General features: G+C 46.2%; 3 protein-coding genes across 6 annotated transcripts; 1 reads left to right on the forward strand and 2 right to left on the reverse strand.

Annotated features, from left to right (window-relative positions):
• Positions 1-410: 410 nt before the first annotated feature.
• On the reverse strand, positions 411-7,827 carry POLL (DNA polymerase lambda; the record flags this gene model as incomplete). Of its 3 annotated transcripts, none has more annotated exons than XM_081104596.1 (8): positions 411-1,616; positions 2,039-2,207; positions 4,071-4,199; positions 4,754-4,927; positions 5,700-6,017; positions 6,372-6,528; positions 6,720-7,014; positions 7,698-7,827. In XM_081104596.1, 8 exons carry the CDS (start codon positions 7,810-7,812, stop codon positions 1,252-1,254), a joined length of 1,722 nt encoding a protein of 573 aa, XP_080960722.1. In that variant the 3' UTR covers positions 411-1,251. The 3 variants fall into 3 exon arrangements, with proteins under 3 accessions (XP_080960722.1, XP_080960721.1, XP_080960723.1); XM_081104595.1 differs by having other exon boundaries at positions 424-1,635; positions 2,037-2,207; XM_081104597.1 differs by having other exon boundaries at positions 424-1,616; positions 5,976-6,017; positions 7,698-7,812.
• A 954-nt stretch (positions 7,828-8,781) lies between these two features.
• On the forward strand, positions 8,782-26,848 carry DPCD (deleted in primary ciliary dyskinesia homolog (mouse)). 2 transcript variants are annotated; one of them, XM_081105282.1, is made up of 6 exons: positions 8,782-8,915; positions 12,820-12,900; positions 19,046-19,170; positions 19,516-19,649; positions 25,083-25,185; positions 26,248-26,824. In XM_081105282.1, the coding sequence occupies exons 1-6, from the start codon at positions 8,852-8,854 to the stop codon at positions 26,350-26,352; spliced, it is 612 nt and encodes a 203-aa protein (XP_080961408.1). In that variant the 5' UTR covers positions 8,782-8,851; the 3' UTR covers positions 26,353-26,824. The 2 variants fall into 2 exon arrangements, with proteins under 2 accessions (XP_080961408.1, XP_080961409.1); XM_081105283.1 differs by lacking the exon at positions 12,820-12,900 and having other exon boundaries at positions 8,834-8,915; positions 26,248-26,848.
• FBXW4 (F-box and WD repeat domain containing 4) lies at positions 26,801-104,510 on the reverse strand. The gene is made up of 9 exons (XM_081105281.1): positions 103,719-104,510; positions 88,641-88,736; positions 85,976-86,161; positions 85,397-85,529; positions 79,900-79,994; positions 39,789-39,854; positions 28,306-28,446; positions 27,718-27,859; positions 26,801-27,516 (listed from the first exon to the last, which is right to left on the reverse strand). The coding sequence occupies exons 1-9, from the start codon at positions 104,411-104,413 to the stop codon at positions 27,397-27,399; spliced, it is 1,674 nt and encodes a 557-aa protein (XP_080961407.1). The 5' UTR covers positions 104,414-104,510; the 3' UTR covers positions 26,801-27,396.
• Positions 104,511-143,870: the final 39,360 nt, after the last annotated feature.

Raw genomic sequence — 143,870 nt, forward strand, 5'->3', positions numbered from 1 at the left:
AGCTCTGCACCCAGAGCTCCCTTATGCTCTAAAAATCCCCCATATACCTTCATTCCCCTCACCAAATTCTTCCATATCCCTCCACTCCCCCCACCGAATTCTCCATCCTGCAAGGTCCAGCCTCTGAAAACGACCTTGATGCCACTAGCTGGACTTGCTCCTAGCTGCTCTATCGAACTAAGCCCCTCAGCTTGACCTTCCGTCCTCCACCAGCCTAGCCTTCTCCCGACTCCCAGCATACCACAGCCCCTCTAAAGCGGGTTCCTGTTATTTCCAGAGCCTGCTGAACCCTCTCAAACAGGCTATTCCCTGCCAGCCTGCCCCTCCCCTCTTCCAGGCAGCCTTCCCTGATTGCCTCACCCATCAATGGCACACAGGCCACCATTTAGTTGTTCCTAACGAGTCTTTGCCACTTTTAAAAATATATATATATTTTTATTGATTTTAGAGAGGAAGGGAGAGGGAGAGAGACAGAAACATCAATGATGAGAATCACTGATAGCCTGTTCTAGGGGAGGCCCACAGGAGATGCCGATGGGTAGACAGGCACCCCTAAACGCCTGACTCCATGAATTCTCCCTTTTCACGTCCCCCAGTGTCCTTCTGAGTTCAGGAGCTGACTCAGGCCTGGCCTGTATGAAGAGCAGCTAACTTGCATTTCTGGGCTCCCATTCAGCTCCCCTCTCCATGCTCCCCTGGGTGGAAGAAGGCAGGCAGGGGCTGCAGCAGCTCAGACACCAGGCAGGTTGAATGTCGAATGCACTTCACTGGGCCCCTGCGCCTGCCAATGCTGTCCTCACGGAGCCTGAGGCACCCTCTCCCAACACCTCCAGCTGCACAGGAAGTGGGGTGGGTAGAGGGAGTATGCGAACTGGTTCATTCTCCCGCTCCAAAGGGTCTTGGGTAATGCTGGGCCAGAGCTGCTTGCCTCTCCCCCTGCAGCCCCATCCCACCGCCAGCAGCTTGCCAGACCCTCCTCAGGGTAGAGGAAGGGGATGCCTGGGCCACCTGTTCCTGCTTAACGTGGGGCCACGTGCAAGCTTCTCCCAAGGGCAGCTGTGCAGAAGGGAGAGCAGCCTGCTCTTGTCGGGGAGAACAGGGCAGACCCTGGGAGCGAAGCTGGCCCTTTCCCTCAGGCCCAGGGAGCTGGTGATGGAAGTGTGAGGTTTAGCCAGCTGAGGCTAGGGAGGAGTCCTGATAGCCAGGTGGGGCAGCTGGGCCAGTGGGTGCCCCTTCCGCCTCGACCGTGGGTCACCAGTCCCGCTCAGCTGGTTCTCGGTAGGGCAGGCCTAGGAGCCTGAAGACATCCTTCTCAGTCGGGGTGGGAAGCACTCGGCCAGACCCCACCTTGAGACCTCGGGTGTCCCGCACCACAGCTGCGCTGAGGGCGTGCTCCGACAAGCTCATGCCCTTGGTCTTGGCCAGAGCCCGCATGGAGCGGTTGAAGTGGGCAGAGCCGGTGAAGTAGAGCAGGGCGCACGCAAACTCACTGTAGGGCACAATGATGATGTCCAGTCGTCGGTGCCGTCGCCCTGGTCCAGGGAGCTGGCACACACCCAGGTACTTCTGCTGCTGACCATTCTCCTCGTGGCTCACCAAGTCATCAGTCAGGAACCCTGGCCCGACATAGGAGGGCTGCTGGGAGGGCTAGGAGCCAGGCCTGGGCCATCCCATCCTCCCAGCTCTCTCCGGATCACCCTGGGTTCTCTAGTCCCAGGTGACCCTTTACTTGCTGGGTGACCTGGCCCTCTCTGGGCCTGTCTCCTGGCCTGTAAAATGGGCACAGAAATTCCTCCCGCCCCCTAGTGTCACAGGAGGATCAGATGAGACACAACCTGCAGGTGGTGCTGAGCACCTGTGTGGTGTGGGGCCGTTTCATCTCTTCCCTGAAATGGCTCTGGCCACAAGGTGGGATTCTCATGAAGCGACCTTCCCCTGCTTCCTGCCTAAAGATTGTGACTGAGGCTCTCCCTCCTGGGGGCCGCCTAGCCCTGCCCTGGCCCCTGCCAACCTGCTCACCCAGAGATGGAGCTTATACCTCGCTGCCGAAGGCTGTCAAGGAGGCGACTGAAGATGCCCTGGTGAGATCGGCCATCCGGGTGAGTGAGCAGCACGTCCACATCACCACAGGTTGCTTTCCCCCGTCGGTAGGAACCGCATGCCACGCACAACAGCCCAGGGCTGAAGGCCTGAGCTGCTTCCCGGACCTGGGAAAGGGCAGTGAGGGCTGAGGGCTGTGGGCCTTGCGCTCTTCAAGGAGTTCCTCTCCTGTGTCAGCACAAGGGCCTTCCCTGACCCAGGGACCCACCTCCCAGCTTATGCCCCAAGCCGATCCCTGGTATGTGAACAAGGCCCTAGGGATGGGCCCCAGGGAACAGAGGCCAGAGATCTACCCTGGGGAGCAGCAGTTCTCAAGCTTCGCTAGGACGTGCTCCCACCTGGGAGGCAGCCTGGGAAAGATGTAAAGATGCCTATGCTGTTTCTGAGGGAAAGTCCTGATCTTCCCTCCAGGGCTCTCTCAGAGCAGAGACACGCCTTCTGGTGGCCCCTCCCCAACCAGGTGCCCGGTCTGTGCAATGCCACTTAACATAAAGGGCCCTCAGCCAGGTCTCAGCAGCCCGGGGTATCTATGGATTTAGTACGACAGGCAGTGTGTGTGAGTTGGGGCTTGAGGCCTGAACAGGTGGCTGGCAGAGTGGCCTGGACCCAAGACTGGGAAAATGGAACCCAGAAATAGAACTACATCTGTGATGAGAGGAGGAGAGGAGAGGAGCCCGGAAATAGAACTACACCTGTGATGGTGGGGAGAGGAGGACAGGGAAGAAGAGGGAGGTAGGGGAGAGAGGAAGGCAAATCTGAGCCAGTGTTCACATCCTTACACGGAGGAATGGGACGGTGAGGAGTGAGTGTGACAGAGGAGACTGTCAGCTGAAGGGCCATCCCTCATTGAGAGGGATAAGCCCATCAGCCCTCCCCAGAGACACGAGGCCTTTCATGTGCAGATAGCCTCCCGCCTCCACCCCAGGATGCTGAGATTTCTGGGGCCCTGGATACCCTCAACCATGACACCTCAATTCTCCTGACAAGCGGCTCTGCTAATCCCCTCACTCCCTTCTTGAGCCTCCCTAGAAGATGGGAGGAGGCCTAGGGTGAGTAATCCCATCAAAAACTCCTCAGGCTGGAGCCCTTCAATGGGGGAAGCGTGCCCAGTGGGCAGGAGGGCCCGGAGGCTCACTGGGGCATTCTCCTTGCCTGGACCGTGGCTGAGTGACGGTGTCATCACTGACACCGCGCCTGGTGATGGGTGAACAAAGGGGCCTGCTCATCCACCCCGCTCCAGCCTCAGATTCCTGTGGTCGGGAGAAGAGCTGGCAGTTGATCTCAACTAAGCTGTCCACAGACTTTCCGTGGAGTTCTACGCTATCAGCGTCCTAGACCAAAGTAAGCAAACCTTGTCCATAGCAATCAGCTCCTGATCCCAACGCCAGTTATATGAACTTGACCCAAAATCCACCTCTAAACCAAACGCTAATCTTGGCCAAACCTTATTTCTAGGGCAACCATGAATCTTAACTAAAAGCATCCAATACTAAAAAAACTTACTCCTAACTCAGGCCTAACCTTAACTCACTTCTTGACCTAGCTTTCTTCTAACCCCAAACTTAATCCTGCTTGCACTGGGCTTTTTCACCAACTCTACCCCAAACAGGTGGGCTCCAGAAAGTCCATACGTCTGGAAAGAGACATAAAACTCTGTACATTTGTACAACTTCTCGACAGAAAGTTTTCACCAGGTTCTCAAAGAAGTTTGTGAATCACAAATGTTAAGAGCCTCTGCCCTGACCCAGCCTAACCTAGTACAGTTCAAATCTCAATATCCTTATGCAGTTCCCTACCAGAGCTTTAGTCTTGACTCGCTCTTTCCTCCCTGATCCTAACTTCTGGTGGCCCACAGCTTCCTCAGCCTGTTAGGCTCCCCCGCTGAGGGATCAGGAGTTCTTGGCTTTGAGTCAGGCCCTGACCTTACAATAGGGCCTGGCTCTCCTCACTGTTCTGAGACACTTGCTTACTGTCTGCTCGATCTCGGCAGCCTCCTCCCTGGGTATGCGTTCCAGAAAGTCATCGTAATGCTTCAGGCCAATGGCCTGCTGGGTAGTCAGGGAGGCCTGGTTGCGGATGTCTTCTAAGCTCCGGAAACCCTGGAGAAAAGAAGCCAGTGGGGCACTATGAGGATCCAGGACCAATGAAGAGGCAGTGAGTGAGCATACACATAAGGCTTCCACCACCCCAGCCTTCAAGGAAGACCTGAGGCAGGACCTCCCCCAGGAGCAGTTGGGTCTGTAATCGGTGGAACTTGGGAAAGGCAGGACGCATGGAAGACAAGCCCCAACCGAGCCCTGCCACAAGCCTAAAATATGATTCTGTTGGTCTAGTGGTGAATCTGGACAGGCCAGATTCGGGAACTACTGCTCTGGATACTCAGCCCTGAGGCCTGGTCTCTTCAGAAAGGCCCTTGCTGGTCTGAGACAGAGAAACATACTTCTTGTCTCTGCCACAGATCAATGCCTCAAGTACACCAAGCCACAGGGCGGTCCTGGGAGCTAGGAGAGGGGTCTACATAAGCCCTGGTCCCTGTGAAAAATGGTCTCCCTATAGCCTGGGTTCATTCCCATCAGAGCACAGGGTAAGACAACTGGAGGTCAGGAGCTCTGAGACACAGCGAAACTGAGAGGGGGCGGGGGCAAGGTATGACCTGTTGGTACCACATCTGGGCAGTCTTGGTTCCAGCTCCCCAAATATTAGAGAAGAGTTCCAAGACAGGCACGCTGTCGCTGATGTGGTCCAGCTTCCGCAGATGTCCACTTTCTAGGATCTCTACGATCTTCTCGGCCATCCGTTTCCCAATCCCAGGGATACTGCAGGCTTCCTAGAGGAAGGGGTTGGCAGAGGCAGGAAAGAAGAGTGAGAAGATGGGATGGGTAGGGCCAGAGGGTGGGGAAGCTGACTCCTTTAGCAGATGTCCAGTAAAAGCCAGTTGGCAATTAATGGCTCTGTAAAGCTTGGGCACAACTGAAGATGAGCAGTTTGGATGGAATGGGATGGTTAAGTTGTCTTTTGCTTCCCAGCGGGATGGAGATCAGCACAGGAAGTAGAAAAAAGGCAATAATGGTGACACTAGTCATCATCATCATCATCACCACCATAGTGAGAGCCAACATTTGCTGAGACCTCAGTGTGTAGCCGGTTGTGCACCACAGCGATCACCTCCTTTAGTCCCCACAGGACACTGAATTTGTTGCTGTTCTTGGTCTCTTTTTACTAGTGAAGAGACTGACACTCAGTGGGTTTAAGTAACTTGCCTGAAGTCACACAGTGAATGATGGAAAACAGAATTCAAGCCTTGCTCTGCTGGCCTCCAGATTCTAATCGTTTAAAAACTTTATTATGGAAAAAATTCCAAAGTAGAGAGAACGGCGTAACAAACCCCCAAGTAGCCAATACCCAGCTTCTATAATTATCAAGATTTTTCCAAACTGCTTTCATCAGTCTCTTCTGTGCAAGTGCCAGACATCATAAAATCTCAACCACTCCACCTGATCCCTGATCCTCTCTTGTGACCGGTGCCTCCACCAACCTCTAGCCAGTAAAGAAAAGACCACATCCCACCGTCTGCATCCCCTGCCCCAGCCCCCAAGTACCTGGTAGGAGGTGACAGGCTTGTGGAAGCTCTTGAGGGCATTGATGGCCTTGTCATAGCCAAGGGCCCTCCACTTGTCTCCCTGAACACTGTAGGCTTTGGCCAGCACTTCCAGCTTTTCTGTGATGTGGGTGTTGTGGTTGGTCGCCTTTTGACTCGAAGGCTGTGCACAAACCCACTTTTTCAGACCCTCAGGGGCAGGGCTGGGGTCACCATCTCCCTCAGGGGGGATGGGGTAGCGGCCACTGATCAGGGCTTCCAAATCAGCTGCGCTAACTGGGGTCTCTTCCCCATCACTGGTGTCATCATCCGAGCCAGGCTGGAGGGAAGGAAGAAGAGACAATAAATTCCTGCCCCGTGAATGCTCCTCGGAGTGGGTGGTTGAGTCTCCCAGTTAGACCCAGGAATTAGGCTGGGTCTTCTGCATCTACTTGGGTTTCCTTAAGTGTGGGGATGTGTTCCACTTGATTTCTTGGTCCAGCCTAGGGTGCCCGGTGGCATGTAGTAGATATGATCTGGGCAAATATAGAAGTGATGAGTGTTGGGAAGAGCTAACTGGCTTACAATAAGAGAGCCCCCGTCTCTCAGGGGCCCTGGCCTTTCTGAGGCTCTCCCTGTTTCTATGATCCAATTTCCAGGGAAAGTGAGCTGTTAGTGCTGAAGGGCTCCTTACCTGGGCTTGGGTGTTTGGAGCTTCTTCTATCCTCTGGGGAGGAGATACAGGTCTAGGGGGAGTAGGGGGAGGAGAGGGGGCTGTCCTGAGCAGAGCCTCACAAGCTCCGGGAGGAGAGTCTTGGTCGGCCTTACTGAGCTGTGGTTGGTCCAGGTACCTGCAGGGATGGTGATGGGATGTTAAGACACCAAAGGTCTCACCCTAACTCTGCTCTCAATCCTTCTCTACTCAGAAACGTTGGTTTTCTAATGTATTCCATTAAGACAATGAGAGTTATTTTTAATAACCCAAAGAAAGAGCTCAAGATGCTGCCAGAAAACATTTGAGGAAAGACTGGGATCAGCCCACCTGTTGGGGATGAAGATGCTGAATCCTGCCGTGTCCACCAGCCTTCTCTCCTGCAGGCACAGGCTCAGCCAGGCTGACTTTACCAGCTGAGCACCTGGGGGCAGCCGGGGCAGTCTAAGGAGGCGAAGGGCTCGCTCACAGTCCATGCCATCATCCACCACAATGTGAGTGACCCCTGGGGCCTGGGCAGAGTATATCTGGCCACCATGTTGGACAATCTGCTTCTCAAAGAGTTCTGCCCGGGCTCGCCCAATGCCGGCGGGCACAACATGGGCCCGTAGGGAACTCAGCCACTCTGTGGAGGAGATATCCATATGCCTATTGTCATAACTTTCAGACCTGCTCCGAATGAGCCCATTAGAGTCTCCTACCCCCAAACAATCATTTTTCTTCCATTCAGGCAACCTGCCTTCTGAGGGTTCCACCACAAGCACACAATTAACTTCTTTATGTGTCATCACTTGATGTAAGAGGAAAACTAGAACAGTGTCTGGCACATTGTAGGCATCCTATAAATCACTTTGTTCATTTATTCTTTCAACAAGTATTAATAGATACCTACTGGATACCAGGCACAAGGTATATATGTCTTATAGGCCTCATAGTCTAATAGATCCTTCCTTCACATCCAATGTAAGTTTTTGCCATCTATTTGTCAATTTGGCTACAAAATATCTTTTAACTCTAGAGGCCTGAGATGGATTTCTGCTCCCTCTCTCCCCCTTCCCCCCCAAACACACATACACACTGCATGGAACCTCCTGGAGAGCATGGAACCTCCTGCTGGTCATTTCCTCAGGGACTAGGAGTATTTTCTGATTAATGGAGGTCTCAGGGTGAAGTAGAAGATAACAAAGACCTGGGACCAAACCTACTGCAAGGCAGGTATAAACCAACCTGCAGGCCCTGGGCAGGCAGAGTCGGCTCTATCTGCTTCTGGCCATGAACAATGTGGGTTCTGAGATTGGGTTCACTCACCTCTGGCTTCTTCTTCGTCTTCCCTCTTGGGAATCTTTGCAAGTGCTTTTGATGATGGATTGGCAAGGATTTTCTTCCGCTTGGGAAATGCCTTCAAGATGCCCCTGGGGTCCATTGAGGTATGGCTGGATCCTGGCCTTTCTGTTTGAGGGTTGATCGGGGCAGCTGTCATGTAGAAACCTAGAACTGGGGTTCCCCAAGTCCTTTGACTATGGAGGTAGGATCTCTACTGACCAGGCCTTGGGGGCAGTAGCTCAGTTCCCCAGGGTCTCCCCAACCCCATTTGAACTTCAGTTGCTTAGCTGAGCTCTACACTCACCAGCCTTTCAAAGTCAGAGTATTGGAGGAAATGGGGGGAAGAATGAAACTACTGGGGGAATTTGGGGGGGGGGGGCACTAAACGGTATCATTCCTCAGAGGGATTGCTCTAAAGGTTCAGCGCAGTGTCTGCCCTGCTGCACCCCAAAGGGGTTTCCCGAAAGGGGATGCCAAGTTAGGAAATGGAGCGATGCCTTTAGGAAGGCCTTGGGCTCCCACGAGGAGTGCAGACTGAGTGGGACTCCGCACAAACGCCACATCGTCTTGCTCTACCCCCATCACTGACCCGCAGAGGAAAACCTGGGGGTGCGAGTGTGAGGGCGGGAAGTGAGGACGGCAGGGGAACGCCCTGCACCTGCCCCGGCCGCAGGCCTCTCGGCGTGGCGGTGCCCAGCCCCGCAGGTGCGGGAAGACCAGGCACCGCAACAGCAGGTGTGCAGCGCCTTCCGGGACTGGGGGCGTCTCAGCCTCACAGCTGGGGGTGAAGGCGCCGGCAGGTGTGGGGCCTCCGCCGCGGTCGCAGCTGGAGCGTGCTGGCGACTATCCCAGCTGGAGGCCACAGGAGGGGAGACTTGTCCGGACCCTGCCTGGAGGGCCCCGCCCCAGCCCCTGGATTCGGTCCGGGGCAGGGTCCGCCTCAGGCCCAGCAAGGCACCCAGGGGTCGAGCAAGAGTAAACTACGACTTACTTAGCAGTGCAGCCAATGAGAGCGGATGGAGGGAGGGTCGGGGAGGGGGAAGGAAAATGACCAGAACAATTTCCGGGTCATCCGGAAGTGACCCTGGGCGGGCCGGTCGTCATGGTAGCGGTCCGACGCACGGCTCGGCGGAGGGAAGATGGCGGTGACAGGCTGGCTGGAGAGCCTGCGGGCGGCCGAGAAGACTGCGCTGCTGCAGGACGGTAATTCGAGGCGCCCCGCGAGGTCCCTCGTCCCTCCCCCCGGGTCCGGCCCTCCGCGCTCGCGCCTCGGGAAGGGCCTCGGCGCCCGGCGCAGAGCCGCAAGCGTCGCGGCCGCCACCCAAGTCAGGTCCTGCATTTGCAGATGGGGAAACTGAGGCCCAGAGAGGTGACGTAACTGGAACACGCATCTCTGGACACCCCCTGGTGGCCTGTATCCCACCTCGCTCCGCTCGGAGTGGTGCTACTAATAACACATAATTCCTTTCACATTCATGGTGGCATTTGCTCCGCACCGCTGTCCCGAAAGGCTGTTAATTTTTCACCCCATTGTACAGAAGAGGAAACGATCCCAGAAGGTTTTAGACTAGTCCCAGATCCCCAACCAGACGGTACAACTGACCCGGGATCCCATGAACCTCAGTCCTGGGGTTCTGTTGCTGAAGGCAGCCTGGTGCCTGGGAAGGGCGGGAGACCTGGGTTCTAGTTCCGATTCTGCCGTTAAATCCCCGGGCTCTCCAGTTGTTCTCCGTACTTGTCTGGACCTCAATTTCCTCATCGGCAAAATGAGCTGGATGGGCTCCCTCTTATCTCTGAGGTGCTTTCCAGTTGTAAAGTTGTTTGTAAGTGAACCTCTAAATGTTCCTTGAGTCTTTAGGGGAGACAGCAAGGGCCTGGGGCTGTTCCGGGAAGAGACGGGCACAGGTGTACGGAATCCTGACTTCCACGCTAGGATTGGCCAGTGCAGGCCCTCCTTGAACTTCAAGGTCCCTTCCTGGGCCCACTTGGTAGCCAGAATGAATTAGGTCTAAATTCCTGTAGCTTTTAGGTTACCAACTGGGGACTCACAGCCACAGGCAGAGGCCAATCAGGGAAGCATGGAAATTAAAATCAGCTGCTCATTTGCTTGTTATAAACACGGCATTTAGAGTGGCTTTACTGTGTGCCAAGGTGTGTCCTGGGAGCAGATAGAAAGAGACAACATCGAGCCCGCCACCCGGGCATGTGCCCTGACCAGGAATCGAACTAGTGACCTCTTGCCACACCACTCACAGATAGTTTTTAATAAAATATCATACCAATATACTTAAAAATTTTTTATCAACATACATATATACATATCTATATACAGTAATTTCATTCTGTGTTAGAATGAAGTATAAATAAATATTTTAAAAATCTTTGGGTAAAGAAGGATATTCTAAGTACAACTTATGGGTAGTAACCACAAAGGAAAAATAGTTGACTGTATAAAAATTAAGCACTTTTTTAAAAAAATAAACTTAACTTTTAAGTTTATGCTTATTGTATGGTATTTAGAAAATACAGATCAGTGTAAAAGAATATAAAAATATTCATAAACATGTTTCTATATAAGAAATACCAATTGTCGCCGAAACCGGTTTGGCTCAGTGGATAGAGCGTCGGCCTGCGGACTGAAGGGTCCCAGGTTCGATTCCAGTCAAGGGCATGTACCTGGGTTGCGGGCATATCCCCAGTAGGAGATGTGCAGGAGGCAGCTGATCGATGTTTCTAACTCTCTATCTCTCTCCCTTCCTTTCTGTAAAAAATCAATAAAATATATTTAAAAAAATCATATATATAAAAAAAAAGAAAGAAATACCAATTGTCAAAATTGTGTTTAATACCCAAATGATATTTCATGGTAGGGCTAATATATTTAGCTAATTCTCTGTTGTTAAATGTTTGGGCTATTTCCAGTTCGCTCTTACAAAAGATTCTGTAGTGAACATTCTCTTTGGTAAGTCTTTGTGTACATAGGCTTCTTACCCTTAGGATACATTTTTTTTTTCCTCATTCCCCCCATTAACCCCCAACCCCCCAACCCCCCCCTCCCCCCCCCCCACACACACACATGCTCCCATTTGTTTGGGGAAATTCACTTTAAACAAAGTTAGAAGGCAATTGAAACAATATTTGCAGCCTGTATGACATGTGGCTAATATATATGGCACATGGTTAATATATCCAAAGCTCAATTAGATTAGTAAGAAAAAGATGAGTACCTAAGGAAAATAGGCTAAGGCCTAAACAGGTAATTCACTAGAAAATGACCAGCAAACCCATGGAATGGTGTCAACCTTAAAAATACCTAAAGCCATACGAATTATCCTAGGATGGTTATTAGAGCATGGACTTAGGCTTCAAGTGTGTTTAAGCATGGACCCATCATGTCCTAGCTTTATGACCTTGGACAAGTTGCATGACCTTTAAGCCTCAATTTTTCTCATTTGTGAAATACAGGTAATGGGGGCCCATAGGATTATTAAATGATAATTAAATGCAAACAAAAAACAAAGTAGCTGGCCAGTAGTAAGCACTGCATCCTGCCTGGACTGAAGATTGGACTCCAGGCCAGACACCCTCAGCTACTCACAGGCAACACCTTGTATCACTCCTAACAGAAAAACTCCTTCCAGCTCTTTGAGCCATCTAAATGATTACGGATGGTGTGACCTAGGGGCCTGCTGAAAGACATGCCAATTTGGGGGGTGAGTTTCCCCAGAATATATTAGGAACAACTGTAAAGAACAATGTCCCAGAGGAGTGAATTGAACAGGAAAAAAGGCTTGGTAGATAGGATACAATTGCAAGTTTTGGCTAATACTTTGGTTAAGGGCCTTGGGGCTCTTATTCATCAAATGTATGTTGGACCTGCCTACTGGGCATTAGTCCTCTGTTATTAGTCTCACTGAGGAGCCTACCCATATCCACTTACCAGTCTGTAAATATAGGGGAAAAGGCAGAGCCACCTTTACAAAAATGCTGTGATTACACCACATTGATGGAAGAGACAGGCTGGCATACTCCCTTGGGTTCCTTCATTCTTTCAGTGAAAGATGAATCACTGTTCACCCTTTCTTTCAATCAATATTGAGTTGAGCTCCTTCTATATGCCAGGTACTGTGCTTGGTACTAGGGGAGCCATAGGCAGGGGGGATAAATCCATCTTATCTAGTAGAAGACACAGGCAGTAGTAATTCACACAGATATAAAATCATAACCAAGGTAAATGCTATGAAGAAAACACATGGGGCCCTACCTGGTTTGGCTCAGTGGATAGAGCATCGGCCTGCAGACTGAAGGGTCCCTGGTTTGATTCCAATCACGGGCACATGCCTGGGTTGCAGGCTTGATCTTCAGTAGGGGACGTGCAGGAGGCAGCCGATCAATGATTCTCATCATTGATGTTTCTATCTTTCTCTCCCTCTCCTTTCCTCTCTGGAATCAATAAAAAAAGTATTTTTTTTTTTTAAAAAGGAAACACATGGGGACTAACATTGTGTGTCTGTGTGATAGGAATGGCCTAGAGGTGTGCACAAGGCAAAACGATGGCATGGTTAGGAGGAGTACTTAGTTGGGAAGCCCACTTTAATATCCCGAGAATATAAGCTTGGTTTTAGAAACTGGGGAGAGAAAGATAAACATGATATCATTCCTGGGGAGATAGAGGCTTTTAAACGTATCATACCATATGGTAAATTCTCCACTATGGATATAAATAAAGCATTAGAAAGGCACGAACAGGGAAGCAAATTTTGCCAAGGTGGCCAGAGTGATAGTTTAGGAAGACTTCCCAGTGGAAGTGATATTTGAGCTGGGTTTTGAAGAGCAAGGAGAAGCTTAACAGATGGAGAGACATAGGGAGCTATTGCTGGTAGAGGAACAGGAGAGCAAAGATATATCGAGAGAAATCTTCAGAAAGGAAGAGAGTCCCAGGACATATCTTAAAGTAATGATGGGCGATGTTTGGCAACGAGTGCGAGGCCCTGGGAGGGCTTCTCAATAAGCCCGAGGCTGTGGTGTCTCCCAGGTAGACCCCTGATCTGTAAGGGACAAGGCAAGGGGAGGCTTGGGAGTTAAGCACCCTCTGCTTTGTGCTTAGGGAGAAGGAAGGTGCACTATTTGTTCCCAGACGGGAAGGAAATGGCCGAAGAATATGATGAGAAGACAAGTGAACTGCTTGGTAAGTGACAGGGTCTCCCAGCAGGCCCTTCGGGACACTTGGGATGACCTAAGCACACGCCGCGCCTGAGGCTTGCGGGAGGAGCCCTGCACCAAATGTGGAGCCAGGGGAGACTGAGGCCTTTGAAGCAAGATTGTCCCTGAGAATAATCTGAGGCCAGGGCTGGACACCGGAGGTGAGTTCGTTTGACCACTCAACCCAAAACAAATTAGAGAGTGAGTCGTTTTTCCAAGGTGGGAATGGGGATGTGGAGAATCTGTTGGGAAAAGACTTCAGAGAAGGTGCAACTGGAAGTGAACCTTGTAGGCTGAATAGTGGTAAGGGCACGTTTTCACTACAGTTTTTTGTGGGTTTTTTTGTTTGTTTTTTGCTTGTTTTTTTGAAGCCACACTAGAAACAAGCAAGTATCAGAGGCAGCAGCTTCTGACTTTGCCTCAGTGTTAGTACTATTCAATATGACAGTTATCTTGGAGAATGAATCAAAGGTATAGGGCAGGGGTCCTCAAACTACGACCCGTGGGCCACATGCGGCCCGCCGAAAACATTTATCCGGCCCGCCGGGTGTTTTTGCTGCCGCTGTGTGCATAGGAATTTGTTCATAGCTTTTTTTTTAAACTATAGTCCGGCCCTCCAACGGTCTGAGGGACAGTGAACTGGCCCCCTGTTTAAAAAGTTTGAGGACCCTTGGTATAGGGGGTAGAAATGGTAATTTGTAGCATTGTACCTTGTGTTTCTGCAGCTCTTTTCCTTTAAGAAGAGGCTCATGAATAGAGGCTCCAGCTTGGATTTCTGGGAATTATTTGATTTGTCCATTCACTGTTCCCAGATCTGTACATCAGCATTAACTCACTTCCCAGAGCTAGGTGGCTGGTTCTTTGACCCAGGGCCTGAGGCTGTCAGCAGTGGGAGTTAGTCTCTTTATTAAGTTCTACCTGAACTGCTAAGACCAATGATGGAATCATGGACTGGGTTATTTTCTTGTCATTATTCTTGACTTTAATTTCTTCCTGGGACTGATCGACAGGTAGTATTGGTGAGGGAATTTCTTTTTCCCTTTTTCTGACAGCTCATAAATGTCCAGAACCGACAATACAGATTACACTGGTTTGCATTCTCTTAGTCTCCAGTCTTAAAATGTGTGTCCTGCGCATGTTCAGCCACAGAGTGAAGTGTTGATCTCTCCTTATTATGAGCTGCTTGGGCTCTAGTCCCAATTGGTTTAGTCTGGTGCTATTAAAAATCTTGATGTGTTTAGCATATGACACTGATTTGGTGGAAACCAATACAGTAGTAATATCCTCACAATGCATTGTAATTTATAGCACTCCCGGGGGTGACGGCCTTGGAGTGCCTAACGGGGCGAGCGTATGAAAGCCGAGGCCACGTGGGCTAACCACCACCATCACCAGGCCGGGGGCTAGCTGCAGCTCCTCTCCCCCAGCCCCCAGCGTCACCTCTCCTCTCCATACAGAGCAAATCAAACAGCTGTAGCTGCTGTGGCTGTAAAAACAAACAAACAAATAAAACCCAGGCCTTTTGGTTGTGCTTGCACATGAAATTAAAATGAAAAAAAAAAAAAAAAAGTCCAGGTTTTTTCATTGGTAGCATCCTATATTAACCTGCCGCTTCTCTTGGAAAGTAGAGGATAGACAGTGGCCTCCAAATTCCTTTTTCTTAAAAGCAGAAATGGAGGTTCATCAGAGAACATGGTTTGGCTAAAGTTTACCTAATAATGACAGTAATACCATAACTTCTATTGGGTACCACGCTAAGTGCTTCGTGTGAATTATCTCGTGTAATCATCCCCATTACAGCCCAATGAGGTAGGTATTGTTGTCCTCATTACAGTTAAAAAGGGGGGGGGGGGGAGTTGCAAGAGGTTAAGCGCCTTGTTGAAAATCACGTAGCTGGTTAGCTTCTGAGCTAGGATTTAAACCAGGTCTGCCTGATTAAGAGCCAGTGCTTTAGTTCTCAACAACATACTGCTGGGAGTGAGAATATTTAATCCTGTTTTGTTTTCTTCTTCCTAAATTTTGCTCTCCTCAGAATAACCTGAGGAGGGGCTGGTGGGAACAGGACAGAGATGGGCAGGGAGAACCACCAGACCCTTTGAGCAGCTGATCCTTTTCTTACCCATCTCTACCCCCACCCCACCCCACCCTCACCCTCACCAGCTACCCTTGCAAAATACTGTTCATTATTAACTTTAATATATATATATTTTTATTGATTTCAGAGAGGAAGGGAGAGGGAGAGAAAGAGATAGAAATATCAAGGATGAGAATCATTGATCGGCTACCTCCTGCACGCCCCCTACTGGGGATTGAGCCTGCAACCGGGCCTGTGCCCTTGACTAGAATCAAACCTGGGACCCTTCAGTCTGCAGGCCGATGCTCTACCCACTGAGCCAGACCAGGGGGATCATTATTAACTTTTAAATATAAATACTCCCAGGGCCTGAGCTGACTTTTACTTGTGCATTTTATGAAGTAGAATATGGACAGGGTTTTTGTGGCCGTAAATGGGAATAGTTTCCATTTTTCAAGCTAATCATACATATTTGATAATTGGCCAAAGTGGTTTTCTGTTAGAAAAACCCAGAAAGTAATTTACAGAGGAAGACTTGCCAATGGTGCATCCGTCTAGGACAGAGTTCTTCCAGTTGGTGTTAATAAGCATAGTAGTGTCATATTTTTTCTACCCTGTCAATGCTATTCATTCCTACCCCCACAATGAATGCTGTATGTATTCATAGAGGAAAAAACTGAAGGGCCCCATAACAATGATCGGAACATCAAACCAGCCCCAGAAGAACACAGCATGTCCAGTGGGGCAGAGGCTGAAGGGCAGGCCGTCTCCCAACGATTACATTCGGATTACTGGCCTAATCTGCTTTGGTATTTGACCGCCAGCCTAACCACCCCAGGCTGCGGTTGGAGGATATTGAGCACTTTCATTCCCAAGCACTTCACCAGCTTTATAAATGACCCACTCGATTCCCTTCAGCCTCCTCGGGGATGGGACGTGGCAGCTGTTTAATAGCCACACAGCAACGCTGCAGTGTTTTAGGGCAGAAAAGAAGAATCCTGCATCCAGTGTAAGCTGCAGGGAGTATTTGGAAGGGAGAATGTAATTACCCACATTGGAAATGGGCCAGGCTCGGAGCTTTGGGGAAAGAGGCCTTCAGGACCTCCACTTTCCAGCCCACCTGGAAGATGGGGCCTCCTTTCAGCAAGCAGCCGGGGGCATCAGCCTGCTTCCAGCCGACAGGAGAAGCCCCAGGCGCTGCTTCCTTCATAGATTCCCCATCAGACCCTTTACAGGGTCAAAGACAGTCTCCTTTCCAAGGACTGGCCCTGGCTCGGCCGGGAAGATCTGACGGCGTCCCAAGGAGCTGCCTTGCACACACCAGTTTGGGTTTAACATATAATCAAATCAGAGTGACAGCAGGTGGAAACAGTCGTCTGTTGCCGCAGGAGCTGTCCTTGAGTTCAGGAACAAAGACGACAGGAAAGACAGTGTGGATTTGCATGTGTGCACTCACGCCCATGTCCGTGGGGAAAAAATAACCAGGACTTTACCACAGTCATTTATTGAATCTTATAAGGGAATGAGTAGGGAGACTTTCTTCTGCATTCTAACAAAGAATTTAATCCCAAGATTTTTTATTTCTTTTTAAGAGATGAAACAGCCAAGGGTGCTAAATTCCTGTGATCTAAGTGGCTTTTAAGGTCAGTGGTAAAGAAATGAGTAGCTGATTTTCCTTCTCCTTCGTGTGCTCCTTGGGAAGGCTTCTGTGCAAAATCCTAGGGTCGGACTTGCTGCTCCTGGCCACACTGGCTCTCAGGCTTTAGGACATGTGATTTAACAAGGCCCATGATTAGAGGAGCACCTCACTTGTCCAGTCCCGGGAGTTAGGTACTCCTCATAAATTATATTTCAAGTAAGCAAAGCTTTTCCTTTAAAGGCTACAATATAAAAAGAGAAGTAGAGATACTTAAAAAAATAAATAGAAACCTTTTTAAATAGCATACAATCTTATTGAACATTTATAGAATATAATTTAGCCTTTTATTAATGATCCAAATTCTGGATTTGGAGTTAGGGGGCCTGAATTGTAGCTTTGGCTTTACAAGTTGGTTTATCTCTCTGAGCCTTGATAAGTCCCCATACTCTGTCCCCTGGAGAGTGGTGGCAAGGGAAGAAACACTGTTTCTCATTTTAAAGCCACAGGCATCGGACTGGCTGCTTTCTGAGGGAACCCCCACATTTAGATCTGTGATGACTGTATTTCATTACATAGTGATGCCCTCAGGGTCTAAGGGTGCTTATTTGCCCTCACTAAATGGTCCCATGTGCTTTGTAGTTCTGACACTGCCCCCTGAATGTGAGCTGTCCCCTCATGTGATTGCCAATGTGCCTGGGAAAACAATTCATTTCCTGCCCTATTCTACTTGTATTATTTTATATACATAGTCTGAGTGAGAATGCAGGAGTGATCTTTCCTACAGAATAGAGTGAGGTGTGTAGGTCTCGTCACAAGAAGCTGCTGCTGAGAGGCATTTGTCACTTCTGAGTTTGTGACTGTGACAGAGGCCCCAGAAGGCTGGCTTCCAGTTAAGCGAGGTGCTATAATACATGAGTAGATTTGGATATACTCCCGGTCACAGTCCATTCACTTAAAAGAGTAGAAGTATTTGTGAAAAAAAAAATTGCCTATAAAGCATATTTCCAAGTTTTACTCTTCCATATTAATTTTCATTATAAACTTGGAAATGTGTTTCTAGGGAGAATTTTTGGCCCTAAGACATAATAAAATCATACTGCAGAATGCAGCAGACCTTGTAAAAGCACATATTCAAGGGAAAATTCTAATTTTACAGCACACTTTTGTGTGCAGCTTGCGTGCCTTACTTAGAGCAGTGAGGGTGTTTCGGTTTGGCACAGCTGCTCAAAAAGTCTCAAAGAAACTCACCGCTTCCCTGATTTGGAGAATCAGACTATAGCTCTCATCCCCCAGCCCAGAAAAAGCGGCTAACTGGAACAGCTGCAGCAGATGCCCTGGCCCTTTTTGAGTCGTTGAGCTCCTAACAACAGCTTTAGGAAGGCTGCTGGCCTTAAGCAGCACCTGGGCTGCCCAGGCTGGAGTACACCCCAATGCAGCAGGAAGGGAAAGGAACAGAGAGGCTACAGCTCCAGAGGGCCCCCCTGCAGTGATGGGCTGCCCCATGACGCAGCCCTGATGACACAGCTGAATGGGGTTCCCAGCAGGGCTTTCCAGGTAATGTCCATTGAACTGATTTTTTCACTTAACAATTTCCATAATGTATGTTACTTACTTGAAAAAAAAAAAAAAAGCTTTATGCAAACATCTGGCTTGTAAAACAAGGTAAAATAGAGATAGCTGTTTGCATTATAAAAGAATGATTCTGCTTCACAAAAAATTCACATTACATTTGGACTTCCTTTTTTTGTTAAATATATTTTTATTGATTTCAGAGAGGAAGTGAGAGTGAGAGTGAGATAGAAACATCAATGATGAGAGAGAACCATTGATCGGCTACCTCCTGCACGCCCCCAACTGGGGATGGAGCCCACAACCTGGGCATGTGCCCTGACTGGGAATCGAACTGTGACCTCCTGGTTCATAAGTCGACGTGCAACCACTGAGCAACATTATCTGGGCTACATTTGGATTTTTTGAATCATGAGACAAATCTGTCTCTCAGATTTCACCCTCATAATTCATTTTTCCTTTGCACATTTTTAGAGAGAAAGAATGCATGTCAACTCACACATGTTGGGATCCAAATTTTCCCAATTACCAGTAGTTAAGCCTTTTCCTAACCCTCCCATCTTCCCCTTCTGGAAGCCACAACTGGGGTTTATCTCCATGTGGCTTCTTAAAGAGCTATGTTCCTTTTGTCTGGGCACTCATGATATGAATTTTATAGGTTGTCTAATGTTGAAATGCTCAACTGAGATTTCAGAGTCTGGAAGGTCGCTGCTCAAAAAGCCAGTGCAAAGGAGCCTGTAGCTCCCACTTTGATCCTGTTCCACCCACCTAGTGTGATGTCGATGATTCAGCAAAAAAGAGCAGAGCCTCTTTCTTCCCCATAATTCCCTTGCTTCTTTCTCTCCCCAGTCAGAAAGTGGCGTGTAAAAAGTGCCCTGGGAGCCTTGGGCCAGTGGCAGATTGAGGTGGGAGAGCCAACACCCCACGGAGCAGGGAACCTGGGGCCCGAACTCATCAAGGAAAGCAATGCCAATGTATGTTTATCTACCAGGTGTCTTTGGGAGGGGAGCTGAGTGGGGAGTGGGCTCCCAGCCCTTGAAGAAAGGGACCATGTCTTGTTCACCTCTTCATCTCCAGTGTGCCCACCTGGGCACAGTGCTCTAGAAATGTTTGCCCGAATGAATACCCAAAGGTTTTTGACGTGGTCATCCCAGGGCAAGGGCTTGAGGCGTGGCATGTCACCGTGATGGAAGCGTCAGAGGGAGCTGAGGAGAGCTGAGGGTCTCCCACTGTGTCTGTAGGCAGAGATTTGTAGGGGGCGGGGGCATCCCTTCCTACCCTCCTCAAGAACAGTCCTGGGGTTGGATTTCCTTCTGTAGCCCATCTTCATGCGCAAGGACACCAAGACGTGTTTCCAGTGGCGGATTCGAAACCTCCCCTACCCTAAGGATGTCTATAGTGTCTGTGTGGACCAGACGGAGCGCCGTGTTGTTGTCAGAACAACCAACAAAAAGTAAGCAGCGTGGTTGACAGTGGCCTGCCTATGTTGGAGCAGAGGGGGTGGGGTGGGGTTGGACCTGGGTTAGGGCTCAGACTGCTCCTTACCCTGGGGAGCGGGGAGGGCAGAGAAGCCTCTTTCTTCAGCTGAGGGAGGGAAGTAGGGAAGGAGGAGGGCTTCACTAAAACCCCGGTAGGCAATGAATGCACAAGGGTTTCCTCTCTTCAGGATCAGCTGTAATAATGTCATCAGCTCCATCACGGCAGGGAAACTAAACAAGTGTCTGGTCCAATACCTGGCATATACTGGGTACTGGGGCTCAATAAATATTTTTTGCATGAATGAGATGAGGGAATCACCTGGTTATTAACTTGTGATCTTAGGTGCTTCTGTTGTAAGGTTATTGTGACCTTGACCTCTGGATCCAGGGGCTAGGTCTAGTCCATTTTCTCAGATGTTGTGGTGCCAGCTCGTATCCCTCAGGTCCCCAGGCCCCCAGGGAAGCAGCGTGGTTCCTGGGCTTCCCCAGTGCAGCTCTGGGTCCTGCCTATTTCTTTGGATCCCCCAAACCCCTACCCCATCACGTTGGCAGGGTTAAGGGGACAGGGAAGGGGTGGAGATGAATGAATTAATTTCAGGATTATTGCTGTACATGCAGCCAGTAGCCGCTGCAGTGGGCCTTGTCTATAAATATAAAGTCATAATAATAAGGGTTTGCGTTTATAAAGCACTTTGAAGCCCTCAGACAAAAGGCACTTTATTCCCGTTATTGTTCTCATCATTAACAGGAGTCAGTGCCTAAAGTGGAATTTAGCAATTTCAGACAACAGAGCAATTGCCGTTAGGAAAACAAACTCCATACTTCAGCAAGCATTCCCTGGCGTAGGAGGCCTCGGGTCCAAACTGGGAACAAAAGTGCTTCTGATAGCACTTGAATCTGCAGCCCAGCAGTTTGTGGAGCTGGCTGCTGCCTCCCTTTTGTCCCCCAGAGGTCACTGTCGAATACAGATATCGGGCGGAAATGTGATTACCAGGGCATGAGAGCAGAGAGGCTAGCTGGCTCACCAAAAAATTCATCCGAGTGCAGGTCCTCTGGGTCCCCTCTCCTGTGCGTATGCAGCCGTAGGTGGCGCTGTTGGCCAGGAGCTCCATGGCTAGAGGCCCACTTCTGGGGTCAAGGGAGGGAGGACATTTTTGAACTGATGGGTGAGGCCAGGTGGAGTAGTGCCTCCAGAGGGGTGGGGCCAGGGTTGGAGGGAAGATGAGTTTGTCAGTGCTCACTTTGGAGCCAACACTAACCATTGGCTCCAGTGGCCCAGCCTGGCTCAGCCCAGCCTTCCTCAGGCCCCTCTGCTGGGAAGTAGGCGAGAGGGAGCGTGAAACCCGATTTAATCCTGAGCTTAGTGGCATTTTCAGATTCTACCTGGAGTAGTAAAATACCCTATACCTTTTTTACAACTAACTGAACAGAACGTAATGGCTGTTTCTTTGAGCAATGTTTAGCCTTCTCAGAATACTTTCCTTAAAATCTGTTCTCTGATTATCATATCGTCTGGAGATTGTCAGGGTACATATTTTTATTCTTGTGTTATATGTTAACGATTATGTAAGTGTATCTGCAAAATCAGCTTAATGGGCTGACTTGCCAGAAGGTACATTTAGGCCTGGTCTCAATGCCCAGGCACCTGCAGATTCCACTGCACCAGGGCATTACTCTCTGATTTTACTTCTTCACTCACCGGGAGATTCTGTGCCTGCCCCAGTTCTAATATTCTAGAATGTGGTTACTAATGAAACTCAGGCTTCCTTTGTCCATAACTGCCTTGTCCCTGAAGAATTGGGCTGGTCACTTTTCTTGAAGGAATTGATTCCAGTGTATCATGTCCTTGGCCAGGTATTGGTGAGGGAAGGAAGAAAGTGCTTTTCCAGGACCCCAGTGCAGCACCGTCTGTTCCCGTAAAGGGAGCTTGTGCAGAAAGGTTCTTAGCCTTAGCCTGGCAGCTGGCAGCTGTAAGTGGAATGAGCCCGGCTGCTGGAATAGGAGGATGTCGGCTTAAATCTGGCCTCTGCCACGTGTTAGTTGTAGTATTTGGGGCAAGGTTTCCTCATCCATCACAGGTGAATACTCATGCCTACCTCACAGATCGGAAAACTTGATGAAAATGTGTATGTACAAATGGCCAGCCTTAAGCAGGTCCTCAACAATTCTTTGGAAATTCGAATGTGAAGGGAATTTGGCTGATTTGACATCGGTGATACTAACACTGTAGAAGGTGTTAATAGACACTGCTAGAAAAGGATTCTGTGCTTAAATAAGTTTAGGAAACTCTGGAATAAACAACTTTTTCTTCAGTAGGACTTTTGAGAGCCTTTAGTATGTGAATGTATATTGTGACTCTCTAGGAGGGGCTACTATAGGCAGGGATGAACAGTGCCCAGAGCCTTGATGTGTAAGAAAGAAAGAAAGATTTGCCTACTGATTTTCTATGGACTGGACTGGCTGGAGGCTTCTCTTGACTGTTCTGGCCAACCCTGCACACAGTTGTACAGGGTGCCCCCTGGAGGTGTGTGGCGTATGGCCCATGTGACTGTCCACAGTGGCCCTGTCCTCTAGTGCCTCTCTCTGAAGACCTGACCTGTGCCCTTTCTCAGTTCACTGCAAGGGCGAATGAGTTGGGAAAAGACTGGGAATGGGGAAGGTGATACAGTGGGAAGAGAGTGATGGGGTATGGTAGGTCATTTCTGAAATAGCCAAAAAGGAGTGTCCTTTTGGCACACATTGAAGAAAGTCGGCCTGTTCCAGCCTGTTGGACTGGCACCTGCAGACTTCAGGTTTATCTGGGGCCGCTCCTTTGTTTGAGGAGGAAGAAACCAAGGCTCAGGGCTAAGCGGCCTGCCCTCCCGAGAGCCTTTGCTCCCACGTCTTTTGAACACTCTTGAGATTCAGAAAGAAAAACCACCATGTGTTAGAAAGAGTGCTGTGGAGACCTGCAGGGTGGCTGGATTCCTGGGGAGCCCACCTCCCATATCTGCCCCCTCCTTGGACAGGTGCAGGGAACTTATGCCAGGCCTTCCATTACTTGGGAGTGAGAATGTGGGAAGACGGGGGGTCAGGTTTGGGGGATCATCACTTGTCTTTAGACTGCCTCCCGTTCCCAGTTTGTGACGTGGGCCTCGGCTTCCCCTTCTGTAAAAGAGGGTGAGAGAGGCAGTAACCAGCCTGAGGGTCGTGTTGAGGAATCAGTGTGTAGAACAGTGCCTGGCACAGACTGAGTATTAATAAATGTCACCTCCCAGTGTGTGGCTGAGACTGAGAACAATGAAGGGAGATGAAAATGGGGAGGAGTGTTGGGGCATCTGCAGAAAGCCCAGGAACCACCTGCTGTAAGAGTTTGACTTTGAACAGAAATACAGCATGGTCTCCTCAGGCAGCAGTACGGCCTTGTTTCTTCTTCATCCTTAAAATCCTGAGGCTTTCAGCTCAAGGCCTGGACACAGTTGATGCCTAAGAAATGTTTGCCGCCTGAGGCTGAGTATTTTGGTTTCTGCAGAAGTACAGTAGGTCTCTCTCTAGTCCAGGTGCTGGTGAGAAAGTCAAGTGCAGTTCCTCTGAAGGCAAACCCCAAGGCCAGGGAATGGGGGCGGGGGCTGCTTCTTGAGGAGAGATGTCCCCCACTCCCCTGAGCATTGCCCGTCAGGAGCTTCTAAGGAAAATTGTTTAACTTCAACCAATAAACCTGTTAGAACAGACTCAAAACAAAGCTGAGTCTCCAGACCCGCTGCTTCCATTCCCCTCATCTCGTGAAAGATGGTGGGTATAGGACAGAGGAGGCAGCCACACACCTCAGGCTCCCTTAGATCTTGTTGCCATTGCCATGAGGCCAAGCTCCAGGATTCCTTTACTCTCCCAGTGCCCCAGCCTGGGGAATGTGGCTTGAGAGTGCCCTGTCCCACGGGCGGGCACACAAGGCAGGTCAGCAGAAAGGATGTCCCAGTGCTGGTCTACGGGGCAAAGCCTTACACGGCCGGCCCGGGTTCGGCTGGGCTGCATGTGCCTGCGCTGCTTCTCTCCCAGTTGGTCCTGTGTATATTTGCAAGGAAGATGTTAACACTTCCTAACAAGCCTTTGTGCTCATCTAATCTTCGCTGTTTAACCTTTGGCTCCCCCCTATTATCAGTGTCTGCCACCTTTGCTGGCCAGACCACGGGCCCCAGGAAAAGACCTCAGCTCGGGCTGGCTAGGAAGAGGATGAGGCCGGCATTCCACTCCAGTTTGCAGGCAGATGGATCACCTTTCCCTGGGGCAGAGCTTTGGAAAATAAAGCAAGCCTATGGTGCCATTAGGACCTCCCAGCCCCCACTCCTTTTGAACTGTCAGCCTTTAAGTAAACATTCTTTTCCTGCCGTGGGTCCCAGCACCTTGGTGGGGAGTGGGGAACCTGGGAGGAGAGGGGCCCTGAAGAGCCTCTGCTAAACTAAGGGATTTGGACAGGGAGAGTGGGGCAGAAGTGCTACATTGATGTCAACTCTCTGAGTCCCCAGGGCATCAGGGCTTTTGAAGTGGACTCAAGGTAGCTGTCACCACAAGGACCAGGCTCCTCTGAAGTATTAAAAGCCCCATCCTCCCCAGGCCCCTCACTCGAGTGTGTTTGTACCTGCCTGCAGCGTTTCCCTTCCCAACCCACACATCCTGGCAGCAGCGGTGATGCTGTGCCTGGGTGACAGGTCTGGCAGCCACTGACCAGAGCCTAGCTGCACTTCCAAGGAAGATGCCAAAAGGGCCTCTTGCTAGCAATGAGTAGGCCATTCTTTGTGCTCTGGTGTGATAAGCACCAGACCAGGAGCAAGGAACATCAGTCCTGACCTGTGGCAGCAAAGCAGTCCAGGGCCCCAGAGATACAGCTTCCCTGATAGCTCGATGGTTTGTCCTGTCAGGGAGCTTTCTCCCGTGATGTACTTCCCTCTCTGGCCGGCAAGCAGAGTCAGCTAATAAGGCCTTTAGAGGCCCCAACAAAGGCAAAGGTAACTGAGGTCTTCACTGGAAGCCCCCCGTCAGCTTTGGGGGGTCGCCCTCGGTGTCTCTATTCTGTCCCTGGTTAGCGCACATGTCCCGTTTTCTTGGGATCCAGAGGAGGGCTGGCTTGCTCGAGCTATCTGCTATCTGTCCTGGGTAGTCCTAAACCTCAAGTATGAGTCACTAATCCCTGGTTAGTCGAGGAATCATGACCAGTTCTGCTCTTCTGCTGGACTGGCCGTAAGGCCTTAGATCCTTTTCTTCCCAAGGCCACTAAGCTCCAAAATACTGGCGTTCCAGTGGGCTTCCTTTCTTCCTCTCTGGCTGCTGGAAGTGCGAGAGAACGTTGTAGAAGCTTAGCAGTACAGGGCCTGATGGCAAATTGTTGGAGTCACCTTGTTGGGTGTCCCCATGACCTCTTTTTGTCCCCACAGGTACTACAAGAAGTTCTCCATTACTGATCTGGACAGATACCAGCTACCTCTGGATGATTCTTTGCTGAGCTTTGCTTATGCCAACTGCACCCTGATCATCTCCGTAAGATTCACCCAGACATCTTAGCCACTGCGTCAGGGAGAGCCTCCCTCCTTCCCTGCCCACTTCCCATTCCATAGGAGTCCTCAGCACTAGCCCCAGCCCGTGGGTGTACTAGCTGCAGAACAGGCATCTCTGTTTCAGCATGGGGAGAGCAGGGTGGGGCTCGGGGAGGAAGCTGACAGCGGGTGATGGGGAGGGATGGAAATCACAGGCTGGGGCTCTGGTCCAGGGCCTGCTCCTACTTAGCCATGTGACTTGGAGCAAATCAGTCAACCCTGTAGGCCTCAGTTTCCTCACCTTTGAACAAAGGGATCAAAAGGGGCCCTGAGTGTGTGAGTGTGAGTGTGTGAGTGTGTGAGTGTGTGTGTGTGAGCGTGTGTGTGTGAGTGTGTGAAGTGTGTGTGTGAGTGTGAGTGTGTGAGTGTGTGAGTGTGTGTGTGTGAGCGTGTGTGTGTGAGTGTGTGAAGTGTGTGTGTGTGTGTGAGTGTGTGTGTGAGTGTGTGTGTGTGAAGTGTGTGTGTGTGTGTGAGTGTGTGTGAGCGTGTGTGTGTGTGTGAGTGTGTGTGAAGTGTGTGTGTGTGAGTGTGTGTGTGTGAGTGTGTGTGTGTGAGTGTGTGTGTGTGAGAGTGTGTGTGTGTGAAGTGTGTGTGTGTGAGTGTGTGTGTGTGAGTGTGTGTGTGTGTGAGCGTGTGTGTGTGAGTGTGTGTGTGAAGTGTGTGTGAGCGTGTGTGTGTGTGAAGTGTGTGTGAGCGTGTGTGTGAAGTGTGTGTGAGCGTGTGTGTGTGTGTGAAGTGTGTGTGTGTGAGTGTGTGTGTGAGCGTGTGTGTGTGAAGTGTGTGTGTGTGTGAGCGTGTGTGTGTGAAGTGTGTGTGAAGTGTGTGTGTGTGTGAAGTGTGTGTGAGCGTGTGTGTGTGAAGTGTGTGTGTGTGTGCGTGTGTGTGTGTGTGAGCGTGTGTGTGTGTGTGTGTGTGTGTGTGAGCGTGTGTGTGTGTGTGTGTGTGTGTGTGTGAAGTGGAGGGCAGAATGTGACGGAACGGTGTCCTCTTTCTGGCCCACCTATAGTACCAGAAGCCAAAGGAAGTCCTGGTGGCCGAGTCAGAGCTGCAGAAGGAGCTGCAGAAGGTAAAGATGGCCCACAGCAGTGATGGGGACTGTAAAACCCAGTAGTGGACCCTGAGCCTGCACCTCCGGCATGGAGGGTGAGTGAGCTCTGTCACCTGTAAGACTCACAGCCGGGCCTTTCTGGCACAGGGCAGCCTCCTCTCTTCCAGCGGCTCTACAAGCTCTGTAAGAACTGGCCCCGGGCACTCCTGGCCCCTGCATCATGGTCTTCTCTCTGAGTAAAGTTTTGAGTCACTGCGGGAACACTGCCCTCTTGTCCACTTCTGTCTGCTCCTACGCCCGGGGAAGGAGCTGGTGGCGACACTCCCTTCTCTATCCTAGGGACCTTCCACGGCCAAAGGGGTGGGTGGTCAATGAGAGGGTTTCCTGAAAAAAAGAAAACCTTTGTTCTTTGGGACACTGAGCCATGAGGCTGGTCTTACTCTTTCCCAGCATGTACATCTCAAAATTTGAATCCATTGTCCCCTCTCCAGCAAGTGAGGAACCAGATCTTTGAACAATTAAGCTTTATTTTTACAAAAATGAATATTGTAGCGTGTCTCAACAGCTGGCCTGAGGCTGGGCTCACTCAGAACTTCTGGGTTTCCTTTATCCTTTCTTGGTTTCAAAGGGAGACCAGGCCATAGTGCCCCAGGAATGAGTCCCCAGCCCCAAAAACTTGTCCAAAGGTGGGGTCTGACTGAGGAGGTGGGGGCTGGTGCCACACCCCCTTCCAGGGAGAGGGCAGAGGGACCACTGGGAAGGCCGGGGCACCTCAGCTCAGCTGTCAGGCTCTAAGGGGTGAGGTGAGGCGGGGGGCCTCTCTGGGCCAGGTCCTTGCTCTGGCGGATGGGAAAGCAAGGCCCGGTGGGTTCAGCTTCACCCCCAAAGCAGTAGGTCTCTTCTCTCCAACTGGTTCTTGGTGGGGGCTGTTCCACTGGGTAATCTGAGTCCCAGGAGTCAGCAGCCTTTGGCTTAAGTGCTCAAGCACTGTGGTTGCAGGTCTGGGAGCACAGGCACGGGTGGGGAGCATTGTCACTGCACCCTCTAAGCAAGAGAGGTCCCTGAGTAGCTAGCTTCCCTGGCCCACAGCTAGGGTGGCCCTGCCTGTCACGGGTTTTGAAAGTCCAGGACGTGAAGGTTGTAAGATAGCGCCGCATAGAGATGCTTGGTGGTGAAGCGCAAGCAATACACCGGACTGCTCAGGGGTGTCGACGTCAGCGGGAAGGCCTGCAAGGGAAGGCACAGAATGACAGAGTGGCCCGAGTAGGAGACAGGGGGGCCCAAACCCAGGACTCCCAGGCCCAGTGCAATGGGTCAGGTGCACTGTGGGCTTCCTCCACCGCTCCAGGCACACCCACTCTCAGGTGCAGCCCATAAACATGAGTGCTGGCTTCCGGGAGGTGTGCGTGAGGTAGGCGGGATGCTTACGTGTAGGCAGGCCCTTTGGCGCCGGTCCCACAGCCGTACAACCCCGTAGTAGGAGGAACCTGTGGCCAGCAAGTGGTTCCCATCCGTCTGCAAGCAGTACAGGGTGCTGTCGTGGGGCTCCTCCCACTCCATGACACACTTCCTGTCCAGGAAGAGGCGATGCAGGGGAGCTCAGGATGCCCTCCCTCCACCCCACTTCCCCATTCTGGCTGGGGGAGAGGCTGAATCACCAAATTCTTTAAAAAGCAGCCTTAATGGGGGAAAGCCTCCTCAGTAAAGGTCTCTTTCTTATCAAACTCCAGACCCCAGGGTAGCTTTGCCCTCGTTTGTGTTCCACATGGCTGACTACATGTCACAGGGCCTGTGAGCCTTGGAGAGGTAGGAAGGCTGGGACAGAATGCGGAGGGACGGCACCCTCAGCTCCCGAGGCTCTGGTCAGGTCCTGGCGGCTACGCTCTCCCAGGTGGGAAGTCCAAGCTTCATCTGACCTTGCCGGCTGCTCCCTACCGGTCCCTGACATGGAGTCTGTCCTCCTCCCACCGAGACTGACATAGGTCTCCCACCACCTGTCCTGCCCAGCACACTCACCTGACACTGGCTCGGAGGTCCCAGTATCGAACGTAGGTGTCATAGCCACAGGACAGGAGCGTGAAAGGGGACTCATACATGAGGTCCAGCACCCCAGCCCCTGGGGGAAAGTCACTGCCCAGGTGTGTCATCAGCTGCCCACTGGGGAGAGAGAGGGGCAGAGGATGAGCCACTGTCCCACCTTGGCCCACACAGATCCTTTGAACCTCCAAATGGCTTCAGTCCCTAAGGAAATGCAGCTCTCCTTCCTGAGCTAGAATTAGACTCCCTTAGGAAGGGGGGCTGAGGGAGGAGATGCCCCAGACTCCCTTCCCTCCCACCCCAGTCCCTCCCCCCAGCTAAAGGCCTCAATCAATCACCATCAGCCCCTCCATCACACCTGCACACTGGCCACCCGCCACCCAGCCTCTCCTCTGCCGGAGGATGAATGGCCCTTGCTGAAGGGGTTGCCCCTCACACCACACACACACACACACACACACACACACACACACACACAGTTACTTTATACTCCTTGATCCTGCAGGTCATGCAGTTCTGAGCTGCCTGAGTCCAATGCCTTAATTCCCGCCTGTAATCTGGGGCTCAAACCTCATTGGGGATAAAGACCACACAAAGGGAGAAGGGGAGTCCCAGGAGATGTTAAAACAAGTAAACACCTTTGTGTCTGGGGACAGAAATCGCTGAGAAAGCAGCTTAGCGGGCTGGTCCCTGGTGTTCCTGGCCAGGCTGGCCCCCAGCCCGGGGCGAGCACGCCTCTGTGATCACAGCCCCCAGCCTGCTGGGCTCCAGCTTGCTCCCCACCCTCACCCCTCCCGGTGGCCAAGAGCAGATTACTGAGAAGAACAATTTCTTTGTGACTGTGTAATTCCCTCCGTGACCGCGGCAGTGGGCAGACCCCTCGCCTGATGCCAGACCCCTAGCAACCATGTAGGGGGGCCTCCTGGCCCTAGCAACTACCCCTCAACATCAAGTGCACCCGCTAATCCCTATGGCTAGGGGACGGGTAGGAGCAGTGAGTTTGCAGAATGACTGGGGGAAATGAAGAAGAGGGGCACCCTCCAGACCCCATTCCTCAGCTTCAACCAAAAGATGCTGGGCTCTCGGATACTTCCCAGGGACTCACAGGTAAGAGGCTGGGCACGGAGCGGGAGGACTTCGTGGTCGCACCAGCCCAGCTTTGGCCCAAAGAGTGTTAATCAAAGGGCTTAAGGCTGATGGGGCTGCCAGTCACGTGTGAATGTGGCCCTCAGCTCTAGTCCTTCCACCTCACACAGATGCTGCCCCTCTTCATTCCTTCTCCCCACTGGAGCCACCATCTTCCCTGAAGGCTGAAGGAGTAAAGGAGGAGGCTGTGGGCTCCTCTCTGCCCACTCTGCCTTTCCCCTGGAGCCCTGGACAGAGACATGACCCCCAGCAAGGTACACGGCTGCTGTCTGGTGGGGGGCTAGGCCCTACGTCAGCACCCTGTCCCCCCGCCTCCTTCCCAGGGAGGAGCACAGGAGAAGCCTGTGTCGGGAGAGGGGTGTCGGGAGAATCCCGAGAAGGATCAGGCGGAAAGCCCCCTCTCCCGATCAGCGGCTCCTAGAGATCACAGACCGGGCTCCCAGGAAGCCCTTCACTAGCCATGACTGCCCCGGCTGGGCAGGCGGGAGCCCTGCAGGCGGCTGGTCTCTCTCATGGGCACACGTGCAGATTTGTGCACACCGGGTAGGGGCTGTTTTGCTCCACAGTCCTCCCTCTCCTTCCAGATTGGGGGCCCTGCCCCTCCATTAGCGAGGCCTTCAGGAATGACTGAGGAGCTCTCCCCTTTAATCTGTAGAAGTAATTTCATGTTTGTCTGTTTGAAATAGAAGATGAAAGGCAGTAGAGTTGGGGGTGTGAAGCCCAGCATGGCTCTGCCTGCCCACTGCTGGTCCCAGGGTTGAAAGGGAAGCAGAGCTGGGCATCCATGGCAGGGTCAGCAGCATAAGGGCCACACCCAGACCAAGTTGCCAACCTGGGTCCATGCCCCCATGTCTGAGCCACCACTGGAAAGTGTCAGCCACAACATCTGCAATAAGAAACACAGAATCACCCTAGCTGGTTTGGCTCAATGGGTAGAGCGTCAGCCTGTGGTCTGAAGGGTCCCAGGTTCGATTCCGGTCAGGGGCACATGCCCGGGTTATGGGCTCAGCCCTCAGTAGGGGATGTGCAAGAGGCAGCCGATCAATGATTCTCTCTCATCATTGATGTTTCAGTCTCTCTCTCCCTCTCCCTTCTTCTCTGAAATCAATAAAAATATATTAAAAAAAGAAACACAGAACTCTGCCCTGCGGACGAGACCCAAGAGCAAGCGTGAGCCTCAGCCCCTGGGGCCAGGACAGGTCCTTGAAAGCCCGTCTGCCAGCCCAGCCTGGCCGGGCTGAGGAGTTTTCTTGCTGGTGCACGCTTCTCCGATTCTCTAATGGCCACACACACTTTACATGGGCCAATAAAAAGATACAATTTCTCTTGTCTCTGGGCCTGGACCCTCAAGGCTGTTGTGCAGTGCTCGTGCGGTTAAGTTCAGAGCATAAACGGACACCGCGCTCTGGGGAATGGCCAGTCTCTCCCAATAGCGGCCCAGCAGTACCACAGGAGCCCTGCTGGGGTTTTGATTTGGGAAAACAAACAGAAATGGCACCGTGGGCCCTTTGTGGCCCCTACCCCAGGACCAATTTAACTAGAAAACTCTAGCTTGTCTGCTGTGGTGGAGGGAGAGAGACTGGCTGACAATAGCCCCAAACTTTGGGGGGAGGGGGACAAAGCAAGCTGTCTGTCTCGCCAGCCCCTCCTCCGAGCTCCTTTTCTTACTGCAAGTGTATTTTTGTAAAAAAACAAAAAAACGATTAGATTGCAATTTGTATAACATGGTGACCCCCAAATTCAGACGTTTCACCCCTTTTCTCTGGAAAGAATGTTAAGAATGCCTCTGGGCCTGTCACTGTGGGGGGCGGGAGGGGTGCATTGCCTTGGCTGTGGAACAACCTGTGTGGGAGCCGGGCTGCTGCTCAGAGCCCAGGCCAAGACAGGAGCAAGGGCAGGGTCTGTCACTATAGACGGCCGGACAAAAAGTCCATTCCCTTCCAACTCCTGTGCACAAAGCCCGGGCCTCCAGGAGCTGCTGAGGGCTGGGGAGGGGTGTGGAGGGGGGAGCCTCCTCACCCAGCCTCCCCCAAGCATGACTCCAGCAATTCTCTCTCGACCCAGGGAAAGATAAAGACAGATGGGGCCGCCCCTGTGATCCTGATGAATGCGACCAGGCAGGGAGGACAGCCTGAAGGAAATGTGTTCGCAGCCTGGCTATGTAGGGCCTCATCCCAGGGACCCTTGAGGAGGGAAATAAGGTCTCCCTGGCCCAACCCACCCTGCTTCCCAGGCAATTCCACTGATGCTGGAGGGCAGTGGGAAGAAAGAGAGGAACTCCCTAATAGTCAGGGAGGAGAAAAATGTAAATAAGACCCTGATCCACCCCCACCCCATGACCATCTTTATGGGAAAAATAACAGAAGGTAAGTGCTAGCCCTGAAGACCCAGATGTCTGACCTGGGAGGGGCCCTGAGTGCCAGGCTGGAGTTGGGCAAGGTAGGGCAGACTCTAGCAGAAACATCCCACCACTCCCAGTCTGGGCCCTGAAGAGCCAGGAAGCCTGGTACCCTGCTCCCCTCTCTCTTCCCTCCCTCCCTCCCCTGAGACCTCTCATCCCAGCCTCTGGACACTTCCCCATAGAAAGTCCTCCTGTGCTTAAGTGCCCTGAAATGCCCCCTGGCTCCCACCTGCCTGCCCACATCTAAGAATTCCTGTGGCCCACACACCATTTTACAGACACTATTAATGTACTGGGTTCCTGGTGATGTTCCCTGGAGATCCTATGGGTGCTCATTCCTGAATCTGTTTGGGGGTGAAGACACGCCATCTTGCATGTGCTACCACAAAATGCAACAATGGCTTTTGGTGGAGGGAATGGGTGGGAAGATGACAAACAGTTCAACCTTCTATGTATCTTCTATTCCCAGGAGATAGATGGCCTATAGGCATAAGCTGGGCCCAACATGGTTGCTAAGAAAGTGGGAGGTTTTCCCTCCCTTCCTTCCCTCCTTCCTCCCCTTCTTTCTCTCTTCTTTTCCTTGACCAACAGCCATTTACTAAGCCCCTTCTGTACACAAGGCACTTTAGGGAGAGGCAAGGTTGAGGGAGAGAAGTCCGCCTCGTATCCAACTACCAATACAAGGTGTGACCTGGTGGCACCAGAAGGAGATGAAAGCAAGTGTTAGGGGCGCAGACTCAGTGATTCAGTGAGTGACAGGGTTGTGACAGGCAATGACAGAGAGAGGGGATGGCCTAGGTCCGTGGTTGGTAAACTGTGGCTTGCGAGCCACATGCGGCTCTTTGGCCCCTTGAGTGTGGCTCTTCCTAAGCCTTAGGAGGACCCTAATTAAGTTAATAACAATGTACCTACCTATATAGTTTAAGTTTAAAAAATGTGGCCCTCAAAAGAAATTTCAATCCTTTTACTGTTGATATTTGGCTCTGCTGACTAATGAGTTTGCCGACCACTGGCCCAGGTGAAGGACCAGCAACAACAAAAGTGCAGAGCGGGGCGCCTGGTTGGCAATCTGGTTTAGTTAGAGGCTTGGTCTGCGAGGGGGGCAAGTTGGTATGACCTGGTTCCCAGGCCATGGTGGACATACTGCTCAGCTGCCATGAACTCCAGGAGGGGCAGAGAGCTGCTAGGCTTTTGAGCAGGGAGTGGCTGTCCTAGTCCACCCTCTGGTGGGGAGAGCAAGAGAACCAAGGAAGCAGACAGGTCCCGCGAAGTGGTGATGAGAAGCCCATGAAAGCTTCGTCCGCCCCAGCCCTGCCAGGTGAGAGGGAAGGGCCCTTGCCAAGCACACAGCCTCTCACATGTGTGTACGCGTGCATGGCCTCCAGCACCGCCCATGCACACATGTTCAGACACAATGACTCAAAGGCCAGGCAGTCCACTTTGTACTGCTAACAAGGGGACCGTAATTACAGGAAGGGGCAGCGGGCAGATAAAAGGATACAAAATTTCAACATCTGTTGCCATAAAGGGATAAGGAGAAGTGAAACGCAAAGTATCAGTTTGGTGTCAGTGGGCAGAGAGCCAATTTCAAAGAGTTCAGGAGGACAGAGGGGACAAGAAAGAAAAAGGAAAGGGGGGTAGAAAGAAAGAAAGAAAAAGAAATTATAGGGTTCCTTAAAGAGGTAAAGAAAAAAGAAAATGAAAAAAGCTGTCAGTAATACTTTCAAAGGAGAAGGCAGGTACTTTAAAGAGGGGCAATTCCCATAATCAGCCTGACGGAGGGCAGGCCCCCTGCCTGGGTGGAGGCGGAGGGCCTGGGGCAGAGACAAAGCCACACCTGGCGGGGATGGGCACTAATGGTGCCCTCAGCAGCCCAGCCTGCACTCAGGACACCCGCTCCTCCTGCCGACGGGCCCTTGCCATTCCGAACGCGAGGAGATGCCTTGAAATGCAGCTCCTGTGCTCAGTCCAAGGTCCCAAGATAAAGTTCCCAGCCCAAAGGGGGCTTCACCACCAGGCCACATGGTGGCTGACAAGGTGGCCCACTGAGTGCTCTCAGCCACCAAGTCCAGCCACAGGGGTCAGGATCAGGGTGCGCTTCATGATGGAGATGCTGTTTATGCTAAAGTGTGAGCAGGGTTTCAGGAGACAGAAGGGTTAATCCAGGGTGTCAGATGGAGCAAAGGCCCCGAGGGCCCCTGACAGAATGTGAGAAGCCTGCTGCCCAGCCTTCATTGAGAAAGGAGACTTAGGGGCTTTAAGAAGGAAACAGAGGAGTAATGGGGAACTGGGGATGACCCCGGCCGCAAGAGGAGAGGAGGAGGAGTGCAGGGGTCATGCCTATGGTCACGCACAAGGCAGCACAGTGCCTAGCCAAGGACTCAAACCCTCAATGCCCTCGGAGTAGTAGCCAGCCACCCCTTCCCTACCTGACAGTCCCCAGGCTGGCTTAGAGCTATGGCTGGACCCACTATGACACCTCCAGGTCTGGGATCACAGGCCTCTTCATCCTGTTGCCCACCACCACCAGGGTGACCACTGTGCCCTGTTCTCAGGGCACCAATGCTAGATCCAGCTCAAATGTCCCTTGGCAGAAAAGTATAACCCACAGCAAGAACAAGCCCTGGGGAAGGGGTGTGTGTGATATCAGGCCAGTCAGATACCCCTCCCCCAGTTTTCTATCAGTGGGAGGCAGTCCCCACAAAGACAACACCTTCCCTGGGGCCTAGCCATTGGCCTGGCTCAATGCTTGATTCCTGTAGACCTCAGGCTCGGGAACAGGATGGCCCTGGCACAGTACTTTAAGCTTGATGGGACCCCAGGGCCTAGCTAAGGACACTTCAGTGGTTGGCTGTTCGCACTGTCTGTCAGGATGGAGGTCCTGAGGGCTGGGGACTGGGCCTACAGAGCATCTACCCTCAGGAGCAGGTTCTGATGCCGCAGAACTCCATCCTTCTCTCTGCCTGGTTCAGACAGGTTAGAAATCCTACACTTGGGCCCAGTCCAGGGTCCCTAGCTCCAGGAGAGAGGAAGGGAAGGGGGGACACCAAGTTCCTTGACATCTAGGCAATGGCTGTGTGCGACAGCTGCCCTCTGACCTGTGTGCTCCAGCAGGACTTCCCCTCTCCAGGAGTCTTGATGGAATGAAGGGCCGAGGGAGTCATGTGACCTTGAAAGGGGTCCCCAGGCGTTGTAAGTAGCTAGGCTGCCTGAGGAAGCACTGATACTCAGCAGGGCACCTACACTTCCAAGCTATGTCCCAGGCCACCATCCTGAGGGCAGCCCCTGGAGGGGTGATGCTCAGAGCAAAACGGCCCCTCCATACTCCTCCCCCCAAGTCATTGCACACATAAAAGGAAAATCCCAGTGCTCCTCAAGTTTCAGCAGTGACAGGTTAAAAGCAAAAGAATCCACCCAGCACCGCACACCGCCCCACCGCTGAGTCCTGCCGGCGATGTTGCTCCACCTTCCAGATTGGCCTGTCAGTCAGGCTTTGGCGTTATTGAAAGATCAAACTCTGTCCTGCCTGTTCATTACCTTAATCCTATTTTCTACATGGCTTTATTATCTGCTCGGGCTTCTCTGGGAAAGACAGCTACACACAGTCATCCTGACCATCCATTTCCTCCCTCCAAAAGCAGATGCCTCCACCAGGGCATCGTTCCCCAGACCCTGCACTGGGTCCTCCAAGCTCCCCTGGGGACAGGAGAGACGTTTAAAACAAGCCTGGCTGCTCTCAGTGGTGAGGAGGGGAGTTACGGCGGCTAGAAAGGTGGCAATGCCAAGTGACACCCATGGGTAGGCTGGCCAGAGGGTGCAGTGGCTGCTGCTTGTCTGATTCCAGTGAGAATCGAGGCCATAACTATCTTGTACCCATTTTCATTTGGGTTCTTTCTGGGTTCTGTAAAAACTGTGTTTGGGATGAGTGAGGCCAAGGGATTTCATAAAAGAATGCCTTTCAAGGATTGGTGCCTCAGAACTCCATCCTGATCATAAATCTGTGCCCAGGCATTACCCCCCACCCTGCCAAGGCAACTACAGGCAAAAGAGGCCACTCGAAGATTACTCAACCTCAAGATAAAGCTGGGCCATGGGCCATGGCAGTGCGCCCCCCCCCCCCCGCCCACCTTGCTGGCTTGTCCACCATCCTGGGCCCAGGCCAGTGATGATGCCAAAGACCAGGTCTAGTAAAACTGACCTTCAGCAGAAATGCCCATCTTTGTGACTTACAGCCTTACTGTCAAGTGCATTCTCTATGCCATGAGGTCAGCATGTTCACCCTCACCCTCCACTGGTCATAGGCCACAAATATTTAGAGGATTGAAAGGGTGAGCCTCCACAAACACCAGGTGCCAATGTGGGAGACAGCTGTGGATGGGTAGGAAGAGAGGGAAGTAGACAGTTTGAGTGGTTGACTGACCCCAAGGTGACAGGCATTGTGTGGGTACTTGTTAAAAATAAATTTTTTATACTGGTTCTGTTAAGTAGGGATAATTAGATCCCATTTGCAAATGTGGAGGCTGAGGCTCAGAGAGGCCCCCCATGTCATAGAATTAATCAGCAGCAGAGTCGGTTCTAGAACCCAGGTCTGTCTGACCACAGCCTGTGCTCCCTCTGTCGTTCCTCACAGCCTCCCCATCACACACCAGAGGAGGGGCTCCTTCCTCAGCCCCGTTCAGATACAAGAAGTTGCCAGTAGCACGAGTTTGGCAGAATGAGCCATGGGAATAACCTTCACAGACTGCAGGAACTCCAACATCCCAGGGGCTACAAACAAAGGAGTCCTTGGAAGTTTTAGCTACTCGGGCAACAGTGTGATACAATCAGCTATAATAACAAAAGCAGAAGATTTGGAATAAGGGCAATGATAGCACCCACCACTCAGCCCACACCTGCTATGTTCAGTACTCAGTTATGAACACCCCATTTTAAGGGGAATTAAACCAGATAAATCAGAGAAACTTTCAGGTAAGAATGGTCCTAAAACAGGCGTGAGACCAACACTCGAAGATTACTCAACCTTCAAGGTATCTTGTACCCATTCTCATTTGGGCTCTTTGCTATTCCTCTCTTTCTTTCTTGCTGACCAAACCCTGATTATGTGCCTTCCTCCTCCTCCCCCACTGCCAAGGTGCATGGTGGGAAGCTGAGCTCTTCCCCAGGCCTAGAGGTGAACCTGGACTGGTCATTCCATTTCCCATGACAGAGTTTGATTCAGGGTGAGTGCTAGAATACACCTTTGGCTCACTAAATACAACAAGCCGGCTTGGGAGCTCCTAGGAAGGGCTTCCTCATCTTAAAAAGGGGCCCCAGGCAAGTACATGTCTTCTTCCTTCCCTCTTCCCTTTGGGTGTTGCCTTATGAGTTGGAAGACCTTTAGTAAACAAACCTGTGGGCAAGGGCAAAAGCCACCTTGACGGGTGGCAAAACAGAAAGCAGAAGAGAAAATGGGCCTCATGGTCTCATTGAACCACTGAATCCCTCAATCCTGGAACCAGCTCACTAGCCAACTTCTGGACTCCTGGTCATATAAGACAATAATAATAATTCCTCTATTGTCTGAGCCACTTTGAATTAGTTCTGCATTACTTACAGACAAAAGCACCCAACTGATCTATTATGTTTATGAGCAACAACTAAAGAGTCTTGGACTTTTGGCCCACAAAGAAGAAGACCCTGGAGGAGCAAGACCAAAGGTTTCTGAAATCTAAAGGCCTGTCTTCAGAGGAGAGGTTCAACTTGCTTCGTGTTGGGATCACACCTCCAGGAAGCAGATCAACCCTCGATGACAGGAGGCACTCTAAGTCTCAGAGCTGGCCAAGGATGTAATGTGGTATTTGGTGAAGTTGCGAGTTTCCTACCTCTGCAGCTGGATGATCATCAAGAGAATGTTGTAGAGAACACCTTATTTAATTATGTGTTATAGCACAATGGATACTTCAGGAAAAAAGATATGGCTAAGACTTTTCTGGGAAGATGGAGACAAAAGGAGAAGACAAGCTAGAGCAACTGAGGCAAGGGAAACGCAAGATGAGCACATCCTCATTGCTCATTATGGCATTGAAGCCAGACGGTAGGTGCTTAGGGAGAGGTGAAGAGTTCTTAGACTTGACGGGGGGAAAAAAAAGTATTGACAATACCTAATGCCACTGAGGATGTGAAGAAACTAGATCTTTCATACACTAGGGTCAGAATATAAAATAGTTAAGATACTCAAAACAATTTGGCAGGTAATAAAAACTAAACATACGCTTACCAAATGACCCAGCAATTGTACTCCTGGGCATTAATCCCAAAGAAATGAAATTGTAAGTCCACACAAAAGCCTGCACACAAATGTTCATTACAACTCTATCTGCAATAGTTAAGAAAATGAAGACAACCCAAATGCCCTTCAATGGGTGAATTCTGTTCAATGGGGAAAGGAACTTGGTTACATCCATAGCTGAGAATCTATCTACACTAATAAAAGAGAAACATGCAAATTGGTGTCACTCCACTACACCCACCAGCCAATCAGAGCGACTATGCAAATTAACCCAATAAAGATGGCGGTTGATTTGCATACGCAGGTGTGGCGCGAAGACTGAAGGCTCTGGCTGGAGTGAAGACTAAAGCCAAGCCTCGCTGCGGCCGGACCAAAGGCCTGGGTCCCAGGTGCTGGAGGAAAACCGGTGCCGGCAGCCAGGGGAAGGAAGGCCTATTGCACGAATCTCTTCATGCAGTGGGCCTCTAGTCTATATATAAAAGCCTAATATGCAAAGTGTCCCCTCAGGAGTTCAACCGACCAGGAGTTGGATCACTCACTATGACGTGTGCTGACCACCAGGGGTTGGCGTGAAACGAAGGGAGGCCCTGGCTGGCAGCCAGAAGGAAGGCCCCAATCAGCCCTGATTGCCGGCCAGGCCTAGGGACCCTACCCATGCACAAATTTCGTGCACTGGGCCTCTAGTATACTATATTTAGCAATAAAAAGTAAAGTGCTATTTACACATGTAACAACTTCTATGGGTCTCAAGAGAATTATGCTGGGGGGACATATCAAAAGATTACATACTATATCACTTATTTAATACTTTCAAAATGGAAAAATTATAGAGATGAGGAATACAAGTGGTTGCCAGCGATGAGGGACTACAGGGAGTGGAGCATGGGTATGATAATAAAGGGTAAATGAGGGATCTTTGTGCTAACGGAACAGACAGTTCTGTATCTTTTGCAGCAGTGATTACCTGAATCTACACACCGGGTAAAATTGGAAAGAACTACACCTACCTGCGTGCGTGCACGCACACACACACACGTGCAATCTGAGTAAGGGTCTGTGGACTGTACCAATGTCAATTTCCTGGTTTTAATATTATACTGTGTAAGGCGTTATTTCATATGAATCTATAATTATTTCAAAATAAAAAATTTTTGAAAACCATACGATAGAATGGCAGGTAATCAGATGGGAGTGTGTCAAGCCTGCCAAGACAGAGAAATAAATAAAACCTGGATGTATTTTAACTGTTCTGTATAATTCTTTTTATGGGTCTGTAGGCCACTTCCAAAATATCTTTATTTTAGAAAAGCCATCTCTGAGGATAGATGGGATTTTATGTAGCCACATAGGCACTCCCCGGAGAAAAAGTATCATAAATCCAAACTGTTGTTATAAATTTCACATGAAATTATTTACCAATTATAAATCACTTTAACAGTCTCCTCAAGCTAACAGAACGATTCCACATGAGAAGGTACCACAGCAGAGGCTGTACTGAGTTTCGGGGCAGGAGTGCTTCCCAGCCTTCTCCCGGATCTCTGGGCAGCCACCTGCAGGGGGGCTGCTCCACCAGCTCTCCCTACTGCCGCCCTGGCAGCTCCAGCCCCTCCCCCACCGCAAGCCATGGTGGGCTAAGGAATCTCTTACCTGTTGAGGTCCCAGATTCTTAGGGGTGAGAAGTGCCCACAACAAGCCGTTCCGGTCACAAAAGAGCTGCCAAACAAAAGGAGAGCAGAGTCAGGTCTGGCTTGTCAGAACTTGTGGCGGAAATGGCTACACAGTTGACGGCGCAGTGCTCATTCTCCAAGGGGTTCTGGGGTTAAGCCAGGATGAGAGAAGCAGCCAAGAGAGCCATCAGAGGGGTAGTGGGAAGTACGGTGAGGGCTGTAACCTCCCAGAGCTGCCTGCACAGAGAAACCACAGGTTCACGATGGCTGAGCTTGCCACTCTGACGTAGCTGCATGGTCTCTGCCACCATAAAAAATCATCTCTAGGTGCACAACTCTGAGGCCAAGAGAAGCAAGCCTCTCAGGCTTCAGCTGCATGAAGTTCACAAAGCCATCGCACAGGAATGGTCTCCTGGAACAGGCTGCTGGGTGCTGGACGGTGATGCCCTTCCAGAGCTGAGGGGGTGGGGGCATTCTTGAAGGTTTTCAGAGCCCAGGGTATCTGGTAATGTGGTCCAAGCACAGGGCAGATGTAAAGGCACCAATCAGAGAAAGAAAATGGTGAGAGGTGAGTAACCATATGAAAAGATGAAATGAAGGTGGGAGCGCTGGGAATGTCAGAGGCCAGGCAGCCAGGGCCGCTGCGGAGTGGGATGGGAGTCAGGCAGAGTTTAGAGGACAAGGACAGACGTTGCCAAGAGGCAGGTGAGAGGAACGCTCTGCCCATCTTTCCCAGAGTCTCTCTTAAATCCTAAAGCAGTGATGGCGAACCTTTAGAGCTCGGCGTGTCAGCATTTTGAAAAACCCTAACTTAACTCTGGTGCCGTGTCACATATAGAAATTTTTGGATATTTGCAACCATAGTAAAACAAAGACATATTTTTGATATTTATTTTATATATTTAAATGCCATTTAACAAAGAAAAATCAACCAAAAAAATGAGTTCATAGGTTCGCCATCACTGGCCTAAAAAGTTCAACAAATACAATCTGCAGAGTTTCAACTTAAGTGCAGGCACCAGCCCAGTGAGAAGGGTCTGTGCAACGAGCCAGGCTGGCTGTAGTGCTAGGACTAGAACTTGAACCTCCGAACCAGGCCACTCCTTTGTTAGAGGATTTGGCAGGGGTGGGGAGGGGAGGGGAAGCCTACAGGAACCCAGGGCTTGAAAACCTAAACTGCAAGCAGGAGAGCTGAAAGCAGTTGTGTCACTCAGGAGCCCGGGGCAGGGCCGGGCCATGTCCCTACATGTCAGGCATGGGGGGAGAGGGACTGGACATACTAATGACATGTTTGCAATGCGGGGCAGCAGCCCATCCACCCTGGCCCTGCCCAGCACCTGTGGCTCTCTGATCCAAGCATGTCAGTGGGGAGATGGATTTCCGCAGAGAGGGCTCTTTAGAAGCCAGGGGCTTTGGCTGGGGGCAGGAGGAAGGGGGGACTTGGCCTGCGAGTTATGACTAGGGAGATGTTAGGGCAAGCACTGGCCAAGCCACTGATTTACAATCAAAATTGTAGGGCAGTTGTCTGCTTTTCAACCCAGACTGACAAAATGGCCACGGGAGCCACCCTGTGGCTTCCATGCCTCAAGCCAAGACTTCCTCTAGGGACATGCTCCATCATCCTAGCTTCCTCTCAACCCATGGGAGTGCCAGCAGCCATGAGACTAGAGCAGTGTGCCCAAACAGCCACTCTGTCATCTCCCAAGGGACTCCCAGCCTGGGAAATGGCCCTGGACAGTGAAGACCCAAACTACAAAGCTGGGAGGTGGTGTCCTGACCGCCCCCTACATTTTCTTCGGAGGGTAATCCATTAATAACTGGTAAAGCCAATTACCTTGGGTAGGAAACATAACAGCCACTTGGAAGTCGTTCGAGCAGGCAATTGGGCTCTCCAGATTTTTGAAGATTTGGGGCCAGGTAAGGGCGCCAGCAGAGACATCTCTTAAGGAGACCTGCGGCAGGCCTCTGCCCCGCCACAGGCCTAAATGAGCATCAAGGTCAGTCAACAGAGAGCATAGGCACCTGGAGCCTGAATCCCTGCCACTCCCACAGCTCTGACTTCCCAGCAGGCCGGGGTGGGGAGGGGGACACTTTGCTGGGACTCCTGTGCTGCTCTATTCCTGCCCACACCCTGGCCCTGTCCATCTGCCACCAGGAGGGGAGCCTCTCAACTGCAGGCCCCACGAAGGCCCTTCTTAACTGTCTGGTTATGACACCCATGAACGTTTCTTCCCACAAGCTGTCTTCCCCTCACTTCACCATGTGAAGCAGGGAGGAAAGGAAGGAGGGGAAGTAGAGAGTCCGCCTGGCACGAAGAGTTTAATCAAATATGACACAGCAAAAAAAAAACAAAAAAAAAAAACAGTCAAGCAACAGTCAAGCATATCTGGAGCCAGGTTCTGCTGGGGATACTCAGCAGGACTCAAACTCAAACCATGGGGCCGCCTGGGGACAGGGACAGCAGAGGCAGAAGCTGCTGGCTCCCAGATGGCTTGGCCATCTTCCTCTGAGTCCCTACCACACTTGGATCTCACCTTCTTGGGACAAATGGCCTTTTGGGAGGTTATCTTCCCATGTTACCTTTGAGATCATGAAATAGCTGGTGGCTCTTTTGTGTATTCCAGTGACCAGCAGAGTGCCTGACCCAGAAGAAGTGCTCAGGACAAATCTGTGGACTTGAACTGAAAGGGCCTTCCAGAGCTCATGGCCAACAAGGCCAAGAAGCTAGTCACGGGCTATGAATGGGGTCCCTCTGCTTCTTAAAGGAATAATTCCCAAATCAGCAGACTCAGACCTGAATGACACATGACAATGATATACTATTGTATATCATTGGGGCAGTGAAATAAGCACCACAACCAGATAATAGATGAGAAATACCAACAGTACCTAAAAATTAATGTCAAAACTCTCTCGTCTCACACATGCAAATGCACAAACTCTCAGCTTGAGTGTCTAAAAGTCATTCTGACTCCATAAACTATACTCTTTTTGGACAAGAGAGCCCTTAACAGGAGCCAGTCTTTTACAGTTTCTCATTCTGTGCCAAGATCCCCTTCCTACCTTATTGTCCCCCTGGCCCCAGGTCATGTAAACCTGGCATCACAGAGATCAGTATCAGGCCCAAGCAGTAGACATAGGAGCCCTCACATCAGGACAGCAGGAATAGAAAATAACAAAACACAGAAGAAAGAGAAAGGTATGAAGGGAAATTAGTTGGGTGTGAGTAATTTATTGAGCACTTGCTAGGTGCCAGATTCTGAGCAAGTGTTTCAAAAGCATTAGTCTATCTAATCTTCATAACCCAGTGCAGTAGGTTTTACTTTCCCTATTTTACAGACGAGGAAACTGAGGCACAGAGCAGTAACGTCAGCTGCTCTAGCTCACACAGGGAGCAAGTAGGAGGACTGGAATTTGAACCCAGTCAGTCTTGATTCCAGAGCCCAGGTGGTTTTATACCCCTTGCCACATAAGTTCTCTCCCCAGCACCTAGTATAATGCCTGACACATACTGAAACCTCAAATGCTTGTTGAATGAATGAATGGACAAATGAACAAGTGACTCCACCTGGAAGATGAGAGGAGCGACAGAGTGGCGTGCTCAGCAGCTGTGCCCCGTGGCTGGCCCGGAGCCGCCCAGCTGGCCCGAGCCCCAGCCGCCTCTGAGCCGAGGTTGACACACTTTGGCAAGGGAGGCCACCAGAGCTGTCACATCATTCACCAACATGCCCATCAAGTGTATTCAGTTCTCTTCAACCCGCATTGGCATTTTAATTACTGTTGGGTAAACTAATTTGTACAAATGAAGGCTGGGCTGCCTAATAGAATATGCAAGCTCTCTGACCTCTGACAGGCACTGACACGAGATACAAAGGCCGCCGAGGAAGGCTTTTTATCTGAGCCTTATTACTCTCTATTACTCCAATTAGTCAGGCTCCAGTGCTCCTAATTGGAGGAAAAATTGCAATTAAATCAATTTTTGATGGGCTGCAAGTGGGCTCCTAAACCGCCCCACTTGTGAAACACTGATATTATAGCAGCAAAGGTCACAGGCCTCATCAGCACCTGGGAGCCCCCCCAAACCTGACTTCCCTTGGCCCCCTCCTAAAATGCTTCAAGGAAACCCCTGCCCCTCCACTGGCTTGGCCAGCAAGGACGGGAAGGAGGGAGTCATTAGAACATGTCAGGTCTCATTGCTGCCGCCGCCATCTGCTAACCTGCACCACTGACATCATTGCAGTGGCTAAGTCCCGAAGCATGAATACAGTGTGAAGGTCACGCAAACTCACCCAGTGAGGGGAAGCCAGGAGCAGTAGTGCAGTGACAGTACCGTGAGGGAGGAACTAGCGGAGTGGGAACAGGAAGTCAACAGAAGTCAAGAAGAGGAGAGACATAGGCCGGGGCAGGTGAAAGAGTGAGGCAGCCAGTTTCCAAATTCTAGTCAACAGGGCACCCTGAGCCACCCAGCGGGGAAGGGAAATAGATGGGCTTGGAAAAGAAAGAAAAAAAAAAGAGAGAGAGGCAAATAAATCTTGTTCACTCCAACCAACATCCACCTGCATGCAATACACAGACCAGAAGACCAAGAGTCACATCAGTGCTAGGGGCAGGAGCGTGCTTATGGGACCTGCATCTCCAGTAGCGCCTGCCTATGAAGGTGGGGAGGGAGGAGAAGATACCCAGAACTGAAGCTGTAAGACCAGGGAGGGAAAGGTAAACACAATTTTGCTCGTCAAACTAAAAGATAATAAGACCTTTATTATTATTTTTTAACAACAAAGGAGGCAAGAATATACAATGGGGAAAGGACAGTCTCTTCAATAAATGGTGTTGGGAAAACTGGACAGCTACATACAAAAGAATGAAACCATACACAAAATTATACCAACATGAAAACTAACTCACAATGGATTACAGACTTGAATGTAAGACCTGAAATCATGAAACTCCTAGAGAAGAAACATAAGCTCCTTGACATCAATCTTGGCAATAATTTTTTTGGATCTCACTCCAAAAGCAAAACTAACAAAAGAAAGAATAAACAAGTGAGACTACATCGAACTAAAAATCTTCTGGAGAGCAAAGGAAACAATCAACAAAAATGAAAAGGCAGCCCACTAAACGGGAAATTATTTCAAATCATATATCCGACAAGGGGTTAATATCCCAAATATATAGAGAACTCATATAACTCAACAGCAAAACAACAACAAAAATGGGCAGAGGACATGAGTAGACATGGGCCTTGAGGGCATATGCTAAGTTAAATAGATCAGAGAAAGACAAAGACCTTATAATTTCATTTATATGTGGAATATTAAAAGACGTTAGCTATAACACATATTATAATAAAATACGAAATGATGGCATCTCAGCATTGAAGAAGGATGATAAGTTTTAAAATAACTGCCCTGGCCAGTTTGCTCAGTGGTTGGAGTGTCAGCCTTCGGACCTAGGGGTCATGAATTCAGTTGCTGGTGGAGGTGGAGGGTACATGCCTCGGTTACAGGCTTGATAACCTGGCCCTGGTCAGTGAGCATGCAAGAGGCAGCCAATCGATGTGTCTCTCTCACATCAGTGTCTCTCTCTCTCTCTCTCTCTCTCTCTCTCTCTCTCTCTCTCTTTCTCTCTCTCCCCCCCCCCTCACCTAACCTCCTCCCTCCCCTCCACTCTCTTTGAAAGAATCAATGGAAATAATATCCTTGGGTGAGGAAAAAAAAACCTATTATAAGTTTAAAAAATAAACAAGCAAATCAAAACAACAACAAAAAACAAGTTCATAAACACAAAGAACAGATTGGTGGCTACCAGAGGGGAGGGGGTTGCGGGTGATGGGTGTCAAAAGATACAAACTTCCATTATAAAATAAATGTTATAGAGATGCGATGTATAGCACAGTGATTATAATAAATAATACCACATTGCATATTTGAAAGTTATGAGAGAGAAAATCTTAAAAGTTTGCATCAGAAGAAAAACATTTTGTAACTATGTATGGTGATGAATGGTACCTAGACTTATTGTGGTGATCATTTTGTGGTGTATACAAATATCAAATCATTACGTCATACTCTTGAAACTAATATAAAGTTATATGTCAACTAGAGGCCCGATGCACGAAAATTCGTGCAAGAGTAGGCCTTCCTTCCCCCAGCTGCCAGCATGGGCTTCCATCCGCCATCCAGGACCTGGGCTGTCGGCACCAGCTTCCCGCCGGCACCCAGCTTCTCTCCTCTGGCCACCAGCAGGCACCCGGGACCCAGGCTGGCTTCCCTCCAGCCCCGGCTTTGTCAGGAAGGACGTCTGGAATGACGTCCGGAAGACATCTGGTCTAATTAGCATATTACCCTTTTATTATTATAGAAGATTATATGTCAGAAAAAAAATAGCCTGCACATAGAAAAGGAAAGAGTGGAAGGAAGCATACTAAAATGCTAAAAGTGATTGTGTTTTGGCAATAGAGTGATTAGCAATTCTTTCTTCTCTTAAATTTTCTTTATTTTCCAAATATTCTTTAATGAGGGTGTGCTACATTTTTAAGACCAAAACATTATTTACATCTTGTAGAAAACACAAAACCAGACACTCCTGTCCACTGACTCATGGCCAAGAGCAGGTGAAACCAATAATGAGCTGCCTGCTGGAGCAGGTGTCAGCAAAGGTGGCCTGGCACAGCTTGGGCTGACGCTCTGGGACTGACCATAGCTCAAGGTTAGGAAGGAAACTCCAGATCAAAATAGCAGGCTCCACTGGCCTCCTTCTCAACTAGGCACTAGGCAACAGAGAACAGACAGACCCCCACAGCTGGCAGAGGCCTGGAACACCTCTCCCAGTCATCCATCTTCCTCTCTCTCTCTCTCTCTCTCTCTCTCTCTCTCTCTCTCTCTCTCTCTCTCACACACACACACACACACACACACACACACACACACACACAGCCTCAGGACAAGATGGTGCAAATAACCACCTAGGTCAGCCTCCAGAGAGAGTGTCCTGAGGCTGAGGATGCCAATGCTTGCCCTCATACTGCAGCCCTAACCAACAAGGGCCACCAAAGCAGGGTTTCTGCTCCCCACAGAGGCGTGCAGTCCCACACCTGGGAAATGCCTCCACAGAAACACAAAATGGTTACTTCCCACTCACACCATGGTAGAAGGTCAGCCTGGCCAAGACCATGGCCCGCGCGACATCAGGAGGCTGGAGGTACAGACACATTTGTTCCCAAATGTACCCACTCCACTCAAGAAGCAGAAACTTAGAAACTCGAGCAATGGGAGAACAGAATTAATATACAGAGAAAAAATTAACTACATAGGAAATAAAAACTCACAGTACAATGGAATAACATACAATCTATTGAATTTAACAAGAAGTGTGTTGGGGCTGCAAGAAGAGTTTCTACACTCTATTTTCCATATACCTGGCCTCTAAACACAACAGCTTCACCCACTCCCAAGAGAAAGAAATGGCAGTATGTTCCAGTGCTAAAGGAAAAACTGACTGGGTCAGACTTCCTGAGAAATGATGATAAGATATTCACAAAACTATGTATCCAACAAGAGGCATGGAAAAAGACTAAATAAAAATGGTCATTATTTACACACAATATAGTTGTCTACCTACAAAATCCAACAGACTCAACTAAAACATTATTATAGCCAGAATCAGTATTGGATGAGGTAGCTGGCATGCTGCATTGGATAGTGGAAAGGAGTGCAGGCTCAGGGCTTCTGCCTCTGCCACCTAGTGACCGTGTGATCTTAGATGAATTTTTTAGCCTCTTTAAAGCCCAGTTTCTCTATCTGTAACGCAGAAATAATAAAAGGACCTATGCATAAGCTTGTCGTAAAAACTGTGTAAGATGCTCAGAGCAGTGTATGGAACATAGCAAATACCCACAGATGTTAGTTATACACCAGCAATCACCAACCAAAATGTAATTAGAAATCTATTCACAAAAAAAGAATGAAGAAACTGTAAAATAGCCAAGAATAATCCTAACAACAACAAACAAACAAGACAGCCCCATTGGAAAAAAACTATAAAACTTTACCAAAGGACATAGAATTGCTGAATAAGTGGAGAGATACATCATGTTCCTGGATTCGAGGTCTCAAGATGATAAAACCAGCAGTTCTCCTCTAATTAATCTACAAGTACAGTACAGTCCCATTATACTGATTGTGCTTAATCAACTGATTGTAAAATTTATCTGGAAGAGGAAATACTCAAGAATAAAAAAATATATTTTTTAAAAAACAATGAGAAAGAAGTAACTCTATGTCAAACATACTACAAAGGTGTATTATGATGTTCATGCTGGAACAGACAAATACATTAATGGATCAGAATAAAGAATCCAAAGCCATATTCATATATTTGTAGGGAATTAGTAGATCCTAAATGTGGCCTTTAAAGACAGTAGATAAAAAATGAATTAATCAATAAATGATATAGAGGCCCTAGAACACACATTTGGGGGAAAAAATAAAATTAGAGCCCTACCTCACAGCAGATATAAATTCCAGATGGATTAAGGACATAAAAACTTTTTAAGCTATGCAAAAAACATGAAAGTATTAGAAGAAAATATAGGAAAATAGTTATCATCTTGGAGTAGGAAAGACATTATTAAGACCAAACAAAACTTTAAAGCCATAAAGGTAAAGATGACAGAACTACTCTCCAAATTCTAAAAGCTTCTACACAATAGAAAACACTGTAAACAACAAGCTGAAAGGAATTGCCAAATATATAAAATAGTCGAAAGATTAATACCCAGAACATATAAAAAGATCTTATAAATCATGGGGTAGGGGATGGGGGAAGGACGGGGCTAGATAAATGAGCAAAAAAAATAAATTTCAAGAAGTAAATTATAGAAACAAATACATATGGCCAAAAAACACATGCAGTAATGTTAAACTTCCAAGTACTGTTCTAAGCACTTCATATAGATCAATTCAACTCTCAAAACATTCCTACATACTTGATGATATTTTTCTAGTATGATAATAGTATTATTAAATATATCTTAAAGCATCACTATCTTTTAGAATATAAACTTAAATATTTACTCTCAGTGTTCCATAAGCACCAACCTGGGGAGTCAGTTTCATGTGACAAGCATCAAAGTACAATCAAGACCTTAAAGAAAGAGGTTCTCTTTAAGGAATCAAAGGGCAGAAGAGCTCATCCAAACTACCCACCACATAATTGCCTGATCTTTCTCATCCACTGGCCTCCTAACTCTTGCCCGGCTTAAGACAGGCCCTGATGACCCGCCAATGAACAGGAATTCCATGGTGACATCCAGCAAGTTAAAAAAAAAAAAAAAAAAAGGAGGCAGTGGGCATGAGTGTTGACCTACAGATTTACCATCACCTTTTGCATCCCTGGACTACTGCTCTTCCATTAAAACAGAGGAAAGAGAAGGGGAGGTGAAGTTCTACACTCCTCAGCCAGGTCTGATTGCTGCAGCATTTTCCACCATTACCCCAAGGCTATTGCAAGGAGTAAAGGGTGTTGAGAGACGGAAGGGGGTATCATGGAGGTTGGTAGATCAACAGGGCCTGCTATGCATCATAAATTATAAACAGCAGGGTTACAGATGTACAATCTATGACAAGAAGAAAATAGAGGACTGTATATGTGCATATGTGTGTGTGTGTGTGTGTGTGTGTGTGTGTATCATGTAAAACCTATTCCTCAAGAAAAAAGGTCTTCATTGTAGAGGAGGGCTAGCAGCAAATATTGGTATGCGGATCCAACTAATAGTTCTTGTGTCAGTTCCTTTCCTGTGCTGGGGGACAAGGGCCCTGAGTCCTCACATTGGCCACACAGACAGAGGCTTATATTAAAGGGGAAGGTGGAAAAATCATCAGGCTTGAGATAGTATAAAAATGAAGGTACTGAGGTCCTTTTATAAAGCAAGAGACTTCCATCACAGGGCTTTTCAGGAAGGTGAAGTTCTGAGGAACCTCCTGATTTCCAGATTAGGTAGTAGCACCAGAAACTTTGACCTTGAACGTGGTTTCTCTTCAAGATTTCCTGCCCTCTTAACAATGGCACTAAGGAGGGAAGAGGCAGGAGTCTGTCTTCCATCCTGTTCTACCAGGTCAACTGTACTCCCAGAGTCTAGTTCAGGCTGCCTGCTAGTCATTTCCCCTGGAGGACGACCAGCCAGGTCAGGACTTGGCTCCAGTCTCTCTCTCTGCCCCACTGAGAGGGTGCTGGCCACTGCTCATTTGTCCAACCTCACACGTCTGCAGCCAGGGTCTTTCCCCTGTGCATGTCACACTAGGAAAGTGGCAGGTTTTTCTAAGGACACCATCAACAGCTTACAAAGGAGGAAGCTCTGATCAGCAGACCATTAATGAAGTGAGGAAGAGGAGGTTAAAGGCAGCGCCATCCACGTAGACACTTTGGGACTGGGTGTCTTGGAGGAATTTGGCCTTTATGAAAATAGTAGAGCCTACTGTTCTGTTTGCCCTACACTATCCCTCCATACATGTTGTTCCTAAGAGATTTCCCCTGTTCTTATGCACTCTCCTTTCTCTGGACACAGTTAATTGATTTAGGGATGGGCAGCTGACCCAAGCTGGGCCAATGAGTCTCTGCCCTGAGATTTTTGAAAACCAGTCACTCTCCATGACTTAAGTGATGAGCTGCCAAACTCAGAAACTCTTGGCAGCCTTTGGAATACACTGGTCAGCTGGGAAAATGGCAAGAGTTAAGATTCAGGAAGAATGAAAGATGAACACCTCAGAAGTATAAAGTCCTGGCAGCTCTGTGGCTTCTGGGTCCAGCTACTCCTGAGCTCAGATCTATTTGTGTTCTTCCTTTGCCTTGATTGCTCAGCCAAACATTTCCAGTTTTATTTAAGTTAATGTGAACTTAGTTTCTGTCACTTACAACCAATCTGTCCTGACCACTATACAGTGCCTCATTCAGTAACTGATGGGTTTCTCACCCATCTGAATATCCTCACTGACAGATGAACAAAGGGCTTTGTCAGGCACCTACTGCACATCTGAAGCCTGGCTAAGAATAGATACCTCAACCATGAAATCAATAGTTGGTGGGTCTGCTAGGAGAACAGTTAAAATAGGGCAGTACAGCCTGGCCTGGAACTTCTCTTATACCCAGGCCAGGAAAAAAATCTACTCTCCCACTCCCAGCAGTTGGTGAGGAGATGATCTGGACAACAGCAGATAACAAGGATGCTGCTCAAGGAGTGGGATTATAGCTTCTAAGGGAGAAAGCCCCGATCTTCAGAGAGCTAGGCTCTTGCATGTTGTTTTTAGAGTCTGATGAGAGTGAAAAGTTCTGCTGGAAACCACAAGGCTCACTCTGATGAGAGTTTGATCCACTCTCAGACCCTTCTATTTTCAACAATAGTGCCAGGCATCTGAGAAATGGGTCCCTTATAGATACTTTCCAGGTATTTATCTAGTTTGAATTAAAGACAAATAAGGTAATTAAGATAGGAATGAAAACACAGGAGTTAATTTTACCATTTTCTCTTTGTGTATGTTTAAAATTTTCAGAATTAAAAGTTTAAAAATACACACACACAGTTGAGATTTGACCCCAAGCAACTCCTTTGTTACTTCTTTTATCCCTTTCCGATCATGACTACTAGCAGCCCAAAAACCAAGGAAAAAATAAATCTGACCATATGAGCAAACGTGAATATTCCACTGCTCAATCTCACTGACAGATTCAGTGACACACAAAATGCAGAGGAACCAAACAGAAAACTCACACATAGCACGTAAAATCCTGTTTTTCTTAAAAACAAAACAAACAGCCCACACAACCTAAAGCAGTCCCCAAAAACCTTCTCACTCTCTCTCTCTTTTTTTTTTTAAATAAACCTGGCCCTAGGTCAGAAAGACATTTGAAGTCATAAATCAGAAATTAGGTGTGAGGAAACGAAGGCCCTCCCATACATGGAAAACCACATTCTGGAACATAAAATAAATGATATCATGTCATATAAAAACTCTATAAATATGTCACTATATATTACATAAACAGACACTTATATGTGTGTGTGTATGTATATATGTATTTAGACATATATAGATATAAATACATACATATAAAATAATTGAAGCAAAACATGACAAGTATTTGAGCTTCGGGTTCCTCCCAAGTACCATCTCCTCACAGGTGGGCACCGTGTGGAGCCTGCCGCAGGGAGCAGCCCATTCCTGCTCCTCTCTGAGCTACTCCACACATTCCCTCAGACCCTCATACCCTAACCAGCCCTGCTCTCAGAAAAACTTACCGCCATGCTCTTGCTCAGGACTTTGTCAATAGCCCTCACCTCCCTGCCGGCAGGCTGTGGGCACCTAACTCTACCTCCTAAGGCCCCTTGGTAGGCAAATAACTTGGCATATATTTTTTCTGGGAAAAGTCAACCCCTCGATGTTTAATTTCACCTCTTTGGAACATTGGAATAAAGGCCAAACACATCATGAGCCACAGTGAAGCACTGGGGCCAGGGCAGTACTGACTCAATGCCATGCCCACCATCAGAGCCACCAGGCCCTCCACTAACGTACCAGGATTTGGGACAGGATGGGGTGTGGTACTGACTCTGCCTGTAATCTGTGGTGCGCACGGGCATGCGCATCTGCAAACGACCAAATTACAGACTTTTGATGTATAACTCTACCTCCCCCCCATGCCCTCCCCAGGTAAGATCAACCCTTCTTTCCAGTCTGTACTTTTCCTCAGAAATTTGGGGGGCAGGGGGCGTGGATGTCAATTGGAGACTCCTACCGTAAGGCCTTGAGCCAAGCTACATACCAAGAAAACATCTCAGGCCACTTATTTCTTTTCTGCTGAGTCTCCACACCTCATCACCACCCAAGCAACATGAGGAAGAGCACTGTGAAGACAGCATGTCCATCCACTACTCCCCAGACCATTCCTAGCCCAGGGCCAGTAGGTGGCTGCTGGCCACTCAGCCCTCAGTTTCTGACTGTGCCAGGCAGAAAGTTATGCTACGACTCAACTCCAAGGTAACGGTATTTGGCTCCTGGGAGGAAAGAGAACACGGGCCCAGTCACAGCCTTGGGAAGAGGTGCGGGCCCAGCTGGGCTCTCTTGGCCTTGCCATCCTTTGCTGAAAAGACACATGTAGGCAGACACACACACACACACACACACACACAGCCTGGTAAGGGGGCTTCCAGGGTACCACACACATACTCACACAGATGCACCCAGTGCTTGGGGAACAGAGGAAAGTGGGCCCATGGACTCAGGCACATCCATGCCCCAAAACCTGTGCTGTAAGCATTGCCCAGCCTTCCTGGGCAGTTGTAATTTTTAGTCGGCCCAGGTGTTAAGCCCCTGCCATTTTCTCTCCCTTCGGCCTGTCTGTCCCTCCCTCCGCCCTCCCACAGTAAGTGCTTTCAGGCCACACAATGAGTGGGAGGAGGAGAAACACTTCTATTGAGGAAGGCGTTTTGTTGTTTCATCCCCAAGGGGGGGGGGGGGGCTGAGGTAGGGAAGACGGGGACCCACAAAATTTCTAATAAGCAGTTTCTCTCCTCAAAGCTAAAATGATTTTCTTTAATTGCTTAGTGGGAACCGTTCATTGTGGGGGTCTCTGCCCTCCCTCCCAGCCTAACTGACTTACTGAAGTTTAACAGGGGCTTAACCTGGAGAGACTGCAATTACTCCCCCATCCCACATTCGTACCTGGGCTCTCCCCACAGGGGGCCTTTGTTCCCCCTAAACACAGCAGTGACACAAATGTCCTCAGCAGCAGGGGAACCCATGCAGGGAAGTGGTAATTTTCAGCCCAACGCAATTAGCTGAGGGCTTTTCAGTCTTCCCGGAGAATGGTGGGGAAACTTCAGCATGTGGGAACGGTGCGCTGGGGCTGCTCTGTGCAAGTCAAACAAAAGAGGCTTCTGAATTGGGCCCCGTGGTAAGCCAGGGCTGGTGGGGGCAGCTGGGGTTGGGGCCTGGACAAGGGACCTACATCATCACCCACCCAATCTGTGTCTTCCAATCAAGGCCAGTGGCCCCAAATAGTTTTCTGGGAGGCAGAGGCTTGCAAGATGATTGGTTGACTTGTACCTATGAAGCAAAGACTGGGGAATGGGTGGTGGGACTGACCTGGGGCAGGACGTGGGGGTGGGGCGGAGGGCCACAGGGCTGTGTCTGTCTGGCTCTCCCCAGAGGGCCTGGAGCTCACATTACACTTTGGACCTTCACAGATACCCCTGAGTCAGGAAGCATTAGGGCAGGAGACTCTCCTGGGAGTGCAGAGCCAGGAGACCCCAGGCTCTAAGCCTGCTGTTGCCACCACAGCAGCCAAGCAGCAAGGAAGTCACAGGGTAAAAGCAGCATGTGGCTTATCTGGGGTCATTGCTAGGATGTCCAAAGGCCAGAATGTGGGCTCCAGCAGTGGAAGTGATGTGGTTACTACCTGCCTCCCACAGCTGGCCCAAGAAGAGCCCTGACCCCAGACCCAGGAGAGAAAGAGTAGTTCTCCTGGAAAGAATGAAAAACAACACTAAAAACAGAAGGGCTGGTTGACAAACAGTCAGATAAGAGAGGGAATGAGGAGTTGAGATCACTGCCAGGTGAGAAGACAGGCCAGGCAGGCACCAAGGCAGTGAGCACCGGGCGCACTGGCCAGCCCGGGAGCTGGGACTCAGGAGGCCAGTGTTCAGGGCCAGATGAGCTGCTCACAGCTGTCTAACCTTGGGCAAGCCTGTAACCTGCTGAGGCCTCACATTTCTTGTCTGTAAAATGGGAAACAGTTATACTACAACAATGTTTTCTAACTTGTATCTTATTTTATTTACTTATTTTTTTCGAGAGAGAGGAAGGGAGAGAGAAGGATAAACAGTTGCCTCCTGCATGCACCCTGACCGGGAGTCTGCCATGACTATTTGGTGCACAAGATGATGCTCCAACCAACCAAGTCACACCAACCAGGGCAATTTTTTTTTTCTTTCAGATTTGAATGACTTTATTTCTTGTCTTACCAAGTTGCTTTAGCTCAGACTTCCAGTACTATGTTGAGTAAGAGTGGTGACAGTGGGCACCCCTGTCTTGTAATGTTTTCTAACTTACAAAAACAGCTACAGAAAACATTTGTGCACTTCCATCTCTAGTTGATTTATAAAACAAGAACCAGGGGAGCTGTTCTGGTTGAGCAGAGAGGAGAATGGAGGGTGAGCCACACCCATGTGGCCTCCAACCCTGCTGCCTTTGACGCAAACCTTCAGAGCTCTGCCTGGAAACCCCAGAGCCAGATACTCTCCAGGCTACTCCACCACAATGGCCCAGTAGAACCCGGGACCAATGAAAAGGAACAAAGCTGAGCTTCCCATACTACAGGCCACTCTCTACAGCCCTGCCTCCTGGGTCACACCAACAGAAGTGGGGTCACACCAACAGAAGTGGGGTCACACCACATTTGTCATTAAAAACCTCACCACAGCAGCCTCTGAGAGCCTGCGTGAACTATATTCAGGAGCAACTATGGCTGGGGGGCAGTTGGAGTAATTTGGCATATGGCTTGTAGGTGGTGGTCAGGTCAAACTTTTTGCCTTTTTTCCCCCAAAACTGCGATCTAGCCTTAAAAATGACTGCAGTATGGTGTATCACCCCACCCCGCTTCTTCACTGGCCTGAACTGGTTGCTGAGAAGCTCTATTCCCACTCACTCCCCCAACTCAAGTCCTGCCAAAAGAGATTCAAAGTGACTCTCTACAGAAGAATCTAGAAAGTAAAGGAGGCTAGTCCAAACACCCACAGTTCAGAGATGGGAAAGCAGACCCTCTCCTCACACCCCAGTGCTCCTGGAACAGCCTCTTCTGGGAGCAACCCGACCAATCACCTGCAGGGGACAAGCAAGCCTGTCCACACAGAACAACTGGCCCAGCTCCAATCACATCTGGCCTGGATTCTGTCTTCCCAGCCTCTGCTGCCCCTGCGCCAGCCTCGTGTCCACCCTGCACAGCCACTCTCTTCCCCTCAGATGCAAGTCCCTGCTCTGAGACCAACCGCCCCTCTCATAGAACAAAGTCTTGCCGGGGCAATTCCTGAGCTGAGGCAGACAGAGATGGGCCCTCATTCCTTCAAGTACCTCAGGGCTATCCAAGGTCCCCCTGCACTACGTGCTGGGGTGTTCAGGAAAAACAAAACTTGCATAGGCTTGCCCGTAGGCAGCTTAAGTTCCAGCAAGAGAGTCAAATCTTCAATTCATATTTTTAAAAACTGGAAGCAATTCAAGACAATCAAGCAGTCCTAGTCCCAAATGACGGTGTGATCACCTGGGCTGAGGAAGCAAACCGTTTAGCATGATAGTCAAAAAGCATGAGCTCCATAGTCAGAGGCCAGGGCTCAAAGCCTGGGTGTGTTGGTTCCCAGGGGTAACTTCGGGCATGTTAATTACCTCTTAGGCCTCAGCTTCCTTCCTTCTAAACTGAGGATGGAGACAGCACCTATCTGGGAAGATTAAATGAGATATAAAGTGTTCAGCATAGCACTTGGCATTTAGTAGGCACTCCATAAGTGTCGGTCATTCTCATCCTAGTCATTATCACCATCATTGGTTAGACAACAGAGAGGCACTGGGGACTGCTGATCAAGAAGTGGCCAGTAAAAGAAACCTATATTGTTTCCCCTCTGAAGCTCAAAGAACTAGGTAAGAAGAGAGAGCGCAGGTTCCCTGTCCCTATCCTTTAGAAAGCTACTGTCAGTACTGATGACAGACAGGACAAATTTAACCTGGCCAAGGGCCACAGGAGATCCTGAGCCAAGCAGGGGCCTTAAAGGGACAGGCTGGAATTTGCACCCCCTTAAACTGACCACAGTCCCCTTAGCCCTCTCCCGCCCCTCACTCTACCATCCGCCTGCTGGCTGGAATGCAGGGGGCCTTGTGCCAAAAAGCCCAGGCTAGACAGGAGGCCAGGAGGCACAGGTGGTTCTCAGAGGAGATCCCTGGGCTCCAGAAAGCATTTCCCCCACAGGCGCAACAAAACTGGGGCTTGTTGTTGGTCAAGGCGCCTTTGCTTGTTTGGGCTGCAGCCCAGACAGTGAGGCGGCCGGGGCAGGCCAGGGGACGCAGAGCTTGGGGTTGGGGGGAGCAGTAGCAAGCCCTTTTGGCACCACCTTCCTCCTTCCCTGGGTTTCTCACTTGGTTCAGCACAGTAACCCAAAGGAGGCTGGGGAAGCACTTTTCACTGCACAGCAAATAGTCACGGGGAGAGGGAGAAGGACGAAAAGTTTGGGGGGTTGATTTGGTTTTGGGGTATTTAGGTGGTTTGAAAAATAATAAAAGTAAGTTGTTTCTGCAATCCAATTAATTTCAAACCCAGGCTCAGGTCATAAACAGCCAACAGTGATCCCAAAACACCTAATACCTTTTATCCCTCTTCTGAGACCTGAAGTTCCAATAGCGCCAGAGTTGGTCCCTAGAAGCCTGGTGGGGATTTTTCTACCTCCTCGTGACAGTGGTTAAGGATGGGGCACAGGCATGGCTTCAGTCAGCCTGACCACAAAACTCTGGGGCCTCAAGATCCCCAGTCCGCACAGACCCATGCGGTCCTGCTAGTCGTGGGTACGCATGGTTTTCCAAACAGAGGCTTGACACCAGACGCTGCCAGAGCCCACGTCTTCCCAAGAACCGAGTTCTCCTGGCCCTGGGCCTGGCCAAGGCTTCTTGCAATGGGTAGCAGAGATTCCAATGATGACCTTAACTTATCTGTTTCCTACATTATTTCCAGAAAAGGAGCCCCCACCCACAGGTCATCCTGCCTCTGTTGGTTCCCTTCTGCTGGGCCCAAGCACTGATTCCAGACCCTCTGTGGTCCGACTGCCTCAGAGAGGATGAGGGGAGGGACTCTTCTCATTGGGTCTTTCACAGAGAAGAAGTTTTCACATAGGCGTTTAGGGCAATACTGGGCCTAGGAATCTCTTCCCTAAGCAGCTGCCTGCCATCCGTCCAATTCCTGAGTTAAGCCCTGCCACTCACACCGCATTCTCATTGCTTGCTTTGGAATAGATTTGTTCTGGTGGCATGGGGTTTTGTTTTTGTTTTTTAGTTTTAATTTTTTTTTTAATTTATTGAGAGTATTACAGATGTCTCCCATTTGCCCCCCAACCCCCACCCCACCCCAGGCTTTCACCACTATTCTGTGTTCATGGGCTATATGTACATATGAATATATGTTCTTTGGTTAATCTCTTCCCATCCCCCCAAGCCCCCTCCCCTCCGAGGTCTGTCAGTCTGTTCCATGCATCCTTGCCTCTGGACCTATTTTATTCATCTGTTTATTTTGTTCATTAGTTCCCACATATAAGTAGGATCATGTGATATTTGTCTTTCTCTGACTGGCTTATTTCACTTAGCATAATAATCTCCAGGTCCATCCATGTTGTCTCAAAGGATGAGATTCTTGTTCTTTGCAGCTGCACAGTATTACATAGTTTAGATGTACCACAGCGTCTTCTTATCCACTCATCTACTGATGGGCACTTGGGCTGTTTCCAGATCTTAGCTATTGTAAATAACACTGCTATGAGCATAGGGGTGCATATATTCTTTCTGATGGTGTTTCGGGATTCTTAGGATATATTCACAAAGTGGGATTGCTGGGTCAAATGGCAGTCCCTTTTTTAATTTTTTGAGGCGACTTCATACTGTTTTCCACGGTGGCTGCACCAGTCTGCATTCCCCTGGTGGCATGTTTTTGTTATCCACTTTTGAAATCACAAAAACTATGGGTTTCTCTCTGGAAAAACATTAGAATACCAACAAGGTCATTTGACAGGAAGTTTCCTTTCTCCCCACCTAAGCCACTTGGGATGGAATACAAACCTTTCAGAAGAATGAAAAAAAAATGACATAAATTTGCACACACATTTACAGGCTGGGTGACCCACCTCCCTTCAGACTTTCATTGCTACACAGTACCTATGCCAATATCGGACACTGTTAGCTGCTGGTTTGAGGAATCCTCGAGAAGTTTCTAGAGAAAACCAACTTCCCATCCCCCTCTGTGAAAAAGCTAAGGAGTTTAGACGCTGATGATAAACCTGCTCAGAACTCTCAGGTCAGCTGCAACCTCACAGCCAAGTCCACAGCACCTGCTCTCATCTGCGTTCAGGGTCTGCGTGCTCCCACAGGGCCACAACCATCCACTATAACTTACCTGAGAAGCACACACACAACTTCTTTTAGAAAACGTGTCGGACCGAACCAAGATGGCAGCATAGGTTAACACCGGAGTTTGCTGCCTCGAAAAACCACTTCAAAAATACAACTAAAAGACGGAATGGACATCACCCAGAACCACAGGAAGGCTGGCTGAGTGGAAGTTCTACAACTAGGAGGAAAAGGAATAGCATACCGAGACTCAGAGGAGGCGCAGTGCTGAAGTCAAATACTAAGGTGCGGAGGTGCACGCGGAGTGGGCTGGTGGCTGAGGGCACGGTTGTCTGTTTCAATCGGGAGGGAGTCTCAAACTCTGAGCTCCAGATCCGGGCGAGTCTCTAGGGACCCAGACGGGAGAAGTGGGACTGTCTGGCTTCGGTCGGAACTCGAAAGCAGCTTTCTCTCCAAGGTTTGCAGCAGTTGCTGGGACTCTGAGAGGCAGAGCCTCTGGGAACAGGACTGAGAGCAGCCATAATGCTCGCTCCGCCCGCCCTGTAGATCCCCTGGGACCCACCCTGCCCAAACCCTGCACAGAGGCATTGCCAGATAGCCTCAGGCAAAGGCTAGATTAGCACCGCCCTAGAGATCCAGCACAGAAGTTCTCCCACTGCAGACACAGCTGATTCTCATAGCCAGTTGGCCTGGAGGCCAAATCCCCGCCAGTAATACCTACAACAATCAAGGCTTAACTACAACAAGATTGCGCACAAAGACCACTAGGGGGTACACCAAGAAAGCATAAAAAATGCGGAGACAAAGAAACATGACAGAAATGGAGGATATAGAGCTCAAAACCGCACTTTTAAGGTCTTTCAATAAGTTTCTAGAAACTGCCGATAAACTTAATGAGATCTACAAGAAATCTAATGAGACCCTCGATGTTGTGATAAAGAACCAACTAGAAATTAAGCATACACGGACTGAAATAAAGAATATTGCCGAAACCAGTTTGGCTCAGTGGATAGAGCGTCGGCCTGCGGACTGAAAGGTCCTAGGTTCAATTCCGGTCAAGGGCATGTACCTGGGTTCTTCCTCTCTATAAAAAATCAATAAAATATATTAAAAAAAAAAAAGAATATTATACAGACTCCTGACAGCAGAACAGAGGAGCGCAAGAATCAAGTCAAAGATTTGAAATGCGAAGAAGCAAAAAACACCTAACCGAAAAGCAAAATGAAAAAAGAATCCAAAAATACGAAGATAGTGTAAGGAGCCTCTGGGACAGCTTCAAGCGTACCAACATCCAAAGTATAGGGGTGCCAGAAGATGAGAGAGAGCAAGATATTGAAAACCTATTTGAAGAAATAATGACAGAAAACTTCCCCCACCTGGTGAAAGAAATAGACTTACAGGTCCAAGAAGCGCAGAGACCCCCAAACAAAAGGAATCCAAAGAGGACCACACCAAGACACATCATAATTAAAATGCCAAGAGCAAAAGACAAAGAGAGAATCTTAAAAGCAGCAAGAGAAAAACAATCAGTTACCTACAAGGGAGTACCCATACGACTGTCAGCTGATTTCTCAACAGAAACTTTGCAGGCCAGAAGGGAGTGGCAAGAAATATTCAAAGTGATGAATAGCAAGAACCTACAACCAAGATTACTTTATCCAGCAAAGCTATCATTCAGAATTGAAGGTCAGATAAAGAGCTTCACAGATAAGGAAAAGCTAAAGGAGTTCATCACCACCAAACCAGGATTATATGAAATGCTGAAAGGTATCCTTTAAGAAGAGGAAGAGGAAGAAAAAGGTAAAGATACAAATTATGAACAACAAATATGCATCTATCAACAAGTGAATCTAAGAATCAAGTGAATAAATAATCTGATGTACAGAATGAACTGGTGATTGTAATAGAATCAGGGACATAGAAAGGGAATGGACTGACTATTCTTGGGGGGGATAGGGGTGTGGGAGATGTGGGAAGAGACTGGACAAAAATCATGCACCTATGGATGAGGACAGTGGGTGGGGAGTGAGGGCGGAGGGTGGGGCGGGAACTGGGAGGAGGGGAGTTATGGGGGGAGAAAAGAGGAACAAATGTAATAATCTGAACAATAAAGATTTAATTAAAAAAAAAAAAAAAGAAAACGTGTCCCTGCACTCCACCACCAATAGGAGGAAAATTCACAGGGAAGGGGAGTCCCAGGGAGAAGGCCGGGCAAGAAAATCTAGAGAAGAAAAAGGACTTCAGGAAACACAGTGATTACCAGAAACTCAGTAACCAGGTTCTGCGCGCCTCTTCCATGCTCCAGGGAAAAGGAAAGGAGGGCTTTAAGTATCCACATACATGCCCTCACTTATGCTGAGGAGTCTTCTTGACGTACTCTATACTAGGAGAAGGAGTGGCATTAACACAGAGTATTGAAGGCGAAAAACAGAGTTGCATGTGGATCATCTCATGAGAGTTGTTCTTGCTTAGGGGGAAGGCTCCCATAGACTAAGGAACCTGCCTGCCACCCTGATGCACACAGACGCACAGGCCTGAGACAGGTGACAGATACACACACTGCTCCGTTCGTTTTCATGAGGTGTTAATTGCTTCCTCTGATCATCTCTTCTCCATTTTGAGGGGAAGCAGAAAGTGCTCAAGGGGATACTTTTTCCTCTGTATGGGTAGGAATGGGGGAAAAGAGGGAAAGAGACAGATGAAATAAGCTGCCTCCTACAGGTGCTCAGTAAACTCATGAACCCCAGGTTCACCCAATCATTGGGGAGGTCCCAGGCTAAAGAACAGGACTAGGCCTCCATTAGGGATTAGGTCCACAACCACAGAAAGACATCCTGTGTACTTAAAGTCCCAGGAACCTCAGGGAGGTTGGGCTAAGCAGAGACTTGTGCTAACAGCAAAGGATGGTTTGGGTGAGAGAAAGCAAAAATTCTAGACCTTTGATCAAGTCACAACAAGCATTGATTTTAAATGCAATTCTGTACCTCTGCTCTTAGGACCCCCTTCATGGGAGAAACTTTCCCATGACAAATCAGTGCCTTTTCTCAGCTTCCCTGAGAACAATGAACACCAGATACGCCCTGAATCAGAGTTTTCCTAGTGACTGATTAGACTTCAGACATGAACCCTAGGATGGCAACAGTAGGAAAAGGAGTCAAAACTTTAAAGCTAACCTCACCTGACTGACTCAGATAATATTCCACGAACAGGACCAAACCTGGACTGAAGTTAGTATGCATTCAATCAGACCCAGCCTACTCCAGCCCTTCCCTGGCTCCAAAGGTGAAAGTCCGGTGCATGCTGGGAAACAACAGTTGTCAGACCATTGCACTGCATCTCAATCTCACAATTTTGTACTTTTAAGATTTTTATATGTTTTTTAATTGATTTTAGAGAGAGAGGAAGGGATAGGGAGGGAGAGAAACAGATTTTCTGCCTCCTGCACACCCCCTGCTAGGAATTGAACCTGCAACCTGGGCATGTGCCCTGATGAGAGCCTCTCAATGCATGGGACCACGCTCAACCAACTGAGCCACACCGACCAGGGCAACATTTTGTACTTTTAATACAAAATTTAAAGCAATCAAATCATACCTGAAACCTATATAATCTTATTAACCAATGTCACCCCAATAAATTATTTTTTTTAAAAAGGTCAAGTATCAGGTCTCCCAGAAATCAGGATTTCTGATCAACATTTTTATTTTTTGTCCAGATTCCTCCATCTTATTCCAGAAGTGAGGTCCCCACCCGCATCAGGGCTTTTCCACCCTTTTTTTATTGTCAAGGAATGAGGGAGCACCTCCAAGCACCCTGCCACTAGTCCATCTCTCCCTTCTCCTACCTTATTCCAAACTCTCTTTTAAATCCCTGGGTGCTCCACAAAGTTTCTAAGAGCAACTCTTGACTCTTCCTCCAACTAAATATAATTATGCTTTTAAAGGGGGAAAACCGTCCAGGGAGTTCCCAAAGAGGCTGCTGCACTCTGCCCCTTGTAATGAAACTTAATAATGAAATGCCCTGCACTCCAATTAGTAAGAAATGCTCATTTTCTCCAGCTGAACACCCTCTACAGATAGATCTAATTTGTTTCCATGATTCCATCTCTTTCCTCCATTGAGTTCACAGTGAAAGATTATGATCTGTTGGTGCCTCCCAGCCCTGGTAGGATAGCCTGGGGGAAGGACAGTGTTTTCTTGGAGCCGCAAAGTAACCATCCCTGACACCCCTTCCCTCTATTATCACATCCACACACAGAAGCTCAGACTCTTCCAGGCTCTTCAGGAGCTGTCCACCAAAGGAAGAGAAGGGTGGGAAGAAATCGCTTTGGGGAAAGTTAAAGTGAAAGAACAGTACAAGGAAAAAGGGAAGGGGTCGGTATTGCTGGGAGTGCCTACTTCTCAATAAGAGAAATGTTCTCTGCCACAGAGTGGCCCAAAGCAGGAGCTGCTCCTTACTAGTGAGCCCCACTGGAACTCAGGCCCCTCAAAGGCCTTAGAGCTCCAGCTTCTTTTCCCTCGTCAGGCCTGGCAGGGTGACTGGCACTAATTCCTGAGACAGTCTGACGGATGCCAAAAGCAGCACAGAGGAGCCGCTGTGCTCCGGGAACCTTGGCGGGATGCCTCTCCAGGGCCACCTCATCCCAGTGGCCAGCCCACACCGCTGCCTTCTGATCATATGGAAAGTGAAGACACAGCCCCTTTCTAAAAACCTGATTCCTCAAATGAAGGCGCCACCCCCAGCACCACACCAGATGCTAGGACCAGGACCTGGCTATGGGTGGGTGGTGCTGGGCAGGTCATCACCACCAGCTCCTCGACTCAAAGTATCCCTGGGTTTCCCTCTCCCCAGAAGCAGAGCAGGCCACCACCAGGCTGGGAGATGCTCCCAGTGTCTCCCCCTACTTAAGTCATGCATATACATCTTCTCTCTCAGCAAGACTAAGGGCCCAGAATGGGTAAAGGCCCGTTCCCCAGCTCCCCACACAAGGGTACAGTGCAGTGAGGTGAGTGGTAAAGGCAGAAGCCATCCTGTGGGCCAGTCCCTAGTGGGTCTACCTGTGATGGGGCCCCAGTTATCCTCACTGGAGAAAATGCCTCCCATTCAGTCACTAGTTTGTAGGGAACTCTCCCCTCAACTGCCGAAGATAAGCATTTGAGATTTGCCAATGCTCCCCCAGACATTCGTCTTTTTTCTGTCTAGTCCTGTTCTCTCCTGACACTACCCAATTGCTGGGTAGTCATATGCAGCAGACTTGTGCTCCCCCAGCACCCCTCCTGTCGGTCCATACCTCCTCCTCAACCCCTGCAGACAAGGCCCTGTCCTGGCTCCCTGAAGCTCACAATCTGTGCTCCTGCCCGACTGTCACAAGGAGAGTAGCTCACTTCAAGCTGGCAGCCCTGTGTGGTAGAACTAACCACCCCCTCAAGGGGTGGGGGTAGAGGGCCAAGCAAGCGTGTGCCTGCGCATCCCAAGGTGCTCTTGTTTTCTGGGCACCCCACACGGTCTGTGACAGACGCATGGATGGGGGAATTCTTTGCCAGCCAGAATTGGCATCTCACCCTACCTCTCAAATCTGCCACTAGCCTCCAGGGCTGAAGACCCTCCAAGAAGAAGAGGCCCTGCAAGACAAAGACTTGAGGCCCCCCAGCCTGGCCTCCCGGCCCAACAGAGACCCGCATTAAAATCAACACTCCGTGAACACACAAAACTGACAGGGCAGAGGGGAGCACACAGCGGATACAAAGATCCGGCTCTCGGGAGACGCGGCCTGTTGGTCTCCCATGTTAGCTCCAAGTGACTAGGCGCAGGGTGGGAAATAACGCCATCGCGGGGGCCAAAGCTCCCGCCTGGGCTCCAGGTTTGGCAGCCTTTTCACAGGAAGATGCCTCTGCCTGGAAAAAAATGCAAGCATTGTGTGGGGACCATTAATGCGTGCGCCTCTGCACATTCCTTCGAGAAGCAGGAGCACACTAGTCCCTGAGCCCCCGGCCCTGTGCCCCAGCGATTGTGCCGGCCTGCAACACGCTGCACATGCCACCTGGTCCTTCCCCCCAGCCCCGGCTCTGTGAGCGGTGGGAAGGGGCCTGCCACACACCCTGGCTTCATTGTGCCCAGAAGGAGGGGACTAATTACTTGCCTACACTCTGGAGCGCCCAGGGAGAAAACAGGCCAGTGGGTGGAGAGGGTGGGAAATGGGGGGCGGGGGGGGGGGGTTTGAAGAAGGGAGAGAGAAAGCCACAGGATACATTTCAAAGTTTCTCTAGTAATTTGGGGGTGGAGGAAAGAAAGCCTGGTCCTGATGTGAAATCATACAGAGGTCAGGGCTGGGTCTCCCACCCTTGTGAGAAAATGGTGAATCAGGGACGGTTTATCAAACGATCATTTTTTTCTTTTGAAACCAGGCGGCAGCAGCTTGGACAATTCTGCAGATGTGCTTGATGAGTTAGGGACAAAAATGGCCCTTCTCTGCCCCCCTCCTCTCCTCCTTCTATAAGGGCTCCCATCGGGGGTTGCTTCTCCCTCCACTGCCTCCAGGACCCTCCCCTCCCTTCTTCAGTGGTCAGCTGAGACCCCCACCCACTGCTTGCTTTTGTACTCTTGGCCTTTGGACATACTGACAGGGCCTTTATGAGACCCCAATCAAGACCCCCATGTCACAGGTACCTAGTAGAGACACCAGACCTTTTCAAACAAGGGACAACAAGGAAAATCGGCTGGCCCATTGTCTCTCCTCTGTGCTAAGTGAGATGAAAGGGGCCCGCAGCCCCCTCCCCACAGCCCGCCTGCCAATCACCTCTAGTTATTAAGGTCACAATGTGTAAATTCTTTTGACCTGCACCTAATCAAAGATTCACCGGCCCTTTCAAATCCGAATGGGGAGGAGGGGAGAGATCCCCCCCCCTATAAACCCAGCCAACTCTCCCTCAATAAAATTTCTCTGATTCCTTCTCTGCTTTCCATCTCCACCCCTTCGCTTCTCCTCATTCCACCCTCCTTACCACTAGCTTCAAACACAAATGACAAACCCCATGGAATTACTACCCTAAAAAATCTGAGGAGGATTTGAAAGTTTCTATTTAATTCTCTTTAAAGAAAAAGTTTTCAGACAGGCACAGATGCCCAAGCAAGCCCAGAACCTGGTCTGCCCCTGGGGCTCTGATGCCAAATCTCTTCAAATGGCAAAGTGGTCAGTTGACTTTTTCTCTCTCCTAAATCGGCCTCTTTTGCTTTCCTCTGATACCACCATGCATGGAGAAAACTACTGGGACTAATGACACTCCCTCACTTAGCATCTCTAGTTCAGTTGCTGGCCTTCCACGACCCACTTACACTAAATGGTTCTGTGAGGGGGCAGGGGAGGAATTACCAAGCCCAAAGTAGGCAACCCTAGAGGGAAAAAAGCAAAACAAACAAACAAACCAACCATAGGGCAGAACAATAGAGAACAGAACAAGAGCCAGAGGAAAAACCTTGAGAGAAAGCAAAACTTGGGATTATTGTAGTTTGACTTAAGCAAAAAGAATAAAATGCTTGCAAATCTCCACGCATCACTATCAAGGTTGTTGTGCACTTTGATTTTATGTCTCTTATCATCACTTAGAAAAGGGAGGAGGCCTAACAAGCAAGCTAGTAATAAGTGAGTGTATGTAAGTTGCCCAAAGTCTAGTCTCACTAGAGGATCTGCTCTCTCTGATAGTATGTTTTGCCTCTTGGTTTCTTCTCCTTACCCGGATGGATGCCTTTATTTCTTTCTGAGCTTTCCTTTGGTACTAACCCCTCACATCATTTCAACTGTTGTCTCCGTACTGATACCTTCCACATCTTGACCCCATATCTGAGCTCCACCTTCCTGGCTGTCTCCGGCCATGGCTACCGGACTGCCATCACCAACTCTAATCAACAGAGAACTTAGCCTTCTCAAAGCCATGGTTCCCTTTAACCATCAGGCTCACAGAAGCACTCATGCAGGCCTCTTCCCTCTCCTCCTCAAATGCAGTCACAACTGCCCACAGACTGTTTCCTCTGTTCTCCTGAATCAGGTTGTCTTCCCACTGTCCCTAGGAGTCCAGTCCCTTACTTCTAACCAAGTGTACTCCCAGAAAAGTATACAACAGCCTCAGCCTATACCCCTCCAAAGTATCCTATACACTGTGCCACTAACTAAATTATTTAATGGCTTCAATCTGGCAAAAACCTTCTGTGGTTCCCTATTATCCTCAGCTTAAAGTCACACTCTGCTCTTCAAAGCCCTCCAAAAGCAGGCCCCAAGCCTCCACTCCAGCCTCACTCACCACATCTTTACACAAAACCTCCATCCCAGGCAGCCAAAGTTGCTCATTCTGAACCCCCAAACATACACTGAACTTCCCATCCCTTATGTCTTCGTTCAGATCTGTCCCCTTGCCTCAACTTCCCTTCAGCAGTTTAAGGAAAGCCATCCTTGAAGTCCCACTTCAAATTCCATGTCACCCAAGAAGCTCCGGAGTTAACAAAAAGGCCACTGCTTTCCTTTGGTTTCTTGTTAATAATCCTGAGAATTGATGGCTCTCACACTGCATATATCCTGGAATAAACTGAGGGTGTGCAGATTTATTGGACTATACGCCCCTGGATGGTGAAAACTGCCTCTTGTACTTCATACTCCCCATGTGAGCTTGCACATTACAGCATTCTTGATACATCTGTAAGGCAGGCACTCAGAAATACGCATTCCACATAGGAAAACATTTCTGAGTTTACATTGCCTTTTTAAACAAATTCCAATATTTTAACTTATTTCTTTCCCCACAAAAGGTTCTGAGCATGAAACCCTATTTAATGCTGCAGAAGTGAATGTAAGGAAGGATCTTTTCAGGGTGATAAAAATATGCTAAGTGAAATGTGGTGATGGGTGCACAGCTCTGTAAATTTGCTAAAAATCATGGAATTGTATACTTAGATCATATACTTAAAATGAGTGAATTTTATGGTATATAAATTATACTTCAATAACACTGTTTAAAATAAAAAAGTAAATATAGGTCCATATTTAATTTAATAACTATAAAAAATAAAGGAATGATTCTGTATACAGATGCCTGATACTAAAATAGACATTTAAATGTAACTTAAGTTTTTTTCTAATTATAAAAATAGGTTCATTATAAAATATTTAAATACAAACAAGTAAAAGAAATAAATGTCAGCACAAACAGCCCACATGAGCTAGTGAAGTAACTATCATACTGTTTTGTGACCTTTTTTCATTTAACAATATGTTATGACATCTTTTGGGATCAATGACTATATATCTAGATTCTCCTTTTAATAAATATGTAGTATTCTATTGAATGAATGTACCATAAAATATTTAACCAGACCCCTATTAATGTATATGTATGTGTTGTTAATATAAATCTTAATACATACATCTTGCATGCTAGTCTGGTTATTGCCTAGGATACATTCCTAGAAATGGAATTTATGTGTTAAAAGGTTTTCAGGTTTTTATTTTGATTCTCACTGCCAAACTAATATAATTTTATAACCCTAACTTTTCCTCTCCTTCTTCCTGGCCAGACCTCTAACAAGTTGAAGAATCCTCTGAACAACTTATCTTTTTGTATTAATTTTTTAAATGTATTTTTTTATTGATTTCAGAGAGGAAGGGAGAAGGAGAGAAAGATAGAAACATCAAGGATGAGAATCATTGATTGGCTGCCTCCTGCACTCCCCCTAACAGAGATGGAGCCCAAAACCTGGGCATGTGCCCTGACCTGGAATCAAACTGTGACCTCCTGGTTCATAAGTCGACACTCAACCACTGAGCCACACCAGCCGGGCTAATTTTTTGTTTTTATTCTCAACCACAGCTCACCTTGGATACTAGTGAGATTCAAACTGGTCAGGAAGGTAGAGTACTTCAAACACATTAACCCATGTGCCCCTCTCTCTTTGCTAAATGTTACAAATCTCACCCTCATCCCAGCTCCTTCTCTTGGATCACTTACCATAGGACCCCACTCCAGTCACTCACCTGGTCTCTTCCCATTCAGACCCAGGAGGAAGAGGCCCAGGCTTGGCCAGGACAGCTAATGCTATAGCTGCAACAAGGCAGAAAATAACTGGAGAAAGAGAAACATCTTGTAAGAGTAAAATCCTCAGGAGAAAGAGAGACAGTGGGTCATGTGCTCTGAGCCACACCCTCTCCGTAGCCTCTGCAGGCCATGGTGCATCAAGTTCAGAGTGAGGAGTATGTGTTAAGTGATGGCTGATGACATCTGGACAACATCCTACCGGGAGACTGTGCTCCTGAAATGCCAGAGTTTTGACCAAGCACAACAGGACTGGCCCAGGGCAAGACTCGAGATCATCTCTCTTTAAAAAGTCCCCAGTCAGTGGCCGCCATGGGCAGAAAGGGGTTCATTTCAGTTTACCCCACACATCTCAGCCTCTCCTTCCCTATCTATTCTGCCAGTGCATGTCACATATGCAACAGAGCCACACATAAAGGAGAAGATACAGCCCCCCAGCTACACAGGGCCTCTACTACTGAGGCACATTTATACTTGAAAAGCTCTTTCTTCTATTCTAGCCTTTTTGTCTTCCTGTCTACTTCACTTCAGTTCCCAGAAAGAAGCTGATCTGAAGCTTCTCACCTGACCACTTACTATGCCAGCACAATGAAAGTGGTGGCCATCCCCTACCTATCCCCTCCTCCAGCACCACCAAGCAACACAGACTTAAATGTCTTCAGTCTGGAAGCAGAAAGCCACGCCTCCTAGATGGGGCGGATGAAGCATGGGAACTAGAGGAAGGAAAGAGGCCTGCTGGCCCCCCATTCTGCCTAACACAGCGTTGAGGGGTCAGAGACAGTGTGAGATGAAGAGCCTTGGCTTTAATGCCTTCTGTGAAGGCGGGCAAGCTCCTCCTCACGACGCCTGCTCCTCAGAATGTACACAGGCTCCAGCCCCCAGGGCCAGTGTGCACATTTTCTAAAGTGTGCCGACCGTAGATGGAGCTGCTGTGAAAATCAAAATACTACACTCTGACCACCATGGCCATTGTTTCAGAAGCTGGATTATGGCTTTACTGCAGGAAGGAGCAGAGAAGGAGACAGCAGGGCAAGCTGAGCAGGGCCAGGGACAAGTCTGAACACAAGAACACGGAAAAAGTGTGTGTGTGTGTGTGTGTGTGTGTGTGTGTGTGTGGTGTCACAAAAAAATATGATTTAAAAATTATTTTAATCTCCTAAAAGGTTCTTGCTCATTACTTGAAATTCCCATTTGCAAATTAAGGCCCTTGGGAAGATTGTGGATGTTATCACATCCCAACTGGCACTCCACCTGCCCCTCCTACACTTTTTGTTCCCTATCCATGTTTTAAATTTGCATTGCAAACTATGAAAAAGGAAAGCTTCTGCAGAAAGCAATTTCCTGGGCCAGCAGCTCTTGGACTAATATTCACTTTGCAATTACCATGGCTTCTGTCTACGCGTACTCCTCTCCCTCCTCCCTCCACTCATCCTCCCTTGCCAGTCCCTTCTGCCTAAACCAAGCCTGTCTGACAGGCCATGTTACAAACTACCCCTAGGAAAATGCCCTGGCCAGTGTGGAGCAAGAACCAGTTGGGAAAAGGGGCAAGGATCTTGGGTGGTCAGCTAAATAGGGCACCCCAGAGGCACCGGGGTTTCATCTGTAGCACACAGGCACGTAACTCTTACAAAAGATGGCAAATAACACCCCTCCCCAAAGTTAACAATCTGAAACTTCTAGAGTCCTGTTTAAGAAACTGCTAGAGAGGCACAAGGATTAGCAGCTATAGAATCCACAAAGCCAGAAATCTTTTAGTACTGATCTGAAGGAAAAACCAAATACATTTGTTGGCTTGCTGAGGCATAAATACATCCTTTATGGTCACCATACATGGAAGCTAGTCAGCACAGCAGAATTCAGAATCAACACAGACCTTTATGATTCATAGCATCTTTGCAGTTTTCCATATCAATGGTGTCAACATATCTTACTATTGGTGGCATACATTGGTGTCTATTCTCTTGATGATGTGAGGAAAATGTTCCAGCTCTTGGGTTCCAATCTCATAATCCCTCAAATGGAACTACTATAACAGAGAAACTTACTGAGACTCACTGATATAGGGACATGGTCATGGGCATCAGGATTCCTGTTCTCAGTCTTAAGCCCATGACCAAGCAGAGCTTTGCATGATTGTCCTGAACTTGGAGAACATAAGAAATATAGCTGACACTATGGACTGCCATCTGGAGATCCCAGAGACAATAACTCTGAGAGATGAAAAGGGGGAAGCACATTTTCAAAAAATTTGGCTTGAAGTGAAAGGGAAAACAAGGAATTTTAAAACTCAACTCAAAAATAAAATATTGAAATCTGCCCCAAATTGCCTGAGACTCACCGAATTGCAGGAGGATGGGGTGATCTTTCCACCTCTGACATGACCCCCAATACACAAACATTCATTAATGCTACTGATCCAGCTACACCCTCATCATTATCTTTTTCACTCAGACTCACCTCAACTCCCAATTTACTTATAAGAGTAAGCTCCATGACTCAAGAAACTAAAAACACAGATATTACATGCAGATCCCTCTTCTGACTGATCCGAGGGTTACAGCTAACAGGTGGGGAAATCTTCTTAAATATACGAGTATTATCATGACAGGGCCACTGGAATGGATCGGTGCCATAAGTCAGACAGGACTAGAAGTTTCCGCCCCACCATCAGGTTCCTCTTTAGCCTTGACAGATCAAACTCACGCCGAAGCAGGCAACAGAGATCAGTTCAGTCTCCGAGCCAAAGGTCTTCACAGTGAGGGACCAAAGCTGCCCTGGCTGGGCCTCTGTCGGCCCGTGTCCCCGATTAATCACCACCAGGCAGGGCCTGGACACCAGGCTGCAATCTGAGCCCAGCAGCACCTGCACAAGGGTCACCCTGGCTCCTCCCACACTCCCCTTGGGCAAGACTTCAGGGCATGAGGGTGTCCACCTGTTGACTAGGTTACCTGGAACAGGAGGGCAAGACACTCAGCCATCTTCAATCCTGCAGATAAGTCAGAAACTGTCTGAGTGGATTAGTGAAAGAAGGAGGAAAGAGGCAGTGACTCAAATAGTGAAGTCAAAACTCTGAGAGAAAGAAAATTCTCAGTCTCTGATCAGAAAGAGAAAAATGCCCCAGTTACTGTCTAGAGAGGAAAGCCAGCTCAAGACCAGCAGTTAGGTGAACTAAGCCCTTGGAAGTTATAAACTAAGGAGATGCTTTATGAGTGTTTAGTACACATTCTCATCATCTACAGATCAACAGGATGCTGAGGAGGAGGAGAGAGACCAGAGCACGAATATCTTTTCAAAACACCACCAAATGCGGCCAGATATGCTGGCGGGGAAGGAAGCTTAGAAACAAATTCACTGTGTGAGGAGGAGGAGAGCTTCCTATGATGCCAAGACCTCGAAAAACAGTGTCCTTGATGCTCGCCGAAGTCAGTATGCCGTTTCAAACACTGTCCACTCAGAGCTGGCAACTACGGTGTGTCCACATGTCTGTCGATTCTAGAATGCACTTTTTAGGACCAAAGGATCCTATTATATTGTAAATTCTTCCCGGATGGTAATCTCTTTTATATTGTTGCTTCTCTAAGTAGAATAGGAGGAAGTATTCTTGAGGCTCAAAAAAAAAAAAAATCAAAAGGAGGAAGATAAGCATAAAGATCTGTATCTTGGAAGGATCTGTCCCAGGGCCTAACCTGTGAAATAAGGAGAAAGCGCTCATGGATGCAGGCTTTCCCACAAGCTGATAGCCCCAGGGAAGGAAGGGTGGGAGGGTCAGAGTCGGATTGAAGTGTATGTCCCTTAAAAGAGCAGAGAAAAGCACAGGTCAAACAAGAGGAGAGAGAGCTCGGCACAGCGCCTTCATCGTGGAGGAACACCCACATCCTGACTGGTACACCTTGTACCTCCAGAGCTCCATCTCCAGGAATTCCCTTTGAACTCCAGCTGCAACCCAGAGTTAGGATAGAGCAGTGGCTACAATTACACACTTGCTTGGAAAGCGGGGAGGTAGGGGGGGTTACATGTGACAGGCCATGAAAGGTCCCTGCCTATAAAACAGACTGGAAAACAAACCCTTAATTTAAATGTTAATGAAAGTGCTGTGGAGACATCAGAGGCTTCCCGGCTGCTCAGAGAACAGCTACACCAGCCACAGAATTTATAGCTCCCCTTCACCCTCCCACCTCCCTCTCTGCCTCATCACCCACTGAAGTTTAAAGAGTAAAGAAAAAAAAAACACAACAACTAATTTTAACATTAACTCCATGCTTCCACCTTGGGATGTGATTGCTAAATTATCTGTTGGCAGAACAGTGATCAAAGGTGGAAAAACACAGGCACATTGCACACACAACCCAGAAAAGTCAGCCACAGCTGCCGAGGGAAAATTACCTTCCTCTCTCCTCCCGCTTCGGGAAAACAGCAGTGCAGGCGGGACTGGAGCCAGAAGGAAGAAGACTCTGATCCCTCCAATGTGTTCTCTTCCCCATCTGAGAACTTAGCACACAGATTACCACTGACTGGTCTGTCTCTCCATCACACTACGCTGCCTAGTTCACTGCTGTTCCCCCAGAGTCTAGTGCATAGTAACGCTTACGTATCTGGAGAAAGATAGATTGGGGATGGGCGGCAGGTGGGAGAGAGACAAGAGACGGGGAACCAAAGAATTGAAGCACTGAGACTGGGTGGAAATGTATCCCTGTTAGTAGGGGCAGGGTCTCCATGCACCGACTGTGTTTCAGGCTTCTGCAGCAGCCTTTGTTTCTGTTTGTGGTATTTTATTTAAGTCAGCTCTTGACAACTGAGCCAACCTTGCTGGCCTGGGAAGGAGTCGCTCCCACAAATGGGTTCTGGGCCAGCCAGGACTGGTTGGGTTGCTGGTCTCAGGCCAGCAGCTTAGCACATGAGCCTCCCTGTGCCCATCTTGCCCTGGACAGTGGCAGAAATCCAATCTTGAGGAAGTGAAACCTACCCCAGTTCCTGTGGCATTTCGTCCTTGCTACTGATGGATACATCTGTAGGAGAGGCTTGGCTTAGCCCAGGCAATGAACTCTAGGGTAGTGGGCACTGCCCTGAGACTCAGAAGGACCAGACTCTGGTTCAACTGTATCCCCACACTGATCCTTTTCCAATTTTTTGGTCATTTCAGGTTGGACTAAGGAGCCCATCTAGCATTACCCAGAGCATCCTTCTTTCTCCAGATGTCATGCCTCCCCTGCCAGCCATGCCAATCCCTGGCCCCTCCATGGTGCCTTTGTGCCTCTGACTCTCTCATCCGAGGGCATCACATCAGGAAGCTCCCTCCTGTGTGCTCTACAGCCTGGCAAAGGGGAACATCAAGCCACTCCTTCATTAGGAAGGTCCCCTTTCCCTAGACAGGCCCCAGAGGAAGCTTCCCCCTTTCCCACCCCTGGGAGGGAGAGCAGAGAGGTCTTCGAGTTGACCAAGGGCCAAGCCATCAGGAGAACCAGCCACAATGTGAAGCATAACTAAGTCAACCATCAGAATATTTTTCAGGTTATCAAGGTTAGGGATCCTCTTCAAGACGCAGCTCTCCATTGCCAACCAGAAAAAGCAAAACTCAGAGGCACAACCTTCACTTTTGATTTGTCTTCTCCTAAAAGCACTGAGTTATGCAGCCCAGGGCCAAAGGGTTGCTGAACCACTGGGAATCAGAAGAATCCAAACTGAAAGTTGGCTGCTGCTTTTTCCAATCTTTCAAACCTCTCTGTCAGGGAAAACTCCAGATGCAATTACCTTTCTCTAAAGAAAGGTGCATTTCAACAGACTAGTGAATATGCATCTACCCCACACACGACACACAGTAAACTCTATAGCCACTGGAACAAACACCCTGCTCTCCCAATAACCCACCCCCTTACCAAACAGTACACAGTGCCTGCTTTCCTTCCAGACTCTCCCTCACCTCTGGGAAAAATGAAGCAAGAAGGGGCAGCTGCTCCATCAAAACCCCCCAGAGGCCGCAACTCACTTTACGAATTTGAATCGGTACATTTCATGCAGACTTGGACTAATCCCCCAGAAAACAAACAGGCCACCACAGTGAGCAAAGTAACACAAAATTATACTGTATATTTAACAACATAGCTAAGTCAAGTTTCTACACCTATACCACTCATATATTTCCCAAATGACAGAAACAAGAGAGAAGGGATTAAAACCCAAGTGTCCCGGGAAGCCTTCCTGACCACACTCTCGCACGAGAGCAAGTGTTGTTCAGAGACGGGGAGAGGATTCTGTTGAGCACCTCCTTCTTCTTGAAAGGTAATAAATATGGCGTCTGGGGGCTCTTCTCTCTTCCCCTCTCAGGCAACCAGGGCAAGTCGGCTTACAGATCCATTTTACCACCAGGGCCCCCATGGCTGGCTTGGAAGGAGCCCTGCGAACTAAAGATCTAGGAGCATCCATACTCCTGGACTGGGGCAAGCATTTACCAGTACAGCTGCCTGAGTAAGCCCAGACCTCGACTACACACTGCCTTCCACCATCCCTCTCCATCTCAACTCTGGCCTCCAGGAGGAAAGAATTTTCCCAGTCCCCACAGAGTCCTTCAAGGGCCACAGCTACTATCCAAGATGCCAGTGGTAAAAGCACGTCTTGTGGTCCTCCCTTAGCCCGTAGGACACGGCAACAGGCTAGAGACCTGAACACCAACTGCTGCCTCTTCTGCCCCATCCCACATGAGCCCAATATCAAGCTTCCCTAAGCTTCTATTTCTCCCTCAGCCAGGAATGGCACTCCTCTTACCCCTCAATCAAAGACAGCCTAGTTTTAGGCTCTTAGTACCATCTTGTCCCCACCACTGAAAGGACCTTGGGGAGCTGCCTCATAGCAAGTGCTCAGTCAATACACAGGGAATAAGGAGGAAAGGAAGTAAGAGAGAAAAAGATGGAAAGTAGAAGGGAATGAAATTAAGTCTTTAATAGTTCTGCATTTCCTAACTCTTGAGTATTTACTAGCTTTACTCAGCTGGAAATAATTTTAAATGGCAACAAAACATAGTTCACATTTTGAAAACTCTGCTTTTCCGTGTTACTCATGGACAAGTGCTCAGAATCCACTGTGACCTCAGAAGGTTGTATGTCTGAGACCAGCTGGATTGAATGTACTCAGCCCCACAAATACACCCCGACATGCCCTTACACCCCAAGCATGCCTCCAGCCACTCTTCCTTCACTCATTCACAGCTCCAGGCTGGGCCTCCTCTGCAGGAGGAGGGCTTCACCTATAAGTCATGAATCTTAAAAACAGGATTACTGCTATCAAGGCAAGAAGATGGGTGAGAGGCTAGAGCAAAAGGTCCTTGTCTGCCACCCTGCTGTGGAGACTACTAGTTTTACTTCTATGTTTTGTGAGTACCTGACACACTCTAAGCACATGATGGGTGTTAAATATCATCTCCCATTGCTGTTTATGAATCGAGAACTCAGGGTCATGGAAGGAAGGATAGGTGATACTTGGACACAAGAAAGAATACCTGCTTTCTTCCAGTCGTGAGCACCACAAGTTAAGCCTAGGGCTTGAGGTTTCATGTTTCATGCTACAAGTATCTAAGTTCACACATAAGGAAAAAAGGCACAAAAGCCCAGCATCAGATAAATATGACAAATAGCTCTGACATATTTTAAATAGAAGAAAGAGATTAATTAAGAAAAGAGATGTGCCAGATCTTCTAACTGTCCAGGTTCCTTCTAACTATGAGGGAGCTAGAAATTTTCAGGTAAACCAGGAGTAGCTGCCCTAGAGGACAGCTTCTCCCCACCCCACCCCACCCATGTTCTTCATGAGGGGTTCAGGAGCTCATCACATTAGTGACACTGATGACCACATTCAATAGGGAAAGTGGCAGGGATGGGAACGGAAGGCAGCCATCAAGGGCAGGAACACTATGGGAGGAAAGGGAAATTCCTGCTGACTACCCACTTCAGGAAGACTGCAAAAGAGCCACGAGGGCCAGCCAAAGCCCCGGGCAAGAGTGGAGCCACGAGAGCAGGTAAAGCCACTAAACAAGTACTATCCCAGAGAGGAGATTCTGGCTGACATCATATTATGGTCCTTTCAGCTTTGCAGAGTATTTTCTTATTGATCATTTCAGGTCATCTTCACAATACTCTAGAAAGGTCTAGAAAAGAAGTAGTATTTACATTTATTAGATGAGGAAACTGCGGCTCAGAGAAGGGAATGACTGACTTAAGGCTACTCTGTTGGCTGGTGGCAAAGCAGAATTTCAGTCTTCCAGAACGACCCTGAGGCTGGGAGGCAGAGGCTCCCAGACTGGGATAAATGGGTGAGTTTATTGAAAGGTTCCAATTCATGGACACAGAGAAAAGAAATTGATCTAATAATAAGATGAAAAGGCCCCTGTCCCAGTATATTTTCAGGTAAAATAAAAAGGAACAGAGATAATACCAGCATAAGCCCTGATCACCTAGTGTAATCCCAAAAGCAAACTATTTTTAAAGAGTCCAAGGTACCATCTGTGAAGTTAGGGAAAGGTCATCTCAAATAACTGTGGGTCAGGAACTGAACAGCCAGCCAACAGTGAGTGAGAGATTCATCCAGGGCCAAGAAAGTGCGCTCAGAGGACAAGAAGACTCTAAAGGAGAATGTGAAGAAAACATAAGATCCAGGTTTTCACCAAAGATGAGGAACATTAGGACGTAGCAGAGGGTCGGCATAGAGCTAGTGACTAATAAACGTTAGCTGCTGGTAGTAGTAGCAGGCACAGAGCAGTACTAGTAACAGAAAGCTATGTCCTTCCTCCAAGCTGTAGCCAAAAAAAAAACAACAAAAAACCCAAACTCAGTTCATGGTAATCTAAACTGCTACTCAATGATGAGGGCAGACGTCTGTCCTAACCTGGTTTGGTTTTTTTAATCCTCACCCGGGGATATTTTTCCATTGATTTTTAGAGAGGGAAAGACAGAGAAACGCATCGATTGGTTGCCTCCTGTATGTGCCTGACTAGGGCCCAGGCTTGGGAGAAGCCTGCAACCAAGGTACATATCCTTGACCGGAATCGAACCCAGGACCCTTAGGTCCGCAGGCTGACACTATCCACTGAGCCAAACCAGCTAGGGCTGTCCTCAACCTTTTATTGGCACCATCTTCAACAGCTGCCATGCTCCATTCTGTGAACAGGCAGCCTAACACACTCCAGAAGAGGCAGGTAGAGTAGAGGAATCTGTGTGGGGATGCTGGGAGAGCCTGTTTGTGTTATTTGGCCTAAACCCATATGCAGCAAGCACGTGGACCATCTCCAGCCCTGAAGAACTTCCCTCTACCACGGACCCCACCCTAGTCGCCTGAAGCCAGCAGAAGTCCACAGGTAACCATCAAGACAAAGTCATCAGCCCACCTGTCATCCCCCACAGGCTGTCCCACCCTCCTTCAGGCCTTACACATATCCAGCCCACAGACCCCAAAGCCTGGCTAACTGGCTTAAGAAGGGACATCATTAGCAAGAAACTGAGGAGGGGACAAAGCTCAATGGCTCCATCTTCCACCCTCCGCTCCCACAGGCTTAGGCCTCTCCCTGCTGGTCTTTCCTTCCCTCTTTCCGAGGATTGCTAGAATGATTTGTTCTGAACAGCGACAGGTTTATAGGTTAGCCGACACCTCCGCTCTGTGGAATTTTAATTAACTTCTCCCACCGTCAATATGCTAAGGAATGGGGTCTCCATTCTCTGGGGTCAGCAATGTGTTTCAGGTCCTGCTATATCAGCCGTCAAATTGAAGAATTAATGACGTGGCTAATCGGCTCTAATTCTTTAGGAAGAAAAAAATTTGAAAGGGAGTTGTGGAAGGGGGCAGGAGGAGGCATGCAAGCTCCATTGGGTGAAGAGAAAAAAGGAAGGGGGCTGAGCAAAGGGGGGAACTGACTCTCCCATAAAACAAATGACTGACTCAAACCCAGTGTTGGAGGGTGGCAGCCCTACAGCTTTCCTACTGATCATCTAGATGGGGAGTGAGGGGTAAAGGAAGTGGGGAAGACCCTAAGTAAACACTGTAACAGAGCAGGTGCAGGAGAGGGCATCAATGCACCCTGCTGAGGAGGAGAGAGGCTCTGCCTTAGTCTAAGAGAGCCTAGACTGAAAGCAGAAGTTAGAATGCAAGTTCACTCATTCATAGATAAAGCTAGAGAAATACCAGTCAGGCCAAAGGTAGGATAAATCCACCATAAAAAATCTGGCACTTCTGCTACAATGATCAATGCCTCTACTGTACATACATGTCTTTGGATGAGGGCCCAATGGCACACAGGTCCCAAGCTCTCCTAATGACTCAATGCTCTAAAGCAGTGGTCGGCAAACTGCAGCTCACAAGCCACATGCGGCTCTTTGGCCCCTTGAGTGTGGCCACGAAGTTTCAATCGCACTGTACGTGCGTGCCCGCACGTGGTATTTTGTGGAAGAGCCACACTCAAGGGGCCGCAGTTTGCCGACCACTGTTCTAAGGGATTCTCCAAAAGACATTTCCCAAGGGGAACAAACCACTGATGTGTTATGAGAGCAGTTTGGCTGGTGCTGTTACCTCCCAGAGGTGCTGAGAGGCCTCTGCTTTGGTAACAACCCCAAAGGACATCTCTTCCAGAAGAGACATGGCCGTAACAGCTGGACTCAGTTACCTTCTAACACAGTATCTCTTCCTTCACATTGCTGGGCTAGATGCTTAGGAAGTTGGCTCCTAGAAGGTTATCTCAACCCAATGCTTATATGAACCGGAGGATTTCCAAAATCTCCAGGAGAGTAGCGCAAAGCAACCTAGCATATACAGGTAGAGGATTTTCTAGCCCAACTGGCCTTGTAAAATAAAAGCATTATTATATGAGACATATCCAAAATGTCTCCCTTACCTGAGTAATGGGCTGATAGCAATGGACCAGACTCGGTCTTCAGTCTGGATGGTGTGTAAGCACTGCCCAAGCCGGCCTGAGGCCAAAGACCATACCTGGAAATAGGAGAGAAGATGCTCTCGTTGGCATTGCCTGGAATTGGGGTGGGGTGACTGTCCCTGGGCAGGGGTAAGGAGGGTGGGAACGGAGAATCCTTTCTGTCCTGTATACACAGAGCGCAGGGTATCAGCAGAGGTGCCACCCTGGCTTCTGGATAGCCTACCACCCAAACAGACCTGGCTCCCAGTCCTAACCGACCTCTTTTACTTCCACCCAATACAGCTCTTACTTCCCAGCCAATTTTATACCAGGGAATCCGAAGTTCCACATTCCTCAGCTGAGACTTGACCGAGATGAGCGAGTAGATTGGGCTCGCTTCTCTTCGCACCTTCCCCGAGTTTGTGGATTTTCCTCTCTCCTATCTCTCACCAAGATTTTACTTTGGGAAGGTAGGAGGAGGGAGAAAGATCAAGGCACAGTATGGAAGGACAAAGATAGAATTAGAGTAGAACTAGAGAAAGGAGTAAAAAGAAAGATGCAAGGGAAGGAAAGAATGGAAGAAGAGAGACTTCAAAGTAGAAAGGTGGTGTGTTGTTTGTTTGTTGATAATGCCCAGGATTCAATGCTATTCATGTCAGCAGGGAATTTAGCACCTAGTGTCACCAAAAGTAGCAGAAAAGCTTAACTCTTTTAAGCTTCCATATCTCCTACAGGTTAAAAATATTGCTTGGAGCACATTATCTGGTCCCTATCAGTCAGGAATGTACATTAGCAGCCACTCTGGGCTTAACTCTAATCAACACTCACAGAGCCCTCTCAGCATTCAGTGCATTTAGAAATCTCCCATTAAGCACAAGGCCCCCCTACCTCACCCTATCCTAGATGGCACACACAGGGAAATAAGCCTCTAACTAAACAGAAAGGAAACCTCAAATATACAGAGCAGTCCCCAGACAGCAGCCAAGGAGGGATCCTGAGGCAGCCAGATGGATCAATGACCTCTCAAGGTCCCTGCAGTGCTATAAGGGGAACACACAAGTCAGTTCGGGCCTTAGATGGAAGAACTTCCAGGAAACATTCCTTGGGCTTAAGGGGTAGGTAATGGAGTGGGGGTGGTCCTGCCTCCTTAGGGTCACATGATATCTCTTCCCTATAAAAGGAGAAAGTGTTTTAGATTTTGTGTACATGATGGAGGGAAGAGGGTATGACTTACTTTTCTCAAAATAGGGAAAAGGAAATAAATTTAACAAGAAGATCCTGGATGGAAAAGGGCAGAAAATAAAGGTAAATAGCACAAATTTCTTGGAGAACCACGACTCCAGCTTACTCTTCTGGATCTGCAGTCAGGGCACTCTGACAGCAATAGATGCACTTCTAATGTCCTCTCTTAGATGGCCCAGACTGGAAGAGAGGCTTTCCTTTCCCTGTTGCAAACCCCCTAGAAGGCATGTTCTTGCACGGGTGCTGGGAAGACACACAGGGCTCTGATTACAAAACCTAGGGGAACAGCTGAGGCCTGAGTTCACTAGTGCCCTCCAGGGAACAGGCTGGTGGTGGGTTCTTGGATTGTGCAAACCACAGAACAAGGTTCCTCGTCCCCAGAAGTGGCTTGGGAAGTATGCTGCCAATTCTGAGCGTCATCTTGGGAACATGGCCCTCCTGATCAGCCCCAGCAACACACTATCCACCGGAAACATGAGTATGCTGACCACATCTTCATCCTCAGCGGCCAAATCCAAAAGAGGCCCATCCCCTGGAGAAGACAGAACTCAGTAGGAGTAGGCCTTGATACAGTCCTTTTAAAAAGCAGTTGGCTGTATATATCAAGACTCTTAAAATGACCAAAGCCTTTGACTGGGTAATTCTACTGCTGAGACCCTACCCTAAAATAATTATCCCAAAATGAAGAAAAACCTAAATGATACAACTATTCCCTGCAGCCTGTGGTAGCAGAAAGCACATACATGGGCTTCGGAATCAGACAAATCTGGGTTGAGCTCCAGTTGCTACTTATTATCTCTAATCTTATAGATATTTCATATTATCATATTTTCATATTATCTCTAATCTTATAGATATTTCATAACTTCCTGGCCTCAGTTTCCTCATGCGTAACATAGAAATAACACCTATCTTTCAGGGTTGCAGTGTGGGAATGGGAAGATATGTATAAATTATCTTGCACAGTCGCACAGTATTTGGTAGGCATTAGGCATCAATAACAGTGACTCTTAATACTATATGAAAATAACTAGATACAAATATCCACTAGGAAAAACAGTGACTAAATTATGGTAAATCCATTGTGAAGATGACACAAACAAATAATTTATAATACTAATGGAAAACCTTATAAAATAAACTAGATATATCAGTGTACATTGGGTATCTAAAATATATTATAAGAATAATTACGTAGCAGAAAATTATGCTAAAAGATAAAGTGAAAAAAAAACATATATATACATATATATATATATATAGTGCTTAGTACAGTGCCTGGTTACATCCTGTATTGTTACAAATCAAAAAAAGCAAACCCATGCATTGAAAAATAACTAAAAGGTAAAAAAAAAAAAAAAAAATTCAAATGTTCCCTCTTCATAAAGTCTCCCCTCCCAATCCAGCCGTGATCCCTCCACCCTCTGAACTTTCTGGCCCTTTCCATAGAGCCTTACACTTCAGTCTTTAGCCACCTCTGATCACCTTCATAGTGCACACATGTCTCAGTATCACTTGAGGAGAGAGATTATATCTTCCTCCTCTTTGAAGAGCCCTGATGCCTTGTATAGACACATATCAAAATGAATGAAATAGAGAAAAAGGAAGAAATGAAGGGATGGTCAGTACCAGCCCAGGTCCACCAAGAACATAAGCTACCATCCTGTCACATCTGAAGGGGAGACCAGCCCCACTAAAGCCCAGAGAAGCAACCCGCGCTGAGTCACAGTAAGTTAGAAACTAGAGTTGGGAGGGGAGGGAAGAGGGCTTTCTGGGCAGTTCCTTGCTCAGCGATCTTCCAAAGAAAATGTTTTTGTTTCCTTCACCCCAATAAAACAAACCTCTATCCTAAGACACAGTACATATTTAGGGAACTCCCTCAAAACGGGCTATAGATCAGCGGTTCTCAACCTGTGGGTAGCGACCCCTTTGGCGGTCGAAAGACCCTTTCACAGGGGTCGCCTAAGACCATCCTGCATATCAGATATTTACATTACGATTCATAACAGTAGCAACATTACAGTTATGAAGTCGCAATGAAAATAATGTTATGGTTGGGTCACAACATGAGGAACTGTATTTAAAGGGCCAGAAGGTTGAGAACCACTGCTATAGATGTTTACAGGCAAACACGATAGTTCTTATGTAGGTTTAGGTGTATCAGAAATCTGAAGAAGCAGCTGTAGAATTGCACGTGCCACCAAAAGAAAATGGAGAATAAAGAATAACTGTGGGTAATAGCGAAATGGGCCAGGAAGCCCGGCTGGTGTGGCTCAGTGGTTGAGTGTTGGCCTATGAACCAGGTCACGGTTCTAGGTCAGGGCACATGCCCGGGTTATGGGGGTGTACAGGAGTTAGCTGATCAATGATTCGCTCTCATCTCTGATGTTTCTATCTCGCTCTCCTTCTCCCTTCCTATCTGAAATGATTAAAAATATTTTTTTAATAATAAAAGAAAGAAATGGGCCAGGAAGACAAAGGTGGTGAAATGCAAAGACAGTATCAGAAAGGAAGAAACAAAAGCAGCACCCAGAAAGCCAGAAAAGATGAGCTAGCCTGGAAGTCATAGGGGAACCCCAAAGAGCTGACTAGCTTTCTGAAGTTGAAGAACCAGGAGGGAGAATTCTGTCACTGACCTAAAAGAAATCCTCAAAAGAAACAGGATATACTGCAGTGACGATTTTAGAATTCAATATTACCTATTTCAATACTTTTTAAAAAACTAAGTCACTAAATAGGGCTGAGTTGGTAAAACATGAAACTAACCCAATATCCCAGATAAAATTGCTATAATGTTTTACAATATACAATCCTCAAATTGCTGTGGTCATAAAGCCTAATTTTATACTGCTCAGGGTATCAGCTCAAATAGGATAAAAGAGGTGTCACTGAAAAGGAAGAGCCAGGGGAAGCTTAAAGCTGTGACAAGAAGATACAACAATGAGATGGGATGATCTAGGTCACAGGTACCACAAAAAGGTTTTTATGAAAATTGACTTCTGAGCAGTATAGCAACTTAAGGCCAGTCTCTTTTCAAGGAATGGTACAAACACAGTGACCGATCAGAAATCTGAAGTATAGAGTAGAGGAGTGGGAAGCAGGTAATAGGAAATTCAGTTTCCATGTTGGTTCATAAATTTTCTAGATTTTTCAGGCTCCCTGTGCTGGTGCACATGTCTCTGGCAGAATATAATGTGTGAGGAAGAAAACAGCAAATGAAGGAGAAACTTCCACAAATAGAAATGAATATATTTAGCTCTTCTTTTTATATAAATTACTGACATTTTTCCATGAAGGAGTAGTCACCAGAGGATACTCAGATAAGAAAAGTTAGTGAGTAAAAACTGAAACTTCCCTCTCCTGAGTCCTCTCCCTTTATGTCTTAGAGGCCTATTTGCTGACATGGACAAGCATTTTGCTCCTGTTAGCACTAGGAAGTCTCTAGATGCTGGGAAATAGACAAGCAAGATACTATCAGGCCTCCTGCACCATCAACTGAACTGTCAGCAAAGTTCCCACGGCAGCCCCAAAGGACCAGGCATGTGTGGGCCCTGCCTCGGGCTGCTGGACACAGAAATGGAGAAAGTTCTCTATCTCATGGGTGGAAGCCTATTTGACCCAAATGTGGATGAGCTGAGTCCACAAAACAGAGGGCACCCTACCTATCAGTCTCATTCTGTTAGGACTTGGCAGATGTCTGACTGCAGACCAGGCAATTTGGCAATGACGCAACAAATAACACCCTTCTCTTGTCATCTTTCTGCTGCTCACTGACCTCATCACTCTCCGGAGGAGCAGCGAAAACACATTTTAATTATCAGCCTGATTGCTAATAAACAAGGTGGTGAAAAATTAACCTCCCCAAACAGAGAGCAAGTAAAAAGAGGGAGATTTTTAAATAAAATATTGGGGTCAGAACTTAACCCACAAACTTGAGGAAACTCAGCTCAGAGAGGAAAAGCTGGCCAGGCCCTCTGTTTTTGAGTTCACGCCACATTTCAAGTGAGTGGCAAGCTTCCCAGCCACTGTCCACTCTTTTCCCAGGCCAGCTGGCAAAGAGACAACCTGGCATGGCAAGCTGCATGCCAGAGGCACATAAGTGAGTCCTTTATTGTGTTGTCTCCCCCACCCCCACCCAATGCTCTCAGCCAATCCTGAGACTCAGGCCCTATCCACCCTCTCCCACCCACTCCCTATAGACAGAGGGAATAACAGTATAAGGGAGTGACCATCTCACCTTGGCCGTTCTGTCCCTGGAGCCACTCACAATGATGCCCCCTCTGCAATCCACACAGTTCACCTCCTGCTCATGAGCTGAGTACTTGACGGTGAAGGTGCTATGAATCTTATGAACACCAATCTTTCCATCTCTAGGAGAGAAATAAGGAGCCCACCCCAAGAGCCAATTATTCTCTCTGTAAGAAGAGAACAAGTCTATAGAAACAGCCCAAGACTCCAACGACATCCAAATTTGCTAAGCTGTAGGCAATTCAGTCCAATAAGGTCAGTCTGATCTTCCAGATACCTTTACTTCTTCAGTACACTTGGGGCTGAACAGAGCTGAGAGACAAAACAAATTCCCCCCTTGAGAGTATCAGGACCAGCTTCACTTTTCATTAAAGGCTCTTCCTGTTTTCCTTCCCAGCTAACCCTGGTAAGGGCCTTTGGGAAATCTCTGTGCTTTGAATGGGGGGAAAAACCCACTACTCCTTCTAGTCCCTCCTCATCCCTTTGGAGCTGAGACAGAAAAGTCAGAGACAGGCAGATGGTCCCTGAAAAATCCTAAGAGGCTGGAAGGAGAAACCTTAGCACTTACCCTCCTGCACTGATAATATGTGAGTTGGCCAACACAAAGTGGCAAACGTCCTCATCATGCCCAGCAAAGACTCCCAGGGGCCGACGGTTCAAGCTGGCACCATCTGGGCGGAACTGATAGGCCAGGATGAAATTAGCCTGGGATATGTACAGAGAATCACCCTCTAGCTGCATCCAGGGCATCTGACTAGAGAGATGAAAAACAAAATTTAAGGATCATCAAGATACAGAATGAAAATCTAATTCCAAGCTTTGGAGAGGCTGACTGATCCCCAACTTAGCAAGGATGACCTGCAAGGCTAAGTCTATCCCTCGCTCTCCCCTTCTTCAAAATGACCTTAGGGTACCCTCAGAAAACTAGAGTGACTGAATGTTGTGTTGACCTAGTCATCTTTGGACTACCTAAGAGAGTGAGAATTAAAAGACCAATTAAATATCACTTTTAGTTGGAGAATGCTTACAATTTAAATTATTGGGTAGGCAGAGCTTAGAAAATGCAATGATTGAGGGGTGGGGAGAGACTAAAAGAAGCCTTCCACGCTGATGAAGTAAATTTTTTTCATTCTGTATCCTCACTGATTTGCTAAGTTTCAAGGTTCCAAGACTCCCATACATGTCTCTTTCCCAATAGACTGGTTAGGGTATGATAGAGAAAGAAGAAGAGTGATCCCAGGAAAGCTCCCTTCCCCTGTCATTCTAGAGTAAAGGGGCCATTTACTAGTATAAGTGAAAGGAATACAGCCATTTAGGAAAGGATGCTAATAATGTACTGATTAGCTACCTAGATCCTCACAGGGGACATCTACATTTCTAAATGTATGAGAGGATACAGGGTAAGAGTAGCAATGGAAAAACACAGTCCCTAGGGCAGTTTACTACAGGGGCTACAGAGAAATAGCTCTCATAGGCAGCAGATAAAATAAATCCACACAGAGTTAAAGCTTCCCTCTACAATCTGGCAAGAAGAAAGGTAGAAGGGAAAAAGGAGACATATGTAAAACTTTAAATAATAAAAAAAGAGCGATAAAGGTATATAGATACTGGCAAGAAAAAAAAAGTTAGAAGCCACAGACCAGTCCCATGGCACAGAGTGAGATTTAAGAAGAAAGAAGCCTCTGCCAGACACCAGCTCTCTGTGGGGCCTAAGCCCCTTTCCCAAGGTAGATTTCCCAGCAGCCTGTCCTGTTCTACTAGGGATTCTGAGGCTACCAGGTCCCAAGCAAAGCATAGGGACAGTTGATTCATCCCCATTTACAGACACCATCTCTCACTGCCAAGCCTGTCTGAGCAAACTGGGCTGTGTTTCTTCCCCAGACTCCTTAATATAAGCGTCATGGGAATGTGGAAAAGTTCTGCAAATTGACTTGACGGGCCATTAAATGCAGCTTGGACTCTGTAATAACTGAGTTTCTGCTTGTGAGGTTTTTACAAGTGTGCGCATATATTATATGGAACATGTGTAGCGTGTGTATGGATGCCTGCATTCTCTCTCATTATGCACATTCCTCTTCAGCATCCCCTTGCATGAGTTTGTGGCACACTCAAGTGGGCAGCAAGCAGAGGGGTTTGAAATTCGTGTTAAGAGCCATCTGGTAAACAGCCATTGCCTAGGACAAGAAACCAGGTTCATGCCAGGTGAACAGTGGAGAATCCCAGGGCAGCCTGGTAACTGTTTTGTGTGTTTATTTGCCAAACTGCTTTAAACCAGCCAAAAATAATAATAAAAATAAAAATGCCAGGGACAAAACCTTGATAGAGAAATAAACTCTACTTTCTGGTATTAAAAGACAAAAATGGGAAGCAAAGGGTAAAGTCCTTCATCATAAAAATCCACATTTCTCTCCTGTGGTTTCTTTACCATCACCACTATCACATTAATTCGCAGCAGCCGATGTCAATAAAACCAGCAGAAACTGGACACAAGCGAGAAGGGTCATCAGATGAAGAAGCCTGGCCTATATATCTATCAGTACAGGTACAGATGAGCAATCATGATATTCCCTATTCAATCCAACCAATCAACAAAGAACAGTTTTTTTGGTAGAGAATCATGTAATAACTTTGAAAAAGTTATTATGATAAGGCATAAAATCTGTGGCGTTAGTATTTCCAAGGCCATTACTTAAATCTCCTAGCACTTTTTCTGAGCTCTGCCTCCTGTAACATATATCGACAAACCTTTAGATTCTATTTTGCTTTTTAATAAAGTAGGGGAAAGAACTATAGGAAGCCAGGAGTAAAAGGGTAACTCCCTAGAGTAGAAGATTTAAAGAAAAATCATTGTAAAACAAGATAGGTTGAAATATTGGCTTCATTTATTTCTTTTGATGAGATACATTAACAGTGGTTACCTCTGAGTGGTAGGATTATAAGTTAAGTTTTATTTTCTTCTTTAAACATTTCTATTTTTTTTTCCCAAATTTCTACAATAAACATTTATTGTTTTTATAATCATAAAAATACGGAATTCGTTAAAATACCATTTCTGTAATCCTTTTGATAAATGTGAAAAAAGTTGTCCCTCTGATGTCCCCTTTGTCATATTTAAAGGATCACCAGGGCCTTCTATCCAAGAAAGGCTACTCAACTCCAGCTAGGACCAGATTTTTCACTTCCCAGCATGCTTTTCTGTCCCAGGTAGCTTTAAGAGTCAAAAGGCCACTTACCTGCATCTCCACTTCAACAGAATCCTCTCTCGGCAGCGCCCCAACCTCCAGTTTTGAGACACCTTCACTCGTTCTTTTACTGGTACACTGGCCATCCTGTGTCCAGACAGAACAGATAATTCAGTCACTACAACTCATTGCCAACCAGAGAAAATTCCATGGGCTTACAAGTCAGGACTCAGGAACATCCAGAACAGTGGTTCTCAACCTTCCTAATGCCATGGCCCTTTAATACAGTTCCTCATGTTGTGGTGACCCCTAACCATAAAATTATTTTCATTGCTACTTCATAACTGTAATTTTGCTACTGTTATGAATCGTAATGTAAATATCTGATATGCAGGATGTATTTTCATTGTTACAAATTGAACATAATTAAAGCATAGTGATTAATCACAAAAACAATATGTAATTATATATGTTTTCTGATGGTCTTAGGCGACCCCTGTGAAAGGGTTGTTCGACCCCCAAAGGGGTCGCAACCCACAGGTTGAGAACCGCTGATCCAGAATATATCTGGATATAAATGAAGGGGCTAGGAGACAAGAAAGGAATAACTCTTCTCTCTCCATGCTAGGATATCTAAGAAATCCAAGGAGAACAGCTTTTCCTTTAAAGTGTCTATAGTGATGCTAAAGCAATTTAATAAAGGATGACAAACAGTGCTGGAAGCACAGACTATCCATAAGGAAAATAATGAACCCTGACCCCTACCTCACACCATAAGGAAAAATTAATTCAAAATAGATCACAGAGCTAAACATAAAATCTGTTTATAAAATTGCACATCAGTAGAGCAAAAACTGAATTTAAATTATCTCATATCACAATCTCACCCAAAATGAAAGTGAATTTAAAACAGGTTTTTAACTAAAAGTAGTTTAAATACTGCACAGAAGAAAAAAGAGATTAAAATGAAAGCAACAGAGTAGGAAAAATTAACAGTTAATACCATAGGTAAAAGTTTTATGCTTAAAAGTTTTAAGAAACTGAAAAAACCTATGAGGGTAACACCCTGTCTCCAATACACTGCCATCCATATCCGAAAGCAGCTAAGAAGAGTCACACAGTGTTCACATGATAAAACACTAGGGAAACAGCCACAACAATAATAGTTCACAGAAATGCACATTAAAACAATTATTAAAAATAAAATTTAAAAATAACTATTAAAAGTACCACCTCACATCTATTAAGTGGAAAAACCACTAACTTTGGTTTGACAGAAGGATTTGGTTTGGCTATGCATTGCTAGCAGCATGCTGGTACAGCTTTTCAGAAAGGAATTCTGTGGAGAAAAGTTGTTAAATTATAGCTTCTGACCCAGCATTCCCACTTTGGGCACTGCAGCGCAAAGACATAATTCAAAAGAAAAATATATTTTATGAAGATATTTATAGTTGCAGCTATACATTAGAGCTAAAATCTGAAAATAGCCCAAATGTCTGTCTGTGGGAGAGAATGGTATACTAATACAATGAAATATATTGCCCACTAGAAATGATAAATGTGAGGACTGCAAAATACTTTGGAAATTATTATAGCAAAGAATGGTAATTTTAAAACTAAGTCAAATTTATAAAGTAAAGGTGAGGAGACACTACATAAAATTATGTCTCCATAAATAACAGGTCAGAAGAGGTAAATAGATGGTACTTTAGGAAGTGAGCAATTTTTAAAAAAATATACCACATAATTATTGTGAGTTAGGTCTTTCAATTTACCCTTAAATAGTAGATTAAATGCAGTTATGGGGAAAGTATAAAATGCAAACTTAGAAAACTGGGATCCAAACCTGGTTATCTAATTTCTCTAGTTATCAATTTCTTTGCCTATGAAAGGGTAATATTTCACACAATTGTGGTATTTTAAAGATGACACCTAAAACAAAGTACAGTATGAGTTATAAATCACTACAAAAAGGTTAATTTTACATGAATATAAATATATATAGTGATTAATATCCATTAATGGTGCCATCTCTAAAAGCTAATTAATCATTTTTCTTCTAATTCAATTGTAACTATTAGAAATTGTTCTTCTAATGTCAAACAGTCCTCTTTCAGGCTGAATGATTAATATTTGGGTGCACACATGCTAAAGCTAAAATATATTACTGAATTTGTCCATTGGGTGACTATGGTCCTTGGTTTCACATTACTAGTAAGTAACCTATACTACCAGCTAGACCAGCCGTGGGCAAACTATGGCCCGCGGGCCGCATCCGGCCTGTTTGAAATGAATAAAACTATTGAAATAAAAGACCGTACCCTTTTATGTAATGATGTTTACTTTGAATTTATATTAGTTCACACAAACACTCCATCCATGCTTTTCTTCCGGCCCTCCGGTCCAGTTTAAGAACCCATTGTGGCCCTCGAGTCAAAAAGTTTGCCCACCCCTGAGCTAGACAGAGAACTGAGGACAGTAAAAGCTAGTCAACAGGGCCTGGCCATGGTGGCTCAGTAGTTGAGCATTGATCTATGAACTAGGAGGTCACAGTTTCCGGTCAGGGCACATGCCTAAATTGTGGGCTCAATCCCTCAGGGGGTGGGGGGGCATGCAGGAGGCAGACGATCAATGATTCTCTCTCATCATTGATGCTTCTATCTCTCTCTCCCTCTCCATTCCTTTCTGAAATCAATAAAATATATTTTAAAATTATTTTTTTAAAAAAATAGTCAACAGGATAGACCAAAAGAATTGAACTCTTAATGAAAAAGATTAGACTTCCTGTCAAATCTTATTTGCATAGCCCAGATATAAAAGAAGAGATAATTTAGCATAACCAATGGACACAGTAGTGGAGTGACGGCATGTGCTGGGGGGTGGGAGCAGCTGGGGAGAGGTCAATGGGGGAAAAGGGAGACATATGTAATACTTTAAACAATAAAGAATTTAAATTTAAAAATAAAAAGATAGTTTACAGCTAACCTCTCCTCTTCGGTTAGGTCTAAGTTCATAGGTGGAATAAAACCAAAATTGAATGTTCTGGATCATAACAGGAAGGAAACAAGGGGGAATGAATCAGTAGACCTCCTGAATTGGGATAAGGACAACACTTCTCTCATCTCCCTGGTCACTTAACTGCAATTTGGTGACACTTTACTAAGGGTCAAAGCACTGCCCTGAGGGCCTGATCACAGCAGCAAGAAACTTTCAGAGTTGAACTTTAGAAGCTCCGACCAAATAGCAGGTGCAGGCTTCCTCTCCCACAGTGAATGCTCTGGTCCTTCAAACCACATTTCAGCTGTTTTAAACCATTCCATTGGGCTTTCAGCCGAGATATAGTACCACTTTGTTAAGAGCAATTGAACAACCAGGCTTTTTCATCCCTTTTCTTTTTTCTTCTTTCTTCAATCATCTCTGATGGTTTCCTAGCTGGACAAATCATTTTCATGTTCTTATTGGTTTTAATGCCTGAAAAATCAAGAATTAAAAAAATTTCCTTCTCTGAAAGCAAGTACCCCTCCTTCCCTGTGGGGACCTGCTGTGGTCCAGTCAGAGAGGGTCAGTAAAACAAGGCAGCAGAAGTGCCTGAGAAGACAGGAGCAGTTGCCCCTGGGAATTCAACAAGGACCCTGGTTCCCATCCTTGAAATGCTCTCTGGTTGGCTGTTTCTGCAACACAGTTACTGGTGTGAAGTGGGGGTACTCCCTCCAAAAACGATTGGTGCCCTGTAAATAAGCCTCTTGCATGGCTGTTATGCACGGAGGAATCTCTAACCTGGCCTATGGGCCTACTGGAACTTCCATTTTCCCAGCCCTCCTTCTCTTGCCTCAGGCTCATTTTTCCACTTGGGCCCCTCTTCTCAGCTTTCCGGCACTTAGTCACCATGATAGTTTGACTGCATTCCTGGGCACATGACCTATTTTAAACAAAAACAACCAACATGCACCCACTGTAAGCTATTGGACCCCTTAAAATCTTGGCAACAAGTGAGTCCAGAGGGATAGAAATTAACCTAGGCAATTATCTAGAGTCCCCTTTCATATCACCCCTCCTCACACTCCAAACCAAAAGCAAATAAATAAACCTAGTCTGAAAAAAAATGGTTGGGGGGTAAAGGAAAGGAAAGTGTGTCTATATTAGAGGTCTTAAACCTGCACGGTCCCTAAGATCAGAAAACGCCTGCATCACAAATCAATTTCCCTCCCTGCTCTATCTTGAAGTTTGACTCCCCTTGATGCCACCCAAGCTGTCCACCTGCATGACTGGCATGATTACCATAAACATAACTTCCTGCTGACTTGAAAATTCAGAAAGGGAGGGTATCTGCCCACAGGTGATGGACAAGGCCATCTCAAGGAGCACTTGGCTAAGGAGGAGAAACAGGACTATGCAAAATGATGCTTGGGGGCCTGGAATTTTAAATTAGTACTATCTCTTGATTTCTCTGATCTTCTTACTCTGCAGAAAGCAGAGTTCCCCCCACATTGTCTGTACCCACCAACTCTTCTACTAAATTAATAATTTGGCTTTAAGTAGAAGTATTTAAACAGCCTAATACAAGAAACTTCTAACTCTTCCTTTATATTTGGCATTAAGTTAAATCCGCCAATAGCCCTCAGCAGCAGATGTCCATAATTAGGTTTAAAAAAAAAATCAATGAAAAATCATTATATTGTGTTAAATTGCTTACTCTTTTGGTCAGGGAACAAGGAGTGACCCAAACATGCAAGGTGAAGTGAGACTGTAGGGAACATGCCAGCCTGAGGACAGAACCATGCCCGAGAGCATGGAGTGACTCACTCACATCTCCCAGGAAAGGCCTCCAAACGACAGCTCACCTTACTCATTCAACCTCACCTTCCATGGCTCCACACTATGCAAGTGAACTCTAGCCAAGCCCATCTCTTCTACATGTATAACTATACCCATACCTTCTCCTATATGCCAGCACCAGCCTACCTTTTTCCTTGACAAATGCCTCCTTCCCTCTTCTGGGCACTAGTCAAATTCACCCATTCTTCACGATCCAGCTTAAGCCTCTACTTCACTAACCCCTCCAAACATTCCTATCCCTCTCATGTGAACCCATAGACTGAACCTATCATAAACCTAGCCTTGTTAGCTTTTCACAGCTGTATGTCGTGTTTGTCCAATACAGTCATAAATTCCAGAGGATCAAGTCTTAAACCTCTTAGTACTTCTAAAAGTGGATCTCAACCAATGGTATACCAGGAACCCTGAATAAGTGTGCCATCAAATTTTAAACAATTTATAGAATTTCATTCAAAAAAGAGCCACACTTTTATAAAGTTTTTTGTGAGACACACCACTGAGCCACAGTGTGACTCGTGACATAGTTGCTACAAATAAGAGGAAGATTGCATGTTCAGAGGAATAGATATAAACTTTACCTCAAAGTATATTATAAGAGAACAAGGTCAGGGCAGTAATAGTTCTACTTAAATAGGAACATACCAGAAGGTTAACAAGTATATAAACTAGTTTTTCAACTTTCTAAAACTTGGTTTAAAAAAAGACTTTCACCTTTTAATCCTTTAATGTATTATCAAAAATTCTAACATCATACACAAAAGTATGTCTTCGACACAAAAGGTGAGAACCATGGTCCTGATATAATAGGTATTTGGAGAGAAACTGCTTAAACAAGTTCTCAAAAGTGCAGTTTCCCTTCGGCAAGTCAGTTTCAAAAATATCTATAGATTTCCAGGAGCCTCGGCATACTACCTCCAAGCTCCAAAGGCCCTTCCTAAAAACGTGTAATACAGCACATCTTCAGGAATTCAACCAAGGCTTCCAAATCCTTATGCTAGACAGGCTTCACAGGAGGGATCTGAGCAGATAAAGTATCTTAATGTGGCACCCACAGGGCAAAGCCGTCCAAAGCAGTTTCAGAAGCACTGGGCATGACCCTGATCCCTTGGTGAGCTTAGGATTTATGGTCATGTTCACATCCACATTCATTTCCTCCTGCTGTTGGTCAAGGTCTGTATTTGCAGGACACTCGACCGTGTGCATGTTCTGCAAGATGTTAAGGAATATTGATCAGTGAAAAAAAGAATTTTATAATAAAAACATTTTGGGCAATAAATGGGTCTCTATCAGAGAACATCTCCTTGTCTTTTTAAAAAAAATGTATTTTTATTGATTTCAGAGAGGAAGGGAGAGGGAGAGAGCTAGAAACATCAATGATGAGAGAGAATCATTGATTGGCTGCCTCCTACACACCCCCACAGGAGATTGAACCCACAACCCAGGCATGTGCTCTTGACCAGAATCGAACCTGCGACTCATCAGCCTGCAGGCAACACTCTATCCACTGACCCAAACCAGCTAGGGCCATCTCGTTGTCTTTAATTTACCAATGGGCCTGTGACTACCCAAGAGAGGGGATGTGGAAAACAGCATTTCCCACACTCATTTGGTCACAGAATCAGTTTTCAAGAATTCCACAATCCAAGGCTAATCTAGCACTTTCTGAGAATAAACAACAGCAAGAAAGATGCTACTATTTCTTTATAGTAGCCGTGGTTGGCAAACTACGGTTCTTGAGCCACATGCGGCTCTTTGGCCCCTTGAGTGTGGCTCTTCCTAAGCCTTAGGAGTACCCTAATTAAGTTAATAACAATGTACCTACCTATATAGTTTAAGTTTAAAAAATTTGGCTCTCAAAAGAAATTTCAATCGTTGTACTGTTGGTATTTGGCTCTGTTGACTAATGAGTTTGCCGACCACTGAACTAGACCATCTTCGAAGTGAAACCCGAACTGGGCACTAACAGACTCAAAAGTGGACTTTATTCTCATACCTTCAAAATGACGTTTCCTGGGACTCCCGGAAATGTGAGAGGAATGCACTACTCTGCTTCTCGGGGTCCTCTCACAGTTTTTAATCTTATAACGGTGTTCCATATGAATCACCAAAGCAGATTCTTAGCCCTAGTGGCCAAGTTTCAAATCCCTGGTGCCTTCCAGCCTGGGATGAAGGGATGGAGAGAACATGAACTAGATACCACCCAGAAAGTTTTTATATCTCCAGTTCCTAGGCCATTATGATAAAGTCAAACTACAGCCAAGATAAGTGATAAATGAGCAGTTCTCCTTTAGGAACTCCTAGAGGAAGGCCTCTCTTAAGCACACACACCACCCGTATAGGCATCTTGACCCACCTTTTCCATATGGACTTTCTAACGAAAATTCAAAGAAGCATGGGGGCTACAGGGAAGACAGAGAAGTACTGGCAGAGCCCATTACAGAGCTGGTCAGCAGGGGAAATACCATTCCTCCCAGTGAAACAGCTTTCCAGGAACAGTATCTCAACATATTTATTATAAAACAATTTCATTTCCCTGTCCCATCACCTGCCACCCCATCCCCATCCCCCCAAAAAGCCCACAGATTGTGGATTTCCTCTCATTCTTGGCAGAGTTACCAGAAGAAATATAATACCCTCTTCAGACTGCTCCCAACAGCTGCTAGAACAAGAGGGGGAGCTGGGGTAACCTTCCAAAGCTGCCTCTAAAAATGACCATTCTCCCTGCCAAGCCACGCCGCCAGTAAACAGAGGACTTCTTTCTCTGCTACTTAAACCAAGGGGAGACCCACCGAAAGCAACAGTGTCCCCTGGTCCAAAATACTTCCCTCCAGCCCATCGGTTCTTCTCAACTTGACTCTAAGCTAAAACCTCTTGAACAGTAAGCCACCAACCACTTTCTTCCCTAACATGTATTCCTTGAAACAAACCTCTACTACTTCACAGGACTAGTTGTTGTTGTTTTTTTAATTTGTTTGTTTAACCCACCCATTTGCAAGGTAGAATTCTTATCAAACTCCTATTCAGTGTAATTTCCTTATCTCTGTCCACCTCACCAATACCTAGCGCGCGCGCGCGCACACACACACACACACACACACCCCTCTTTTCAGGTCAAGGGCCCTGAAAAACAAGAGTCTAGGAACCAATTCAGCAGTGGCTACACTGAACCCTGGCCCTTTCCCCTTCCCCAACATCATCACACACTGTATGCACGTTCCTGTCTAGAAAAGCCCCATCCCCAGGCAGCAGAGACTGCCGTTAGCCTTCAGCCTCTCAGCTGAGACCACCAACAAAGAAGTTCACGAATGTCACTGGGGGCAGAAGCAATCTCTCTCTTCGCTGTGGGGAAACTGGACAGAGCCTCCAGCATCATTCCCCAAAGGTGACGGCCGGGGTTGAGTGAAGACCGTGAAAACTGTACAAGAGCTGGAGGAGAAATATAATGTACGGAATGATTTGGAATCAGGGGCAGGAGAAGGCGGAGGGATGAACTGGCTGACCCCAAATGTCTTTTCCATCTCTAACTCCTATGATTCTTTGACCTCCAATTTTGTGCTGTGGACAAGGAATGGAAAGTCAACAGACGTGGTGATGTTTTGAAAGAGCCTGGCAGTCTGCTCTTGTCATTTAGTGGCCTTTGCATGTATTTTTTAAGGTGTCTCCAAGCCCTGTCTTCATTTCACAGTTGTCACCTTTCTCAGCAATTTGAACTCATGTCAAATACCAAAACGAAGGAGAAAAAGAAAGAATGTACTGGCAATTAATTGTGGGCTAAAGAGGGGCAGGCACGGGGGCCCATTGGGTGGCCCAGACTTCCAAGGAGGGCAATGTGGACAGTTGAATATAATGAAGAACTGATTCAAAGTTGAGACAAGGTGCCAAACCACTAACAAGAAATAAATTCATTCTCCAGATAGTCTCATGCTCAGTTTTAGATACAGTTCAAGCATTTACATGATTCAGGATTCAAAAGATTCTTAATTAGCCCAGCCATCTTGCTTCTACAAATTACAACTGCAGTTCCAGCTGAATCCTGGTCAAACCTGAGCAAGACTGCTGAATAGAAAGAATAAGCCAGATCTTGGGATTCTCAACCTCGCCTGATGGTTGACACACCTGACATAAATTCTGGAGCTTAACAAAAATCTGTTTCTAAGAATCGAAGTCGGGGGTATGCCAGTTTTTACTGAAAATTCAACTCAACTTTCTCATTTTCAAACAGCTTATTTCATCTTAAATTTTCAAAATTTACTGGAGCCTGGCCTCCAGAAGACTCTACCTGAACTCCTCCCTGTTCCATGGTTATGAGTTGGGACCAGAAATGTATCCAATGCCAGAGTCAACCCAGAGTTAAGGTTGTCACACAAAGGTAATTCTTTTCTATGTCAAATTAACCCTGTATGTTGCCTCAGTAACCTCACTGTCAGTTTGACTTCAGCAGCTCAAGCACAACTTTTTACCTCAGGTGAAGGTGTTAGACGCAGAAAATTGAAAGTATGGAGTACTGCAATAGCTTCAAATATCATTCCAATAGGAATTGCTCATCCTGCAGATTGGGAGGACTCTGGGTTTCTCCATGTTTCTGCCCTCAAAGCTAGCAAATTCACCCCCTCCTCTTCAAGTTTTACAAGACTGGAAAGGATATAAGCAGCTTCTATATTCTCACGGTCTTGGAGGAAAAGGCCCCTTCCATTCTTCCAGTCTGCATTTGGAGGTACTGACTGCACTAGACCATTTCCTGCTTCCACAGGTGTATTGTTTTATTTATTTTATAAGCATGTAAACTGAACTCAATTTTTATTAACTCACAGAACCACTAAAAATAAGGCTTCCCCAAAACGACTGAAGATTAATAACATCCATACAGGGGTGGGCAAAAGTAGGTTTACAGTTAATAAAACACCTAATAATAATTAATAAATAAATAATACAAGAATATACAGTGTTTCAGCATACTCACAACTGTAGACCTACTTTTGCCAAGCCTGTATACGAAACCTTGCAATGAACTGGAGAACAAGTAAGTGACTTTCCTTCCTAGGTAAGGCAGAAAGGTGAAGGAGAAAGCAAAGTTACTTTAAGTTGATATTTGTTTTAGGCATTAAATGTAACCAGTCCGCAATACCTTCTCTGTTCAGAGTTAGGAAAGGAAACTTTATGCTTTCTGGGCCCCCCAAAAAAATGCTCTTAGGCGCAATCATTTTAAAACAAACAAACACACTCTGCTTATCTGTGTCCATCTCACCACTCTGGACGTTAATCATCACTGAAATAGATACCCCAGGTCCCCAGCCTCAAAGTGCTCCCAGCCTACCAGACCCCGTCTGAGGAATGAATGTACATGCCAGGGCAAACACCTCAGAGCCTGACTCCCTAAACACCTATTGTTAGTTCCAGGCAAATCTATCACAGGCAAATGCAAGCGCACCCAGGTATTGCTCAAAGGATATTTAAAATAAAATTCAAGTTTGAAAACATATAGGACTTAATTTGGGAGGAGAATTAAGTAGGCTTTCTTTAACATAAGACTGGCAGAAGTATTTTTTAAAAATAGGTTTACTAGTACATACATAGATGTACTTCTTTCCTTTCTTTGCTCTTGTTAATTTTCAGTATCAGAATATCTGTAGATAGCATCTTTGTTCTTCCACCTGTCACACTAACTACTTGCATTTAGCCAATGTTATAAACTGACAGAGTTCAATTTCACTATTTTGTTTTTGAAGACTGAACTAGTCAGTTTCCCCCCTGCTCTAGGGAAAACTTAAAAGATTGCTATATGAAACCTTTCCTTGATTTTTATATTAAAGATATTTCTATTTCCCCAGGCTTAATAAAGCCTTCAAACAAAACTGATTTTAAGCCAGATGACTGACTCAGGCTGTCTCTGTGTCTGCTTGGAGGAAAAAAAAAAAAAAAAACAAGAAAAAATAAAAACCCTCAGGATACCTACCAGTGTTCACTGTTTGGGCAAGAGGCCTAAAGGGAAGCAAATCATTTGTTTGTGGTTTAAAAGTGGCCAAAATGCCTTCAAGCACAAGTATAAGACCATTAACAAATCACAAGGAACCAAAGCAGTTCATCTTACTCACATCAACAAAGCTATGATCAGTTAGGAACAGCCAAACTGAATGGGACTTGCCCTGGGCCGGAAGGTCAGTAAACCTTAGCCGTTTGTGTTTCAGAGAATCAAGAGGCTCTCCGCCAGGGAGTGCAGACCCGGGCCTAAGCCCACAGGTTCTGCTGTCACGATTCCAAAAACATCCAGGGCAGGTGAGAGACATTAGGCAGCGTGTTTTCCCTCTTGCCCTTCGGCCGCATCTCCACTGTTGCCATATACCAGCCGTGGGCAAACTACAGCCCACGGGCCGGATCCGGCCATTTGAAATGAATAAAACTAAAAAAAAAAAAGACCGTACCCTTTTATGTAATGATGTTTACTTTGAATTTATATTAGTTCACACAAACACTCCATCCATGCTTTTGTTCCGGCCCTCCGTCCAGTTTAAGAACCCATTGTGGCCCTCGAGTCAAAAAGTTTGCCCACCCCTGCCATATACAGACTGACTCGCGGAGAAGCCAAGCAATTAAGTTCTACTTTACAACAATTTATTGAGTGCCTACTATGTGCTGAACACTGTAGCACTCACACATTTAAGCCTCATTTTTCTAGGTATGGAATTCCCATTCTCGATAGATGCTAAAACTCTGATGCTGTGAGGTTAAGGTTAAGTTTCTGATACAATGAAGTTTTGTGTCACTGACAAAAACTCATCCCACTGTCCAGCTGGCAGTTAATCAGCCCAAACCATGAACTGCAGCCCTACCACCATCCAAGCAGCCATACTCTCACTGAACTTCGGCCCTAGCGCCCTGATGCCCTAAGAGGAATGGGTGCATGCCATCTCCCTCCAGGGATGACAAGTACCTCTCTTGGTAGCTTATCACGTCTCTGCAGCTGTCCAGAAACAGACCACACTGGTCCACACGGGCTCCACCTGCTCTAATACAAACTTTTCCTCTCAGCTCAGAAAACAATGACCTTGCTCTTTATCAAGTGCTGTGGTAAAGCAGCTTCCCTAGAAGTTTGGAGATACCTAGGGCACAGTCAAGAACTCAAAACACACAGGCCGAATAAATAATAAAGCTATATCACTTTGTAGTCTCAAAGCACCAGACATTTATACTGTAAACTCAGTTTTTTTTTATTGTTATTGCTTATAGAATGCACACTCATTCCCATTAGCTCTCTTTTAAAACACTTGAAAAAAAATTTTCATTCATTCACTCAATCTCTAGAACAGTGATGGCAAACCTATGACACGCGTGTCAGAGGTGACATGCGAACTCACTTTTTTGGTTGATTTTTCTTTGTTAAATGGCATTTAAATATATAAAATAAATATCAAAAATATAAGTCTTTGTTTTACTATTGTTGCAAATATCCAAAAATTTCTGTATGTGACAGGGCACCAGAGTTAAGTTAGGGTTTTTCAAAATGCTGACACGCTGAGCTCAAAAGGTTCGCCATCACTGCTCTAGAAGGAGAGAGAGAAAGCAAAACTTTGCCTTGGCTGTCTTGAGTTCAGTCATTTTAGCCAACTTCTTTTATAGGTCAACTGATACATTCTCTGAAAGTTTTTCTTATCAGGAATAAAGGTAACAAGACTACAACCCTCGAAACCCCAGATAATCATTATCATCAACAATAAAATTGTACTAGAACAAAATGACCAAAATTTATAAAAGATTAATCTTGTACATGATTAAAATACCCAACTAGAAAACATACTGAAAAAAGAGATTATTCATAATAAAAACAAAATGCATAGAATATTTAGGAATACTTAGGAATAAATATAATAAAAGGTGTGTGGGAACTTTATAGTGAAAACCACAAAAACTTTTGAAAAGGCAAATTTATTTTTGCTTGGGTGGTTGAGTGGAAGTAGAGATGTCACACACACCAAAAAAAAAAAAAAAAAAATCCAATAAGGATAATCTAATCCTAACAGATATTAGACCCTATCAAAAAAATATTTAAAAGTGTGGAAATGGAAAAATATATCAGTAGAACAAAATGAAGAGTTCAGATATCAATCATATATATAGATATGTACACATATACATATATGTACACATATATATGTGTATATATGTATGTATGTGTACATTAATATTTGACAAAATAAGCTTTCTAGAACAAAGGGAAAGAACAAAATGTATAGTGATAACTAGGTAGCCATTTAGAAAATAAGAGTTGAAGTCTCATCCCTTGCACACAAAGTGATATTGATGAAAGTTTTAACTATTTTTTAAAATCAAATTATAACAGCCCTAGCTGGTGTGGCTCAGTTGGTTGGAGTATCATCCTGTGCACCCAAAGGTTGCCAATTCCATTCCCGGTCAAGGCACATGCCAAGGTTATGGGTTCAATTCCCGGTCGAGGTGCATGTGGGAGGCAACCAATTGATATTCCATTCTCACATTGATGTTTCTCACATTGATGTTTCTCTCTTTCTTCCTCCCTCTCTCTAAAATCAATTTAAAAACATTTTAAAAATCAAATTATAAGGAAACAAGTAGCTATTCAAAGAGAAGATTTATCAGGTCTGTAGAGGAGTTATAAATTTCTTAGATTTGGGGGAAATAGAAAATAAACCACAAAAGACTGACAGATTCTGATATACAGGGGTAAACAAAAGTAGGTTTACAGTTGTGAGTACACAAAACAGTTTATTCTTGTATTGCTATTTATTAATTACTGTATTATTTTCCATTCAGTAACTGTACCCTATTTTAAGTGTAAACCTTCCATAGGCTAAAAATATTAAAGTATAAAGAATTGGGGAAAAATACTTGAAAACAAACTAAAGCCTAATAGCTACGACCCACAGGATTCCAAATTTGAGAAAAACATCAAGATTGCAATAGTAAATGGGCAAAGACTTGGAACAATCTCACAGGTGAAACAAACACATGGGTAAATCTTTATCCTGGTCAGTGGTAAAAGAAATGCATAAATAACAAAACTTTGAGGTACCATTATGTGTCCCAAAATAGCGAAGATTTTTTAAATTCTCACATGAAATTGGTTTAATCGTTCATTGCTGGTGCCACTGTGCCTTGATATATCTTTACAAACCAACCTTTGATTCCATAATGCCAATCTTGAGAATTTATCCTAAGTAACCAATTCAAAGAGAGATATACTATATTGGATGGAATGTGACTTATACTTCAATAAAGCTGTTACCAAACATACATTATTCATTTCATTGTCATCTATAATAGCGAAAAGTTGGGCATAACATAAACATTCAATATTAGAGGAATGTTTTTAATCTCATTATGGTACAGCTTACAAACTTTTATTATGTACCTATCGTTAGCATCAGTGAGAGGGAGGAAGAAGTGTGCAACCGAAAAATTTTAAGAAATGAATAGTTGTCTAGAGGTGGTGGCATTATAGCTTTGTATGTTTTAAAACAACTTTCTTTGGTGTTAATACTGTATTAGAACTACTTTTTTTTTTAACCCAAACTGGATGGAGTTGGGTGCAATCTGAAAACTTTTCCTCCCCCCCCCCCACCCCCACCCCCGCCGACCCCTTATGTCCATACATGGTTTCCTTTCTATTTAATAGCTTAGGGGTCAGGAAAGCGGTTCATTCAGAGGTCTCAGATCCCGCCAAGAACAAGCCGAACGGCAATGCCATGCCCTTCCATTCAGCCCACACGGAACCCAGCCTCCGGTCGTGCGCGGGCACCTGCCATGCGCGGGCACCCTTCTGGGCGCCGTTCTGCCCGTATCCAGTCCTAAACCACAGCTGACCCTGGCCCCGCGCCTTCTTCTCGGGTGTGAGCCCTTTTCTCCATATTCGGTTGTATGTGCGCCCTGGAGCCCCACAACGTTTAGAAGAGGGTGCGGGGATGCAATTCCACAAAACGTCCTGGTGGACCCCACAGTGGCCGAGAGCGCTAGACCGGGGCCAGGGGGGGCCTCCAGGGCCCCAGACCAGCGGGCTCTCGGGCCGGGGAACGCGGGGAGTCGGCGTCGTGGAAAGAGCACCAAACGCTGCAGGGAGAGCTGAGGGTGGCTACGGTGGGGGCCGCCCTCGGGACGGAGGGATGCTCTCGGGAGGCTCTTCGGATGGGAGCCCCCCGAGAAGACAAGGGTGCTCGGGTTCGGGGTTCGGGGTGGGGGGGCGACACGGCCCCGGGCCGGCCAGGCCGCGGCGCCCCGCCCTTTCCCCGAACGCCGGCCGGCCCGGGGCGGGGAGCGGGCGCTTACAGGTCGGTGCCGAGCCGCGTGAAGCCGGAGTTGAGCGAGGCCCGCGCGATCCGGCGCCAGAGCAGGTCGCAGCCGGTGAAGCGGCGCAGCCAGCGGCACACCTGCGCCAGGCGGCCGAGCGCGCGCGCGTCCAGGTAGGAGCAGATGAGCAGCAGCAGCTCCTCGGGCAGGCGCCAGAGCGCGGGCCCCGCGGCGGGGCGGCCGGCGGGCTCCGGGGCCGCCTCCTCCTCGGCCTCCGCCCCGGCCCCGGCCCCCGCGAGGCGGCCCCCGGCCTCTCCCCCAGGTCCCTGCGCGCCCCCCGGCCCGGCGTCCTCGCGCTGCCCCGCCCGGACCCTCCACTCCTCCAGCCCATCGTCCCTTCCCTCGGCCTCCTCCCCCGGCCCTGCGCTCCTCTCCGCTCCCCTCGCGGCCCTGCCCGCTCCTTCCTCCTCGCGTCCGCCGCCCCCCGCTCCCGCCCCCGGGCCTGCGCTCGCTCCCGCCGCGGCCCCCGGCCCCGCCGCCTCCTGCGCGTCCCGCGGCCCCGGCTTCCCCTCCGCCCCGCTTCCTCTTCCGCCCGGCCCGGCGCCCGCTCTCCCCTTCCCCTTCCTCCGCTTCTCCCGCGCGGCCCTCCCTTCCTGCGGCTTCCTCGCCTCCCCGCTCTCGCCCTCGCCCGGCCCGCCGTTCCCGGGGGACCCCAAGCGGCCCTGGCTGCCCATGAGCGGCCGCGGGGCCGGCCCGACGCGGAGCCGAGCCTGAGCCCGAGCCGCCGCCGCCGCCGCGGGAGGAGGCGATACCGTGTCGGACCGGGTCACATGGGGCGGCGCGGGCCGGGACCTGGGCCCGCCCCTCGCAGCCGCGGAGCCGCCGCGGGGTTCGGACCGGGAAGCCGATCTCCCTCCCCCAGGCCGGGGCCGCGGGGAGCGCTCGGCGCCAGCACGTGCGTTCATTCCAGCGAGAGGCCTGGGCCCGGCCGAGGCCGCCGCCGAGCTTCCCCCGCAGGAGCGGCTGGCGGGAGCCCCTGCCCGCAAGCAGCGCCCACTCGGACGGCCTGAGACCTCGCCTCCGCCTCGGGAGATGCCCCCTTTCCACCAGCCACCGCCCGGGCCCACCGCCTGCAGCCCCTAGAAGTTGGCAGGTGCCTTAGCCCGGGTCCTCGCACCGGCTGGGACCCGTGAGCCTGGCAGTGAGCTGGTATTTTAGACATTTGGGGAGATTTGCCGTTTGCTAGATCCCGAGTCCCCGAACTCCCCAGTCTTGGAGCAGTAAATGGCAAAGCGAAGGCTTCTTATTAGTCACCACCGAACGCAAGTGGGTTCTTCAGAGTCACCCAGGAGCCCTTCCCCACGCCACCCATTCCATTCACAAGGGCACCAATCGGAAGGGAGAGCCAAGCAAAACCCACTGAAGTCTAGACCTGCTGGCCCGCCCCCGCCCCCCAGCCACACGTAGCTTTCAGGCATTTGAAATGTGGTTAATCCAAATCCAGGTGGGCCATAGCGTGAAATACACACCAGGTTTTGAAGACGTATACTAGAAAAAGAATGTAAACTGTCTCAATAATGTTATATGAATTACACGTTTAAGTGATAGGATTTTTGATACATTGGCCTAAATAACATATTTTAGTGTAACTACAAGAAAATTTAAAATTATACATCTGACTTATACATTTGTGGCCCGCATTATTTTTCCATTGGACAGCACGATTTGAAGGGGAGGGAGGGAAATGCTTATTCCTGTCGGTGTATTCTGTACCCCCAAATTCTGGTAGGAAGGATTTGAGAGTTTTATTTTGTATTAACATCTTAAGACCCATTTTTAGGTAGAAAGAATGAATGAGAAATCAACTCTGGAAATTATTCAACACCTTAGCCTAGTGTAGAAGAGGTGTAGGGAAGCAACTACATTGCACTATGGCGTCGCAGAAGCATCATGTAACAAGGTCAGACCCGAGTCTGGCTTTGCCCTAGAATTACTTTTTGATCTTAGCAAAACAACAACAGAAAACCCCACCTATGTTGGCCTTTTAGTGTTCTCAGTTTGTAGCGGAGATAATGCCTCTGCCCTACTTTCGAGGGATAAATGAGATGATCCCTGTAAAATGCTTTGAACTCCACTAAGAAAATTCTCAATAATAGTTACAGGTCAAATCCTGTTACAAAAAAAAAAAATACTCAAAAAAAAGGCGCTGTGTAGAAAAAGATTTCTAAACTCCAGCCAGTGGTTTACTTATTAAAAGCAATATTTGCTATGACATTTCAGTACACCTAAAGAATTTAGACCATCGCTTTGAGATCATTGTAAAGAAATTTACTTATTCATACTGTTATAAGGCTGTTGAGGTGGGAACTCTGCAAACTGAGGTAATATCATCATCTTAGCATTTATTGATTTTGTTATACTGTGTATTGTGAGGGACGCTGGAAGACAGAAATAAATACTGTATATGGCTCCTATATTTTGTGTTCAGATTTGTGTTAGACACATTTGTAATTTCTTACTGTGTGACTATTTTTTAACTGTTCCTTTACACAGTAAAATTGAGTAATGTATCCATATTGCACCTAGATTTTAGTGGAAAACTTCAAGGCTCAGAAAATTGTTTAATTAATCCAATATAAATCAAACCAGTATTAAAATCCACAATCACACAAGTGCAACTTACTCTTTTACCCCGTGTTACCTTTATTAATGGAGAAATTAAATAATCACTACAAAACATCAAATCACCTTCTTTCACACCCAAATTAGACATTCAGTGAATGGTTCAAGGTAGAATTGATGGTTTAGTGATTGCCCCCAAAAATCCAAAGTACTCACTATGCAGAAAGGCAAAGCCAAAATGGAAAATTGGAATATATTCTGTTATCATAAGAGCTTTCCATGTATTGTTCCACTTATTCCTATCAACAACCACATGAGGAAGGTACTATTAACCCATTTTGGGCAGAAGATGAAACAGGCCTATGATCACATGGTTCCTGGATGGAAGAACAGGTAGGTATTAAATCATATCTAACCCCAAAGCTTGCTCTGAACCATGCCTTCACCATACACAGCAGAAAATGGAATAAGGGACCTCTAAGGTCCCTTACAACTAATAAAGACACACCTACTAATACTATACCTCTGACTATCAAGCAGTCCGGTATTTAAATAAAAGCTGTTTCTAAGCAAATAAATTAGCTCCTGTCTCAATTACTTTTTAAGAGTTAATCATGTAGACTTACAACCCCTAATGCTTTTCATAATCTTTAAACTGATTTGTAGGAACTGATGTATCTTGCAAAAGAACATTTAACTAACTAAAGTTTAGTAATTCCTTCATTTTGCTTCAGCTTCAGTTTCTTCTGTTGAATTTAAGTAACAATGTATGTATGGTATATATATTAGCCTTTTGGGAACTTTGTCCCTACTTGTATGTATGTATAGATGGATAGATATAGTTATTTCTAGGTAATACAATTTTTGGATTTTACTTTGTACTTTTTCATAATGCTTGATTTTTTATAAGCATATATCACCTTTATAAAATTAATAAATCAAAAATGTTGTCATGATTCCAAACACATCATGCTACAAGAGAATTGGAGATTTGAAGCCTAGATCATTGTCAGAGTTTTTATCTGGCCACCTAAGTTTCTTCAAACTTTATTTATTCCATTTAAAATGTGGAATTATTTACTATCATATAATAGTAAAATTAAGAACAAATTAGAATATTAGAAGAAATAAGAGGCCTAACAGTGAATGCTATATCTGTAAACATTTGAGCAAGTCATAAATGGAAGGATAGAGTCTAAACTGTTGTTTTCAGAAATTATCTATCAGGTTGGTGGTTTATATCCTGAAATTCTATTAGAAACACCATCAAGATCTCTGTTTTTTTATAAATCCACTCTCTGTGTCATATCAACTCTGGAAATTAAGAGATAAAACATTTTTATTTCATGTGAAACAATTTAAAGTACTGTTTAAAAATAGGTACTTTATGCAGAAAAGATTAGAAGTAAAGATGACCAAATGCTAGAAATGAATGCTTATGGCTTATGACAGGTGGAATTGTGGGTACTTCTTTTGCTGTCACTTTACATTTTTCTGCATTTTCTAAGTTTTCTGCAGCGATCATGTATTACACAGATAATCAGTTCAGAACAAAAAGCCCAAGAAGTGTTTAGACCCAAATTGGAGTATTAGAAGAAATAAGAAAAATAATTAAGCTAGTTCATTTTAATATTTTAAAAGTTTATTTTATAAATATCTCATGCAGAAGAATTCCAAATAATTTATACTTCCCCTTCAAGGAGGTGGAGCATAACTCCTCCACCACGCGCGCGCGCGCGCGCGCGCACGCGCGCGCGCGCGCACACACACACACACACACACACACACACACACACAGCTGCATATAGTGACTTTCTTCCAAAGAGTACAATTTGGAAAGGGAAGGGCGGTGGGGGAGAGTAGCTTGACAATGGAAAAGGCTGACAAACACTATTTCAGCCAGGTGATCAAGTTCAAAATCTACAAGTCATGTTGATAGAAGGTGCCCTTGATATGGTGATAAAAATGGTACTTTTCCCCAAAACTCATAATCCTGGCCTAATAATGAGAAAAACATCAGATAAATCCCAATCGAGAATGTCCCTGACTAGAACTCCTCAAAAATATCAAGATCATCAAAAACAAGGAAAATCTGAGAAACTGTCACAGCCCAAAGGAGTCATGACATGACAAGTTAATGTAATAGGATATCCTAGAACAGAAAAGAGAAAGGACATTAGGTAAAAACTAAGGAAATCTGATTGGTCCATTAACTGATAAAATTAACTAATGTAAGATGTTGATAATGGGAGTATGTGGGAACTGTCTATACTGGCTTCACAATTTTTTTTGTAAATCTAAATCTGTTCTACAAAATAAAGTTTTTAAAAATATATTTTCACAAAAAGCAGTTTGTTTCCAACAATAGATAGTCGCTGCTATACCTCAACGGGAGAAGTCTCAATGTGATGAAGAACTGTAAGACCTACACCAATGATATATATATATATATATATATATATATATATATATATATATTCTCTCTCTTCAGAGAGAAAGGGATGGGGAGAGAGAAACAGAAACATTAATAATGAGAGAGAATCATCTATTGGCTGCCTCCTGCATGCCCCACATCAGGGATCAAGCCTGCAACCCAGGCATGTGACCTGCCCAGGAATGGAACCGTGAGCTCCTGGTTCATAGGTCAACGCTCAACCATTGAGCCACGCCGGCCTAGCCAAAAGAAGTTTTTTTAAAGTTAATTTTAGCCTTCTGTGACTTTTACAAAAAATCTTTGTAAAAGTTGTAATGCACATGAAGGCGGTGTGTTTCCTGAGTTACAGAGATTCATGATAGGAAACCCTATCCTGTCCCCCCAACATGCAAAAGAAAAAAGTAAAAATAATGCACCATAAGTCATCTCCAACCAAAAGCAAACCACTACCTAAGAATTCTAGTTATCCAATTAACATCTGTATTAGATTTATTTTCCAAAGGGTCAGATATCGTTCCAAGATACTGTCCTGACTATAACTGAGAAAACAGACATTTTCAAGCACAAACTTTTATATAAATTATATAATATGTACTTACATATATATTGTAAATATGCACATATGTATATAAAATTTAAGGATCATATGTCTATATGGATCGAAGAGCAAGGAAGGGGGTGGGCAGGATGGAAATAGAAAATTTAACTTTGTAGGAAAAACAGATTTCCAGATGTGCCAATGAAGCAATGCTATTATTGCTTAGTCTGAAATAGCCTTCTTCATGTCAATAGATGGTGGTCAAAGAGATTTTGAACAAAATGTAGAACATTTAGGATCTAACATAAATTCCTGTATTGCCATATAGCATCAGAATTTGTGATTTTTCTGATTTCTGTCAGTCAGAAGACAGAGTCACTTAGCAACAGATGATGGAAGATATAAAACTTGAAGATGAATGGAACCAAAAAATCTTCTGAAATTTTTATGAGTATCTATGGATTTCTTTAAGTAAATACATACATAAAAATAAGGTCACCACTGAGATAGATTATATACAAATATAATCTTAATGAGTTTTTTCCTAAGAAAAGAATGATACATTCTAGGGAAAAATTTTCTCTTAAGTATCTTCTTTTGGAAGAAAGTGCCAGGTCAAATATGAGCCTTAAAGTTTTTTTCATTCAAGACACTCATTACACTGAATGAACCACAGAATATAATTTATCTTATCCTAGATTTTGGGTCCTGTTAAAAATGTGAAAAATACAAAAGGATAATTGGACTATCATTCAATTATTCAAGTACATTATTCTGAACAAAGGGTGGGTTGTGTTTAGTTGTTAAATATGAAAGTTTGGATATGAATGGAATAAAGATAGGTCTTATTTAATTTGGGGGAGGGGTACTTTAGTAAAATATATATACACACACATACTCATATACTAGGTAAAGCTTTTGGACCAGAATTTAACTGTTATCCTTTCAGAACCTGTATCATTACTTCAAAAAAATTATGTAGACAAAACCGGTTTGGCTCAGTGGATAGAGTGTCGGCCTGCAGACTGGGAGGTCCCGGGTTCGATTCCAGTCAGGGGCATGTACCAGGGTTGCGGGCACATCCCCAGTAGGGGGTGTGCAGGAGGCGGCTGATCGATGTTTCTCTACCATCAATGTTTCTAACTCTCTATCTCTCTCCCTTCCTCTCTGTAAAAAAATCAATAAAATATATTTTTAAAAAAAATTATGTAACCAGTAAATGTGTCTTTTCTCCCTTCTCACAGCAGCTGTTTCAAACACAAATGGAGAGAGAACCAAGATGGCGGCATAGGTTAACGCCGGAGTTTGCTGCTTTGAACAACTACTTCAAAAGTGAAACTAAAAGACGGAACGGACATCACCCAGAACCACAGGAACACTGGCTGAGTGGAAGTCCTACAACTAGGAGGAAAGAGAAACGCATACGGACACTCAGAGGAGGCGCAGTGCTGAAGTCAAATTCTGAGGTGCGGAGTGCGCGCACGGAGCGGGCTGGCGGCGGAGGGCGCGGTTGGCGTTTTCAATCGGGAGGGAGTCGCAGACTCTGAGCTCCAGATACAGGCGAGTCTTTGGGGACCCAGACTCAAACGGGAGAAGCGGGACTGTCTGGCTTTGGTCAGAGCGAGTGCAGCTTTCTCTCCGAGCTTTGCAGCCGTTGCTGGGACTCAGAGAGGCAGAGCCCCTGGGGACAGGACTGAGAGCCGCCATAACTGCTCTCTCCGGCCCATCCTGTTGATCCTGTGCGACCCGCCCTGCCCAAGCCCTGCACAGAGGCATTTGCCGGATAGCCTCAGGCAAAGGCTAGATTAGCACCTCCCTAGAGGACAGAAGTTCTCTCACTGCAGACACAGCTGATTCTCATAGCCACTTGGCCTGGAGGTCAAACCCTCCCTGGTATTAGCTACAACAATCAAGGTTTAACTATAAGACTTCGAACAAACACAAATGGAGAAATAAATGAGAAAAATTCCCTACATTTAAAATCCACCAAGAAGAGAAAATCAGGGCGTGGTCCCAGCTAAACCTGGGGTCTTCCCAGGTTCCATAGATCGGCCCGAAAACAAGGAGTGCAGCTCGAGCTCTTCTTCCTTTAGCAGTGCGAGTGCTGGTCAGAAAAGTTTCAAACACATGGAGCTTAGCAAGACCACCTGCTCCTAACATAGGACGACGGCCCCTGAACCACCAACTCCATTGCTTCAACGCCAGCTCTCCTTCACAACAGACGACAGGCTTTATGCTAGAAGTTTCCCAGTAAAAGAGTAAGCTAAGAGAAGCTAAAGGTCACATCTATGACTGGAGCTCATAAATTAGGAGCGAAATGGATAGATTAAAAAGCTGAAACTGAAGTCAGTCTAATAGTAGAACCAAACAATAATTGCCTAGATATCAGCCCCGGCAAGACAGAGCTAACGTTCAGATCCTCACTTGGCAAGGGCCTGGGCTTCCAAGTGCTACGGAGCCACCAAGAAGTAGAAAGGAACTTTGCCCAGCTGCTCATGCATCCCTGAAGCACGACCAATCTCAGTGGGTATGTGACATCACCCAGGATAGTTAACCTATCATCTCTCAAGGTCTGCACCTCTTGGCCCTCTCAACAAGAGGAGAGGAATCACAATGGTCAGGCTCCACTGCTTGCCCAGCTCTTCCAAAAGAGTTGAGGTCAACTAGAAGTTTGAATTTCCCTGATGTAAATCTTTAGTCACATATGAGATAGCATGTTGAATTGGTGTTCAATTAAAGGGCTAAAAAGCAATATTTAATATTTTGTAGGTTAAGAGAATTAAAGTTAATGTCAACTATTAGAAGAAAATTCTCCATTCAGTAACCTATGTTAACCCACATGGGGAAATCAGTGAACAACGGGATTTTAAATGTTTAAGCTGTTAGATCATGACACGGTCTAGGTGGAATCCACGAGGAGACAGAGGAAGTAACTGAAAGTCTTGGCATCACACAACTTCCATAATGCTGGTCTTTTGAAAACTCTAAATCCTTATCCCTTGGGATAAATTTTTTTTTTAAGTTCTTAAAAGTTTAGAAAATAACATTTTTAAATTTGTTCAAGGGTCTTCCTTGTTACAGTTAAATCACTTCTTCAACAGAACCCATAGATAAAGTCATAAAATCAACTTGAGAAGAAACAAGAGAACAGAAGTGTTTGGAACAAATATATTCCAAACTGCTTACATCACTCATGGAACATCCATAGAATAGAATACTAAGAAGTTGTGATAAAGAACAAGGAAGAGATCATATGCATTGTTATAGAGGATCTCTAATATACATTAAGTGAAAAAAGCAAATGCGTAACTGCATATCACACATTGTCATTTGTTCGGGGGAATTATATTTGTGTGCTTTGACTCTTGTATATCTCTGGAGAAATACAATAAAGCTAGTACCAGTGTTTGCTTCTAAGGAGTGAGTGAGGGGCAGAGTTTCTTTTCACTATCTATGCTAGTTTATACCTTTAGAATTTTTAACTGTTAAGTATTTGTGTGTATTACTTATCAAATAATAAACTTTATCTCTCTCTAAAAAAAAAAAAAAAAAGGAAGGCACACTCTCTAAAAAGTAAAAGAGCACTTTCGAGCATATTTCGGGTAAATGGAAGAGGCCATCATGAAAATCATGAAAGAAATGGTTGCCCAGCCAGAGTGGCTTAGTTGGTGGAGTGTTATCCTGTGCACTGGAAGGTTGCTGGTTTGATCCCTGGTTGGGCTATGTACAGAAGGCAACTGATACTCTTTCTTCTCTCCTCTCTTCTTCAAACATGTCCTCAGGTGAGGATTTTTAAAAAAGAAAAGTAAAAGAAATTGTCATTACCCGCCAATACAGAGCTATAGTGGAGAAGAGGGCTGGGGTTTTTGCAATATACTAACTGGTGTGTCAGTGGTAAATCAAAATTAATACCCATATTGTGAAAATATGATAGCTGCTGACAGAAAGAGAAAAGGCAAAGTCTATCTCATCTCATTCAAGTAAACAGTGATATGTTAGGAAAAAGGACTAAACAGGGAAAAAATACTGGAACTCAAATAATCAGAGTGTTGTAATGTCACAGTAAAATATATAAATTTCCACATGGATTCCATCAGATCCAAAAATCAGTAGAACAATTTCACTTTCCTAAAATGCTTGCAGAAACACACCCCTGAAACACACACAGACTTCAGACACACACTGTGAGAAGCCTGTAAGACTATTAGGACAATCCTGGACTCTTACGGCTATTTCTTTTTTTAGGGGTCATTCTTTGCATTTTTACTGCTCTAAATTTACCTCTTCAAGTCACAGCAGTGCAGATGGAGCTTTCTTTATTTTTTAGTTTTGTTCCCAACCAAATCTTTTGTACATTTCTGGAATTTAAGCCACCTCAGTTACCGCTACTTATCTATAACACCATTGCTTTGAGGGATTAGAGCAGGTTTCTTGTAATACACTTAGATCAAGAGTTATCTGAACTGAGAAGAATATCCTGTTTGAGTTGCAGACGGGGAGTCTTTTTTATTTTTTATTATTTATTTTTTTTATTTTTTTAAAATCTTGAGTTGTTTTGATTTCCCCTGAGAGCAGTAATCTTCAGCAAGTGATATTTTTTAAAAGCCCCAAACACACCACAAAACATTCCAAGTGATTTTAACTCCTGAATGAGGTTGGGCTACCTGAGTGATTCTCTCTCTTCTCTTCTTTGGCAGAAAGGATTACAAACCTCCACAGAACTTGCTCTCTATTAAAGTGGAGTGCTGTGCATTCATTGGCAAGAGGTGAATTGTTTTCAGATTACATGCGAAAGAGTGTGTGTGTTTCTTTCCCACATCAAAGACTTGGATGGAAGCAGTTCTGAGTATTGCCAGGGATGCAAGAATTGGTGCTAAAGTGATTAACAAAATTGCTTTCCTGCAAAAGAAGCACAAAACATTACCTAGGGATTAGAGGAGGAGAGGGCAAGATTAAAGGTGATGTTGAATTTTGGATGGAATATCTTATCCATCTTTTTCAAATCATGCTTCAAGGATTCTGTGGCCCCTCCTTAAGGAAACCTGAACAAATCCAAGTCTTGCTTTCTCAAGTTTTGTACACAGGGGTGCTGACAAGGAAAAATTAAAACTACTCACAGAACCAGTACTCCCTTGTAACCTCCATATCTTTATCTCACCACAAATACATTTTGAATGTATTTTATTCAGCATGCACCAATGACTCCATTGATCAAAGAGTCTTTCATTTGTAATTGGTCTGCATCCACCTGTTGCACTTAAATGATACTGTTTTATAGAATTTCTGGAGTTGATTGGTTTTAACAAATCTTGATTTGGTTCCTATAGTATCCCTTTTAAAACATATCTTTCACAGTCAAAATCTTCATCTAACCAAAATGGGTTTTTTATTAGCCATAAAACCTATATTCTATACAATGAAGGAAAAATCATACAGCAAACCTCACAGTTTCTAGTTTAGGAAATTATTTTATGGGGTATCTCTGAAATGCCCTATGACATGCTTTGTCACTTAGCATGTTTTCATCTCTTTCAAAAACTGAATGTAGGCCTCTCTTCTTCCAAGAAGTCCTCCTGGCTTTAGTCTCCCAAACAGAGATAGGCAAAAGCATATAGGTACATGCAACTGTTCTAGTATGAATACGTTTTTCTTCCTCCAAAACATTAAGTCCAAAAAAAAAAATCAAATATATATCTGGATAGATGGCAAAAAACATAAAGTTGAATGTAATAAGCAAAATAAATAAATTCAGAACAATATATAAGTATGATACAATTTATGAAAATTTAACACAAAAAATATCGTAATTCATATGGTATAACAATGTATACATGTGTATAAAAATTCAAAAATTTACAGAATTATGTATCTCAAACTTATGCTAGTCGCTGCCTCTGGGAAGGGGAAAATGAGATAGGGGGTGAGAGGGAATTTTAGCTACATTTCTAATATTTATTTCTTTTCTTTTTTATATAATATTCTTTTAAAAGAGGGAGGAAACCATTCAGCTTAGATGACTCGCTTAGACATAGTTAAGGGATGTGAAGTATCATTGAAATTCTTGTCTAAAAAACACAGCAGAGGTTTGAGATCTCAACTTTGTCCTCAAATTATTCTTTCACATAATGTACAGATGTATTTTTTTGTCAGACGCTAGTTACGTCTCACTTTCTTTGTAACAACAATAAAACCTGTTTCCAACTGATTAAATAATTCAGGGTAGTTGTGACCTCCTCTTTTTTCCAAGATAACTTTATCCTCAGAAATTAATGGTACTGTGGTGGTAGAGCTTTCACTGTGTGTGTGTGTGTGTGTGTGTGTGTGTGTGTGTGTACTGTAAAGAAAAAGACACACCGTGAGTCCTCAGCAGAAAGAATAGAGAATAAATAAGCCGTTTGCTCGTCGTCCCGCATGCAATAATGTGTGGGTGTTTTCATTTTGAAGTTGTTTCTGGAGGCTGCCGATGTGACTTCTTCGCTTTCAGGACCTTGTTGAGAACAATCATTTTTTATCAGTCTTTCCCTTGGGGTCCCGTAAGGTCACTGGACATAAGATAGCTGTGAAATTTGACATTGTTCCAATTTAAATGCCTTGCTCCAGCAAGTGCAAGACTGCGGACGCTTCGGTGTGGGGATTGCCACGGCCAGGCAGGCCGTTTCTGAGACCCGCCAGCCCTCCAGGCTTCAAAGCCTGCCATCCTTGATCTCACTAAAGAATGTTTTTGAATTCTATGTCCATCTAGTGGTTGCCTGCAAAGATCTACTTGGCTTTTTCTTTCTTCCTTTTCTTTCACACTTGATCAGTGAGATTCTGTTTGTGATGGGGGTTTTGCCCCCCTTGGTCTTTAATTCTTTCACAGGTGGTTTCAAAGTGTCTACCCTTAGCCACTGCTTTCTATAAACAAGTAGGAATTCATGCACCGCAGTTCCTGATGGCTCTCCTCACAGAGCAATTCTCCCTCACTTTGAAAATAGACTGTTTTGTGGACAGTAAAGTACAGTTCTTTTTCACAGATGAGATTAGAGGGTTGAGGGGAGGCTGGAAGGAGGCAAATTTTTTTCTTTTTCTTTTTTCTTTCTTTCTTTTTTTTTTTTTAAACTGGAGAGGCTTTGTGTTGTAACTCATTTTAGCAAATGCAAGAACTTCACTTATTTTACACTCAGTTGCACCTTTGGTTAACGATGACATGGCACTGAGTAGAGGGTGCTAGGAATTTGCCGATTTCCTCATTAATTCCAACATCTCCAGCATCCCAAGTATAAGGTTAGGAGTTGAAGATCCGATGATGATGGGAGCTAATGGGTTACATATCTAAGGGGCCAAATTATATCAATTCTACCTAAGTTTGATATTCTTTTTTTTAAAATATATTTTATTGATTTTTTACAGAGAGGAAGGGAGAGGGATAGAGAGTTAGAAACATCAATGAGAGAGAAACATCGATCAGCTGCCTCCTGCACACTTCCCACTGGGGATGTGCCCGCAACCAAGGTACATGCCCTTGACTGGAATCGAACCCGGGACCCTTGAGTCCGCAGGTCGACGCTCTATCCACTGAACCAAACAGGTCAGGGCGTAAGTTTGATATTCTATATAGGTTCAGATATCTATCTTATTATCTCCTTCCCCCTTTGCACAGAAAGATCTCTCCCCGGGTCTCAGTTCCCTTGATTTGAGGTTTTAGAAGAAGTGGATTCAACCTCTTATCTGTAGCAGTGTGGTCTTTGCAATTTTCAAATGAATCATGAAAATGAAGGGGGGAAACATATGGATTTATATTACTCTGAATTCTGTGAAAATCTCCTATGATCTGCTATCCAGCTTGTTTGTACAGAGCCTCACAGAATATTAAAAAATTGCTCAACGGTAGCTTGATATAACCTTGACATTTTCTGTGCTATTAAATATTCTTCAATATAATTTTAATGGCTGCATAGCATTCCACTGAATAAGATGTACCATAATTTACTCAACCAATTCCCTATTATTGGAAACTTAGGTGTCTCCAGTTTTTCGGCATTACAAAGAGTGCTCCATATTCACATACTTGATTTTGCTTTAAATTTGCTTATAAAGTCCTAACAGTGATATTGCTAGGTCATAGGGCATGTACATTTTTTTAAAGCTCTGAAGATCAATATCCATTTTAAAATTCAGCTAAAAACGGGATTGGAGGAAATAAAGAATTACTAGTGCAGATACACATTTGAGACCCCAGCAAACTACTACTTAATCAATTAAGAAATTCTCATACACAATGTGGGCATTGTCTGTTAACCCTCCAGCAATTTGTCTGTCACCATTGACCGACATCAAAATCTTTAGTTGAAGAAAAGAATGTAGAAGCCTCTTATTGGAAGGCTTGATTCAATAGTACTCACGGTGCTAGCATAGCCGGTGTGAGAGCATTTTCATCACTGTAACTCACTACAGTATCCAGGACCAATCTGAATCTCTTCTACTTTTCTCATTACTGAAATACGATGCTATATTGGGGGTGGAAATTGCAGAAGTACCCAAGAATAACACAATCAAGAAAATAAGTTCAAGATGAGGAATCATCCAGGAATCCTATATAGTAAAAGACTAATACGCAAATAGGCCGAACGGCGAAACAACTAGAACAACCGAACAACCGAACAACCAGTTGCTATGATGTTCGCTGACCACCGGGTGTTGGCCACGGTGGAATGGTGGAGCAGGTGATCGGGGGCGCCAGACCAAGGCAGGGTGCCGGTCACTGTCACTGGGGCAAGCCTCTGGTGGTTACTGAAAATTCTTTGCTCTTGTGCACCACTCGGTGCTCACACCTGCTGCCGGCGCCAGCCCCACTTGCACCCACTGCCAGCGCCGGCCCTGCTCGCACCTGCAGCCAGCACCAGAGCAGCAGCTCGCACCTGCTGCCGGTGCCCGGTGTCAGTCCCAATTACTTATCAGCGAATGGTGGCTGCCGGCCCTGATTGCCCCTGAGGGCTTCTCCACCTCCCCCTGCTCCTGAGGGGCGATCAGGGCAGCAGCCACCGCTTGCACCTGCTGACAGCACCGGCCCTGCTCGCACCTGCTGCTGGCACTGGCTCCAACTGCTCCACGCAGTCAGTGGGTGCAAGTGGGGCCAGCGCCATTAGCGTGTGGGAGCAGCAGCGGCGGAAGCAGGGCTGCAGGCAGACAGGAGACTGGGGCCACGGTGGGATGGGCGAAGGCGCGGAGGATGGGCTAAGACCCACCCCTGTGCCTACCACAGCCTCGGGCCCACAGTGCACTGGGTGCATAAATTCGTGCACTGGGCCTCTAGTAAATTAATAATTAGTCAGTACAGCCAGTGCCCCACAGAGCCTTGGACTTAGAAATCCTATACAGACTTTAGTTGTGTCACTCGCTCCCTTACTTAGAGAACTTGGCCACCCATGGGCTTCATGGTCAATATAAACCCCTTTGCCTAGCACGCAATATTCTGATTCCCCCTACCTCTCTCCACTTTTATTGCCCCAGCATGAAAACTTCCATTCCATCCATATTGACCTATTTTCAGTATTTCAAACAAATACTTCATACTGTAAAAGACTTTTGGACTTGGAGTTAGATCATCTAAATTTGAACTCTGGCTCTGCCATTTCTTTATTAGGTGACATTGGGCAAAATACTTAATCTTGCTGAGACTCAGTTTCCTCATCTGTAAAATAGGGATGACAAAGCCTAATCCAGGGGTCCTCAAACTACGGCCTGCAGGCCACATGCGGCCCGCCAAAAACATTTATCCAGCCTGCCGGGTGTTTTTGCCGCCGCTGCCTGTTGCTTAGCAGCCGACTCGTCCCGGCCCGCAGTGCGCATGTGCGGAATGTGCCCCGCACTCTCCGACTCCCCTCCTTCTCTCTGTCTCTCGACTCCTCCTCTCAGTCTCGGGTGTGATCGGACGAGTCACGAGCTTGCCTGTGCAGAGCCTGCTGCTGCCTGAGGACCGAGGTAAGAACAAGTTAGGATTTTTTTTTTTTTTTGAAGTTAGGAGGTCTGTTTTTTTTTTATTTTGCAGTTAGTAGGGCCTTTTTTTTTGAAGTTAGGAGAGCCTTTTTCCAGAATGAAACATCTGAAATCTCCAACCAGATCTAGACTAACTGATGCACACTTGCATCACTTGTTACGACTAGCAGTGACAAATATGGAACCGGACATTGACCATCTCATTAGCCAAAAGCAGGCCCATAGTTCCCATTGAAATACTGGTAAGTTTGTTGATTTAACTTTACTTGTTCTTCATTTTAAATATTGTATTTGTTCCCGTTTTGTTTTTTTACTTCAAAATAAGATATGTGCAGTGTGCATAGGAATTTGTTCATAGTTTTTTTTAAAACTATAGTCCAGCCCTCCAACGGTCTGAGGGACAGTGAACTGACCCCCTGTTTAAAAAGTTTGAGGACCCCTGGCCTAATCTGCTGCATTATTATGTACAGGAGTGGGCAAAAGTAGGTTTACAGTTGTAAGTATGCAAAATAGAGTTAATAAAGCTATTGTAACAATCATAACCTGCATGTCTTTTTTCATACGAACAACTGTAAACCTGCTTTTGCTCACCCCTGTACATGTTTTAAACTGGACAACAGCATGTAAAATAAGTTAGCACGATGCAGAGTCTGTAATGAGTGTCTGGTAGGTGACGTGAATGTCTTATTCATCCAGGCCTCTCAGCCTTTGCCCCGACCTGCTCTCTTTCTGAAAGTCCTCTCTCATCTCAGTCCTACCATCCACCATCACAAACTCATGTGTTAGCTCCTTTGAAAGCCCTCCCACAAAAATCCTCACCATTCCCTGACTAGACTATTTATTTGCATTTGTCTATGCTCCCTGTATTATAGTAGGTCTATACTACCTGGCATCAGTCACACTTTTGATGGTGTATTTGTCTTCTCTAGGTATCCTGTCAAAGGATAGGAGTCATGCCTACTAACTCTTCCCCCCACCCCACTCTTCTCCCTCTGTATTAAGAATGATTTACACATAGTAGACGATAAATAAATATTTACTGGCTGACCCTTTTCACTCTCCCCACACTTCCCGACCTGCCTGTATCAATAGGTCCATGTCAGTCCTCCTTAATGGACTTTCTCCCAGGGCAGTTTTCAGGGAGGCCTTATACCAATTTTGCCCCAACAATAATCATAACTAATGTACAGCACTTCCCTGCTTACCACACAGCCTATATGGACAACAGACTGGGTGTTGTTATTATCATCCCTATGACTCAGAGAGGTCAAGGAATTTGTCACAAAGCCAGTGTATGGCAGAACAGAAAATTTAATTCAGAGCTACCAAGTCCAAAGCTCATGCTCTTGGTCTCACATAATAAAACTTTCCTCCTTATTTAACTATTAGTGGACACGTGTCCCTCTCTGAAGTAATATTATTGTTGACTTTTAGGTCCTTGCCTAAGAAGAAAATGGTGGTGTTCTGAGTACAGTACCCACCTAAAGAAAGTTCTGTAGTGTTTGCAGAGGTATGAAAGAAATGTGCACGTACCCCAGTTGTCGGGGAAATGTTCCAGGTGAGAACCTTGTGTAAATTATTTCCTTTGGGGCCCAGAATGAAAGCTGGGAAGGCGAGAAGCTGTCTTTTCCCTTACACCTTAATTAATTGCGACTCAGAGCAGCCCTCTTAGAAATGGCTCCCCCACTGCACTTGTAACCTCTTAGGTGACCTGCCCCCACTGCTTCTGCTCCAAGGCCTTGGCTGTGGCTTCCAGGAGTGCTTCCCCTGCAGTCACCCTCCATGACCTAGGGCACAACTCTTTAACCCTGTGGCTAAGGGAATCATAGGTGATCTGATTGGAAGAGATTCTAAAGGTTGTCCTATCACGACACCATATCTCCCCAGCTCCACATTTCATTCTCTGACAGCTCAGAAGACATTCTTCAGATTTAGGGATGGTATGAGTCCACAGACAGTTCACCTGAACCCAAAGCAGACCCATGTCTCTCCGCTACCTCAGTCACTGAGTAAGCAACAGCCTTTCTGTCCAAAGTGTCAATCTACATGGTGTCCAAGTAAAACTCCCTGGAAGCCACATGAATCTTGATTTAGCTGCTACTCTAAATTCTGTTGATAAGAGTTATTTAAACTCACCTATGCCCTGCCCACCTTGGACACTTGGACACGAAAGTCAACTTTGCTGAGTTGCTTCCAGATTTGTTGAGACCTACCTCCCAGGTCCTGGAAATAAAAGGGTGGGGTCTAAAATCTTCTCATTTTTTTTCTCAACCCTGTTTCCACAGAAAGCTGCACTTTTTCACAACCTTCAAGTTGCACAGAGACTGTTCATGTTTTCTTATTGCTTTCTGAAACAAACATTAGCATAAACATTAACACAGCAATGACTTAATTATGTTCTAATTACTCTGGGCAAAAAAAAAATAAAGGGGGGGGGGAGTTTGATTCAACTCACATGCTGCTTTGATAGAAAGTTACATCTAACCCCAGGTATAATATGCCTTTATTTTTACCCAAATCACTGGGTGAAGCCCCCTCTCTTCTGATGATGAAGCTGTTACCACTAATTTTCCCACACTCACCTTTCTGTGTCAAACACTAAGAGTTCAAACCTGTCTCCTCCAAAGATCTTACCTTGAGACTTAGACATTTTCCCTTATTTCTCAACAGTACCCCCTCCTCCCTAGATGCTCTTTAGCATAACATCGACTCAGTCAAATGAAGTAAACAAATATTTACAGAGAGGGGAAGGAGGGAAAGATGGGGAGGGGACAGCTGTGATTACTGACCCATCCTGCCCCAGCTTTTCCTCACTAAGAGTGTCTTTGGGTACAAGCTCAAAATGGCAATTAAGAAGACAAAAGTCTAGCATCTTATGCTTTCCTAAAGACCAGCAATAAAATTTGGGATTTGAGATGTAAAAAAAAATAATATACTATTTAAAATAGCATGTGCGCGCGTGCACACACACACACACACACACATCCCCAAATACTTATACTAGCACCCAAAATCCCAGATAGTTAGGTATAAATCTAACAAAACATGTACAAGATCTATTGTAGAAAACTGATGGAAGAAATAAAAGGAATCTTAATAAGTGGAGAGATATTTCATATTAGGAGGTCAGTATGCAAAAGTCAATTGCTTTCCCATATACCAGGAATGAACCATTGGAACCTAAAATTTTCTAAAAGATACCATTTAAAAGTCTTGTTTTTTAGTGTCATGTGGTTCATTCGTGTGATTAGCACATTCGCTTGGTGATTAGCAGTTTCAACTTGACCTCGCCCTTCAGTCAGAAATCCTGGGGTTACCGAGACCCTCCCATCGTGACCCAGATCTCACCTTCAATTCTGAGTCAGAGCTGCCCTTCCAGTGATGCTAACCACCCCTGGATTCCTCTGAGGAACTATTTACCGAGTCTTTTTTCCGAGCCGCTTTCCTTTAGGCAGCCACACTTTCCTTGCAGGCTTCCATTCCTCGTTTTCAAACCTCCCCACCTCCCCTGCGTCCAGCAGGTTACTGAGCGCTGGTCTGACACTTCCAATGGCACCCCCAACCTCCCGCTATTCATGCTGCCCGGTGTCGGTTTCCCAGTTACTGTCTGGCTTCTCTTTTCTCCGCCCTTCTTCACCTCCAGCTCCCTCCATGCTCTTCGTCTGGGCACAGGTCAGTCCTCCAAGCGTGTATTTATCGTGTTTAAATCATTTTCTCCGAAACAAATATTTGCATATGGGAACCTCACATTTGCCATCTGGTTTTTCCTACTTCCCCGCTGGAGGAACTCTCAGTTTCATATATATTTTGGGAAATTAAGTTTTCCCCAGATGGTCTCTCCAAGGCACCAAAACAAGGTCAGGGTTTGTGCATTCCTTCAAAGATTCTGGGCAGAGGTTAGAATTACTCATGTTTTCTTGCTCCCATCAGCAGTTATTTCATCAGTGCACCTGATAATGGGACACAACCTGACTCTTTTTTTTTTTATTTTAAGCTAAAAACACATCAGTTTGAGAGAGATGTTGAACCATAAACCGGTATCCCCGGGGAAGGGAGAAAAACCTGCCTAGTTGCTCAAATAATTTCAGACCAAATCCCCTAAGAATATTTTCACAAAGAGAGGGGAAAAAAGTATGAATATTAGAAAGATGATGAACCAGGTGTGCCAAAAGGTTTCTTAGTCATTCTTAGCCCTAGAAGGAGATGGGGGCAGCCCCACATCTCTACTGGGAAACATATTTCCCCTTTTAAATCAGGAAAGAAAAAAACAACAACATAGCCCCAAATAAAGAATGTTTTCTTTTGTAACTGGAAGCAAACATCGCTGATGGCTTTAACAGCTGCCTGCCAACATGGCCTGAGAAGCAGGCAAGCTCAAACATTTTTGGAGATCAACACATGTACAGACATACAGTATATTAGGTCAAATTATAAATCCAGGAATAAGAGAACAAATAAACAAGTTTCAGCTTTCTCTCGGCTTCTGCATCCAACACCAGCTAAACTAGACGCCGGCGCAGAGAAATCTAGATTCCAAGAAGGCAGGTTTCCCAGGAGTTCAAGGCAAACCTCCCTGCGGTAGGAAAAGAAGGTGGTGTTGTAGATTAACTGGCTGACGGCTGACCAGGTGGAGGCTGACAGCCCCGCTTAGCTGAGGCTTCCCTGTGTCTTAGCCTCGCAGACTCTGAGGATGTGTGGCAGGCTAACTTTAGGCCTGCCATTGACTTGATCTTTGACCCCAGTAAATCATTTAATATGCCATGTGCCTTTGTCCATATGTTCATGTTTGGTGTAATTCGGATGGGAATTCCAGCAAGTCGGGGTGTGCTACCCAGTAGGGCTAAATCTCTATCTTTAGAGCTTCTAGGAGGAACCCTCTGGACAGTTGCATTGCAGAGAGCCCAGGTATCTGGACAAAGCAAATTGAAATGCCTGCAGATGGTGAGATTAGCATCGCCTTCACTGTGGCTGGAAGGTAGAAGAACAAATTTGTTCTTTGGTTATCAAAACCAACACAAGACTTCTGTGATCACTTTCCCTTAGGGCAAGAAACTCACCAGAGGGTAGTAGGTGGAAGAATACTGGGTTATTCTCCTGATTCCATCACCATCCGAGTTAGGGGACCTTGACCTTGAGCAAGCCACTGAGTCCTAGGTTGTTCAGCTATTCGTTGGTCGTGAAAACAACAAAACGGATTGGAACTAAAAATTTTTTAATAAAGTCAAGTTGAGTAAAAGAAAATATCTGTTCTTAACTGTTGATTATAATAGAATCAGGGGCATAGAAAGGGAGTGGACTGGCTATTCTTGGGGGGGAAAGGGGTGAGGGGGATGCGGGAAGAGACTGGACAAAAATCGTGTACCTATGGATGAGGACAGTGGATGGGGAATGAGGGAGGAGGGTAGGGTGGGAAATGGGTGGAGGGGAGTTATGGGGGGCGGGGAACAAATGTAATAATCTGAACAATAAAGATTTAATTAGTAAAAAATAATAAATAAATAAATAAAATATCTGTTCTTAGACTGCAATAGTACAAGCACTGTTGCATGTGGGTGTGGCTGTATGTTCCCTGGGGTCATGCTGAACAATGCATTTCTTCATGGTAACAAACAGAAGTTTTCCAGCCAGCAGCTTAGACCATCGAGTTTTGATTACCCCATCTATTGAATGGAAATAATTAGCTCTATACCTATACATCTATACAATACACATTCATATGCACATATATGTACTGAGCACCACAGTGTGTCGGGCACAATGGCACATAATATATACAGGCATGGCAAGGCTCTGTCCTCATGGAGCCTCAGCTAGGGGGGAGCCAGTCATAAAATAATTACTTAACTAGCGTTGTGATCAGGGCTACAAGAGACTTCCAAGGTGTGAAGAGAGTGTGTTAACACGAGTTCCTAACCTGGGCTGTGAGAATCAGGCCAGCATCCCTAAGGAAACGACATAGAAGGGAGTGTGAGAAGACCCTGAAGAAGGAGTAACAGTGTCAGTCAAATGAGATGCCAGTGGAAACGCTTGGTGAAATGTAGAGCTGTATTCAAATGTGAGGTGCTATTTCTTAAAACCATTATTAGAAACATGCCTTAAAGATGAGCTTAGTTTCTTTTATGAATTTGTTCAGGGACTAGTTGAGCACTGCTCAGTGCCAGCTAATGATCTAGATCAGGGGTGGGCAAACTTTTTGACTCGAGGGCCACAATGGGTTCTTAAACTGGACCGGAGGGCCGGAACAAAAGCATGGATGGAGTGTTTGTGTGAGCTAATATACATTCAAAGTAAACATCATCACATAAAAGGGTACGGTCTTTTTTTTTTTTTTTTTTTTTTTTTTTTTAGTTTTATTCATTTCAAACGGGCCGGATCCGGCCCACGGCTGATCTAGATTCTGGGGATATAAGGCAGGACCCATGCCCGGGGAAGGTTCCCTTTCAGAGACAGAGACAGACAATAAACACATAAAACTGTCATTGCAGAGAGTGGCAAAGCGGGGCAGAGGCATAGAAACTAACGGAGGTAGGCAGACAGGCAGGACTCTGAGGGGGTGATGACCAGATTTGGATAAAATAAAATTTGCCACTTTCTGATGATGTGACGTTGGATACACATCACCGAACATTTCAGGCCTTGGTTTCCACATCAGTTAAATACATAGCCTTATCCGGTTTGGCTCAGTGGCTAGAGCATCGGCCTGCGGACTGAGGGTCCAGGTTCAATTCTGGCCAAGGACATGTACCTCAGGTGCAGCTCCTCCTGGCCTGGGCCCTGGACAGGGCGGGTGCAGGAGGCAACCAATTGATGTGTCTCTCTCACATCGATGTTTCTCTCTCTGTCTCTCCTCCTCCCGCTCTCGATAAAAATCAATGGAAAAATATCCTCGAGTGAGGATTAAAAATACATACATACATACATACATACATACATACATACATAAAGAAACTTATACCCATCTCGCAGGATTTTGCTGAGAAGTCAATGAGATGAGGAACGCAAGGCCTCCAGTGCTGTGCTAGCATAAATAGGAACTTAACAATTGCTAAATAATGAGCTTCTGCTGATCTATTACTCAAGATATTAGGAGCAGTGTATTGGGAAAGATGTAGAACAACAGAAAGGAGAAAGCAGGCTTTCTATTTTCAGACCAGGCTGGACAAACCCCTCAAAAGGAATCATGATTGGTCTTCAACTCTGTGTTAGTTGGGTCCTCTAGGAAGCAGACACTGCAACAGAGAAAAGTATGCAGTCTGAGGGGGAGGGGGGAGGGGGGGCAATGCCTGGGAAAGACAAAAGCGGGAAGCAGAATTGGGCAGGAAAAGGCTCTGGAGGAAAGACTACTCGTCGGAGGAGCCCCACACTGGCAGAGTGGCCAGGTCCTGGTGCCGATCCGCTCAGGCACTAACAAGGGCTCCTGTGAGGAACATGAGCTCCACTCAGAAGGGCAGCCACGTGACAAGTTCTTCCTTGAGATCTGAGTGGTGCACCTCTACAGCTGCCACAAACTCCCAGCCTCACAGTGGGCACCCCGTAGACTTTGTGCTAAGACACAGCACTTCCTTGGGACAGGAAATGTGATTTTTCGACTTGGGAAAGGCTGCAGAGAGAAAAAGCACTCAGAGGGCCAGAGGATCCAGCCCTGATTTTATGATATTCTGTCTGTTAGGAGGTCTTTGGCCACAAGTTATAGAAAACCCAACTCAAAATGGCTTGAACAGTAAAGAATATTTATAATCTCATAATAAGTCTGGAGGAAGGAGGCCCTCAGGGTTAATTTAGAATTCGATGATGTCATTGTTGTGTCATCACTTTGGATAAAAAATGTTTCAATTCTGACATACTCAGTATGTCAGCATTGTCTCCATCCGCACTCTTCATGGTTCCAAGATTATTTTTTCAGTCCTAGGCATCTCATGTGGACGAGATAAGATCTAGCAGAAGAAGACAGGCCGTATCTTTCTGTGGGTCTCTCTTTATTTATTTATTTTATTTTTAAGTATATTTTATTGATTTCTCTACACAGAGGAAGGAAGAGGGATAGAGAGTTAGAAACATTAATGAGAGAGAAACATCAATCATCTGCCTCCTGCACACCCCCTACTGGGGATGTGCCCGCAACCAAGGTACATGCCCTTGACTGGAATCGAACCTGGGGCCCTTCAGTCCGCAGGCCAACGCTCTATCCACCGAACCAACCGGTTAGGGCTGTGGGTCTCTTTTTAGCAGGGAGGAAACTTTTCTCAGAAGCCCCCCAGCAGACTGCATCTTGTCATATACCCACCTGTACAAAAATCACCGTAACTCCAATCGAATTGCCATGATTATTGGGCCTAAAGACCTGGGATGATGAGGTTAGTAAACTCCTTTCCTTTTATTTATTTATTTTTTAAAATATATTTGTATTGATTTCAGAGATTAAGGGAGAGGCAGAGAGAAATAGAAACATCAACGATGAGAGAGAATCATGGATCGGCTGCCTCCTGCATGCCCCACACTGGGGATCGAGCCCGAAACTTGGGCATGTGCCCTGACTGGGAATCAAAACATCACCTCCCGGTTCATGGGTCAATATTCAACCAATTAGCCACACCAGCCGGATTAGAAGTTCTTTATATTTCTTAGATAGTAACTCTTTATCAAATATATAATTTATACTAATAAATATAAAAATTTAGCCTGGCTGTTAGGAACTTGCAGAACTTGAGTCTCAGAGAGGGTAAGTCACTTGACCAAGATCACAGTGCTAGTAAGTGGCAGAGCTGGGTTTGATGCCAGGCAGGTAGCTCTGCAGCTTGAGCTTTTAACCTTTTTTAAAGTCACTTTTTTTTTAAAAAGTAAAAAGCCTTCCTTAACCCCATCACCCCAGGCCTATAAACAAGTATTTTCTTCTTTGGCCTCCAGGAGCATTTATTTCAACTTGCTAGTGAGGCCCATAACACATTGTATTATATAGTTGCTTTCCCATATGACTAACCACCTCCCAGCTCCCTGGCTCCAGCCCTCCCCTCTGAGTATTAGTAAACTGTGAGCTATTTAAGAGACTATATCTAAATATACACATAGCGCAGTCCTTAAGAATGCTGGCTAAGCGTTCAGACAGACCTGGCGATGAAGCCTGGTTTGGCCACTGACTAGCTGCATGACCTCAGGTTCTTGACTTAACCTTTCTAAGCCTCTGTTTCTTTATCTGAAAAATGGGGATAATAATAGAACCCACACCTCACAAGGTTGTTGCACGGATTAATTGAGTGAATGCCTGTAAAGCACTTAGGCTAGCGCTTGGCATAAAGCAGGCAATAAAAGTTTGCAAATACTCTGTTCTGGAGAAAATAAAGCCAACATCAATGCCCTCACCACCCCCATATGGAAGAAAAATTACGTGGTGTTTTTTTCTAGGTCAGGGATGGGCGGGCCTCAGCTACTGGATTGTTCTTCATTCAAAATACACTGTTAGCAACATCACCCTGAGCCACCGTCTCTTAGGGAAGGAAGGGATTGGCTCAAGGGGGTCCCAGAATCACCAAGTTCCTTTCCCCTCCCCATCCCTGAAGGCTTCGTGCTGCTTCTGCCCAGGCCTTGCCAGTCCTCCACCTCTTCCTCTCTTTTTTCCCATCCCGCCCTCCCCACTTCAAACCCTGGGAAAAAATGAAGAAAAGCACACCAACCAAGAAGGCTTTTCACTTCATTGTGTTTTCCAGCTAGACCTGAACAGACGGCGATCAATTCAGCCCTCTCTCTCCCTCCCTCCTCTCTCCTCTCTCGTGTCCTCTTTGTGTTGTTTCTTTCTCAGTCTGTGTCTTCAGGCTTAGGAAAAAGCAGTTCCCTCCCAGCAGCAGGAGGAGACAAGCAACATCAGTTGCCAGCAGCAAACACAACATGATTGTCGCAGGTCCCCATGGCCCTTGGCACTTAGGAAGGCCAAGAAGCAGGGGATCCCAGTTGAGATTCTCTGAGAAATTCCTCAGCTTGACCACTTTTGTCCTGAACCAGGCTTGGCGGCGACGAGTCACACAGAAAACCTAAAACTCCTCTGGCCAAGAACCCTCTGAAGCTCGCCCCACCCCCAGGCCAGGAGTGCTCATTCCAAGGTTGAGGAAACCGGGCCAGTTGGACGTGGAGGCAACGAGGATGGAGAAGGAATACACCCTTTCCATTTTCAAAGCAGCCTCGTAGGATTTTGTTTTTTTCCAACAGGGTGACTGCAAATTGGCAGGACTTCCAAAGCTACAAATTTCCATGTCCCCAGCCCTCACTAAAGAAAAATTTCCTGGTTAGGCTGGCAGGTTTGGGGTGTGCAAGTGAAGAACATTTCACAAATAGTTAAACCTGAGCCATGAATCAAATTAGTCTAAACAAGACTCTCCCCATCCCCGTGCTGTGCTAGTTACCCTCCTTAATTCCTACCCCAAACATATATTCAAAAATAACTACTATTTATCAAGCACCCAGTGAGTACCAGGAACTGAAGTGTTTTATTTACTTATATTGACTCATTTTATCTTCAGAACTATGCAAGGTAGGATTTTTTTATTGTTTCCTTCCCGAAGAACAGACAGGTTAAGCAATTTCCCCAGTCATAGTGCTGCAGTTAATAAATGGCAGAACTAGAGTTTAAATCTCATCCCCAGCACAAAAATCTCAAAGTCACTCTGCAGAGTGAAAAAAGCCAGGCGAAAAAAAGAGTATTTACCGTATGAACCTATGCAAATGAAATCACTGAAAATGCAAACTGAGCTAGAGTGACAGAAAGCAAATCAGTGGTTGTGTGTGTGTGTGTTGGGGGCGGGGGGATGGAAAGGGATGACTTACAAAGGGGCACAAAGGAATTTTGGGGGGTGATGTTTGTAATGTTGATTGTAGTGATGTTTCCATACATATGTGTATACATATGTCAAAACTGACCAAATTGTACACTTTACCTAGGTGCAGGTTAATGTACTTCAATTATGCTTCAATCAGGTTGAAAAAAAAAAGTACCACAAAAATCCCATCCCTTAAATCATTTCCACAAATGCATTTGCTCTTTGCTATAATTAACACTGTAGGGCCTAGCCTGACTGGTTCAGATTTTTTCTGCTGTGTGTCTGGGCCCTGTTGAGGTGAGAGGACCTAGCTGTTACTGGCTCTTCTCACTGGAAACTCCAGTTAGTCAGGACCGTGATTCTAGAAAATTTTTTGCACCACTCACAATTAGGCCCAATAGAATATCGATGTGCTGCGCATGGTGATCTAAAGCAGCAGTTCTCACATTTTTTATCTCAGTCCCTTTTTACACTCTTGAAATATATTGGGGTCTGTTTATCATATTAGAAATTGAAACTGAGGTGGGGGGGTGAGGGCATATCCTGTGGGGGTGGGGGTGCCCGGGGAGAGGTGAATGGGGGGGGGGGGAGGAGACTTATGTGATACTTTAAACAATAAAGAACTTAACTTTTTTTAAAAAAAGAAATTGAAACTGATAACTTTTAAAGATAGTTCATTCTTTTAAATAAGAACTCTATTACAGATGGCATAAATAACAGTTTTATTAAAAATAACTCCATTTTCCAAGAAAATTCAGAAGAAGAATAGGATTGTTTTGCATTTCTGCAAATCTATCTAATTTCTGGCTTCATAGATGACATGATTTTTATATTTGCTTCATTCCCTCTGTCGCAGTGAATGAATGCAACAACATGAGTGCATTACATGAAGCTTTTCCAGAAGGTTTATATTCTGTAGCTTCTGCAAAAGTCCACCATTTACTTGTGAGAGAACGAAAGTGAATAGAGCAAATAGCATCGCAGGATTATGAAAGCAGTTTGGTCTCGCAGACCCTGAAAGGGTCGTGGGGACTCCCAGGGGCTCCCCGGCCATACTTTGAGAATTGCTGATCTAGTGTTCGGAACCATGAACTATTTGTTTCAGTTCTCATTCTACCACTCCCACTATTTCACCTCTTCTACTTAAGACCTCGTGGCACCCTGAGGGGCCGAGGAAGGAACTGGGGCACAGAGATGCCCAACAGAAGGCTGTCTCATCGCTCTCCTTCTGTCACGTCCACCCTGTGAGTATGTGGCACGGGGTGTTTTTCTTTTAAACGAAATCAAGAGAGCCAAAGCCCACACAGGACCCAGACGCACAGGATGGGGAGACTGACCCACAGTAACAGGAACACCACAGTTTCCTGGTGTTCCCCTCAAAGAGAGAGGAGGAGCCGCCTCCTCTCAGGCCTCACTCTGGCTCACCCCGTAGAGGGTGTCAGAGGAAAGTCCTGCGGTCCTGAGGCAATTCAGACAGATCTCAGCCCCTACTGGTACCCTAAACAAGTGCCTGCGTGGCTGCAGCGGGCTCTAGTCCAAACCCTCAATCCAGATCAAGGCTTTCCCCCCTGGCATGGGGCAGCCGGCAAAGCGTGAGCTTAGGAGTCATTAGGGTGTGAATATTGTTTCCCCTTCTTACTTACAGGCCATGTCATCTTGAGTAAGTTACTGAAATTTTTGAACCTCAGCTTCATCTGTAAAAGGGAAATCATATCTTTCTGAAAGAACTATTGTGGAGATTCAAGGATATATTATAAGCCCTAGCTGGTTTGGCTAAGTAGATAGAGCACTGGCCTGCGGACTGAAGGGTCCCGGGTTCGATTCTGGTCAAGGGCACATGCCCAGGTTACAGGCTCCATCCCCAGTGGGGGGCGTGCCAGAGGCGGCCAATCCATGACTCTCTCTCATCATTGATGTTTCTATCTTTCTCTCCCCTCTCCTTCCTCTTTGAAATCAATAAATATGTATATATTAAAAAAGGATACGTTACACAGGGTAGATTTACATTTGTTTATATGGAAAATAATACAATAATTAATGAATAATACAAGAATAAACTCTGTTTCACAGGCTCACGAACCCACTTTTGCGCCACCCCATATGTAAGAAACCCAGCCGAGTACCTAGAACATCACAGAAGCTCACCCTTAGTGGTGGTTACATTTTTACAGGAAAGCAAAGAGCAAGATGGAAATACCACAACATCCAGCATCAGACAGGCCTGGGTTTGAGTCCTAACAACACTGGCTTTGGGCTAATAATCATTTCACCCACCTTGTAGAGTTATTGCAAGGGCTGATTAAAATAATGTCTGCAGCCCTAACGGGGTTGGCTCAGTGGATAGAGTCGGTCTGTGGACTGAAGGGTCCCGGGTTCGATTCTAGTCAAGAGCATGTACCTCAGTTGCAGGCTCAATCCCCGGCCCTGGTCAGGGTAGGTGTGTGAGGCAACCAATTGATGTGTGTCTCTCCCCCTCCCTTCCACTCTCTCTAAAAATCAGTGGAAAAATATCCTCGGGTGAGGATTAACAAGCAAAAAAAGAAATAATGTTTGTAAATTGGCATCTAACCCAAGCCGTGCAAATGGTCATTGTTGTTGTTATGCATTTGCAGCTGTGGCTACAGGGTCACTAATTTCCAGGGAACCTCATCTTCAGGGGCAGTGTCTTTGTGGTCCAGCCCTTGGTAACCCTGGAGACAGGTTAGAATGGCTGGCTCCCAGTCAGGCCTGATAGATCTTTTCCAAAGGAGTTAGCCCAGTCCTCACTTGGCATTTCTATCTCCTAGTTTTCCATCAATAGGAGATAGTGCACAGAGGCAATAAAATGATAGGAGAGTTAACATCTAGACTAGTGATGGCGAACCTATGACACGCGTATCAGAGGTGACACACGGACTCATTTTTTTTTGGTTGATTTTTCTTTGTTAAATGGCATTTAAATATATAAAATAAATATCAAAAATATAAATCTTTGTTTTACTATGGTTGCAAATATCCAAAAATTTCTATATGTGACACGGCACCAGAGTTAAGTTAGGGTTTTTCAAAATGCTGACACGCCGAGCTCAAAAGGTTCGCCATCACTGATAGGGGAACTGTTCCTAAGGCAGAGAGAGAACAGACGCTGCATGTAAAACCCACCCTGTACAGGAAAGAAGCTGTACACCAGCTCTAGAGTCAGACTCAGATTCAAATCCTGGCTCTACCACTCATTTACCAACAGCAAGGTCTAGGACAAACTACTTGGCCTTTGTAAGGCCAGTTACCCTACTGTGATTGTAATGGCCGTACCAGTGCTAAATGTAAATAGCACTTAGCATAGTGCATGTAGAAAATATTAATAAATTTACCTATTATATCACTACTTCAATTTTTACAGCAGGACCCATATGTTTTAACAATAATACATATAAGCTCACATACCCACCTAGCCACTAGGATCACAGGGGCGACATGAAAAGAAATCTCCTGTTTTTACTTTTAGGTACTTGCAAAAGTTTCTATAGCAAGCAGTAGTGACTAGTGACTAGGATCACATGGAAAATAAACAGGAGGGGAAGTGGAGGAGGAGACATTTTACAGTTCAAGCTGTGCTCAGTTCCATCAGAAAGCCCTGACCTTGTCCAGTCGGTTTGGCTCAGTGGATAGAGCAGCAGCCTGCGGACCAAAGGGTCCCGGGTTTGATTTCATTCAAGGGCATGTACCTGGGTTGCAGGCTCCTCCCCAGCTGGGGCCCTGGTCGGGGCTCATGCAGGAGGCAACCAATCAATGTGTTTCTCTCACATCAATGTTTCTCTCTGTCTTTCCCTCTCTCTTCCACGCTCCCTAAAAATCAATGGAAAAAATATCCTCAGGTGAGGATTAACAAAAAAAAATAAAAATAAAAAGGAAAGAAAGTACTGACCTCAGGCCTCAAAGGACTGCGCCATGTGACTGCAGTACACTTGTGCACCAGGGGCAGTGGAACTAAGAAATCATTGGCTGCAGGGCCAGCCAATCAGAAGGTGCTCAGGTGGAGCGGATATTTCTGTTAGCAGGACGGTGGGGCCTGCAGAGTCACTGGATTTGAAGTGGGTCAGGGAGCCACTGGTGCTGCAAGGTAAGGCTCTGGCTTGAGGAAGGGCTCAGAAAAAAGTTGGGAAAGTGAGAGGGGAGGGGAACTATAGAAAGTGTTGGAGGAGAGCGAAGGTGGCCTCTAGAAATCGAAAGAATGAGTGTGGGGTGCAGGAGGGACCAAAATGAGGAGAAGGTAGAAAAAAAGATCATAGAGGTGACTGGTGGTGGGACCCATGGGGAAGGGTCTCCTGCTCTCCAATGTGGGCTTGCAAATAACGAAGATTATTGAGAGCACACTGTATGCCACTTTGTATGCTTTTGATCCTATGAAGGAGGATCGAACGCATATAGCTGCTCATCGTTCCACAGCTATAGGTGATGGAGACAAAGGTCACTCTCGAATATGACCCCTAAGTCCTTGGCTGTCTCCTGTGGGATGGGACGAAGGGCCTTCCCAGCTCCACCTACATACATGGGACACGCGGAGAGAAAAGACAAGGGAGAGGAAAAGCGATGGCAGTGGAGGGAGATGAGAAAAGAAGGAAAGAGTTTAAGAATAGGAGGGAGATAGAAGGAGAAGAGACTGGTAAAGATGGAGAGTGAGAAGGAAAGGGAAGAATTAAGAGGGAGCAAGAGGAAAGGAAGGATCAGAAGAGAGGAAGAAAAGAAAGAGCCATGGCAGAGCACGGGGTTAAACCAGAGGAGGGGGGAGCAGGAAACGCGGGTGGGGTCCTGGAGAAGCCAGAATCACCCAGAGCATAATCCTAGAAGCTGAAGGAACAAGAGTTGGAGTTTAGTAGGTGTTTGTGGTTTGTTTTTTCCTTGTGAAAGTAAGGAGCTTTGGGGATCATTGCCCATGGAGCTGTCAACAGATAGTCAGCTCAGCAAGAGTGTCAGATGGTGGGAAGTTGGAACTGAGGTCAGACATCGCATGGCCTGTCCTGTGGGGGTCTCTAAGCTGAGGCTGAGTTGCCATGTCCAGTTTATTGCTGCACCAAATGGGCCCAAACACTACACTATTCTAGAGTCATCAACAATTGGAGCTGAATTTTTCCCTTTGGACCATGTAGTGGGGTTTTTTTTGAGGGATATTAAAAATATATTTTGTTACCAACTACATTATTTGTAATGTAATATAATGATTTCACAAAGTCTTTATCTTCTCTTTTTCCTCTAAAAATCTGAACAGATCCTATGTTTCATCTTAAACACTGTGGACTAGAAAGGGCAGATTTTTCTTTTTCTTCTTGGGTTTTTGCTGGAACCCTAGAGTTAATCTTTTCAGGGAAAGTTATTGGAGGAGGAGAGCATACAGGAAAGAAAGGTGCCATAGAATATTATTCAGCAATAAAAACACATGAAGAACTGATACACGTTACAACATGGATGAACCTTGAACACATTATGCTAAGCGAAAGAAGCCAATCACAAAAGACCATATTTGTATTCTTCCATTTATATGAAATGTCAAGCATAGGCAATGTCATAGAGACAGAAAGTAGATTAATGGTCAGTTGCCTAGGGCTAGGGGAAGATGTGGGGAATGAGGGTATGGAGTTTCTTTGGGGGTGATGAAATGTTTTAAAATTGATTGTGTTGATGGTGCCCAACTCTGAATATACTAAAAACCATTGATTGTACACTGTCAATGGTGGAATATATGAATGTGAATTATATCTGAATAAATCTGTAACAGGGAGGAAGGAAGGAAGGAAGGAAGGAAGGGAGGGAGGGAGGGAGGAAGAAAGAGAGGGAGGCAGAAAATATTGTATCTGATTTAGGAGGCATAGAATGGATTAGTCTGGCTGGCTTTTAAGGAAGCATTTAGAAATGAAGCCGAGGCCTAATAACAAAGGGCCTCGAATTTCATGTCCAAAGAGTTTAGACTTGATCTTATAGCTCTGAGCTGTCAAATATAGTAGCCACTAGCCCAGCCGTGGGCAAGCTACGGCCCCCGTTTGAAATGAATAAAACTAAAAAAAAAAAAAAAAAAAAAAAAGACCGTACCCTTTTATGTAATGATGTTTACTTTGAATTTATATTAGTTCACACAAACACTCCATCCATGCTTTTGTTCCGGCCCTCTGGTCCAGTTTAAGAACCCATTGTGGCCCTCGAGTCAAAAAGTTTGCCCACCCCTGCACTAGCCATATGTGGCTACTGAGCACTTAAAATGTGACTAGTCCAAATTGAGGTGTGCTGCAGGTACGAAAAACACACCAGATTTTGCAGACTTAATATAATCAAAAGAATGTAAAATTTCATTAATAATTTTTAGATTGAGTACATGTCAAAATGATAATATTTTATATTGGGTTAAATAAAATATATTGTTAATCTTATTTTTTAAAATAACTTTTTAACATGGCTACTAGAAAATTAAAAATTACATATGTGATTTACATGATATTTCTACTGGGACAGTGCTATTATAGATATTGGACAGTGCTATTATAGATATTGAGGGTTTAAAGGGGAACAGGATTTGGCAGATGTTTTCTGTAAAGAGCCAGACAGTAAATATTTTAGGACTTGAGGACCATCGAGTTTCTGTCATAACGACTCACCTCTGCTGTTGTAGCACAAAAGCAGCATAGACAATGCTTAAACAAACCAGTAGCTGCATTTCAACACCACTTTATTTATGGATGCTGAATTTGAATCTCATATGATTTTTACATGTCATAAAATATTATTCTTTTTATTTTTTTTCTCCAGTCATTTAAAAATGTATAAAACATTCTTATTTTGTGGGCCATCCAAAAACAGACAGTGAGAGGGGCTTGGCCAGTGGGCCATAGTTTGCCCACCTCTGATTTAGAGAGGTAAGCTGGAGTCTCTGAAAATCTTTTGCAACCACCACCACCATTGGTGCTCTCCCCACATGCAAGCACACGGTGCTTGGAAAACTCCTCCTTTGCAAGCAGCATGGATTCACATAACATTCGATCTGGATGGCCAGTAGGGATCATGTACTCCTACCTTCTCATATTACATTTGAGGAAACTGAGTCTCAAAGAGGTAGACTCACATAAACAAGGTCACATTGCAGCGAAGAGGTTCCAAAGAATGGGAATAATTGCAAGACTATCAGGCAGCAGCTGGCAAAAAAGGAAGGGTCTAAGGTCAGACTGAATACCTAGGCCCCATTCAGGGACTCTAAATTTTAGCTCTTCCATCCATCCATTTATCAGTTCTTTCATTCATCACTCATTTCTTTGAGATGGCCTTGGTGCTAAGTCCCTATGTGAGGCCCTGGGGATCTGGACATTAATTACTTTGTTCACTGAATTAAGGAATTCATAGTATAGAAAAAAGATATTTTAAAACATATATAGGGCGGGGGGGGGGAGGGGGCAGGGAGCGGGAGGGAGGGAGGAGATAGATATCCTGGAATGAGCAGTAAAGAAAAGGACCTGTGAGGAGATGTGGCTTAAGCAATGATCAGAAGGACAAGTAGGAATTAGCAAAGTACAGGAGAAGGTGGGAAGAGTGTTCTAGGGAAAAGGAACAGCATATGCAAAGGCCTGGGACATGCCAACATGTTTAGGGAACTGTAAATACATCATGGGTGTGGAGCAGTAAGTAGGAGGTGAAAGTGGGAGAGGTGAGCCGGGAGGTGAGTAGGAGCCAGAACATGAAGATCCTCTGTTTGAAGTTGGTCTTGATCACATGGGGTGGTGAAGAAAATCAGAGCAGTTAGAAATAGTGAAGTGACACAGTCAGATGGCGTTTTCAAGAAATCACATTGGCAGTTTGCCAGGCAGAGAGGAGAGCAAAAGAAACCACCTGTGCAAAGGCCTGGAAGAGCGCAAGGACCAGCATCAACTGTGATCTGATCTGACTCAAGCCTGCGACAAGGAGCCGAAGAGCTAGACGTGGGGCAGAAATTGGTACAGGTGGTAGAGGGGCTTCAATTGCAGGTGAGGAGTTTGACTTTGATGCTTCAGGCACCAGACAGAGGTAAGAGCCTCACAGCAGTAAGTGTGAAGGCAGGACACAGACTTAGGCTCAAGTTTTCCTAGCTCTGTCACTTTTCAGTTAAGCCTCCATTTCCTCGGAGGCACGATGGAGATAATAAGGCAACGAGGATTAAGCAAAAATAATGTATAAAAAGCGCTTATCACTTTTCAAGAGCCTACGCGCCATAAACATGAGAAATGTTAGCTCTCAAACCTGTAGGGAAGCACCGCATCCAAGGGCTCTCGGGGGAAGGCTCTGGGGTGGGGTCCCCCTGCCCTCTTACCTTTCATTGTTTATGTGGGAAAATCACTGTGAGACCACAACTAGCCACATTTTGGGGTAGTTCTCTTTAGCATCCTCAAAGGGACTCACACACTTGCCACTTTCTCCAAAGCAGAGCACAGGAAGCCAGCAGCTCCAATGGGAGAGGGTGGGGCATCCTGTCCAGGACCCGGTCACAACCTTTGGGCTCTTAGAGCCTTCCCAACACTGGTTATCTGTGCATGTCATGTTCATGTTAACAGGATCTGTATGTACAGAATAGTTTATATATCAAATGTGAGAAAAGAAAAGTATTTTATGTATATATCTTCATAAATGCATAGACTAGCTCTTAAGAACCTGGTCACTGGTCCTCTCTGGGACAGGGGATGGGGTGTGTAGAGACAGAGGTTGTAGAAGACATGGTTTCTATTCTTTTGTACCTTTCAAAGACCCATGTATATGTATTATCTATTCAAGCAAATAAATTAAAATTTTAAACTATAACAGCATTTTTGCTTTTCTGTCACAAAGGTATACCAGATCCATGGTTGGTTTAATCTCCAGTTTTTCTTTCTTTCTTTCTTTCTTTCTTTCTTTCTTTCTTTCTTTCTTTCTTTCTTTCTTTCTCTTTCTTTTCCAGTTTTGCTTTCCAACACCTTGCTCTTTAGTCCAAAGCCAGAGCAGTGAACAAGAGGGTGAAGGTCTCGGCTTCCATTCCCCACTACAGGGCTTAGATCCTTTCTGTGACCCAGGCCTCCCAGCTGGGGAACGGGAGAGAGGCACTTGCCCCATGCCCCGCAGGGGTAGCACTGAGAACTGGCTATCTGTTAGTAAAGGGTTTCAGGATCTGGGAATGAAAGAGAATATATTAACACAAAATACTCCTGCTTTTTAACCTCACATAGTTCTAGGGAAATCTAATATAAAGGCTTCAGATCCATTTACAGTTGCTTCACTAAAGATGAATGCTAATTAGTGACATTAACAATTGTCATTTTCTTTGTAAGCCTGCTTGATGGCTGGGAGCTGCAGGAATCTTGCTATATGAGCCTCCTCTCTTGGAAGAACAAAGTCTCAGTCTGACCTACCCGAAACAGACAGGAAACCTGCCTACCTCAATTACAGGTCTCAGCTGAGAAGCAGGGTTTGGTGTCCACACAGCCTCTCTGAACAGCATTTGCCTAGCTGGGTCCAGTGGCTGTGGCTTATTTTTCTAATGAGGTTCTCCCTTTCTCCTCTCTTCAGTGCCCTCACCCAGGGAGGGATGCACAGAAGGCATTTAACAATGATGGCTGAACTGATGGCTGCCTCGCTGGCTGCGGGAATGCCCTCGCTTTACAGATAGGAACATGGGGGCACACAGACACGCACTGCCTGGCACGGGTTCCATTATGTAAGGAATCACTGGTTCAGGCAGGACTCCCAGTTCAACGCGCAGTGCTCATTCCTTCCCTCTGAACAGCTTGAAAAGCTCCTACATTTCCATCTTCAAAGTCGGGGAAACAGGAGAAACAGCTGTCATCTAGACAATCCAAGTAAAGGACTAGGCCACCCTCCCTCCCCAGATCTCAGTTTCCCCATCTGTAAAATGACAGTATGAGTGAGGTGATCGCTGAGGTTCGTTCACCTTCCCTCTGGTCTCTGTACCTCGGACCATTTCTTCCTCCACGTTGTTATTTCTTTAATTCTCCCAGTTTCTCAAGAGTTTCAAGGGGGCGCTGTGAAACTGATGACCGGGCTGCCAGCAGGCTCTTCCTTCCGTGGAGCTGCCTGGCTGCTTGGTCTCCCCGCTGGTAACCAAGCCCTGCCCGCCTTTTGAGCAACCCAGCCCTTTCTTATTGTGGCTGTCTGTTTCCATTTGCTCCTTTTATTCTCCGGGTTTTCCTTGACTCTGATGTTTTTCCCCCTGCTGCACAACAAGCCCTTCTGATCTCTGTGAAAGGCAAACCCGTGTCATTCTTCCAAATCATCATTGTATGACATGTTTTTATATCAGCCGGACAAAGGAGCTATTTGATCAGGGGGTATGGTGTGTGATTGTAAGAAATTCAGCTCGTCGGTGGCAACCATTGTTCCCCAAGCGGCTCCCTGACCCCATTCTGTTCCAGGAAAAACTCCCTGAGAGTGGCCTCTATTCATGGAGTCACACCAGTCCCCAGCCGCGCTCCAGGAGCATGCTCAATTCCTAGCGGTGTCACCGATAGCTGCCCGCAGCCACCCTTTAACTCTTTCATCAGCATTAGGTTTCCAACCCCACAGCTGTTATCACGGCCGTGAGCTTAGGGGGTTAGAGATATAGGCATGCTCTCTGCTCTCCCTCTTATCTTGGAGAAATTCAACCTTCCTTTGAAATGGTCATTTGGAAATTACCCGTCTGCTGCTTTCAGCACAGCAGGCCTGGCTGGCATGCCCTGCCCTCCTCGGTTGTCCCCAGGGCCCAAGTGTTTGGCGGATTGTTAATCAGTCCCCTAAAGATGAGGACATACTTCCACACTCTAACAGATATTACTTGCTTACCCTTCCCTCCCCTTCCTTCCTGTATACACGGGGCTCCTGTCTGTGTAAGGCCTTGTGTTGGGTATTATAGGAGAGACAGAACTGTATAAAAATTGGCCCTTGGCCCTGGGAATTCAACACATTAGGGGAAATGAGACAAGTGGACATGTATCTGCAGAAACACCCATAACATTTTCTCACCGGTACACCCAAACTATTCTGACCTAACTAACTGCATAGAACACAAACTACCCAGCTGATTAGAGTGCTCAAAACCCCACACAATGCAAGCCATTCGTACACCATCTGAGGTCCAGCCTGCCCTACGTGTGTGGATCTCAGCATTACATATCTATAGAATGGCCCAGAGAATACTGGAAGATTCTGTGAAGTGTCTTAAAAACAAATAGCTTTGGGATTTTCCTTATTATCACTGCACTCGTTTTACAGAGACTAGAAATGGAGGGATCTACTCAAGACATGCAAAGCCGGTGGATGAGCAAATGCTCAAATCCAGAGCCTGTGGTTCATTTCTCCCCCGGCTCATTTTTTAATGCATTAAGTTCTGCTCTCTCCAAGAAGCTGCAATAGATTCGACTGTTGCCAGTTCTCTGTAACTACTGTCAGGGAGTCAAGGATCTCAAAGTCAACACAAATGCCAACTCAAGAGTCCAGTATCCTAAATGAGGCTCCTTCTCTGCTTTATCCCCTCTCAGTGTTACTGTGCCTTGAGCCAACCAAATAGCATCTTCAGTAAGACAATCTGAGCCCGATTCCTTCATCTCAATTCCTCTTTGGCTCCAAGGAAACACCCACAATGCAATGGCTACAATATGATTAACAGCCATATGTAGAGTGACCAAATAATGTATTGTCCAAAGTACCTATTCATGTTGTAACATGGATGAACCCTGAAATATTGTGCTAAGTGAAAGAAGCCTGACACAAAAGGCCACATACTATATGAATCTAACTATATGAATTGTGCAGAATAGATAAATCCATAAGGATGGAAAGTAAGTTAGGAGTTTCTAGGGGTTACGAGGGGGCAGGGGAAATGGAGAGTGACCACAAATAGGTATGGGTTTCTTTTTAGGGTGATGAAAAAAAGTACTGTGATTAGATAGTGGTGGTGATTGCACAACTTTGCCAATAAACTAAAAACCACTGAATGGTACACTTTAAAGGGGTAAATTTTGTGGTTTGTGAATTATATCTCAACAACAACAACAAAGATTGGGGTGGGGGGTGGGGGGGGATGGATACCACCTAAAAAAGAAAGTTTGTCATCCAAGCCAGGACCAAGACACTTGTGAGGTATTAATAATTACCTTAGGGAAATACAAAGTGGGGCAAAAGTAGGTTCACAGTTGTGAGTACTCAAAACACAGGGTTTATTCTCATACGATTATTTATTATTGTATTCTTTTCCCTATGAACAACTGAAACCTGCTTTTGTCCCACCCTATATGTATAAACCAAGACATACTGTCACTCTAGCTAGAGACGCTGAACCTGAGCTCTGCGTGCCATCTGCCTTTACATCTTCTCCGAGGAGCCTGAGAATGGCCTATAGAGTCTACCCAATCAAGGATTCTGTGGCCACTGGCAGCCCCAGGGACCATATGAATTGGTGTTCTCAGCTCTTTTTAGCTTTTCTGCTCCTAAATATCCCAAGCCCATTTGCGATCCTGTTTCCTCTTGAATGTACCTCCTCTTTTGTAATGAGCTTTAAAGGTTTTCTCTACTCTGATATTGGACCTCTTCCCACTCACCTGAGACTTATCCATTCATCCAGTTGTTCACGTATCAGACAATTATGTGATGCCTGCGTTGCCAGTCAGTCAGTATAGGGGCTGAGGATCATATAGATGGAGTCAAGTTTCTTTCCTCCGAGGAGTCCACTTTCTACTAAGAAGGTTGACATTTAACTAAAAGGAAGTGCAACTGCTTGTGAGATAGAAGAGTGTCCTGGGTACAGGGAGGCCCAGGGAAGGAGAAAGTTAGTTCTTCCTGAAGCTGGGATTTTCTAGATGCCCACTGCCTGACTTTCCAGAAGGACTGTGATGGGGCCTTCCTTTGGCGTCTTGCAGGAGGAAAAAGGATGCTTCCTTTGTCTATGATTTCCTCTCCCATTCCCATGGTTCCCGTGCCTCTCGGCCTCAGCAGCTCCTAAGGACAGAGCCACTAGCAACTCTGGAGCCTCTTTCCTGGGTGACCTATGCTCCAGCTCAGACTCCCGTTCTCTGGACGTCATGTGGATCTTTCCTTCCTAAGTGCATTGTGTTCTTGCCCATTTTCTGTCCACTCACAACGGCTTATAAGGTTAAACTCCTTGACCGAGGTCACACAGCTGGTTAGGAACAAAGGCCAGACTAGAACCCAGGTTCAGTCCTCAAAGTGAAGTCCTTATGAGCTTCCAATGAGGGGTTTTATTTTCCTAACAAAGTGCCTGTAACCTGAAGAGGGAATCCCCAGTCAATCCTAAGTAAGTTTTTACTTTTGTTTTGTTTTCCTTTTCTTTTCTTTTTCTTTAGCCGTCAGCCTAGACCAGTGGTCGGCAAACTGCGTCTCGCGAGCCACATGCGGCTCTTTGGCCCCTTGAGTGTGGCTCTTCCACAAAATACCACGTGCGGGCACGCACGTACAGTGCAATTGAAACTTCATGGCCCATGCGCAGAAGTCGGTATTTTGTGGAAGAGCCACAGTCAAGGAGCCAAAGAGCCGCATGTGGCTCACGAGCCGCAGTGTGCCGAGCCAGTTTGCCGAGCCACAGTTTGCTGACCACTGGTATGGCCATGAAGTTTCAATTGCATGGGCCACGAAGTTTCAATCGCACTGTACATGCGCACCTGTACGTGCTATTTTGTGGTATTTTGTGGAAGAGCCACACTCAAGGGGCCAAAGAGCCACATGTGGCTCGAGAGCCGCAGTTTGCTGATCACTGGCCTAGACCATTTCAGGGGTCATAAGTAATGATTAGTGACCCCTTCCCCCCAGGGGTGCATGTCAAGGTCTCAGGACAAACACCAAACTGG

Source organism: Myotis nattereri (genome assembly GCF_964212035.1).
Source record: "Myotis nattereri genome assembly, chromosome: 13".
Taxonomy (NCBI): Eukaryota; Metazoa; Chordata; class Mammalia; order Chiroptera; family Vespertilionidae; genus Myotis; species Myotis nattereri.

Coding starts and splice junctions, on each gene's coding strand:
- FBXW4 (XM_081105281.1), bottom strand. CDS start 104,413: ATGGGCAGCCAGGGCCGCTTGGGGTCCCCCGGGAACGGCGGGCCGGGC. Junction 86,162..88,640: donor CTGTTGAAGTGGAGATGCAG/GTAAGTGGCCTT, acceptor TCATCTCTCTAG/TCAGATGCCCTGGATGCAGC. Junction 27,517..27,717: donor GCCAAAGGGCCTGCCTACAC/GTAAGCATCCCG, acceptor CTTCCCTTGCAG/GCCTTCCCGCTGACGTCGAC.
- DPCD (XM_081105282.1), top strand. CDS start 8,852: ATGGCGGTGACAGGCTGGCTGGAGAGCCTGCGGGCGGCCGAGAAGACT. Junction 19,171..19,515: donor TCAAGGAAAGCAATGCCAAT/GTATGTTTATCT, acceptor TTCCTTCTGTAG/CCCATCTTCATGCGCAAGGA. Junction 19,650..25,082: donor GTCAGAACAACCAACAAAAA/GTAAGCAGCGTG, acceptor TTGTCCCCACAG/GTACTACAAGAAGTTCTCCA.